The following is a 144,179-nucleotide window of genomic DNA, read 5'->3' as shown; positions in this document are numbered from 1 at the left end:
AAATGAGGAATTGCTGTGGGTATTTACCATAAAATGTTTGGACTCAAATTTATTTCCTTAAAAATCAATGCTCTCTTGGGAAATAAAAAAAAAAAAAGCACAGTTAATATTTCAAAAGGAAGTATTTTAGTTAGTTTACATAAATACAGCTAAAACCAAAGAAATTCCTCTCTTCTTCAAAGACTTTACATTCTTCTTAGTTACTGTTCACTGTAATCTTCTGTGAATGTTCTTTAGGAATCCATTGTCCCTTCACAGTCAGATGACTTCTTTGGGATTGCTTTCTAGCTGAAACTTCACCTAATGAAATATGCTATTCCTGTGAACTTTTCAGATACTTTTCTAAATGTCCTTAGGTATAATAAAGCCCATTGTGCAAATTATTAAAAAGCGCATTGTTCTCTTTCTAGCTCAGCTTGCTGAGCAGGGAAATGAGTGGACCCTTTGTCCCCAGCCGTCTCCTTGGCAGTGAAGAAGGCTCACTGGTGGGCTATAAAAAATCTCGGTTGTCGGGAGGTGCCTGTGGCTCAGTGAGTAGGGCGCCGGCCCCATATGCCGAGGGTGGCGGGTTCAAACCCAGCCCCGGCCAAACTGCAACAAAAAAATAGCCGGGTGTTGTGGCGGGCGCCTGTAGTCCCAGCTGCTCGGGAGGCTGAGGCAGGAGAATCGCGTAAGCCCAAGGGTTAGAGGTTGCTGTGAGCCGTGTGATGCCACGGCTCTCTACCGGAGGGCGGCACAGTGAGACTCTGTCTCTACAAAAAAAAAAAAAATCTCGGTTGTAGTCGCTGGAATTTGTGAATGTTATCTTACATGAAAAAGTTTTACAGATGTAGTTAAATTAGGCTTTTAGATAAGTAAATTGTTGTCAACTACTTTTTAGATAAGTAAATTGTTGTCAACTATCTGGGTGGCCCCCAATGCCATTACATGGATCCCAAGAGGAAGACAGGTGGAGATTAGACAAACTCCGAGGAGAGGGTGATGCAAACACCGTGGCAGATGTTGGAATCATGTGGCCATCCATCAAGGAATACCAGTGGTCACCGGAATCCAGAATATGCAGGGAGCGGATCATCTCCCAGGGCTTCCTGAGGAAATGCACCTTGTTGGACCAATTTCTGTTGTTTTAATCCATGAACTTTGTGGTCACTTGTTGCAGCAGCCACAGGTACTAGTGGAGAATTCCAACTCTGTGCAGATAATTCCAACTCCGAACTCATTTCCACTATGTAAAGAACGGTGTAAGGAAAACCAATCTCTTTAGGATGTAGCATTTCACTCTTAAAACTCATGCTTCTTTATCAATCCATGTGTTCACTGATCATAATTTGCAATGTTCTTCTGTTACTGCCCTCCTTACAGTGTCTCCTTGGTATTAACAGTGAAATTTGTTTTTCACTGTTATGAATAGAATAATATTTTATCTTCTGTGCAACCGGCCACTAATGGTTTATATATCTTATCCAAATCAATTCACCCATGAAATTGTAATTTTCCAAGTATTATTTTTTCATTCCATCTACCTTTACCAATCCTTTATTTTTGCTCTTGTCATATCGCCTACTTTCTTCTAGTCAATTGACAAAGTTCTGTCTTAATCATGTCTATGCTTTATTTCTCACACTCCTTAAACCTTAGAAAAGGATTATGCACAGCTTGTGTGCAACTAAACACTCCAAAAATAAATTTGAACCTACATTTCCAAAATTGCTTCTCCTAAAGAAATTTTCAGATTTAGTTAAACTGAGATTCCCAAGTGAAGCCAGAAATAATCTGTATATGCAGGACAACATTATCAAACATCAAAAGTAGAAAGTTATTGAGCCAAAGGATCTATTGGCAACTTAGAAAAAAGTTAACCTTTAGGTTGCAGTTCATTGTCCCAGTACTTAAAGAACCATGAGAAGGTAGAAAGGAGAGAATCCAATTTCAAACCTGTCTCTCATTTTTTCTTTTATTCTGTTTTTCCTATGTCTGCATGTGTTTATGACAATGACCCTGCTTAGAATTAACAAAAAATAAAACCAGACCACTTAAAAATACAAAAATAAGGAAGCGAGGGCCCAAAATTTATTTTCTCCTATTGCTGTTTTTCATTTGGAACCAGATCCATTCCTCTGCAATAAAAAACCATATTCCCAAGAATCCATGTTTATGTCCTAAACTTAAATTTCAATGTTTATTTATTTACATATCTACGCATACATATTATACATAACATACTATTATTTTGTTAGCACAAAGCAATATGTATTGTAAATACTCCTAAGGTAGTCTTAAAATAGATGAGATAAAAACATTAATATTTATGTTTGTGTTGACCACAGGTGCTATGCTGTTGCTAAAGATATTAAGCAAATTTAGCTCTAAACTTCTACCAAGAAATGTGATGGGTCTGGAATTTTATACTGCTTGCAAACTTGTAAGTTGGCCTGCTGCAATTATATAGACACTGGCCAAAGACACAGCCCAGCAAGCACCATGAGCTTTATTTTAGTATCCATTCTCCTTGCACCCCAACTTTCATGCCAGATGAATGTTCTGGGTGAGTCGCATGCAGTGGTTCTGCTCATAAAATCCCCAGGTGTTATCATTGGAAGCAAGAAAACCTGCCTGGCCTTGGCCCCAGATAGAAATACCATCTTTACTACATTGCACAGGAAACAAACTTTCACTCTGCTTCAAAGAAAGCACTCTATTTGCTAAGACTTCTTGCTACATAACCATCTTATAAAACACAATCTAGAACAAAGCCAGCCAGTACCTCTGCTCACAAAATGTGAAGAAGCAAGAGAGACTTGTAGAAAATTATCTCTCAACATCTTCCCCAATATGATAATGAGGAAAGATACCACATGTTGAGATACCAACATGATTTGTGAATTAGTAATAAGAACATACCAAGAAAATATGATTATCTTTTCCACCTCACTTTTACATATCTCTAGAGATTCTCAGCTATAAGATTGGTTATAATTTGTCTTCTATTATCTGCTGATGAATTTAGAAATACATGAATAAGAAATCAAAATGAGCAAGGGAAGCTGTAAAGTAAGTCCTAGAATAAACCAGTCCCATAATGTGTACACTTAATACAAGAGTAGGGTGGTATATGCTAATTGTCCATTATTACCTTGTCTTTGTAACTTGCTACAGTCTTTGTATCTGGAGGGAATTGGTTCCAGGACTCTTGCCTCAAATACCAAAATCCACAAATTGTCAAGTTCCTAACATGTTGAATCCATCTTTAAAATTCTGAAAATCTTCCATTTAACTACATATAATAGCAGTTTTCTCCTAATTTGAAGGGGTTATATTGTATTATATTATACAAGACATTTTAATATTGCCCCTTATAATCTATACGTTTTCACTTAACCAAAAAGAGCATTAAAAGCATGTCAGTCTCCCCTATTTGTGTCAAAATATGTTTTCTTTAAAAATTTACCCCCTAAAAAAATCCAAGAAAGAATTCTTTTAAAACAGTAATTCAATATTTAATAATTTTTTCCAAAGAGTGCACCAAATTTGGCTTCCTATCACAAATCTCAATGATTAGGATATGCCCATGGAACCAAAATATATAACACAGGGATGATAGAGACTCCAATTCACCTTTAAAAGGATGATAGATTTGCTCCCAGGAACTCACTTTGTTCTGACAGTTTTTCTTATTTTGATTTGCACCTGGGGAATTGTGAAGTTACTCTTGTGCATGTGAATCTGAGGAGGAAAGCAACATGTGCAAGGCTCAATTATCTGGTTTTTTATGCACCTCACTCTGCCTAAAACCAGCTTCACTGAAAAATTAATACCAAAGCAGTATTAGAATATAGTTTTATAAATATGCCTTTAAAAAGTATATTTTATTATTACAAATTACAGTTATGATCAACAACTTCAGCTATTTTCATTGAGTAACTCATTAAAATAGAAAAAAATTTAAATAGACAAGAATTGAGTTGTATGAACATGGTAATTCTTATTTTTTGGAAATAGACTAGTTGTTTTAGGTTTATGAGTTCCTCAATAAACCAGCTATCATAAATTTCAAAGAGATACACTTTCTCAATCATTAGATCAGAATATCATCCTAACCCCTATCAGTGGAAGGTACCAATATAAACTAATACATAATGATACTAATATTATTATTAACTAATAACAATAACTTAATTAATACTAAGACTTAAGGAAGAAGTCAAATAGGAATGTCAGCAAGATGGTGGAAAGAAGGAAACCCACTCATATCTGCCCACAATAATAAGAATCCTGCATTAATTTACAGTTGAAAGCTCTCTGAAGGAGCCTTAGGATTCAGGTAGGAGTTTCTGAAACCTTGCTGGAGCCCCATACCTAGGAAAGGCATTTTGAGAACTCATACTGACACCCAGGGAACTGGTCGACTAAACTTACTTCCAGGTTCAAGCCCAGCAATGGTCTAGCTCTTCCAAGGGCTTGACCCCTTAGTTGGCATTGGTCTGCAACCAAAGCCATCTTCCAAGGCAACACCTGCCCCTCTGAGCCAATGACACTGGGCTATCTAGCTTCTGATCACTAGCAGATCCAGAGGGGACCCATTCTCAGCTTCAGCCACTCCTACTTCAGTTAAGGAACTAAATCATCTGAGTTGAGGAAAGTGGGCTCTCCAGCCTGTATTCCACAGCAGATGTCAAGGAGCTCCAATATCCTGCTATAGTCCAGGAAATATCCTATCTGTGCTGAGACCTCCTAGAAGACACATGCTTATCTGAGCCAATAAGATGGGCACTCCAGTCTCTTCCCCACAGCAAACTCTGAGGGAGCTCAGTCTTAGTTCCGTAAGGGCTTACATTATAAGTAATAGCTTACCTTAATAAAATGTAAAAGTTTGTGTGATTGGTATCAAAAAGATCCACTAGTAATTTATTTGCCTATCAAAATAAAACTTAACACTCTTTAAAAGATATAATCCAAAGTTCTTACTATGTAGCAATCAAAATGTCTAATTTTTACCCCCCCAAATTACTAACTACATGAAAATGCAGGGAAAAGTGATAGCTAATCAAGAAATAAAACCAACAATAGAACAGAGCAAGGGGTAGTCCAGATATAGAAGTCAAAAGGAAACAGTAACTTCAAAAAAATTATGATTATGTCAAAGAACATATAGAAAAAATAGAAATTTGACATTCTTGAACAGTAAAATAAAGAATTTGAAATTAAGAGATCCTTCAACAAAAGATGATATTATTAAATGTGAGTAAAAAATATCTAACATAAAATTCAGAAGAAAAAAAAAGCAGAGCATGAACAACATGGAGGCAAAACTCAAATGGTCTACTGTCTGCTTAACAGGAGCCTAAGAAAAAGAGGAGAAAAAAGGAAAGTAGAAGAGACACTTTATTTGAGGGAAAAAAGACTGAAAGTTTGTAAGTCTCATGGAAGTTAAAACCTCAAATTTAAGGCAATCAGCAAAACTCCAAGAAAAGTAAATAAGAAAAATATTACACATTAGTGGGCAGTTCCTGTGGCTCAAAGGAGTGGGGCACTGCCCCATATGCCAGAAGTGGTGGGTTCAAACCCAGCCCTGGGCAAAAGCTGCAAGAAAGGAAAAAAAAAAAAAAAGAAAATATTACGCATTAGCACTGTATAGCCAAAGGAAAAGAAATATGTGAACTCCAAAGGAGTAAATATAAAACCAACTGATGATTTTTCAAAGGAAGCTAGAAGACAGTACAAGGGCATCATTAAAGCAAGAAAAAAGAAAAGAAATCTAAATTTATAATTTTATACCCAGCACAATTACCTTTCCAATAAAATAGTCAAAAATCAAAATGTTTCCAGAAAACTTGAATTTGTCATCAGCAGATGTGAAAAAATTTTAAAGAAAGTATATTGATGTGAAGAGAAATTATTTCACAGGAAATAGAGAAATTAAGAGTACTAGAAAGGTACATATGGGAGTAACGGAAATGTTTACACCAATAACAAAAGTAACATTGATTTAACACACATGTAAATGTAAAATATCAGACAAAGGCCAGCATGGGTGAAGTCGAACAAATTGTTGTTCATTTCACATTTTGGTAAGTGAAAAAGGAACTGTATAGGAGATGTGACTAATATTTATATGCATGTAATATTATTGCCAAATACTAATATCATAGAGTCTTGGTTTCATATCTATCATATACCCAGCACTGAAATTCAGTGAGTATTGGGTATGTGAAATACACCTACCAGGAGTTTCTTTGTATAAAATTAAGCAACTTTCTGGAAAGAAACATTATAATGGAAATACAAATTCAAATGTTTCTAATAGCAATGCTACTGTGCTCGAACAAAAAATATATGAGGACCAACTAGCGCTCTTCACTCATATCTGTTCTAGTTTCTCAGGGATTCACTTTCAAACTATTAGAGAAAGACGACTGAGGAAGAATAAGCCAGATCAGGTATTTCCTTGAATTTATCTTAAAACTTTGAGAAATAAGGCAAGCTACATAAAAGTGTATCTCTGTTTAGGAGGGTGCCCTGATTATATAACTGTCCTGGCTTATCTGACAGCACAGTTTTAGTACAATGTAGGCTGTGAAGTAACAAATGGCAGCAGGTGGCCGCCAATCGTACCTCTGAAGTGGGAGCCATCACGCTGCGGTAAGAAGCCCCAGCACAGCAGTAAGGGTGGGACCCAGGACCTGTGGTTCCTTCTGCAAGCAGCAGAGGCCTCAAGGTTGGAACTGAAAATGGGTAGAGGCCAAAACAGACAAGAAGGAAACTGTCAAAGACCACGTGATAGCTGTGAGAATTTAATCACAGCCATTCAAGGAAATATTCTGAAAAAAATAACTTGAACAAAATCTGAGTCCTGTTAGCATGAAAGTGAATTGGATTGTGAACAGCTAGCTGCTAGCAAGTCCTGCCGGGGGAAGGTCCTGAAGAAGTGGTAACATGTAAGAAGCGGGTAGACCCAGAGGATTAGCTATGGCAAATTCCCCTGTAGCTCACACCTGGAATGGACTGGAGAAACACACCGACAGGGCTGCCTCCGCTTAACGGCTGTAAATCCTATTCTAAAGTGAATGAGCACAGGGGACATTATCTGAAAAATCAACCCATACACAACAGAAATAAAATTGATATTTATTTCTCTCTGTTTTACTAATACAGAAATAATACTGATCACGACTATAAAAATAGAGACATAATGAAAATTTTTTCCAACAAGTAGCATAATTTCTTAAAGGAAGCAAGCAGAACGAAGCCTACTTCCGTAAACTGCATGTAGGTTATTAATGGCCCAGAAGCTCTGAAAGCTAATAATCTCAAGCCTGAATCTCATTTCTGCTATTCACTAAAAGTGTGGCCTTCGATTTATTTTAAACATTGAGTCTCTCTTTTCTCTTTTGCAAAATGAAAATAATTAGGCCAACCTCCTAAAGTATTGAATAAACTAAATGAAATAATATACTGAAATCATTTAACATAGAAGATGGTAATTATTGAGAACTTAAATGTATGCAACATATTATTACGATCTTCATATTTATATTTTTAAACAACTTGTATGAATAAGTTCTGTCTATAGATGTTATCAATGTAATAGAAAATTGTTAAAATATTTTAGCTGGGAAGTACCTTGCTGTACATTCTAATTATCTCTTTGCCTACTATGCTGGTCATTAAGAAAAATTGCTTTAAGTACACACACACACACACACACACACACACACACACGCAATTCCAAAGCTGGCAATAATGAGGGACAAGTTCAAGCCCTGGTTATATAACTAGGCCATCAGCCTGATATTTTCCCACATAAAGTTATTTCAACATCTCCTTAACTTCTTCATCAAATTAATTATAATGTTAATAATGCTACTTTATGCAAAAGTGAAAAATCAGTCGTTAAGATGTGTAAGGCATTCTGAAGTATTTCTAAAATTCTTATTATCCTAAGGAGAAGATAACTTAATTGTTTTCGCTTCCACAGTTTTTATGGCATTTTCACTTTGTTCTCAGCTTTTTTTTTTTTTTTCAGAGTCAGCTTGCCAAGGAAGTAGCAGTTTAAAATAACTGTTTTCATTCTTTAAAATGTCAGTAGCCTCCTCCCAACAATTAGTCACTGTTCACAAGACAGAGACAAACAGACATCTACTGGATCCTTAGTAGGAAGCATATGCCTTTGCAATGAATGGAAACAATCTAGAAAGGTCCTGTGACTCGTTTTAGGTGGGAAAATAGGCAAAACAAGAGTATTAGTCATGAAGCTAAGAAGAACTTTGTCAAAAGCCAGCCATGTTTCATTTTACTAGTAAAAGAGGAAAAAAAAATGTTTTCTATTTACTGTTACTATGTACTAGTATAGTACAGTGACTCAAGAGTTCACCAGTCACCGAGGGAATTCAGTATGAGTTTTGTAGGAGAGGCCTCTCTCTATCTTCAGACTTAGAATTGGGTACTTTTACAGGATGAGGTATTTTCTCAATCTTGACAATTTGATTAACTCATGATTCTTTTACTGAGCTTTGATGTCAAAGGAAATGTTTTGTTATCACTTTCCTCTGTCATTTCACGAGAAAACTTTTCTATTTCCCACTGGATTTCAGCACAGGTGAAAGCGGCAACTTAAATGTATTTAAGTTGACTTTCAAAACATGATTTGGGAAAAATCCATTAAAATAATCTCTCAAATGCCCTGGTGCATTAAATATTTGCAGGTAGACCTATGTTGCACACAGGGAATGTGCTTATCTCCATTTTATGAATGGTCTTCAAAGGCAAAAAGAAAGCTGAGAAATTGACAGCTGGCCCAGACAGAATTTCCACACAGTGACTATATGCTTGCACAAAGCTTTTATTCTGTTTGTATAGATAATAATGTGGCTCCTTAATTAGTTTTGGAAGGCATACATTGTAGGCTGAATGTTGCCTGCCAAGTATTCGAAAGACGCAAGTTTACATTTTATTTTTCTCTTTGGAGAAATATTCTTTAAGAAATGAATTTCATATATTAGAAAAACTATTCTCCTCATCAAACATTGAAGGAATGCAACAATGAAACCTCACTTTTGCCATTTTGTTTAATTAACATCTAGCTTTGGAAAACTCAAGTACATATAACTTAGCGAAGGTATGAAACTGCTAATAGACGAACAAAGTACCAAGTAAAACAAGATATCAAACAACCACTAACAACACAGGCTCCAGCAAATGGACCCATTAAAATATTTAATTGCATATCATGACTAACCCCCAGCATCCCTGTGAATATTTTCACCTAATGTGATTTCTAGGTCTAATATCTGATGAAGGAAAGGTGTTGTTAAAATAATTTTAAAAGATCATTAGTTTTATAAGAGTTATTTATCAACTCTAATGAATGAAACAGTTTCAATCTTTTAATCTTTTTGATACTAGTAGAATGCTACATTTAACAGAGGCACACAAACCTTACCAACTTTTTCTATTACACACAATGCCTTCAAAAATATTTATATGGCATCCATTATTTTCATAATAGTCTTGTTCAGTGCTATAGGAGTTGCCAGGATAAATAAATATGGACTGTACCATCAATGAGATTACATTTTATTAAAGTAAATAAATAATGTAAATAATGATAACATAGATGCTGTTCTTTTTTTTAAGACTATGAGGGTTACAGAATATGGAATAGCAAATATTTTCAACTGAGAAAGATTAAACCTTTAAAAGAGAATAGAAAAATATTTAGAAAGCAAGTGCAGAGTATTCAGACTCGTTGAATGTTATTGTCTTTGTAAGAGGAAGAGCAAGAGACTGAGTTTAGCTGACGTGCAGGGTGTCAGAAGGTGGATTGGGAAGTAGTTCAGGAATGGAAAACGGAAACAAGAGTTGAAATTAGACGGCAAAGCACCTGACAAAGGTTTTACACCTTCATACCATCGAGAAAAAAGACCAAGAAAGAAAAGCTATTCTCCATGGTGTAAGCTATCATGACTATTTCTTTTAAGACAAACAAATTCCTGAACAGATTCCACTCAACTGCACTTGCCCTTTAAACAACATGGCTTTGAACGTGGAGGGTCCATTCACACAGAGGTGTTTTCAGTGAACACAATTGGTCCTCTCACTCTGTTGTCAGGTTCTGCAACCACAACCCACATGGATGTAAAATACAGTATTCATGGAATGTGAAAACCTTGTCTGTGGAGGGCAGACTTTTCCTGTCCTCGGGTTCCACTGAACTGACCACGGGAGTTGAGTATGCATACAGTTCGGTGTCCCTGGGGGTCCTGGAAGCAGTCCTCCTTGGAGACTGGGGAAAGCCACACATGTGTATAGTATTTGAAACTCAAGCTTGGCAGAGACAAGAAACCTAGGTAAAATAATTACTTAAATCGATTTCATTTACTTAGGTGCATGTTTAAAAATGTGTGAGTCACATGATCATCACCTATATAAATGAGCTGACGAAAAGAAATGCAACTTTAGAACTTTTTGCCCAGTGTATCAGCACACAACCATCTCTACCACAAATGCAGGAGCATTGTGAAGAAAAAAACCTAACAAAAGAGACTGCTATGCAAAATACACAATGATTATGGAAGATGATTGTAACAGCTAAATATTAGACATAGCTATAGCACAGTTTGCTCTAGAACAAAAAAGGTACATTGAACAAAAGGTGCAATTATTAGAAAATGTGAGCCCTATTCATTTCTCTAATGACCAGTTATAGCACATGTGTTGTTTATAAGTACATGAATATTTGCTCATGCATACAGGTGTCCCAAAAGTCACCCCTCAAGTCGCCATTCATTGGGAAAATGGGACATTATAGCTAAATGTACCTTCATTACATTACACAAAATATTTGTGACAAAATTTTACAAATAGGTGCCTAACACACAAGAGAATATTTTGTAAAATTTTGTCATGATTATTTTGTAAATAAAGGTACTCTTAGTTACAACGTCCCCTTTTCCCTATGTAGGAGGACTTTGTGAGGGACTTTTGGGACACCTTGTTTTTCAGCTGCATGAGCTTTGAAATCTTGGGTGCATCTCTTTGAGTTCTGGAATCACCTCGCAGGTCTCTTTCATATTTTGGAGCTATGACTACAACATTTCACAAAGCAGATTATCTATATCTTTTTTCATCAATTAAATTACTGTGATTTTAAGAACAATATAAATCTTACTATCCCAAAGCTCTAGGCCTTCTGCCTTAACTGACATAATGACATAATTTTTACATGGTTACAAAAATGCAGTTACCATCCATGAAGTGTGGAAAAAACGCTTCTCTGGCCCACTAACACTTGAAAAATCATAGACTATTAAATGGAAGAGTTAGAATAAGCCATAGAAATTTTGCAGTGTGGTGACTCACAAAATGGCTTCTGTAGAATGCAAGCTTCACAAATCATTTTGTTAAAAAGATTCTACGGTTGGCGGCGCCTGTGGCTCAGTGAGTACGGCGCCGGCCCCATATGCCGAGGGTGGCGGGTTCAAACCCAGCCCTGGCCAAACTGCAACAAAAAAATAGCCAGGCGTTATGGCGGGCGACTGTAGTCCCAGCTGCTTGGGAGGCTGAGGCAAGAGGATCGCGTAAGCCCAAGAGTTAGAGGTTGCTGTGAGCTGTGTGATGCCACGGCACTCTACCCGAGGGCGGTACAGTGAGACTCTGTCTCTACAAAAAAAAAAAAAAAAAAGATTCTACGGTCAAAATGCATTTAGGGAATACCAGACATAATGTTTTCTTCCTAGTGGTGAATAATACACATTATTATAATAAAGGACTTGAGAAGACTTAGTAAAGAGCATCACTTCATTTTCTTTAAATCTCCATTTCCAAAAATTACTTAAAGAGAATCTTTTTCAACTTCTCATAGTCATACTGGTCCATGAAAACATGTTAGGGAGTCTTCTAATCCAAATGCCTTGTGGTACAAATGTGTACGGTGAAATACAGTAGACTATGAAGTTTAAGAGCCCAAGGTTTACATTCAAAGACAGTTCTACTATCTACAAGCTCTGTAACCTTGGACAAGTTCACATTGACTTTTATAAGCAGCGGTTTCCTCAGCTTACAATGTACATAATATCTGTAACTATATGATAAAGTTATTACAAAGATTAAGTATAAAATGCTTTCCCAACTTCACATACACATCAGCACTCAATAGCATCAGATATAATTGTTTTTAATGATGACTCAAGTAAGTTCAGAGAGATAAAGTAAATTGGCCCAAGCTGCTGGTGAGCACTAGCCAACACGACCTTCACCTCACCTTCACCTCACCCTGCTGGCACATTGGTTTGTTTGTATTAATACATAGTTATCTAACCAGTTATCTAAGAGTGCCCTTAAGCAATGAAAAAGAGGACAGGGATATTGGTTGGTTGGTTGTGGGCTATAGGAAAATTCAAGAATATGACTCATAATTCAAAGGGCTGAGTCTAGACGGGATATTCCCTGGGTGGAGGTGAAGAGCAGGAAGAAGGGATTAGGGGACAGAAATGTTTCGAGAGCCTTGGTTGCATGGAATAGGAAAGAACCGAGAAAAAAACAGAACAGTTTAAATAGGTGAGAAAGATACTGAAGACAATTTTTGCATTCTGCAAAGCTTTACCTAGACCTAATCCCATTTGCTTTTTTTTTTTAGTTGACAATATAAATTATTTTTTTTTTTCACCATACACTGGTTTTATAGACCGTTTGACACATTTTCATCACACTGGTTAACATAGCCTTCCTGGTATTTTCTTTTTTTTGTAGAGACAGAGTCTCACTTTATGGCCCTCGGTAGAGTGCCGTGGCCTCACCCAGTTCACAGCAACCTCCAACTCCTGGGCTTAAGCGATTCTCTTGCCTCAGCCTCCCGAGTAGCTGGGACTGCAGGCGCCCACCACAATGCCTGGCTATTTTTTGGTTGCAGTTTGGCTGGGGCCGGGTTTGAACCCGCCACCCTCAGTATATGGGGCCGGCACCTTACCAACTGAGCCACAGGTGCTGCCCCTGGCATTTTCTTAGTTATTGTGTTAAGACATTTACATTCTACATTTACTAAGTTTCACATGTACCCTTGTAAGATGCACCACAGATGTAATCCCACCAATCCCCTCCCTCCATCCACCTCACCCCTCCCACCCCTCCCTTTCCTCCTTCCCCCTACTCTTGGGTTATAACTGGGTTATAGCTTTCATGTGAAAGACATAAATTAGTTTCATAGTAGGGCTGAGTACATTGGATACTTTTTCTTCCATTCTTGAGATACTTTACTAAGAAGAATATGTTCCAGCTCCATCCATGTAAACATGAAAGAGGTAAAGTCTCCATCTTTCTTTAAGGCTGCATAATATTCCATGGTGTACATATAACCAGAATCCACAGAGAACTCAAACATATAAGAAAGACAATATAAATTCTTCTCTCTTTTCCAAATGTATTGTTTTTCATTGTTCTCCTCTGTCTATTCCTCATTGCTCAACTCTGATGATTCCTGGCTACTTCAGGAGGGTGAGGCAGGCCCTGGATTACTTACCATTCAGACACGGGGGAGTTTAGATCTGGTCTCGCCCTGAAGTTACACTGATTGATCACACTGAGACCAGCAGGCGTGGATCAACTAAACTAGAGAAAAGCACCAAAGAGCTTGTAGAACTCAGGATCACACACACACATATATACTAAGCTGTGACAGACAAAAATAGAGTTTAAAAAAGGTAAATTCAACATGGCAAGAACACTATACCAAAGATAAGAACTCAGATATATTTACAATGTTACTTGTATTAATGTCAGATGGTTTTCCTAGAATCCCATGAACACTAGTAGACAAAAATTGCAACATTACGTCTAATTTTTGTGGCATAGAGAGAAGGTTGTGAGAAATCTTACTTATTGTCCTTTGTACCAACAATGAACTAAATGTGACTATATTAAGCATGACTAGGTTTAAATAATCTTTCTAGGTTTTCAGGTTTATATTTATATTATATTTATATAGTGTCTTGAGATAATTAGTCTCAAATTTTCCAATAAATTTGTACAAATAAAACTTTCAAAAAAATTGTCCTAAATGTACTAAAACTAATATACTTCAAAATTGGGAGACATTTTTATTTACTCTATATAATTTTTCATTCTATAGAAAATTATTTTATAAGCTGACTCATTAGAAATTTTAGGTTTGATAACATTTTGATAGACAAAATTATAGCGCATTTTTATATGCAGGTGTCTCGGCTCAAAGTATTAATTGCAGTAAGATGTGTTATTACATATCACAGAGGGAAGAACTTTAAGACTTATTTTTCTTCATATATGTCCTCAAATTCCTGGTCATCCCAAAAGCTACTTCCATAAGACCTCCCCATTTCTTCTTTGGAAAATTCTAGCTCTGCCCAGGTTTCTCTCCTCAGAAATCCCTTCCTTACTCACATTTGATTCTATTTTCACTGAGAATAATTTATTGACACCAAATTTATTATCTCCCTATGTTTTGAGATATTATTATCAAAAAATCTTTCCATGTTTTCAAAATTACTGCACCCAACATCTTTTATTAAAAAGTTCCTTTTCTTTCACCATGGCTCTGCTAGGCCACTTGTTACATATAACGAATTTCTACATATGCATGAGTTAATTAAGCTCTCCATTCTGTTCAAATACTCTGTTTTTTTTCCCCTGCATTTTTTAAATTACCATAGCATTTATAATATGTATTAACATATGGTAGAACTAGCTTTTTCTAATCTAACGACTTTCACAATTTAAGCTTAATCTTTTTTAAGGTTATGTTGTGTGTATACAAACTCTTAATGATGGCTGTATCTTGTTTTTTTTAAATTATTGTGTGAAGTGAATCTTGATTAAATTAGATTGTATTTTGAATTATAAGAGATTTTTGTATGAGGTGACTGTTAGTAAGGAATCACACCATTCACCTTTTCCTTTGTCTGTTTCAACCTTTGGGCTGACTTAGTTTTAGAGGTGTCATTTATAAATAACGTGAGTTCTTGAAAGCCATATAATAATCTCTTTTAATAAGTTAATGTTCTTTGCTTATATTTAAAATTTCCATTATTAAAAAATATCTTTTAGGCAATTAAAATTTAACATTTTATTTAAACGTTTTAAATTTAAAAAATTATGCTATTAGAACTATTCTTTAATAATTGTTTAGCGATTATTTGTGGTATTAAACTTTTTTATAAGCTTAAAACTATCATACTTTTTTTGCTTCATTTTGTTTTGCTTAGGCTTTACTTTAAAAGTATGGTTTTTCTTGAAATAAAATTCTAACTTGGTAATCATTTTCTTTCAGCAGTTGGAAAACACTGATTTCTTTTATTCTATTCTCTATAGTTGTTAAAGAAATGCCTAGAATCAATCTAAATGCTATTCTTTTGTAAAAAAAAATATGTCTCTCTCTGGGAGATATTTATAAGTTGTTCCATTTTTTTCTGTCATAATTTGTAATTGGACAATGATTTGTCAAGTTGTGGGTTTATTTTTATTTATTGGCACAGTATTCGAAGTGTCTTTTTATCATGAAGAGTCTTGTTTTTCTTCAATTCTAAAAAACTCTGCTACTATCCCAAGCATCACTTCTATAATTTTAGTTCTATTTTCTACATCTGTTTGCAGCCTGTTGGATGCCTCTTCATCCGTCTTTCACATTTCTGAAAATCTCTCCTATATTTTGTCTTGCTCCATCCTTCTCTTCCCTCTGGCTGAATTCCCAGAACTGTATTCTAGTTTATGAATTCTTTCTTCAATGGTGTCTATTCTACAGTTTGTTTTTTATTTACTTATTTCTTCAGGTTCCAGATGCCATTATTTAAATCCTAAAGATTTCTGGATATATAAATACTATGTACACACGTATATTGCATATATGTGCATAATTATGTTCACACATAGACATATATGTATGTATGTTACATGCAGACAGATATCTCCATATCGCCTGTTTTACATCTTTATTGTTCTATCTAATGAAATATTTTATTTACTTTTGTGAATATTCTAAACATACTCATTTTAATCTTTTTGCTATACTTTTTATAAAATTACTTTCATCTGGGATGTATTGAAGTGCTGGGTGTTTATATTTTTAGTAATTTTCATCAGATATATTTATACATTTTAGAGTTTGCAGTTGCAGCCTTATTTTTAACTTGATGTATTTTCATTTTTTTTTATATTTTTTGTTCGGTTTAGTTTCCCTTCTTTCTCTTTATGTCTGTTCATGCAGCCTGTAAATAAGTTTTGTAGCTGTATCACACATGTAATGGCAGTCTAGATCTCCTTTTCCATGATACTGTGTGGAAAAGCTCAGATCCATTTGCTGGCAGAGACACAGGGCTGCAGTCCTTACCTAGGTGAAGGGCTATGTCTTTGTCCTCCTATAACCATAGGCGTGACTGCCTATAAAGCTGCAGCCCTAGGCACAAGTTAATGATTTTATTAACATTTCTACATTTATTAACATTTCAACATTTCTACGGGTGTCCACCCAATGCCTGACGTTTAGTGAGCCAGGCTCTAGTCTGTGGTCTCCAAGGAGCTCCCTGAATATTTCTTACCCTAACATGTTCAAGTGCAGATTCACTCTCTTGCGAATTGTATTCACCAAGCCTGTGGCTTCTGTCTAACCACCACTTTGTGAGTTTGTTCTGTTTCTAGTCCATGGACATGTTTATTTTGATTTCATGCTCAGCTATGTTTTGTCTTCTTATTCTTATATTTTATCTATCATTGCTAAAGGTTTGAAGTAAAAGAGTGCATCTGAACATGAACTAACAATACCATCTTGTTTAGAAGAGATGTGCTTTCTAATACGACTCGAGCTACCACCTTTTCTGTTTTGTGTTTTCTCTCCATTTTCAGCTGGGTAATGCCTAAACAAAAGAAAAATAAAACAAATACAAAATAAAAAGATCTTTTCTTTTTTTCTTTTTCTTTCTTTTTTTTTTTTTTTTTTTTTTGCAATTTTTGGCTGGGGCTGGGTTTGAACCCACCACCTCTGGCCTATGGGGCTGGTGCCCTCCTCCATTGAGCCACAGGCGCCACCCAAAGATCTTTTCTTTTTATAAGGAAAGGGGAAAGAGTCAGGAGTACTTTTTCTTTAAGATTTTTGTCTAAATACACAAGAGTAATAACAGTGATTGTGCCCTATAGATTATCACACAGAAAAGTGATAATGGAATAGATCATTTAGCGCATGCCTGGAACGTAGTAAAGCACTAATAAAAGTCAGGTCATTATTATTAATCTTTAAACTTGGTTTGTCTAGTAATGGCCCACACATCTTCACTGTTTTTTAAAGACAAAGTGTATCCAGCTTATCCATCCCAAGCACAAGTTGGGAGTTAAGATTTCCCAAATGCTCCATGAGAAACAACAAAAGGAAAAAGTACTTGTTCCTCTGGTCTTGCCCTTTATTGGCACAGGTACTTTATAAACTGATTTAGAAGTATGTTTTCCCTTGTTTACTCATGGAACTATAGAGTATTCATGTTGGAATGAATTTTAAAGACCATCTATTTGTACCCTCTCTGTTTGCAGGTAAGAAGACTGGTCCTCCCCACCCAAATCAATTATTTTGACCCAGTTTATTCATATATTGGGTAACATAATGGATCTCAAATTCAGACTTTCTGCCTATATACTTCTATTTTTGTTTTAGCTCTTCTATCTTATTATAAAAATTATAATTCTTACTAAAACCTATTATTTTCACAGCCTTCTATATCACAGATTTAGAACAGAGACCAGGACTGGAGCACATGAAGATAAAATGATACCACAGCCTTCCTACCACCGTCATCTCAACTTCCAACCTCATCATAAATTTCTTTCTGTGAAAACAGAAAATCTGGTTCTTTCTTTCCAAACTATCCTCCTGTTTTCAATTGTATCTTAAATTCATTCTATTAGGAAGAACGAAGGACAGTAAGACTTCACCTGAATTTATTACAGGCACAAATATAGACCATTTTCAAATCTCCTGTCCTGTACACAGTGATCAAAGCAATAAATACTGTAAAGTCCTTAGATGCTGCATCAGGGAGAAAGCAGGAGACATGTTTTTATGCACTATTGTTGCTCCCCTTCTGTTCTAACTTTCTGTTCTAAGGAAAACCCCACTGGGTGTGGAAGGCTGACACCACAGCATCTATTTTGTAGGCCGAGTGCTATTTCCAGTACTAACAGACTTAAGTTTCTATTTCCCTGCAAATGCCAGGCCTAAGTTTCTATTTCCCTGCTAACGCCAGGCCTAAGTTTCTATTTCCCTGCTAACGCCAGGCCTCTTCTCATAAATCACGTGAGCGAAACTTTGAAGCTTGCTGTTGGAACTTATCTCCACCAAGGCCAGGAACTTATCTATACCAAGGCCAGGTTGCTTGGATACCTGGTGACGTAAACCTCCTCCTTCACCTACCCTTATATACCCTGGAAGAACTTTGCAATAAACGAGACTTGATCAGACTCCTGTCTTGTCTCCATTCTTCGCGCCCCTTGTCCCTTTTTCATTCTCACCCCCTCCTCCAGGTATCCCTGTCGACTGACCCGCGGGCCGGGTCACGTGGCACCCGAACAGGGACCTGGATACGAGGGAAAACGGTGAAGAAGCTACTGGAGGCAGCCGGCCGGCTCAGAGAAACATCGGGACCTGGCCACGCAGTAGCCTGCTGTGCTGGAATGAGGATCTCGGTGAGTAGTAGTGATCGTGGGGCAAGAATTCAGTCAGCATGAGTTATTTGTGAAACAGTTAAGAGATGCACTCAGGACGCGAGGAGTAAAGGTCAAAATTAAACAGCTATTTCAATTTTTTGACTTCTTAAAAGAAGTCTGTCCTTGGTTTCCTCAAGAAGGAACCATAGATGAGAAAAGATGGAAAAGAGTAGGTGATGCTTTAAATGATTTTTATCAGGTATTTGGATCTGAAAAGATACCAGTCACTGCTTTCTCGTACTTTTACAGCAATCTTGACCAGACATTTTTCAGGGACATTTGGAGGCGAGTGGGGCACAGTCCCTCAGGTCCAGGGGACCTCAAATAAATATGCCCAATCTGGCTGTCCCGATACAGTAGGAAAAACAGTTTGCTGGAATAAGACTCCACCTGTGCACGTTTCTGATGGAGGTGGACCCCAAGATCAGGTGAGACGGAATATAGTCCAAAAGCAACTGGAAAACATTGTAAACCACATGTCTCCTAAATTTAACTACCATCCAATAGCTTTACCCAAAAATAAGGATGCAAATCTAGACCCCCAAACTCTGAAAATGCTAGACATCACACATAGGTTACTTAATCAATCCAATCCTTCTTTGGCTCAAAATTGCTGGTTATGCCTTCATTTAGGACTATCTATGCCTATTGCTATCAATGTTAATTCCATTGAATTATCATCTAATAACTGCATGCCCATCATGCCTTTACCAGTACAACCTGTCTTTTCTGAAGCACCCTGTATTGTCTCCCCTTATATACACGACAGTTATGCTATTGATATTGGCATACTCTCTCTGACCAATTGCACTGACATCATCAATATTACTTATTCCCCATGTGCTCCCAATGATATGGTATTTGTTTGTGGCAATAACTTGGCATATACCATTCTGCCCACTAATTGGACAGGATTATGTACTATCACCCTTTTGCTACCCAATATAGATATAGTCAATGGAAATGAATCTTTACCTATACCATCCTTTGATTATATATTTGGCCGTTCTAGAAGGGCTGTCCAATTTCTCCCTCTCTTGGCCACTCTGGGAATCACTGCTGGCATGGCCACTGGTACCGCCGGTATGGGCATTGCTGTACATAAATATACTGAACTATCTCAACTTATGGCAGAAGATATACAAGCCCTATCAGGCACAGTTAAAGATTTTCAAGATCAATTAGATTCCTTAGCTGAAGTAGTACTACAGAATAGAAGAGGTTTAGATCTTCTAACAGCTAACCAAGGAGGCATCTGCTTAGCATTACAGGAAAAATGCTGCTTTTATGCAAATAAATCAGGAATTGTTCGAGACAAAATAAAGAAATTACAAGATAATCTAGAAGAAAGAAGAAGAAAAATTATGGACAACCCATTTTGGAGCGGACTAAATGGCTTTCTACCTTATCTCTTTCCATTTTTAGGGCCCTTCCTTGGCTTACTAATATTACTGTCGCTAGGACCTTTTCTTTTTAATAAAGTCATGGCCTTTATAAAACAACAAATTGATGCTATTAAAATGCAGCCCCTCCAGGTTCATTATCACAGACTTGCTATGGGAAGATGAACACATAACCATAACTACTTAGGGGACTGGCTAGTCAAGGACGGTAACGAGGACCCTCATCTCAGACTTGGCTTATCCTACCAACCTAAGACAGGAGCCAGGTCAGATAGCTACCGTGTATCCCATGATGGGTAAGGAGGATCAGCTGAGATGGTAAGGCGGTCCCAACTTAAGACAGAGTCACCCTGCCCTCTCGGTGGAGAGCTGGCAAAACTTTAAAGGTAAAATGTACATTTAAAAATATTATAAAAAAGGGGGACCTGTGGAAGGCTGACACCACAGCATCTATTTTGTAGGCCAAGTGCTATTTCCAGTACTAACAGACTTAAGTTTCTATTTCCCTGCAAATGCTAGGCCTAAGTTTCTATTTCCCTGCTAACACCAGGCCTCTTCTCATAAATCACGTGAGCGAAACTTTGAAGCTTGCTGTTGGAACTTATCTCCACCAAGGCCAGGAACTTATCTATACCAAGGCCAGGTTGCTTGGATACCTGGTGACGTAAACCTCCTCCTTCACCTACCCTTATATACCCTGGAAGACTTTGCAATAAGCGAGACTTGATCAGACTCCTGTCTTGTCTCCATTCTTTGCGCCCCTTGTCCCTTTTTCATTCTCACCCCCTCCTCCAGGGATCCCTGTCGACTGACCCGCAGGCCGGGTCAACTGGGGTGTATTCGGTGGATGGAGCAACAGTAGCTCCCATACTGCACTTGAGATGAAAATATCTGCATATACTTGACACAAGTTTAGCATAGACCTAAATTCGTGAGTCCAAATTTTTAGGCAATAGAATCTCCACTAGCTCAACAGCTGTCCCAGGAGAGCTGTCTCTGTTCACCGGCACTGATTATTATAATCATCCCCATAGAAAACTCGACATTGCTACCGTTATCTTCTCTCCCTGTCACAAGCGGATCCTGATTTTGGAACTGATGAGCATACAGCAGAAAATTATCTCAGGGAAGTTCATAAAACTTCAATAGCTGGAAGGGGCTTGACTTTTCATATTTCTACAGATATTTAAGGGCATTTTGGAGGGCAAAATATCTAGAACCTAGAAATATAAACAGAAAAATATCATGAGGTCCTAAGAAGTAATTATCTTGACAGCCGGAGGGTGGCCGTGAGGGTCCTAAAAGAAAATATATGTAAACATAGAAATTCGGACCTCAGAATCCATTCAAGTCATGGCTGGCCCTAGGTAAGTTTAGGACGTTGATAATGCCATTTTTGTAATGCTCAGTCTTGTTTTCTAAGATTTTTTTCCTCATTTCAAGGTACCAATTTCCTACAAAGCTAAGAACATTTTGCCCAAACTCTCCTGTTCCAGCAGCCACATCTGTGTCAGATTTCTAATAACTGAATAATTGGGGAGAAAACTCTTAACAAATTGTAAGGAAGCAAAAAAATTAGTAGCCGTGTAACCCTAAAGAAGTCACTTCAGTTTTTCGATTTTTAACCCACAAAAGCAGGTGAAATCTACCTAAGAAGATTACTGTGAGGTCTTGTACAGAGGACACATATGAAAAAGTATGATACAAACTGTAAAGTTGTGTGGGTGTTACATTAGTCACGTATACACAAACACAGGTTTAGATTAGTGTACTATCTCTCTCTACTAACATATTGAATAATTTCTTTAATTAAGATCGTCAAAACATTTTTAAGGTGTCAAGGGCTAGTGAATGGACAGCATAGTTGGAGGCCCAGAGACATTACCACTGAAATTGGTGGCTGCCTACAATCCCCGGAAACCTGCCCTTGTTTCTAAACCAAGTCCAGTACAAAGAACGCCATCGTGAGCAAGGCAGGATTTTCCAGTATCAGGGTAATGGATCTTTATGGATCTATTATTACCTAGAACCAAGTACTGCTTGCTGTAAATCAGTGAGTTGTCCAGGAATCAATATGGTCACCCCATGACGGATGACACCAACTAGTCAGAATTCATTACCAAGTACAGAGCCAAATTAAACTGACATAAGCACAGGTGAATTAGTAGAGGAAAACACGAACCGGCTTGAGGCACAGATGAGTCAATGTCCCTACATGGTGTCAGAAGCCTGTCTCGTTCCTTCTTCTTGTCTCCCTTACGTCTGTGTTGGCTTCTTTCTCAGGGACGACCTCCTTATGTGCTGGCATTATGGCCAGGCCTTCACCAGTTACCGCCAGAACGAGAGCTTCCATTTTCCAACAGTTTCAGAAAAATCCCCGGGGACAATGCCCATTAGAAATGTTTGGAAGATCTGGTTTGGATTTGAGCCAAAACTGAATGATTTAGAATGGAAAATAGAGTTCCCTCGAGAAAATTGAGTTGTTGCTATGAGAAGAACAGAAAATGGATGGTAGTTGGGCAAAAACAACAGATGTCCACTACATGCCCAGGCTCTATCCTCGGGGACATCTGGGTACAGTCCACCGAAGTGTCATCCCTCTAGGGCCCACTTTGTATTTGGAGATGGCTGCTTTCTAAAATCATATTTGACTGCCAAGTATACAATTACTTTCATGGTCAATGCAGAGGGCTGTATTAACCAACTCCTACAGCAGCAGGTGTTGCATCTCATGAATAGAAGAAATGAATCCTACAGATAGAATCTGACCTTGCCAGATCCCACAGGAAAAGAAATCTGCTTTGTGCACAGTTGAGGTTGAGCTGCATGATAATAACGTATTGTGCAATTGTATGTGCACTGTGCTAAATGCCAGGTTTTACAAAAATCAGTACGCTATTCCTCCTAGAAATAAGGCTAACAATTATTTTCAAATTTAGGGCTGCTTAAAGCTAATTGTTATAGAACAATTTCCCTGTATAGTGTTGGAAAAGAAATGTGTGTTTTCTTTGTAATAATCATCTTACATAAAATAAGTGAATTTCAACATTTTAAGTTAATTTTCTGTGGGGAAATGGCTCTGTGGAACTTTGGCAAAGGAAGATTGATGTCAAATCTCCATGGTACCAATTGCAAGTTGTATGATCTTGCAAAATTTCTTAACCACCAAGGCCAAAGTGGGCTTATCTGCAAAACAGGATCGTCTTCTAAACTTCCAAGTGCAGGAAGTTTAACCAGAGATTTCTTTAAGGATTTTTAATATAGGAAAGGAAAAGGTACAAAATGCAAAATATATCTCAGGGAGTAATAATATCTATAAACTTTAATGAAGTAAGATAAAATTACATATGAATAATACTACCACAGAGAAATGTTGACCTTATTATTCTTATCCAGAATAAAAGTATAGTATTTTTTATAAAACAATTTGTCATCATAAGGTGGATGGAAAATATTGTTTAGATTTTTTTTTAATAATGGAAATACATAGCTGGGCATGGTGGCAGGCCCCTGTAGTCCCGGCTACTTGGGAGGCTGAGGCAAGAGAATCGTTTAAGCCCAAGAGTTTGAGGTTGCTGTGAGCTATGATGCTACAGCACTCTACAGAGGGTGACATAGTGAGACTCTGTCTCAAAAAAAAAGGAAATATATGGGGACCAAAGTCAAGAATATTTCGCTTTTACTTAGTCTTGGTTTTCTCTACAACTTTTAGGAACACATGGAAAATAACATTCACTCTATCTGCCACTAGAAAGAGTATTCCCTGTGTTCCCATGTACTGAGAGAATGAGAGGACAGGAGAACCACCAGTAATTATATGGAGTTCCATAAACTAAACATAAAGAAAACATAAATTATAAAAACAAGAGAATTTGGGGGGTGGTTGATGATTTATTTCTTTTGGAACTTAAGCTATTTGCCTTTTGAAAAATCCTTGTCTGTATCAGTGTAACCTGGCTTATTTACCCTCAATGAATCCCCAACAATAAAAAAAATAAATAAATAAATAAATAAAAAATAAAATTTCTCCTTGCTGTACTAAAAAAAAAAAAGAAAAAGAAAAATCCTTGTCTTTGGATGCGTTGAGCCTTGCCAAATTAAAGATTTTGTGCTGAAGTGTTCCTTTTAGGCTATGTTTTGCTTTCTGCTGTGGAGTTCAATTAAATTCAATCTAGTAAAGTGGCTAAAACAGGAGGTTTGTTAAACCTGAATTTCAATCCCAGCTACATGAATTCTCAAATGCAAGGTGTTAGACCAGGCGTCCTCCAACTTTTTAAACAGGGGGCCAATTCACTGGCCCTCAGACCGTTGGAGGGCCGGACTATAGTTTAAAAAAAAAAAAAAAAAACTATGAACAAATTCCTATGCACACTGCACATATCTTATTTTGAAGTAAAAAACAAAACGGGAACGAATGCAATTCACACCGCCTCATGTGGTTCGCGGGCCGCAGTTTGAGGACGCCTGTACAGATTAAATAACCATTCTATTTCTGGTTCCTCATCTGAAAAAGGAGAATGAAGTGTTTATCGACTTCACAGAATTCTTACGGGGATTAAGTAAGGTTAAATATATAAAGTGATTTATAAACAGCTTCACACAAAATAAGTGCCCAATAGATATTATAGGTTATTTTAATTTATTATAATCAATGTTATTTCAGTGCTTAGATGAAACAACAGATTCAGAAATCTTTGTTATATATGAGATTATCACTTATAGTTGATGTTGCCACTAACCAGATGCAAATCTATGTGCCTCAGAATAAAGATAAAGTGAATCTTAATTCCCAACCCATGGTACAAGTTGCTCATGGGTAGCAATCGACATTTTTCTTTGATTTTTTCAATCAAAGAAAACAAGGTCACATTTATTAACTATACTGAAATGCAAGAAAAATCACTGATATTTCGTTTCTTCTAGCTCACACAGATCCCACTACTGGGGGTATGTGATGCTGGAAGGAATGTCAGCCATTTGTGCAATGAACCTGCCTCAATCTTCAAATTCTTTTTCCTGCACGTCTCAATTTGCTCCTCTTCAATGCTCTTTCTATCTTGTGAATGTCTTTGTTAGAGGATTCACCACACTGCATTACAATTTTTTCAATTCCATGCCTGCATCCCTTATTTGACTAAGAACTCTTTAAAGATGTCTAAATAGTAATCATCTTTTATTTCCAGAGTTTTGCATGCTGCCTGGCAAATAATAGGCATGCAATAAAAGTTTATCAAATTTAATTTAATTCATTCATTCTAAGCTCCTTTCACTTATATATGAGAGATTCCTTTCTTTGGATATATTACATTAACATAGTCATTATTGTGAGGAGCTATTCTCTCTCTTTAGGTGTTAAGTGAAATGTAATCAGTCTCTAATTTAGTCTATAAACATATAAATAACCCTGATTTCGAAGCACTCAGATTTTTAACAAACTTTAGGCCCTCTTATTCAGAATATATAAAAAACTAATTTTACTGCTTTGCTGAAACTCAAACCAGTAGGATTTCAAATAGCATGTGAGTCATTTGTATTAGTATTAGTATTAGTAAATTAGTTGTTATTTTGTATATGAATAGAACTCATGATCCTATGATAGATCCCATATGAATAAAACTTTTAGGTACCATGATGTGCCATGGTAATTTATTTGTGAATGTACCTGTCTGAATTTGATTTCAACCACTAATATTACATACCAAAAAATTAAAAAATTATACTAATGTAAATATTCCTTTTCTTTTTGGGGGGTGGGCAACAACTCACTATGTTGTCCTCTGTAGAGTACGGTAGTGTCACAGCTCACAGCAACCTCAAACTTTTGGCTTAAGCAATTCTCTCACCTCAGCCTCCCAAGTAGCTGGGACTACAGGCACCTGCCACAATACCTGGCTTTTTTTTTTTTTTTTTTGTAATTGTCATTGTTGTTTAGCAGCTCCGGGCTGGGTACCAACCTGCCTACCCCAGCGTAGGTGGCCAGTGCCCTAACCATTGAGATATGGGTGCTGAGTCGTAAATATTTCTTAATGTAGGTTTATTTTTAGTTTCAAAACAGAAACACTTACATGAAACATTTCCTTTATAAATCTGATAAGGTTACACAAATTTGTGACCTCTTTTTACTGGGCTTCTACTATCTCGATAGAAATGGTTTTTAATGATTCACATCTGATACTATCCTGGGATCTCCCCACATGAACCATTTTCATCATACCTTCCAAATACTAATAAATGAAATAAAAATATGTATTTTTTCAGGCTGATGGAAAATTAAGTATTTAATTTTGACTTGAATTATAGACAGAATACATTTGCTTTCAGCTTCAAAATGGGTTGTTTTTTCCTAACACATGTAGCCTCTCATTCCCTAATTTTCAGTGTTAGTCAGTTTTAATACTTCATGGTTTTGAGAGCAGCGTAACATGTTAACTCCTATTGCACCACTTCAGAACTAACGTGCTTCCCAGGTGGTGAAAAAAAGGAAAGAGAAACTGGCCAACAAAAGAGAGAAGCCTCACGTTGGTGCCAGATGGTGGCTCTCCTGGTCTCATCACAAATTTGCCTCGTTCCTGCTGCCCACCACAAAAATATTGGTTAGGTTTTTTATTTTTAACAATGGAGATAGACATGGAACAAAGCTGCCCTCTCTCCACACTTTCTGTCAGCAGTGTTCTCTGGGGCCATTTAGTATCGATGTCTAAGGCAACAGTAACATCCACCAAGTACAGAGTCATATTTTTTGGAAGCCGGCACACATTTCTTTGTGCCCAAAACACAATTCCACTAATAGCCATAACATGCCAGCACCATATTGTAAAGCCTATGCTTTGTAACAAGATTCACTCAGCATTTATTAAGAAAAACATAATAAAACCTATAATAGGCAACAGGAAGTATTTGAAAATTGTTTTTCAAGATGTGACTCATACACATTTGTTCAGGGACCTTGGAACTCACAGAGTTCATGACACTGGTTTGGAGCGTGCCCTAGAGACTTCAGGCTGGCTTAGCCAGCCCTCCCCACTGCTTTAACCAATTCCTTGTAAAAATCCCCACCAACACTTCCGCTCTCCAGTCGAATTCTGAAACAGAATCTGATACAATTAATTCATTACTGTCAGTATGTGCAAAAATTGAACAACACAAAACCCACATGCACTTCCAGATTCTACCCAGGTGGGATTGTCCTCTGTAGAATGCCTGAGATGGCCCTGACCTCCCAGTATCTTGATGTTTTATGAATTGATGCTCCCTGGTGCCTATGATAGGAAAATAGAAAATTAAGAACCAAGCGAGTTCTAGATTTAAGCCTTCACTCTGAAACCTCAGAGCAGGGTAACCTTGGAAAATTGTATAAAGTCTGTCACACCATTATATAAAAAGGCCTCAGATACATAAAAAAAAATCAAAGAAAAGTCACTAAAATCCTTAAGAGAGTGAGACGTGCAGAGCAGGGAGTAGGCAAATTTATACGGAGACCAGAAAAACCACAGTCTGGCACGAAAGTGAGGCTTTCCTACTTTGTTGGCCGGTTTCGCTTTCCTTGTATTCACCATCAGGCAAGCACCCTTGTTCTGAAATGGTACTGTACCAGTTAAAATGTTACACTGCTTTCAAAACCATAAAGTATCAAAATTGACTAACACTTAAAATTAGGAAAGAGAGGCTATAATCTTTTAGGAGAAAAATGACCCATTTTGAAGCTGAAAGCAAATGTATTCTGTCTACAATTCAAGTCAAAATTAAACACTTAAGCTTAACTTTCCTCAGTCTAAAGAGATAATGAGATTGTTTGTTAAGCAGAAGTCAAATAGGTATGCTGTCCAGCTCCCCTCTGCTTCTAGGACATGCAGGAACCTCAGTCATTTTGTGTTCGTATACCTACTAAAACATTAAATTCACTTATTACTTTAGGAATAATAAATGAGTATTTTTACATCAGAAATTATTCTATAAGTCTGTTTGAGCTGGATACTAGCATATGGTTGGTCTCAGCAAGGATGCCGGCTACTTGATGTTTTTGCTTGCTTGCCTTGTTAATTTTTTGTTCTATAAAAATTTTAGGGATTATTGTTTTATAACACATTATGGCTCTTAAGATTTGGTAAATCAATACTTTCATTTTACCCATGTCTACACATTATTTTTTCAAAGTTATTCTCAAGAAAAGAATATTGGAAATAATATGCGGTTCAGTTCGTTCACAAGCCTGGTCATTTTAACAGTAATGAACTAGATGTTATAGAGAAGTGACCTAAGAATCCAGTGACCTAGAAGTAAACCTTCTTGCATTCTTAGGCTCCACCACCGGCAAGTGCCCATGGAAGGCTCAAGAACTGTATAAAGTTCACACTTTCCTGAAAGACACAGTTTAACCACATCATTGACAAGTTTGTCAAACAGAAGCTACTGAATCAGCCAACCAAATAATAACCACATTTTGATGCACCTTTGTCGTGGTGTATGTGAGAAAGAGACCGAGGGGGAGAAAGAGACTATTTTTTGGTGAAGCCTGTGTTGGTAACATGGAGCTTCATGGAAATGTTGTTTATGATGCAGCCCATAAGATGCCAAGCATCTGAGTGTTTTGGTTTATTTGTCAGTCATGTATTGGTTTACCGATTGGTTTTGTTAAGAGCTACATTTTATTAATGAGACGTAACACAACCACCTTTCGATAATGAAAGTGTTACGTTCAGTGAGCGCAGCCTGTGGTGGACACGTCCCTTCCTCATCTCAGGGTGTCAGCACCTTGTCTGATTTGAAAAACTAGAAAAGGGACTTGCATTCTTTTTTTTGTTTCTTTTACATCGATTTGTCTTAACTAAGTTTTCAGCTCCCTGACATATAACTTCAAAGTCTAATATTACGATGGAATGTGGGGGGGGGAGACAGAGCTGGGGGTGGAAAGAGAGGAAAGGGGGTCAGGGGGCAGCACTTACTTTCTGCAGTGGGGACAAATGAAACCTTTCTTCCAGATCAGTCATTTTGTTTTTATTTTTCTTCTTCGTGTAATGAGCCAACCATACCATGTTTCTGATCTGTGCATGCAACAATAAAAGCATCGCTGTAGCTTCTCCTGTTACTCCTCAGGAGTGTTGGCAAGAAAAAGGACTGAGAGGAAGCAGGACAGAAGCCAGAACTTCCAGTGCCCGGGCGCAGCTCGGCCTCGGACTCACACAGTCAGGACCAGCAAAGGATCTGTGCTGGCTTCACCTCCTTGGCTCACAATGAACAATTTTCAAGGTGGTAAAAGAAAAGAATCTATATAAAATATATGGAAATACTAGAAAAAATTTCAAATTAATGTTAAAAAGAACTTTTTTCTTTCTTTTTTTATACTTAAAAGACAGTAAAAATTTTAAAGACCATGCCTAGCCACCTTCTTTCCCCTCCCCCAAATTGTATATTGAGATGTTTTACCGAAAGAACCAACCAAGCAAAAAAAGGCCTCTTTGTTCTACAGAAGGCAACAACTAATTCGCTACGTCAGTTCCCAACTCTGCTTCTGACTAATTTTAATCATATAAAAGACACGAGTGACTTCTTTCTTGCCAAAGCCAAAGGTCTCTTTTTAAAATTCTCATCTTGCTGACCTCCCTGTAGGATTTGACGCTGTTGTTATTCTTATTCCCCAAACTTTTTATTCCTGCGGCTTCCGCAGCTGTATTTCCTCCCGTGTCCCACCGTCAGCCGGCTGCCTCCCCCATCCTCTCCCATCAGTCCCCCCCTGCACCTGCCTTCCGAGGCTGGGGTCTCTGTGGATTGCTCCACTCTCTTCCCTTATTCATCTATGTAACACAAGTGCTAACCCTATTTTCCAGGCCCCAGAAACACAACTGTGAATACTAAGGCACGTTTCTTCACAAAGCTTCCAGCATACTGGAAGTAATTACAACAGAGCAGGATAGAGAAGGCTCAGGGCTGAAACGGCTGCCCCTGTTTTATCTTCTCTCTCCCGTTGTTTCAAACCTGCGTCTCTGCTGTCAAACTTTCTCCTGATTTTCACGCCACATAAGGGATTATCTCATATGTGCTCACCACCCAGCCATCTGTGTTTTGTAAACGTCACAAACACAATATTCAAAAGTCAAACATCATGTGAACCTCCTGACCCTACTCATCAATTATTTCTCAAATCCTGTATCTTTATCCTATTTCAGGGTCCCATGGACATTTCAAAAGCCTGTATTCTACATCTTTGCATTTGCCCTAATTTCTTAAAGTGATTAATTCAGCAATTCTTTTTGTATTTTCTTTTAGATACATTCTTCCCTTTTTAGTTCTTTTTCCTTGTCTTCTCCATAAGCTTATTCTCTTTTACAATTTACAAAACATACTTTTAATTCATCTCTTAAAGGCACAAATTCAGCCTGGCATTTACTCCTATTTTCTATAGTAAAAACTATTTTCTGAGTCATGCTTTTCTTCTTTCTTTTGAGTGCTAGGTCTATCTCCATCTATGTTGGAGTGACTTTGAAGTAGGTACCGTATAGAAGACATTGTTACTCATTAGAAAGAATTTATTCAGAACGGGCGTTTACCCCAAACTGGTGTGGGTAGCTTACCAGTGACTCATAATATTCACTTAAACTCATTAGAAGTCTCTTCTCAGTTCTGAAGTGGAGGAAATTTGTTTGTAATAGTAAGGCGATCATTGCACTGTCCTGTGTGGAATGGAGAATATTCTGGGACCAAAAATCCTAATCTTAGAGAGTATCTTTGAAAGATTTTCTTTTTTCCTGAGTTCAGTTAAACTACTTGGACAACAGAGAGAACTTTCTTTGCCAGATTGTCCTAGTTTCTACTCAATGAACCAAAGGGTGGCAAAACCCTAACTTCTTTTCTAATCCTACTCCTTAATACATTGAGACAGATCCCAGCCGCCTCAGGGTGAAACTGCTTTAAAAGAAAATCTTACTGACCACAGATGTTCTATTAAATAACTACACTCACCCTTGGGCCCTTGTGTGTTTACCACACCCCAAAACTAGCAGCATTAGTGAAAAAGGGGTTCTGCACATCTATAGAGTAACATAAAGCTTTTAATATTTGTTGGCATTTGAATAGTACATTATTTCCTGAAATTTTCTCTTGTTCTCTTTAAAAAACAGATGTAGAAACAGATTTATAAAGACAGAGAGATATTGCTCTTTGCTAAACCATTTTCAAACCCATATACCCATGAGTTTTCCCTTATATAATAATATAAAGGACTTTTATAAAGATATCTAGGTAACTTAGGTGTCTAACTCACTGTCTCTTCAATAAACCCAAAGAGAAAGATATAAGGGCTATATAAATAGGCAGAAAATTGTGTAAGTGACCTTATCTAAAGAACGCTCTACTGGGCACTGCACAAGGAGAAAAGGGCTATCGCTGTAATTAAGTACAGCCAGCATCACTATAAACAAACCCTAAGTCCACAGAATCCACTACCTGATGCTAAGCAACAGAATGAAACATGGAATTTTCAATTCAATATTAGGTTACTCTTAACATCCTTAATTTTAATGAAATAATTATAAGTACACAATCAAACAGAAACAAAAAGAAATGAGTTCAGCAAAGTGACAGGGCACAAGATAAATATACGAAAGTCAGTTGTAATTTATGTATAAAAAGTAACATTGAACCATCCAGGAATGAAATGATTTCACTTATGGCATTAAAATGCTACAATAATTAAGAATAAATTTAACAAAAACATGAAATATCTGTCCATTGAAAACTATAAAACATTGCTGAAAAACTAAAATAAATAAAAATAAAAAGACATCTCTATGCATGGACAGTATTGTTAGGATGGAAATACTCCATGTGGTAGGCTGAGTTTGTGGCACCTTCAAAAGATATGTTCAATTCCCATTCTCTGGAGTCTCTGAATGTTATTTTATTTGGGGAAAAAATGGCATTTTCATGTGTAATTAAGTTAAGGATTAAAAAAATTTTTTATTGTTTGGAATTCATGGAAGGTACAAAGAATTAGGTTACACTGATTGCATTTGTTAGATAAAATCCCTGTTATAATTGTGTCCTGCCTTCAAGAGGTGTGCCACACACTGTGAGTGATCCCTCACGCCTCTCCCTCACACCTCTCCCCACTTGCTCATTCGCTTACACACACCCCTTGTATTAGCTCATCTACTGCCTTCATGTTATAACAGAGTACATTGGATTCTTACTTCTCCATTCTTATGAAGCTTTACTAAGAATAATGTGTTCCACCACCATCCAGGTTAAAACAAAAGATGTAAAGTCTCCCTTTTTTAAGGGTTGAATAGTATTCCATGGTATAGATACACCACAGTTTGTTAATCCATTCCTGGGTTGGTGGGCATTTAGGCTGTTTCCACATTTTGGTGATTGTAAATTGAGCTGCGATAGTCTAGTGTAAATGTCCTTGTGATAAAAGGATTTTTTTTCCTTCTGGGTAGATGCCTAGTAATGGGATGATTGCAAGATCAAATGGGAGGTCTAGTTTGAGTTCTTTGAGGATTCTTCATACTTACCTCCAAAAAGGCTGTGTTAGTTTGCAGTCCCAACAGCAATATGAAAGTGTTCACTTCTCTCCACATCTGCACCAGCAGATGCGTATTTGAGACTTGTGATATGAGCTATTCTATTGGGGTTAGGTGATATCTCGGAGTAGTTTTATTTTGCATTTCTCTGGTGATTATGGATGATGAGCATTTTTTTCATATGTTTGTTAGCCATTCATCTGTCTTCTTTAGAGAAGTTTCTATTCATGTTTCTTGCCCAGTGATAGATGGGGTTGTTGGGTCTTTTTTTGTCGTGGCTAACCTGCTTTGATATCAGAGGTATTATTCATTATGAATATGTAATAAATGGGAGGGGGGAAGTTAACTAAGTTTACTATTTGAAAGTGTTGAACAGGCTGTGTGAAAAAGTTAAATGAAAAGGACTTGAACTTTTCACCAACAACTCATGGCTCCTACATCACGACAATGTACCCGCTCACTATCTGTGAGGGAGTTTTTAGCCAACAAATAAATACCTGTATAGGAACACCCTCACCACTCCCCTGATCTGCCCCAGACGGCTTTTTTCTTTATCCAAAGATAAAGGGAATATTGAAAGGAAGACATTTTGATGACATTCAGGACACCAAGGGTAATACAACAACCGCTCAGATGGCCACACAGACATCTTTCCAGACATCTTTCCAGAAGAAGTATTCCAAAATTGCTTTGAAGTGTGGATGAGGCACTGGAATCAGTGCATAGCTTCCCAAGGAGAGTATTTCAAAGGTGACCAGCATGATATTCAGCAATGACGTATGTAGCACTTTTAATAGGATGAGTTCACAAACTTTACTATCAGATCTCATATACCTGAAAGATTTGAAATCAGGATCTCAAAGATATAACTGGCCTTCCACATCCATTAAGGGCTGTCTAGGATAGTGAAGGCATGGAAACCCTACATGCCCATCAGCAAATGAATAAGGACAAAGTGGTGCACACACACAATGGAACATGATTCAATCATAAAACATAAGGAAATCCTGCCACTTGCTGCAACATGGATGAACTTGAAGGAAATTCTACTCAGTGCAATAAACTAGACACAGGCCAACAAATACTACATGGCCCTACTTACATCTGGAATCTAAAATAATAAAACTCATGGCAGCAGAGAATAGAATGGGGGTCACTTTGGGCTGGTGGATGGGGAATTGAGAAGGTATTGGTCAAAGGGTATGGTTTCAGTTGTGCAAGATAAATAAATTCTAGACATTGCTACAGTAATACGGTGCGTGTAGCTAATAGTACTGTATTATTTGATGAAAATAAGGGTAGATTTTATGTTACCACCACACAAATGGGGATGGAGGAAATCTTTAGAGGTGATGGTTACATTTCTAGTATTGTTTATGGTGACCACCACACAGGGGTACGCTCAGCTTCAAACATGTCAACATATTAAATATATTCAGCTTTTTTGGTATGTCAATACTACCTCAACCAAAAAATAAGTAAAAAACAAAACGAAATTAAAAAAAAAAAAAAAACAGATTATCTGCCTTTGCTCACTTATTTGTGACTTTAGGTATGTTACCTAATTATCCGACTTCAGCTTCCTGATAGTGTTGTAAAGATTAAAGGAAAGTGCAAATGTTACATCCTACATGGTGCCAGACATGAAGATGGCATTTAATAAATGGCATCCTTTTGTTTTAAAAAAATTTGTAGGGATTATGAAAGATGTGATAATTGCTAAAAAGATTTTGGTATCGTTGCTATGATGATGATAATAATGATGATATTGAAGTGCTAAGTCCAAAACCTAAGGTTTGAATCCCAGCTACTTGCTCTCTGCGTGAGGCTGACCACAACTCTGAGGTTTACTTTCTTCAGCTATAAATGGAGTTGATGGTGCCCATTTCCTGAGTCTGTTGGGAGGGTCAACTGAAGTTATCTTTATGGTGGTGGTGTTTATACTGTAAAGCCATGCACCAAATATTTTCTGTTGCCATAATTAATAGCACTGTGCAACCAAGTAAGCTTTAAAGTCCACCGAATGATAGTGTATCACTGGTTGTGTGTCCCTTAGGGAGGACACTTAGGTTGTGTTGTGAGAAATTTTTTGCTATCTGTAATATTTGCTTTAACAGTGAAGTGTGTAATTGCCAGAAATGATACCTCATTGGAATAACAACTAGAGAAAAGCATTTAGAAAGTGCTTTTGAACGATCATTTTTAAACTAAAATTGTATGTGAAAGGATCTATATGTATGTAGCAAAGGAATTTAGGTTAGAAAACAAAGAGTTCCAGCTGTTGGGGGCGGGGGGGAATAAAGATGAAGGGGAGGAAGACCCAAGAAACAAAATTGTTCAGGTTTCTCTCTCTCTGCTAAGGGAAACTTTCATTAAGACAGAATGGGCAAAATGCCCAGCCCAACCCATAACCAACATCCTAACTTTGTACACTGGAAATCCCAGGAACAAGATTCCAACCCATGGCTACTTAATAGCTGCTCTACAGTGCAGCGCCAATGCTTTTCAGAAGCAACTTCCAGACAAATAACAAACACAGAATGAGCCCTGTGTGACCCCAAGCAAATCATTTAACCCCACTGAGCTTTATTTTTTCCATCAGCAAAATAATGCTACCCCTTATTTACCTCCCAACTGTTGTCGAGATAAAGGAGTTGATTCCCCAAAGCACAGGGAGTTCCTCAGATGAAACGATCTCTAGACACCTACAGTGCGATCACTTAATAATTTATAAGTTCTTGTTTTTGTTTTGTTTTGACACTGAGAACTTCAGGGGTTATTTTAGAGAAAAAAATTTCCCTGTTATATTTTCTCACTTCTGTAAGAAAGAGCTGCATGAGTGAAATGGTTCCTTGTTGTAACTTCAGAGTCCACAAAACACAAGTTAGTGACTGTGGGGAAACACTCTGAAATATCTTGCATTGCTAGGGACTGAAATTTATCTTTTTCCTATTGCAATAGATAGATACAATCTATGTCCATGCAGTGAATATTTATGGAGGTTAGCCTTTCTGGCATAAAATGTACAAACCCTGCAAATACCACAAAGATTACAATAGGTCCTTACTTAGGAACAATTTAATTGGGAAGACACATACAATAAACAAGTATTAAAATGTGACATGTGGGGCGGTGCCTGTGGCTCAAAGGAGTAGGGCACCAGCCCCATATATTGGAGGTGGCGGGTTCAAACCCAGCCCCAGCCAAAAACTGCAAAAACTAAAATAAAAATAAAAACAAAATGTGACATGCATTGCAGCTATTTTAAGGTGTTGTTAGAACATAACAGTGGAAGTAGCTAATTTGTTATTTGGTTGCTTTGATTTAATTGCTAAGAGCCCCATAAACCAATTACAGCTGCTAGTAGCTTTTTGGACATTTAACAACCAGAAGCTGGTAGCAAAAAAAAAAAAAAAAAAAAACCAAGAATATGGGCTTGTGAGTCAGAAGCCCCGAACTACTAGCCCATTTCTACCATTAATTGACTGAGCGAGTTTCATGAACAAAATAAAATGTTTTTTGCAGGGTGATTGCTAAGATCACTTTCATGTTTTATAAAACATTTCTGGTACAGTAGTTTTGCTATTTATCTTCCTCTCAACCTCTTCAGCCCTATGCCTTTAGAACATTTGAAGTTATGAGAAAAGTATATTGTTTTCTTTTATTGTGAAAAACTATTATCACACTAGTAGTAGGGCATTGGAGAGATTCATAGACCACCGTCCAGAAGTTGAGATTTCAGTCTGACCCTTTGTAAACCAGCAAAAATCTGCGTGCATTTATGCTTTTCTGCTCTCTGGAAGCTGCCTCAGCCCTGTCAAATGTTTTTGTAAGGCTGGGAAACCGATTAGTGTAAGTGAGATGACAGAACCAACAGTATTACGGTATGTAAATGAAGGGCCTCTACGAAGCTTCCTGAAGGGAAATGGATTAACAAGTTGGCTAAATCGGCTACGTATGAAAAATTGATCAACAAAGTACAAAATAATGAACAGCCCTAGGATACTTCCACGGCTTGAGAAAAGAAAACAGATTCTTTTTCATTTCAAAATCTCTGTCGTTAACACTGCCAGTACTTAGGCCTCTACGACCCTGAAGAATTTCCTAGTTAAGACCTACCAGCAGAACAGAGCTCACAATGAAACAGTTCAGCCTGCCAGCAAAGGGCTGGGGAGCTGACAAGAAGCAAACTGCCTGCTGGGTTGAGAACTGTCAAAACTTCACAAAAAAATGGGTATTTTAAACAAGCCATTATTTGATGGTGGAAAGGAAGGGGCGGGGGAGAGGGGAATTGTTAGGCTCCTTCTCACCCTGAACTTCAACTTTGGATCTTGGAGGAGTAAAGGCAGCTTTATTTAGAATAATGGTTTGATCAAAGCCCACATTTCTATGAGCTCATGTCACTTTTCCTTTGCAGCGGGCTTAGCTTCCTAGTAGGCTAGAAACTAAAAGCTCCTGGCAGAATGGTCCTGAGACGATGCAGCTGTTGCTCTTCCAACGTGGCCTGCAAAGCCCTGCCTCCTCTGCATGGAGACCTGGGAACCCTGAAACACACACGCACACACACACACATGCACACGCACAGGCCATCAGATAAGGGATTCCTCTGTCTTACCACATTAGGACAACATTGCTTCTGATATCCCTGTCAAGGGTTTAAAATTGACATTTCAAGTTAACATCAGCCTAAAACTTAGTTTGTCAGCATGAGTGTGCTTTGCTTCTCTTTCAAAAGAAAAGCTTTAAGCTCAGTACTTAAAATACTGATTAACTTTTAAATACTGAAGTGTTTTATTCTGCTTCTCAGAACTTCATGCTTCAAGCTGTGATTTTTTTTATGTTTTTTTTTTTTTTTAATGTGGGGTCAAGGGGTGTTTTTTTCTTTTTCCAAATGTGGAGCATTAAGAAAAAGGGCAAGTGAAGCTCCAATGAATGCACTGGGGATGTTATGAACACAGATGAACCCCAGGGAGGAACATTAGTTCTGTGGAGCATAAACCTTTGCAAATGCCAATGGCTGGGAGAGATTGGAACATTGACCTTCAGGGATTGAGGGAGGGGGAGACTACAGAGAGATACAAAAGCTATGTTAACTAGTGTGATGAAAATGTGTCAAATGATCTATGAACCAAGTGTATGGGGCCCCATGATCATACTAATGTACACAGCTATGATTTAATAAAAATAAATAAATAAATAAATAAAAAAAGAAAGAAAAGTGGGAAGGAGCCAGATCATGGGAGGGAATTTGATTTAATTCCAAGAGTAATAAATAGGAAGGTGTTCAAGGCTTTTAGGTAGGGGATTTATGTGATCTGATACATTTTTAAAAGAACATATGTTTTAAGATTTTTTTATATATTTCAACGTGTATATGTGCATATGATTGCTAACACGTATTGAATGCTTACTATATCCCAGATAACATTCTAAGAGCTTTACCCAGTACCCTAGAGAATAGGAACTATTGTTATAATTCTTTACAGATAAGGAAACTGAGGCGCAGAAAGTTAAGTAACCTGCTTGAAGTAACGCACTTTGTAAGTGGCAGAGCTGTGATTTAAGCACGAGCGACGTGCCTGAAGCACTCAAGGCTTTTTAACTGCTATAAATGTGCTGTACGGCGTGAGCTCAGTGACCGGTTAGTCTAAGGTGTCAGAGATTACCCTACACCTGCAGCACCAAGCTTATCCCCAGGGATCAGTATAGAATTTACTCTGCCTTTTAGTCTTATGGGCTGACACTGTTATTACTTATGGGGAATTCTGAACTTTTCACTGTTTCTTAATTTCCCAGGGAATTCACCAAGTGTGTTCTGGCAACTTAGATGAATTTTCCTTAGGAAGCACCTCAGAATAATAATGATGTGAAAATAACAACCAACATACAGCAAAATCCCTTTTATCCTCAAACATCCCCTTCTATCTTTGCTTTCACTGAGACACAGATACTTCCTGAAGGCAATCTTTTCTTTTCAACCATCTTGTTACTCTCTGTCCTCGAAGCAGACAGAAGTCTAACCTTGCCCCTCTAAATCACTCTTGGAACACATCTTTCCCCCACCCTCTCAAATCTCCAGTTCCTTTGATGTGAAGCAAGCAGGTCTCAATCAGCACCTGCTACTCCTGACTGCGTCATTTACTGACACCCCTGCCCAACCAGGCTGCTCCTGCAGCAGCCCCAGCCCTTCCTCATAGACCATCAGCTCCCGTCTTCCTTCCTCACCCAGCCTGTATTCCTTTATTCGTCATCAGAACCATGCTCTTCGGAGCACCTTAATTGACCCTGTCTCCTCCCACCACACCTGCTTAGCAAAACCCCTGAATAAACTCAATTGTTGGCTTTCTCAGTTCCTGATTCTGAAACTAGAGAAAAGGTGTAGCTCTCTGAATTTGTGGCTGCTGGTGTCAAATGCAACTAAAATTCCATTTCTGCCCCCAGGTAAGTGCTAACCTAACCCCAAGTAGTTTATTTAGGAAATTTTAAAAATAGCTGAGCCCTTCCTCAGACCACTCAAGCCATTCCTTAGGGGTTAAGCAAAGTTTGACTTGTCTTTAAACTGCTTGGATGATAATAACGTGTAGCCCAGATTAAATAAACACTGCCTTTACCTCCTTCAGCTTCTGACCTCGCCCCACACTTCTTTGAGAAATAGAAGCCATTAAATAAGAACCCTTTATCTTCTACAGAAAATCCACAGAACTCTGTCAATCCCATCTCTAGATTATATCCCCAATCTGACCTTATCTCACCGTCTCTTCTGCTGGAACTCTGGCCAAAGCCATCCTCCTCTTGTGATGCCCTATCTCCATCCATGTTGAGCAATTCAACCAGACTTACTCCATTTTAGGAGCTTGCAACTTCCCCCCCTCACTTTTGTAACCAAAATAGCCCCTTGAGCAGGCAGGGACCCTGCAAAAAAAGGAAGGAAATTTAGCTGAGAGCTGAGAATCCTGTGACAACTGGAAAAATCTTCTGAAAACCACAGTCCTGTCACAAGTCTGTCTGTCTGTGTGCATTGTAAGACCCCTCCCCGTAGCTCTAACCTTGCAGATATTGGCTTCTGTAAAATTCTCCTTACACCAGATCTTCCCATCCCTGGCTTGAAGTGCCACATAAAAACCCTTGCACCCCCCAGTTCAAGAGACTTTGTGGCGTGAGCCTGCTCTTGACTGGCCTGCCCGATAAAGGACCCTTGCTTAATTTGAACTCACTGTGCTGGCAACTCGCGGCGGGTACAACACTCTCACACCCAATCGTAGAGCTTCCCGGTCGCCTTCCTAATTCCATGCACATCTCTGTTAAACTAATCTCCATGCAGTATCTACCCTGATTGTTTTCAAAGGGTAAAAACATTTTACTACTTCTCAGCTCATTAAAAATATAACCCAAGCTGTTTGCCAAGACCTTTACCCAATCTCATTCATTGTATGTCCCTTTTCTCCTCTCATAATAGAGAGGGTGCCTAAAAAATGTATACACATTTTAAGAAAGAAAAAAATCTGTTTTCAAATTGTGATACTCGATACATACTGATAACAAGAAATGAATACCAGTCATGCTGAGCACCTCTTGTAATTGTGGAGGTCAAACATGACCTGAGTGTTATAAATTTAATACACTTTTTCCTTTCTTAAAATATGCATACATGTTTTGGGCAGCATCTGTATACATAGTTCAAACTTTATGCCACAAATCAGGATTCTCCCATAGCTCCTTCTTCTGGTTGGAAAGACCCCTGTCTTACCTGCATCCCACCTCCACCTTTAACTCCTGTTCATGTTTGAAGTTTCCACCAAAATGTCTCCTCCACAGAGAAAGCCTCTATAACTGCTTCCCAGAAAAATCTCTCTGTTCCTACTTATTTTTCTTTCTTAAAGCATCTTAATTTTTTCTCCTTAATACTTTTCACTTTTTCATAACTCGATGGTAAGTTTAAATTATGTAGTATTATGCAGTATCTACCCTGATTGTTTTCAAAGGGTAAAAACATTTTACTACTTCTCAGCTCATTAAAAATATAACCTAATAGAGGCCAGAAACCAAATTCGAATTCTTCTCCTCTCCACACCATTCGCAGTTTGGACCCTGTTCCATGAATCTAAAGCAGTATCCATCCAATGATCATTTGCTGTATTGAAAAATTCACTATCAATCACCCCCAGTCTGTTTCTAGGGAATACTGGCAATTTGATAAAGAATTTCTATTGTTGGCTAACAATTTTTTAAAAATACTAAACCAAAACAATAATTACTGTAATTACGATTACAATGTTGTCAAACTAATTAGGAGCAATTCAGATTGGATTATATCAGTTGGCCCCATGTAACGTGTTCTTTTTCATAACAATTCACATAGAATTATGTTCCCCCAAACCCAGATCATAACCTATTCTACAAGATAATGCATGAGGATTAAATGCACACCAGAATATGTTTCCATCTGATAAATGGATTCTCCTTTTCTGTCATTTTTTTTTATTTTGGCACTCTGATAAAATTAAATAGACACTAATTCAATTTTAAAAATCAATTCAAGTGGACCATCTTTTGGACATACCAATCGTTGTATTTTATGTATTTTCAATTTAATATACTCTTACCCATGTGATCTAATTCTATCTTCTTTGATTCATTCTTTCACTAATTTTTAAGCTGGATGCAGAGCTCATTAATTTTTAGTCATTCTCCTTTTATGCTATAAAAACTAGAGCTGTATGTATAAGCCTTTAAATCAGAGATTGGCAAACTGTGGGCCATTTCCAGCCATGTTCTATGCTCCCACAGCTAAGAATTTTTAAAGGTTTGTAAATTTTAAAAATAAGGGTATGTGACAAAGACCATAGGTAGACTAAAGTACTTACTCTCTGTTATCAATCCCTAGGTTGATAACGCTCCAGTTGCATCCTATAATTTTCTAAAGCAGAATTTTCATTGTTATTTAATTTTAAGTACATCCGTTTGCTATTAGAATTTCCTTTTTTGACCTATGAATTCTTTAGAGGTGTGTCTGTTTATATCCAAGTGTCATTTGTTTTTTGTTTTATTTTGATGCTAAGTTACTGTTTTTGTGGTAAAATGACTTGACATAAATAGTAGCACATATCTGATAAAAGCCTGGACTTGCTTAATGACTCACAACATTTTCGGTGTTTTTATATCATGCATGTGTGCTTAAAAAGAAACTTTACTCTCCGAATACTTGTTATGTGTTCTATTTATATCCATTATATCTAGTTTTTTAGTTTGTTCAAATTATCTAGATCCATATTGACCTTCTATTCATTAATCTACTAACTAAGAAATATCGGCCAATATCTCTTGTAATAGTGGAAAACTATATTATCTGTTACATACAAGTTTAAAGTTGTTCCATCTCTTGGATGACTTGAATTTGTAATCAATATATATGGAATATATAGTGGGCTTGTCATCTTTAGCAATACTTTTTGCCATTAGAATAATTTGATCTGATAATAGTAGATCTATAGCAATAGTTTACTACTTAATATTGGCCTTAATATTTTTTACAACCCTGTACTTTTAATCTTACTATTTAGCTATAAATAGAAGTTAGCAGGGTTTTAAAAATATTATTAGGTCTCAATAGATTTTTTTTTAAAAACTGGAAAGTATAATTTATTTAAATTTATTTTGGATATATGTGGATTTCTTTTTACCATTTTATTATGTACATTGTTTCTCTATTCTGTTTAATTTTTCTATTTCAAAGTTATTTTTGAACTCATTTTATTTTTCTGGCCTAAAGGAAAAAATGCATTCTAATTATCATACAAATATTCAAATATTGAATATTTGACAGAATCTGTGATTAATCAATGCATTTATTGTTCTTGAAAAGAACATAACAGAGCTTTAACTATAATTATTTCTCTTTAAAGGCGAATAGTAAGTTTTGTCTTGCTTGTTTTATATTCCTTCACATTAGACAATATTATTGTTTTACATATTCACTTTTTGCTTTGAAATTTACCTACATAATTTTCATATCTTCCTTCTCAAGTATTCTTCATTTTGCAGTCAGTCCTCAGTATTCATGGATTCTGTATCTATGAATTTGCTTGCTAAAAGTTGTTACCCCCAAATCAATACTTTCGGCACTGTCCCAGTCTTCAAAGGATGTACACCTGCTGGGAACAGCAGCAAACTGGAGCCTCACAATGCCCTGATTCCCAGTGGAGGTTGAGCACAGCGACACTCTGCCTTCTGGTTTCAGCTCTCAGACTGTAAACAAATGCCCTTCTCACAGTCCAGTTAGGAGCATATTTGTCACATTTTTACTTTTGATTGGTGATTTCAGTGTTTAAATGGCCCAAAGGCTAATGCTGAAGTGGTATCTGGTGTTCTTAAGAGCAGGGAGACGGTGATGTAGTATATGGAGAAAGTATGTGTGTTCAATAAGCTTTGTTCAGGCACAAGTTATAGAGCCGTTGACCCTAAGTGCAGTGTTAATCCATCTGTAATGTACATTAAACAAGGTGTATATTTATAAGGTGTAAATGGAAACACTTATAAAACAAGGTTATGTCCTGATTGTCTGGTGACATTGTTATAACTAGAAGCTCAAAGGAGCCTGACTTTATATTTTCTTTCTTTCTTTCTTTCTTTCTTTCTTTCTTTCTTTCTTTCTTTCTTTCTTTCTTTCTTTCTTTCTTTCTTTCTTTCTTTCTTTCTTTCTTTCTTTCTTTCTTTCTTTTTCTTTCTTTCTTTCTTTCTTTCTTTCTTTCTTTCTTTCCTTTTTTAGACACTTAGTCTCACTTTATCACCCTCAGTAGAGTGCCATGGTGTCACAGCTCATAGCAACCTCCAACCATGGCCTTAGGCGATTCTCTTGCCTCAGCCTCCCGAGTAGCTGGGACTACAGGTGCCCACCATAATGCCTTGCTATTTTTTTTTATTGCAATTTGGTCGGGGCCGGGTTTGAACCCACCACCCTCGGCACCCTCCAGTGAGCCACAGACGCCACCCAACTCTATATTTTCTTTAAGAGAAATGGTTCAGTGTTTGCTAATTCAGTGTTCGTGGTGACTTCATGGAACACAATTACTCTGGTAAATAACGATTATGATTTTTCTCTCTCCTAGAATAGACTTTCTTGAAGTCTCTCAATGAGTTCTGTTGGTTGCAAATACACTCAGTTTTTATTTATTTAATTACACCTTTATTTTCATTCTTGAAAGATAGTTTCATTTAGTAGAGAATTTCAAATTGATAGCTACTTTTTCTTAGTGCTTTGAAAATGTTTCTATTATTGGCTGGCTTCCATTATGACTACTAAGAAATCAGCTATGAGGCTAATTGCTGTTGCTTGCTAAGTAACCTCCCTTTTCTCTCTGATCACTTGGAGACATTCTCTTTGCTCTTCTGAAGTTCATTTGACATCGTAATGGGTGTTTTTAATCGTTATAGAAAACTACTTTGACTTTTTTCTGTCTGAGTAGTATATCTCCGCCATTCTCTCTTTCTGGGAGACTGAAAAGATGTATTTTAGATCATTTTAAAATTTTTTCACAGAGCACTTAAGATCCTCCCACAGCACACCAGTGTGCTATGGCACTCCGACGGAAAATCACTGCTGTAGGGCCGAGCTCAGTGGCTGGTGTGTGTAATACTAGTACTCCGGGAGCCTTGAACAGGTGGATTGCTGAAGATCAGGAGTTCAAGACCTGCCTGAGCAAGAGCCAGACCACATCTCTAAAATCTACTAAGGCATTATGGTGGGCTGCTGTAGTTCCAGTTGCTTGGAAGGCTGAAACAAGAGGATCACTTGAGGTGGAGTTTGTTGTGAGCTATGATTCCAGGGCACTCCTTTGAGGGCAGCATAGTGAGACTCTGTCTCATTCAAAAAAAAAAAAATCACTGGTGTAACCCTTTAACGTTTTCTGTTGCTTTTTCTATACTTATCTGTGAATATTTTCTTCAAATTGGCTTTCAAATCACTAATACTCTTTATATGAACTATTCTGAATTTTAACGATATCTTGAGTTTATAAGTTCAAATGTCACCATGAATGCTGAATTAGCAAATACTAACATTTCTAATATTGAGCTTTTATTTAATTCTTTTCTTAAAATTGTCTTATCCATTTTTGTGGTATCTTGATTTTAGTTACCTTTGATTCTTATGCCTTGGGATTTTTTTTTTTTTTTGTCTTTATAATCCTGTACCTTTATCTGTGATAAGTTTTTCAGATCTGGACTTAAGCTGTTTCCTTGTAGACAGGATTTTCATTTGGTTGTTCTGGGATTCCGGAAAACATCTGATCTGAGACCAATTTAAACTAAATTTCCACCTAATTCATGTCGTAGGTCAGGCTGCAGTTACATTGTGCCACAGACTGGGTGGTTTATAAACAACAGAGATTATTTCTCACAGATCTGGAGGCTCAAAAGTCTAAGATCAAGGCACCAGCAGATTGAGGTGAGGCTGCTTCCCGGTTAGACAGCCGTCTTTCTGTGTCCTCACATGACAGATGGGGCAAGAAAGCGCTCTGTACATTTCACTTTCAGACTTTGCTTGTTTGTTTTTAATATAAGGACACTAATCCAATTAATGAGGGCTTAACACCATCACCTCCTCTGGGCCCCAGCTTCTAATATCATCACATTGGGGGTCAGGATTTCAACATATAAATGCTGGGGCAGGGCTGGACATAAACATTTAGTCCGTGACAAACTAGGCTGGAAATACTCTGACCTATTTCCCCCGCCTACCAACACCATGGATGATGCAGGCATATCTTCCCCAAGATACTTTTTGTAGGCAGGTACTTTTTGTAGGTCACCATTCAGTTATCCTCTCTCAGAGGGTCCTGGTTTATGTACATTGAAAGAACATCTTTGAATCTACAGAAGCAGAAAAGGCCTCCAGTGATCAGAAGAGAACTCAGGACACAGGCTGGATCCATCACATTCAGCACTCACAATACTTGTCTGAATTCAAGTTTCCTTATTTTTATGCTTCCCAAACATGCATTGAAGGTGCTTTAAAACTATTTTATTTTACACATTACTTCTTGGATAGCCAAAAAAAGAAATTTAAATTAATGTTTCTGTTTATCAGAATTCTTTAACATTATTAATGTAGTTATAGAAAAAAAAGCAAAACAAATTTCTTTGACTTACTCTTATATTCTTATATTAGCCCTCTGCTCAAACCAATAAAATTAAAAGTAAAAAATAAGATACATATTAGATGGCATTGCAACATAACTCTAATGATTACTATAATGCAAGCCCTCACCCCAACCTTGCAGACATCTGGATCATGGAATTTCAGCCTCCAGAACTAGGAGGAAATAAACTTCAGTTACATAAGTGACCCAATCTGTGGTATTTTATTTTGGCAGCCCTAGAAGATTAAGATAATATATACATATATATTTAAAAATCTTAAATTAAAAATAAATGCATACTCATAACGGAAAGATATATTTATATTAATATCAGTACTGCCTTATAACATTTAATGGAAGTGTTTTCTAAAACAATACAAAACAAAAACAAAACAAAACCTCCTCATGTCAGTAAAACTTTGCTGACATGTCAAAAATATCAATAGTTCACACTATGTTATAAATACTGTTTATCATTTTTTGGTACCCGCCAATAAATTTTCATTGGTATCTCATCTAGAAATGTTAAACACTTTTATAATAAGGAACTAAATTTGTTCAAGCATATCTTATAAACACTTCTTTAATCATTGATCAAAAGGTGGTGAAAGAAAAATTAGGAGCAAAAACTTCTGCAACTTTCAGGTGGAAAACTGAGGCAATTTAAAAAATATTTTTAACTCAAAGGAACTCAAAGGCAATAAATATATGGCAGACCAAGAATTGTGAGATGCAGGCAAAGCAGTGATAGAGGAAAAATTATAGATTTAAGTGCACATATAAGAAAAAAGGCTGAAAATTCAAAGACCTAAGCTTCCATTTCAAGTAGCAAGAAGAAAGCAAACCCTTAGAAACAGAAGAAGGAAATAACAAACGGAAAAGTGCTAGTCAATGAAATAGATGATTAATTTAAAGTTAAAAAAGTTTCAAATAGTTCTTTAAAATAATTAATAAAATTTATAAATCACAAGGAATATTAAAAACAGAATAAAAATTAATTACCAATGTAAGACAAAAGGGAACTATACACATTAAAAGGATAGAAACCATACTACATATAACTTTACACCAATAAATTTGAAAACTTGGCTGAAACAATTTCTTTTTTTTTTTAGAAACAATTTCTTTTTAAAAATACCATCTGCTAAAACTGACCGGATAGAAAACAGAGAATCAAAATATATAGCTATATAGTTGACTATATTGTTATTTATCTATTATTTTTATGTTTATTTTTTGGAGACAAAGTTTTACTCCATTGCTCAGGCTAGCATGTCATGATCTAAGCCTAGCTCATAGGAACCTTAAACTCCTGGGTTCAAGGGATCCTCCTACCTCAGCTTCCCAAGTAGCTGGGACTACAAGCACCTGCCACTATGCCCAGCTAATTCCTTTTTATTTTTTTGAGTAGAGATGGTTCTCGCTTTTGCTCAGACTGGTCTTGAACTCCTGAGCTCAAGAGAGCCTCCCACATTGCTAGGATTATAGTCAAGAGCCACCATGCCTGGTTAGTTGACTATATTATTTATAACTTTTCCAAAATGTTACCAAGGCCCACGTGTCTTTGTCTATGAATTTTCCTAATAATTAAGGAAGAGATAATATCAATCTAACATAAACCTTTTTAAATAATAAAAAAAAGGAAAAGTTTCTCAACTTTCTTGGAAGAAAGAACAATCTAGATTCCAAAAGCTAATGGAGGCCAAAAATAGTTAATTACAGACTAGTCTTTTCCTGAACACAGTTATGAAAAATAGTAAATATGATATTAGTAACTATAACTCAGAAACGCATCTTAAGCATAATGCATCATGATCAAGTGAAGTTTATTCATAGAATGCAAGGATGATAAATTTAAATAAAGAAACAATGAATAATGATACATTTATTTACACCAGAGTTTTGAGCTGAGATGTGTATCATGCAATTTTTTCCAAAAACTTAAAAAAAAAATTCTCTTTCTGAACCACCTTAAATTATACCATATTGATAAAAGCCAAACAAATAACATCAGGGAATACAATTAATTCTGAAATATTCTCTAAATGTATTTGTACAAAGCTCTTAAGCCAATGCTTGCTCTAAAAAGTAATCTCAAATTCATGCGTAACTTGAGTTTGCTATTGCGTTTCACCTCAAGTAGTAAAAGTAACTGATACAATAATTCCCAGAAGTACTCTACAATTCCTCTTCAAGGCATTTTTAAAATAAATCCAGTGATTAGGTCATTCTTATAAGTAGGTCATATTTATAAATTCATGAATTTCCATTGAACTATAAAATTGTTCTAGGTTTTTGCCCACAGAAAGAAGGCATGTTTGTACTCTTACATTACCTGGAGGACATACACCACATTTTTGCTCAGCATAAGGAGATAGCCTCTAGATATCATCAGCTTATTGTACAGCCAGAATTTATTTTCTCCCAACATGATAATAAATCCATATTTAAACCTGTTATCATGTAGCTTAAACATTTCTGTCACTGGAGCTGAATTTATGTTTAAGAAAATATGGTATGAAATTAATTTAGCTATATATTGAATTTCATTGCTTTCAAAAGGGACTACTTCTATAATAAAAGAAATTTCATCTCTCTGGAGTTAATTAAATGATCTATCATATAATCAAATTTTAAGAGTCACTAAAATTTTCTAGTGGGTTATTTCAAATATGAGTTTTCAAAGTAATAAATTATAGTTAAGACCAATTTAATAGTACATCCCATTAAGATTTCAAAATGAACTATTAATCGGAACTTTGTAACGAACCAATTGAGAGTTTTATATCTGTATGTACTGTGCTGCCATTAATCAGATTTTATTTTCTTTACTAGTCATAATAAAGTAATAAGACAGTCCCTTAAAATGTTCATAAACATAATTCATATTTTTCCATAAAATATTTGTTCAAATCATCTTGGGAAAATTACAGATACAATGTAAAAAGATTTAAGTATTACATATCGTATTTTTCCAGTTGCCTAATGAAAGTTTCAAAATTACTAGTTTGCAGTCCCACCAGCAGTGTAAAAGTGTTCCTTTCTCTCCACATCCACACCAGCATCTGCAGTTTTGAGATTTCGTGATGTGGGCCATTCTTGCTGGGGTTAGATGGTATTTAAGGGTGGTTTTGATTTGCATTTCTATAATAGATAGGGATGATGAACATTTTTTTCATATGTTTGTTAGCCATTCGTCTGTCATCTTTAGAGAAGGTTCTATTATTCATGTCTCTTGCCCATTGATATATGGGATTGTTGGCTTTTTTCATTGGATTAATTTGAGTTCTCTATAGATCCTAGTTATCAAGCTTTTGTCTGATTCAAAATATGCAAATATCCTTTCCCATTGTGTAGGTTGTCTATTTGCTTTGGTTGTTCTCTCCTTAGCTGTACAGAAGCTTTTCAGTTTAATGAAGTCCCATTTGTTTATTTTTGTTGTTGTTGCAATTGCCATGGAAGTCTTCTTCATGAAGTCTTTCCCCAGGCCAATATCTTCCAGTGTTTTTCCTGTGCTTTCTTTGAGGATTTTTATTGTTTCATGACTTAAATTTATCCATCTTAAATCAATTTTTGTGAGTGGGGAAAGGTGTGGGTCCAGTTTCAGTCTTTTACATGTAGACATCCAGTTCTCCCAACACCATTTATTGAATAGGGAGTCTTTCCCCCAAGGTATGCTCTTGTTTGGTTTATCGACAATTAGGTGGTTGTAAGATGTTAGATTTTCATTTCTTGGTTTGCTATTTGATTCCAAGTGTCTATGTCTCTATTTTTGTGCCAGTACCATGCTGTCTTGACCACTATGGCCTTGTAGTACAGCCTAAAATCTGGTATGGTGATGCACCCAGCTTTATTTTTATTACTAAGAACTGCCTTGGCTATATGGGCTTTTTTCTGGTTCCATACAAAATGCAGAATCATTTTTTCCAAATCTTGAAAATACGATGTTGGTATTTTAATAGGAATGGCATTGAATAGGTAGATTTCTGGAAGGAAGTATGGATAAACCTCCAAGCACTCAAGCTAGACCTCCCATTTGATCCTGCAATCCCATTTCTGGGCATCTACCCAGAAGGAAAAAAAATTCTTTTATCATAAGGACACTTGTACTAGACTGTTTATTGCAGCTCAATTTACAATCGCCAAAATGTGGAAACAGCCTAAATGCCCACCAACCCAGGAATGGATTAACAAGCTGTGGTATATGTATACCATGGAATACTATTCAGCTATTTAAAAAAATGGTGACTTTACATCCTTCATATTAACCTGGATGGAAGTGAAAGACATTATTCTTAGTAAAGCATCACAAGAATGGAGAAGCATGAATCCTCTGTACTCAAATTTTGATATGAGGACAATTAATGACAATTAAGGTCATGGGGGGGGGAGGAAAAGCAGAGAGAGGGAAGAAGGGAGGGGGGTGGAGCCTTGGTGTGTGCCACACCTTCTGGGGACAAGACATGATTGCAAGAGGGACTTTACCTAACAAATGCAATCAGTGTAACCTGGCTTATTGAACCCTCAACGAATCCCCAACAATAAAAAAATTAAAAAAAGAAAGAAAGTTTCAAAATTAGAGTAATGTATTGCTAAGTAGATTTTTAATACCATGAAAAATCAATTTATTTACTAATTGAGTACTAATTTACTAATTACTAGTTTTTATCCAGTTCATTCTCTGTAGAAAAAAAAAATCAAGTGGTATTTATTTGAAGGGAGAAATAAATGAAAAATAAATACTTCAAGGGGCTTATGAGAGTATCACTTTACCCATATGGGTGCTGACATTGTCTTTGAAGATCCCAGGGGATGGGGGAGGATGAAGACCACGTGTCAGGAGTCAAGGCCCACAGAGAAGGCTGACTAACTGGGAGGTCGGGAGTCAAGGCCCACAGAGAAGGCAGACTAACTGGGAGGTCAGAGTCAAGGCCCACAGAGAAGGCAGACTAACTGGGAGGTCGGGAGTCAAGGCCCACAGAGAAGGCAGACTAACTGGGAGGTCAGAGTCAAGGCCCACAGAGAAGGCAGACTAACTGGGAGGTCGGGAGTCAAGGCCCACAGAGAAGGCAGACTAACTGGGAGGTCAGAGTCAAGGCCCACAGAGAAGGCAGACTAACTGGGAGGTCAGAGTCAAGGCCCACAGAGAAGGCTGACTAACTGGGAGGTAGGGAGTCAAGGCCCACAGAGAAGGCAGACTAACTGGGAGGTCAGAGTCAAGGCCCACAGAGAAGGCTGACTAACTGGGAGGTCAGAGTCAAGGCCCACAGAGAAGGCTGACTAACTGGGAGGTCAGAGTCAAGGCCCACAGAGAAGGCAGACTAACTGGGAGGTCAGAGTCAAGGCCCGCAGAGAAGGCAGACTAACTGGGAGGTCAGAGTCAAGGCTCATAGAGAAGGCTGACTAACTGGGAGGTCAGAGTCAAGGCTCACAGAGAAGGCAGACTAACTGGGAGGTCAGAGTCAAGGCCCACAGAGAAGGCAGACTAACTGGGAGGTCAGAGTCAAGGCTCACAGAGAAGGCTGACTAACTGGGAGGTCAGAGTCAAGGCTCACAGAGAAGGCAGACTAACCGGGAGGTCAGAGTCAAGGCCCACAGAGAAGGCAGACTAACTGGGAGGTCAGAGTCAAGGCCCACAGAGAAGGCAGACTAACTGGGAGGTCTGAGGAACAGCACACAGGGAACCTTGGACTCTGTACACAGGCAACATCTCTCTGAAAGCAGAACAGTGCAGATGTAAAAGCAGAGTAAGGAGAACATTCAAAGCAGAGCTAAGTCAGCGTCAAAGAGTCTATCCTTATTATGAGTTTGTTAAAGAAACATTTGCTGAACAGAAGTCTGCTGACCGCGTGAAGGAACGAGGAAGCAGTAAGTGAGCTGGTACCACCTCTGCTTCCCAGGATACCAGCGTACAAGGAGATACGGTGACGGTCAAGAAATAAAAAAGCTGTAAGGTCCTGAAAGAAGAGTTTGATATGTGTTACGTCAGGGAACGGAGAGTGCATTCTATTTTTCTTTTCTTTTTTTTTGGAGTTTTTGGCCGGGGCTGGGTTTGAACCCGCCATCTCCGGCATATGGGGCCAGCGCCCTCCTCCTTTGAGCCACAGGCACCACCCTGGAGAGTGAATTCTAAAATGAGTGGACGTGGAGAACGGAAGAGGGGTACAGAACAACGGGAACAAAGGAAGAGCCTCCATGCCGAGAACAAGCTTGGAATGGTGCTCAGTGAGTATTTGTTGACAAGATAATTGGAGTCCAAGAAAAAATGATTAAGGAAGCATGAGGATCTGCTCTATGAGGAGACTCTTTCCATGTACTTGCATAATGCCCTTTCTCTTTTTTTTTTTTTGTAGACACAGAGTCTCACTTTATGGCCCTCGGTAGAGTGCCGTGGCCTCACACATCTCACAGCAACCTCCAACTCCTGGGCTTAAGCGATTCTCTTGCCTCAGCCTCCCGAGCAGCTGGGACTACAGGCGCCTGCCACAACGCCCGGCTATTTTTTTTGTTGCAGTTTGGCCGGGGCCGGGTTTGAACCCGCCACCCCCGGTATAGGGGGCCTCCCCATGATGCCCTTTGAAAACACTGCCTGCTCACCGTCTGCCCTGCCAACATGACCACACATTATCTAATGGAAGGAACCAAACCAGACCTTTCACCATTTACTCTCAGCACTTAGAATGGCGCACAGTATGTGTGAGTGGAAATGGAGGGAAAGAAGAAGGGGGTGAGATGAGAAAAAGGAGAAAGGGAGAAAGGGTAAGGATAAGGGAGGAAGTAAGGACGGCAGGTAAAAATCACGCTCCCTACTCCTGAAGCCGAGGCCCTGACTCCCTGGCCAGGTTTCAGCAAAATAAAATTCTTCTGTATCAGTTCAAAACAATATATTCATATAATAATCGTAGTCCCAAGGTTTCTGAATGAGTTTGGTTTGAAATTTTCTCTCTCAGGCTGTGCCTGGGGCTCAAAGGAGGAGGGCGCCGGCCCCATATATTGGAGGTGGTGGGTTCAAACCCAGCCCCGGCCAAAAACTGCAAAAGAAAAAATTTTTTTTCTGTCTCATTTTCACCATAAATGCACTTCTCCCTAACAAATATGGTATTTCAATGAATGCTTCAATTTTTTTTTCATTATCATGATTGAAAACAAAGAATTTTATTAATTATATATACACTGTGGTTTTTACTTTCACTCCTCATTTTTAAGGTGGTAAAGTCTTAAATTTAGAAGAGCTTTAGTCCATTTTCTCTTCTAAAGCAAGAGATGTTCCAGCGTGCCTGAAAACTAGAGCTTCCTTGTAAACTCCTGTACTCCCAGGGAGTTTAGTAACCTAAAATTAGCAACCTTCTCCCTTCCAGCACATTGATAATTGTTCTTTAATGGCATACCAGTTTGCCAATACCTTTTATAAAATAAGTCCCTGAAATAAAATATTAACTAAGGTATAGGAACTTATATGTCAATCTTATTCCAAATTTACATTTATTTATTAGCATATGGGGAAAAATGCAACTCAAAGACCTCTCACCGTGTCTTTGTGATGAGGCATGACATTAACCTTCCATGCACTATCTAAATCAACTTGAAAACCTGTCTCGGGTCTCCTGCCAGTCTGAGTGGGTTCCTCTTAAACAGTGGTTCTCAACCTGTGGGTCGCAACCCCTCTGTAACAATGAAAATACATCCTGCATATCAGATATTTACATTACGACCCATAACAATAGCACAATTACAGTTATGAAGTAGCAATGAAAATAATTTTATGGTTGGGGGTCACCACAACATGAGGAGCTGTATTAAAGGGTCATGGCATTAGGAAGGTTGAGAACCACTGCTCTTAAACATTCCTCGGAAGTCTTGGAATCCTGCTTATAGCATTTGGAGTCACAGGAGTGTCTCAGAAAAAGGAAAGGAGGTCCTGACATCTGGGTGCACAGCATGGGTGCATAGCATTTGGAGTCACAGGAGTGTCTCAGAAGAAGGAAACGAGGTCCTGACATCTGCTTTTAAGTTATCTTCAAACATGATTACATAAAATAAAACAAACTATGAGTATTAACTTTTAACAAAAGCTATGCATGTGTACAAGGTGAACTTTCTATACTACAGTGAATATTACGATGAAGGAAAAAAAGGATTACTTAAAAATGCATGTCCTTTTTTAACCACAAGGAAAATACAGAAGAAGTTTAAGTTTTTCTGAAATCTCGGTATATCTTTTGATGGCTTGGACTTGGATTCTTTGGAGGTTAAGATTTTGGACAGCCTGGAGTATAAAAATGGTTGGCCGGCTGCTACAGCCAATAATTATTTTTGAGCATAAACTCTGGCTCATTTGAGGTGAACCCTTTTTATGTCTCCTAGAAGCATTTCCTGGTCTGCTGTATCCAGTGATACCCTGTAAAATACTTCCAGCTCTGAGAGACCCAATTTACTAACCAGTTGTGTGTTGTCTGCAGGAAAGGAAAATTTGATGGGGTAGAAAGTCAGCTTTCCCAAATATACTTTCCCATGAAAAATGTACCAGAAAAATGTACCCATCTATTACATAATAGTTTGTTTAGCTTAATCAAACTTAATTAATCAAACTTAATTTGATTTCTCTATTTTTTGACAAAAAACTATTGGCCTATAAATGTGCAGGGATCGGATCATCTTTCCCAAAATAGTTACAATGCCATGACTGTCCAAGTTAATTTTAAATTGTGGAATTATTAATTTCCCCTTCCCAGAATAATTAGAAGCAAGGATTAATTCATGTAACTACTATAAAATAAAGCACAATGGATGTTTTTAACCTGTAAGAATAAATACTCAAATCAATGCATCTTTTCTCATCCTCAAATTTCTCACCTCTTTATAGAGGTGAGAAAAATTTATAAATTTATAAATTTCTCACCTCTTTTTCTACTTTATTCTAAACAGAGAGAACAATGTTATTATTTTAACTGGTAATGTCATTCTTCTCAGACCTGAGGTTTATTTATTATTTCTATTCTGGTCTTCTTTTTTAGAAGTTTGCATTCAAGACTGAATAGCTTTCAAAAAGAGAAACTTTGTATCTGAACAGTGGGCTGCTTTCTTTAACTCTGGTTGACAGCCCTACCAGAGCAAGTAAACCGAGTTTACCTAGTAAATGCAGTTTGCATTGAATTTGGCAACAATCCACCCTTCAAACTGCCAGCAGCTCCCCAGGAGACTTGGATCATCAGCTAATTTCAGCTAAAAATGATTCCTACAGTGGGTTTCTTCCATTAATGATTCTTAAGAGCCAATTAATTGTCAGCGGTGTTAAAACTAACTTTTCCCAGAGGTCTCCGAGGTGCATTAAAGCCTCTGTTCACTTCCTGGCCACTGAGAACCGGTGACACTCATTCCAGTGAGGTGTCATCATGACAGCTGATCTGTATACTGAAGTGACAACTTCAGGAAGCCCAGCCTTTCCAGAGCCATCCTGCTTGAATTCTTTTTGTTTTGTGAGTTAAGGTTCCATGGAGGAAAAATATTGGAATAGCTCTTTATCATCATCATTACGACTATCATGGTCAGAATCAGACCGTGTATGTTTTCCTGAAGTCGTCCCCGCACCAGCAAAAAAAAATCAAACAGAACTACAGTGACTTAGCATCTGCATCAGTACTTTTAATATAGCCCAAATTAGCTTAGCTATATCTCAAAAAAAATCATTTTTTCAGGTTGTTAACCACAATGTCTTATAAAATGAAGCATGTTTACTGTCATTTTGCAAAAGTCATTTCTTCCTTTATGAATTTGGCAAGGAAGAATTTCAAAGATACCAGTGTGGGTTTGTTACTGTGCACCAGCCAAAGCTGTCAGACCTCATTACCTCCAAGACAAAAATTACAAACTAACGTATTAAATGCTTGAATAGAAACGCACCGTGCACCCTCTCTGTTCCGTGGTAATGGGAGGACACCAGCAGCCGGCAGGCTGCACTACAGCCGCCTCACCTCCCCCTCAGCATCACAGGGTACAGATGTGGAGGAATGATAAACATCCGAGCAAAATCGAATTGCTGGATTTATTGCCGGCAGGACCCAGGAGCGCTTCTGTTCCTGTGAATGTGGTGCATTTATTTTAACAAACCCCAATTCAAGGGTCTGTCACAAGGCAAACACACTTCTTATCTGGCTGAATATTTAGCATAGCAGCTTCCAGCTTCAATTTATCTCCTTAAAAAGGGAACTAGAAGTCAATTTGAAAGGTTTGTTCTGATTCTATAAAATTAATCGCTTTCGGTGATTATATAGTGATGTCATCCTGGCTGAAGTGGGTTGGTTTTTTTTAAGTATTTCTAATTTTATAGTCACTTAAAAAAAAAAAAAAAAAAGGCAGGCCGGGCACAGTGGCTCACGCCTGTAGTCCCAGTGGTGTGGGAGGCTGAGGCGGGTAGATTGCTTGAGCTCAGAGGTTCAAGACCTGTATGTAACAGCAGTGAGCCAGAGTAAGACCCCTTCTCTACTAACATCAAAACTAGCCAGACGTTGTGGTGGGTGTCTGTAATCCCCGCTACTGGGGAGGCAAGGGGACAGAGCATGGCCAGAGAAAGAACATCTAAAAAAAAAAAAAAGAAGAAGGAAAATGAACAACAACAAAAAAAAGTACTTCAAATGAAGAATGAACAAGCAAGCTGAAATTAAAAAAAATAAAAAATAAAAAAAATTAAAAAAAAAAAGCACTTTTGTTTCTGAATGAGGTTTATGCTGGCAGACATGATAGTTAAGTCCTTGAACACAGTTTGCATCTCCAAAACAGAATGATGAGGTCACATTTTAAAACCCATCACACTGACAGTGGTGAGCCCTCCCTCCTCCAGTGATGTACTTATCACACACACAGCAAAGAACCCCGAATTATTTCCCTCGTCTAGATTTCAGTGGTAAACTCCAGCTTTATTTTCTTAATTTATTCATATTTACAGTGACACCTGGGAGATATAGGCTGGCAAAAAGGAAGTGAGGGAGGTTAACTATAAGATGACAGGTACTGGGCGGCGCCTGTGGCTCAGTGAGTAGGGCGCCGGCCCCATATGCCAAGGGTGGCGGGTTCAAACCCAGCCCCAGCCAAACTGCAACAAAAAAATAGCCGGGTGCTGTGGCGGGCGCCTGTAGTCCCAGCTACTTGGGAGGCTGAGGCAAGAGAATCGCTTAAGCCCAGGAGTTGGAGATTGCTGTGAGCTGTGTGATGCCACAGCACTCTACCAAGGGCCATAAAGTGAGACTCTGTCTCTACAAAAAAAAAAAAAAAAAAAAAGATGACAGGTACATTGGTCTGTCCAGAGCACAAGGGAAATATGAACTTCACCCTATACTGGATGGAGTCATTCTTTTGTCCTCACCAGGAAGATACTGTGCCTGCCTCTCATATTTCCAATCTATAAATTTCTAAAACTGAAAAGCCATGGAAAACTTTGGAGAAAATTTAGATCACCTTGGAAGGAATAAATTAGGAAGAATGTGAGCTTTGGAGTAAGACTGATACGGTGTGAATTCTGACTCTACTTACCTACCCACCACCTGCTGGGTGACCCAGTCTCAGTTTTCTTCTTTGTAAAGTGGAGGGATGTAATGCCTACTCCAGTGGGCTGTTGAGAGGATGAGATATGTTGTATGAACACTGGAAAATGCAATGGGCATTAGCTATTGTTATTATTTGATTTTAAATAGTCATTTGAATTTACCTATTAAATTTGTTTCCATGCCACAATACTGAATTTCCCAGTCATAGAATAAAACTCTGGGTTATAATACCTACTTTCAGCAATTTTATTAAGACTGTCATTTTTTTATTGGTCAATGACAGAAAAGTCTGCTCAGCTGTGAACAGCTTCTTCCATGCTTGAGACTTTGGGCGTGTGGCACGGAGCTCCCGTGGACGTGTGGGTATACGTTTCACTTTTCCTTAAGCAATTCTCCCCCACTTTTATGTTCTACCATGGACAGTTGTGAGTCAATCAGAATAAAAAGAAAATGCTTTATTGTCTGCTCATGTTTTGTTCAATATTTCTTTTCCAGTATCATAACAATTGTATATATTATTGCTTTTAGAGTGTAGTTTAATCTAACACTTTTTTTTTAATTGAGCACTTGTAATAATCAATACATCATGGAAATAGATCATCAGCAAGCTGTTTCTTCTTTCTGGGAGGGTATGTTTCAGAAAGGTGAATGAAAAAGTAACCGAATGATTGTAATATTATGTGAAGTGGCATATGAGAAAAAGAAAATCCTAAAAAATATTTATGCATTATGGGAACCAGAAACAGCTTCAGTTGGCATTTGGTGTGAGCTGTGATGTGTGCGTAGGACCCCTTTAAGTTGGAAAAAAAATTGGAGTAGGTTGGGGGAATGACAGGTACAAAAGTAAGGGAAGAAGTCGGCAGAGCAAGCTGGATGTACACGGCAGAGTTGACGGAGTTCGTATTGCAGAAGAGCCTAAAGGCTTAGGTGAGATTTTTCTCCTTAAATTATGAGCAAACACTGAACATGTTTGAATAAGGAAATAACATGATAAAAAAAACTTTTTCCTGGCCTTAAAAGGATGAACCTCGCAGCAATTTGAAGGCAATAAGTTAATGGGAAAAGATGAGATATTGGGACATGAATAGAATCCCATTTCAGAACGTAATTAATGAGGGCCTGAACCCTAAGCCTCCGGTGATACTACACAGTTCTCTTGGTAAAATACTTATTACAGAACTTTGTTCAATTAGGTACTTAACAATGGTGAAAGGGATGGATGTGTTCTTCGTACAGAGCTAGGTAATCCCCTCTTTTCATGCATTCCAACTCATTACCATATTCTCTTTCCCACATACTAGAGGAAGAGCCCAAATGGCAAGACTCCCACCTGGTCCCCTTGGTGCGACCTCAGGAGCAGGGTGTAGCACCCTCTGCTTCTATTCACTGTAGCAAAAATCGTGACCAGAGAGCAGCCTGGAACGGCTCCATTGCCGGTGGACTCTCTTCTGGGAAGCTATCAGAGGCCATGTAAAGTGCTGAACAGCCTTGAAATATGTCTCCTTTGCTCCATGTCTGGAAAATGAGTAAAATTTTCTCCAATGTACTCAAAGTGGTCTTTTAATAATCCTTTCAATGGCCCTCTGAACCAAAACTTTGTGCAAGAGTTACTATTCTGTTCTTACAAATGGGGAAAGCAGAGACAGGAAGATTAAGTGGCTTGCCTGAGGTCACCTGGCATGTCAATTTTAGAGCCGCGTCTCCAGCCCATTAGCCTTGTGCTGCACCATTATGGGTGTGCTCCTGTGAGCCGCACGAATGGCCCTGTGTATCAATATCACGGTACATTCTGGGTCCTTAGACATATAGAAGAACACTATGAAAACCACAGAAAAAAGCACTAAACTCGCCAAAAGGAAGATCAGTGGATTATACTACCCTTCTCTCTTCCTTGTATTTATATCTTATTTTATAAACTTCTAACATAAGCTAAAGAATTTTGAATTGTTTTCTGTTGTTGTTTTGTAGGAAGCCTTTAAGTTTTTACACACTTTATCCACTTCCTCATCAAAGTCGAAGTTACTGCAGTATAAAGTTGGGCCCAGTAAGACAGCACGCAGCTCAGACGGCGCGTGTCATGTATTCGATTTTGAGGCCACCCGCTGCGGGGCACAGCCTCTAGGTTTCTGCGAACACTGCAGGGAGAAGATGTGAAATGCTCGGTGTGATACGAAGGTAGGACCAACCGAGGGCCTCGGGGGCCAGATGCTGTCAGAGTGTGGCAATGTGGCCCTCGGTCCGGATCCCAGAGAGGATTTATTGGGATTCAAACAAAGAAGTTTACAGAAAATAATGCAGGGGGGAAAATTACAAAACAAGTGACAAAACATGTTACAATGTATATATAGCAGGAAGTGCTGGGAGTGTAAATGTGGCTGTTTCTTTGTGGGGAGGTATCTCGTGTGGGAAACACAGGCGTGGACACCTCCTGCTTATGGATCTGACTGGTATTTGCCGTGGCTATTTCTGCCTAGCTAAGAGACTACTTAGGCCTACGTAAGGCTGCAACTTTTGCTGCTGACACTTCTCACTCCTTCCTGTGCGTGTGGCTACAACTTAGCTACAGTCACATGCCTGCTTTGTTACAGCTCAGTATCTTTTGCCACTTCCCTGCATATCCCGTTCCCTGTGCATATCTTGAGATCTGTTTGCTACGTGTTTCCCACACATATAATTTCTTACCTTATGACTCTCACAATCATGTTGCAATAATGCCACATAAAAGATGTTGAAACTCCAAATATGGTACATAATAAATTAAGTATTTAGATTCATTTGAAATGTTTCAGGTTTAAGTAATAGGAAACCCAGCAACCAGGGACTTAAACTGTAAAGATAAGTATTGTTTATTCAGTAACAAGTCTAGAGGTTGGTAGCCTCTGGATTAATAATTTAGCAACATAATGATGTCATCAGACACCCGGGCTTCTGTTCTGACACCTTTTCCATAATGACTTTTTCTTTTTTTTTTTTTTTTTTGTGGAGACAGAGTCTCACTCTATGGCCCTCGGTAGAGTGCCGTGGCCTCACACAGCCCACAGCAACCTCCAACTCCTGGGCTCAAGCATTTTCCTGCCTCAGCCTCCTGAGCAGCTGGGACCACAGGCGCCTGCCACAACACCCGGCCATTTTTTTTTTTTTTTTTTTGGTTGCAGTTCAGCCGGGGCCGGGCTTGAATCTGCTACCTTTGGTATATGGGGCCGGTGCCCCACCGACTGAGCCACAGGCACCACCCCATAATGACTGTTTCTTACCTCATGGTGACAAGAGGGCTGCTATAGTTCAGGCATTGCATCCTTGTTCAAGAAGCAAAGAAGTACGAGTAGCAGTAACAGCAAACAACAGTCAGGTGCCTAGATCTTTTATCTAGAAAGAGAAGCTTTATCAGTAGCTTTTTAAAAGAATTTTATTTATATTTCATTAATCAGAACTTGAGTATGAAGCCACATATAGCTGTAAGACAAACTAGAAAAAATACTACCCTGCTTTTACTAGCAGGAGAAAGAAAGGAAGATGGGGGAGAAAAACCAAGTGCCAGACATAATTCTTTTATGAATCAATGGAAATTTTTAAAATGCCGTATTCATACTTTTTATTTCATTTATTTTGTAAAGCTACCCTTCAGGCAAGGCAAAGTATCTAGAAAGAAATCAGAGAGATGAAGGAAATAGGGTCATAAATGAAGAAGTATTGAGGAAAATGATTTTTGAAAAAGGGAAGGGAAGAACTCTGGTATGATTGAACAAGATAAATGGCATATTTTAAAAAAGGGATCCCTATACACTTTTGAAATACTCTGTGAAAATCACCCGGAAAAATGTGGGTCACACGAGTCAGATTATCTGAGCTCATATTTTGAGTTCTTAATTTTTCACTGCTTTAATAATAATGTCATGGCCAGGATTATTTTCTAAAAATTGTTTCATGTGGCATTACTGAAACCCTTTTAGTGAAATAACCTTTCACTTTTCAATCATGCAGCAATTGCAAATGAATACTGGAAAGTTCACTTGCTTGTCTTACTGATTTCTACCACCTGCTCTAAATGTACCTAAGAGATTCCTGGAGTCTCTGTACAATTGGGGCCACAGCAGATAATTGAATTTTCTGCCTACAGATCCCAGGAGTCAGAAATTTTCCTCCAGGTGGCTCAAGCTCAAGAAGTGACCAACCTGTCAGTATTCAACAAAACTCCAATCGGCAGAAACATCAGACCTGGTACAAGAGGGTGCCTGAAATGGCTCCTCAGAGCTGATGATGTAACAGTTTCCAGTTGCTACCGTCACTCTGCTCCCTGCATTTTCATAAAGTATTTTATTTTTCAGCCATGCCCTCAAGCAAGTCAGTCAAGAGTGGTACCAGGTTTAAATTGAATAAATAAAATAAATAATGTTGTTCATTATAATATCTTCATGCTGGGCAGTACGAAAGGCTTTTTAGTCTCATATCCTGAGCTTCAATAAGTGCTAAATACCCTCCTTGGTAAAGAAAGAAGCTGGGTTAACCTGCTGTTCCTCTGTTCATATTTACTCCCCTGATAATAACTGTCAGCAACATAAAAACAGACCTGCATTGATCAATTATAATGTGATAAGCCCTGTGCTAAGTGCTCTGTATGTGTCTTTTTGTTTATTCCCTGTAATAAATTTGTGAGGTAGGCAACATTATCTCATTTTATAGATAAGGAAACAGAGTCACAGATATTCAGAAATGTGTCAAAAATAAAATACCTTAAGTTGCATGTCACAAGGCTAGCTTTTGAACTAGTGGTACTAACAGCCTGCTTCTACCAAAGTTACTCCAGTTTTTACCAATACTCCATAAAAAAAAAAAAACCCATTCTCTTTGTATTCTATCATTCTAGAACTATTATAAACCTCTCAAACCAGTAATAAAAAAATGCTATTTCTAATATTAGAGTGTTTCAAGTAGCACAGGGCTTGCTATTCAGAAGATTCTTAATAAATGGTTATTGAATCGAAACATGCTCTTTATTTGTTTATGCATCATCCTTTATTTTCTAAGGAGCTTTGCCTTATTAAACTAAAAATGAATGCAATGGATTGGGGGGCTGGCTCTAGTTATTGCCACCAGCAAGCCTTAACATACCATCTGCTATGTGACGTGTTCTCTAGCAAGGCAGATCTAGTGGTGACAGGCAACCACATGGAGTCGAACAATTCATAGCTTAATTGTCTTCTAAGTTTTTATAGAACCAAGAAAAGTCTTGACCCTACCAAGCAAGCTGGCAGAAAAGAAATGTGTCTTCTTAAAGCCTTCTGACCTTGAAACAGTCATCTCAAAAACTTCCTCCACTCCCAGGCAGGAATGTTTACTCACCATCCTGTGTGCAAAGGAAAATGAGAGTATTGAAATGTGCTTCACTGCAATGTGCTTCACATTTAAAGAAATACTTGGGTGCATTTTCAGCCCACTTGTTATTTCCAAAGGAATCTCGTAAGATAAGGTGTGGAAAATGCCGCAGTGTTTACGGGGCCTAACTCTCTATATATCTAAGAGATATCTGTCTTCTAAAGAATATCTGAGGGCCAAGCAGGGGTCAACAAACATTCATTTACAAAGCAGTATAAAAACTCACGACAAATACTGAGTCAGCTTTACCCAAATAACACTCATCTATTGAGGCACCAATTCATTATTTTTTATAAGATTTTCTATCTCTTGTTCTTCATCTTAAAAAAAAATACTTTCTAAAAATGTTATGTCCTGAATATCACTACACACACACACAAACACACACACACACACACACACACACACACTCCGTTCACACGTAAAGGAATCTGTTCTAGTTAAAAGCATAATGGAAGTCTTAGTTGACACTTCTGGTGGTATAATCTGTTGTCATCACTTACCTATATTGACTTTGTTTCCTCCTATGTAAAAATCAATACAGTAACGGTGCCCTCTACCATCAATTGCCACTATCCAGGGTGCTCTATAAAGTCACTACAAAGATGGAATTGGCAAGTGGGTCCCCCCCTTAAGCCACACATACAGCCTTTTTGCACTTAGGAACAGTAGTCACACTCCAGTGTTATGCTTAGGGGCCATTTTAAACAGTGATATCAGAAATACTACAAAATGTAGTATCAGATAAGACCACGAAAATGACACTTGTTTTTTATTAGAGTTTAAATAAAAAGGCAGAGTATGAACTTGCTGAGCCTCAGCTGTGAATGTGCTTGTTGGGAGACTCAAATTCTCACGACTTTGTACATGTCTGGGAATGATCTTGAACATGCTTGGAGTATCAATTTTGGGGGCTGTAAATGAATTTTAGCAAATAGGCAAATTTGCAAATGTAGAATCTGTAAATATTGAGGATCAGTGTTACTTGGAAATATTAAAGATCAAATTCTGTTTGACTCAGGTAGAATTCTTCAGATTATACAGAAGTTCTAGAATTTACTCCTCATTAATATGTCAGGGGTATACAGACTTTGTGCTCTAATTTTTGCATGATCCTAGGCCTTAGAAGTTGAAGAGGACATGGTCTTCTAACAGGGGTAGATGAAGATGCTGATTTGAAAGATGAAAATGCTGATTCAGTGCCTGTAGCTCAAGCGGCCGGGATGCTAGCCGCATACAGTAGAGCTGGCAAGTTCGAGTCTAGCCCGGGCCCACCAAACAACAATGACAACTACAACCAAAAAATAGCTGGCCATTGCAGCAGGCACCTGTAGTCCCAGCTACTTGGGAGGCTGAGGCAAGAGAATCATTAAAGCTCGAGAGTTTGAGGTTGCTGTGAGCTGTGATGGTACAGCACTCTACAGAGGGTGACATACTGAGACTCTGGCAAAAAAAAAAAAAAGAAAAGGATAAAGAAAAGAAAAGAAAGAAAATGCTGATTTGCAAGGAACCCTTGCAAGAAAGAAAAAGGTACTCGTAAATTGATCGTGTTATTGAGGTTCTAAATGATGTTCACTCATTCATCTACCTGGCAAATCATTAATATTACAGGTATTACGGCAGGTGGCAGCAGGTAAGCAGAATGGAATACAGCTTCTCCCCACCAGTGACCTTCTCCGCTTCTTGGGGGAATGTACACACCCCAGACTTGTGTGGCTCTGTCAGTTGGTGCAGGAAATGGCAACACAGACTTGGGTTCATCCCCTTTTGTATCTCCTCAAACTAATGTGTTCTCCTGGACAGATAACACTGAGAAATTGGGATGGAGATTAAACAAAACAAAAATTTTTTTTTTTCATTTCCTTAGAGTTAGCATAAGGCTGGAATGTACATAAAACAAGATAAAAATTGTCAAAGGATATATTCACGTTGCTCCATTGTAATTATTAACGTTGGAACCAAGTCATGCCATTATCATAAGACACCATCATCATAAGGCAGCTGCTTGTTTTCCTTGAATGAATGACTATTTGGGGAAGCACCACAGACTGATTTCTAGAACATTATTATTTTTAAAGACATACTGGAAATTGTGGGTAAGAGCCCTTCCCTGCAGTTTAAGGATCTCAGAACACAATACAACTCTGTAACAAATCAGTTACAATCTTTTGTCAACAGAGTGTGAGCTGAAACACAAGGCCGGCAAGAGTAACTTAGGGTCCTGGAATTGAATTTTCAATGTATAAAATGAAGAAAGAGCAACGCAAGTTCATTCATAGTTGATCCGAGTCTGAACTTACATTAAAAGTGATTCACCTCTTTTCTAGATCTCACTGTCAGTGGGGGTAGCATCATCCATCATTGCAGTCAGTATGTGACAGAAAGATTTTTAAGTCATGTCTTAAAGTCAGTTTTTCATTATTCTTTTCTTAACTGTAGCTATTCAATTCTCAAGAGTTGGATAGTGTGCATATTTTATCTTCATTTTTCCTGTATTTTCATAGGTTCTAAGAGACGTTCTTTGTATTTTGTCATTAATTTTATCTTTTCTTTTCGATTTTATATTTTAAAAAAAGTAAATTGGTAAAAGAGGAAGTAATTGTAATTGTCCGACTTCTCATGTTAACAGAACGCTAAAGTACTTGTTTATTCTTTGCACAAGAAAGGAAATACATTTCCACATTTGTAAATATTAAAATTCAGAGTAGCAGAGTTCAACATCAGCAATCACGTGACTATAACTTTATGATAGAATTACTATTAGTTCAATTGTTCCACACATTTCTTACTAATTTACTAATACTCCATTGATAATTTTTAGATCTCTATTTGCTTCAACCATCCACCCAAGCTAGCTAAATTATATTTGAATGAGATACAAATGAGAATTCAAGCTAAATTAGTACTCAAGCTAATTTTTTCCCCTTTCTTTGGATCTCTCCACACATTTCAATGGGCTGTTTCCCACTATTATTTAGTGTTTTAGTTCCGTGCTCCTGAACATGAAGTGAAAGAGAGGTCACAAAAGAACCAGCGTGAGGACATATGATGCAGAAAAAGAAGCAGGACACGGAGCCATAAATGACGGTCTGGTCAGGCCCACATGTCCAAAAAAGTCATCATCATTTTTTCCCAATTTTCATAAAAACAACAGGGAGCAGGGGAGACGTGAAGGTGGAAAATTATTATCTAGAATGCTATTACGGAAAATAAAATAAGCTAGAAAAAACTGTAGAATAAAGACCATCAATTTGGCGGTTTATAATAAACACCAAATTATTGCATAAATCTGAAATGAGTTCTTACCCTAACAGTTCTATCTGAAAATATTATTAGAGTCTGTCTTCAAACTCTGAAGATGCTTCTCTGTATCTATTTTTTAAATCAACTTCCAGTCTTTTCTGTTTCCCCACAAATCTAACCATGTAATGATATTTGCCCAAAACAAGGTTGGTTTCTTACAGATCATCTACAGTGAAATAGTCATATAAGGAAATGCAGCTCTCTTGTGGATTTCGAGACCTGCTAAATAGTTACAAACAGTTGTCAGATGCACCTGGAAAATCCTGAGACATGTTTCCAGGGAAGGAAGGACAGTCACTAGTCTGTAAGTACGTTATGGGGAGTCTTCTGTTTTCTAGGAATCTTACCAAAGCAAGGCTGGTATCTGGAAGCCACCGAACCACACTGTCTAATTTAAATGGGTGCTATGTGGAGTTTTCTTCTGTGTCCAAGAATTAATTCTTCCATATATTATCTTTTGATGAAAGACTGGAAAAGGAAGTCGCACATTTAGGGCCCTTTATGTCGGGTACCTTACCAGAAGTTTTTACAGACGATTTCATTTGATATTCATATGAACCCTGAAAAGAGGGTCAACCCATTTTTATTCTTATTTTTATTTTTTACTGATGAGTACTTTTAGGATCAAAGAGGAAACCTGAATTTGACAAATGACTTAAAAATTTTACAACTATTAAGCTGGAAACAAAATCTAATTCCATCTGGACTCCGTTACATACCACTCTGCTTTGGTCTTTGGAGTTGTGAAGACTTTTCTATCTTCAAGAAGCCACTATACTAACGCTGACAGCCTTGAGGAGATTGTATCTCATTTTCCTGTCAGGAGAGGAAACCTTATTTTTGGTCAGTACTTCAGGAAGAATCCACTTTCTCCTGTATGCGAGAATAAAAGCCAGGAACGGCATCATAGCTAGAGGACAGAACTCTTGGATAAAAGAAAGGAGACAAAGTTTAGGCATCTATTTCCAGCTTTACTAAGGGCCAGACTGGCCCATATAATCCTTCCCTGATATTTTGTTAAACTAGATTTATTTAATGAGCCGTTTAAACCTACCACATGTTCATAAAATAAAAGGGGGCAGGGATTTTACCCTTTTAGGATATTAAGATATACATTTCCCAGAGTCCCAGGGAAATAATAGGTGATGTTATTTCCCCCATGCCTATATCTTTTCTTCATTCATTGATTGCAAATGACTTTGAGTATAGACTTACCAATGTATTCCCCAAGTGTTTTTCTTCTGCATAAAACATGAAATTGTCAAGAGTGGAGGACTACACAGGTCACTGCAGCCACTGGAAGTCATTGATTCCTGCATTTATTTCCTCTAGATTTCAGATCTATTTTTCATGCTGCTTGTCATATAGGGTTGACATGTGTCACAAGCTGCTACTACACACTAAAATGACGCATAACTGTGAGGTGACATTTTAAAAGAATAATACATTTTAAATGCTTCTCTGTTTATTTTGATGTACTTAGATAATTGCCAGAACCCAACATTTATATGAGTACCATGAATAAAATAAAGTTTTCCTCACTCAGAAAAGCTAATAAACAACAAAAATCAAACAGGGCCTCCAACTTCATTTTTTTTTTTCTGACTTTAAAGGCACAGAGTTAACAATGTTATTAAGCTGTCATTGAAGATTCACTGATGATAACCTTTCAGCTCTCTTCTTGATATCTCAGAGTTTTAGATTTCAGCCCTTGGGATTCTCATCTAATTGTGGCACTGATTTTCTCTGAGCTATCTGAAGATCCCTTTATTTGCTGAGGATCAATTTTTTCTCATCTTTTAAATCATGCCTCTTCTCTGGAAATTATTATAGGCCAAAGTAAATGAGGACTAGGAGAGGAAAGAAAGTCATTTTAATCTTTATTCAAGTATTCCTGTAATGAGGTGGGTATACATATTCTCTATTTATAGATAGAGCAATATGAGTTAGTTATGTTAATAGAACAATGTTAGGACAGGGAAGCCAGACTTGCCAGAAGTTGGTGACACAGAGTCTACACAGACAGTCTAGGTAGAGAGACATAAGCTCCTATCTCTGATTCACTGTGGAAATGTGCAAAGCAAACATAAAGTGTTCACCGTGCCACATGTGACTGACCTTTCTCTCCTAACACACACAGATCCACTCATGTGCACAGACACAGAAGCACACACTACTATCTGGACTCACGTCCCAAACATGAGCAGAATTAAAATGCTAGCACAATTGGGTGGTAGCTGTGGCTCAGTGAGTAGGGCGCTGACCCCATATACCAAGGGTGGCGGGTTCAAACCCAACCCCGGCCAAACTGCAACAAAAAAATAGTCAGACGTTGTGGCGGGCTCCTGTAGTCCCAGCTACTTGGGAGGCTAAGGCAAGAGAATCACCTAAGCCCAAGAGGTGGAGGTTGCTGTGAGCTGTGATGCCATGGCACTCTACCAAGGGTGACAAAGTGACTAGTTTTATTTATTTAAAAAATAAATAAATAATGCTAGCACAATCTTCTATTTGGGCAAATTCTTTGTGCAGAGTGGACAATAAGGCAAAGACAAGTTCAATATTAATAAGATTTTTTTTCAAAAAAGCATTGTCTGTAGAAAAATATTGGACACTATTTTTCCACATTATTAGTGTTTCTCTTTGACACTTGGTTTTCAGTTGTTGGGAAAGAAAGCTGAGTTCCACCTGGCTGGCCTGGCTCTGTATTTGGTCCTTTCTAATCTTTTCTGTCTCAGTTCTCGCCACTTGTTCTCGTTATTTTTGCTGTATAATTATAACCTATTAGGTTGAGCTGCATGAAAATGCCAATATTTAGAGTGTCAGGCCTATATAAAGGTGAATTTCCTACATTTCAGCCGCTAACCTTAGTTCGCCAGTCTCCCACACTGCCTCCCTCTGGACTCTGGCCCTCGCTGACGCTCTCTTGACCTGCTTCTCCACACCCAGCCCCTTCCTGCCTTCATTTGACGATCTCCAACTCATCTTTTAGGTCTCTTTTCTTTGCCTGTCCCCCCAGCCAACTTTTCACTGAAAAGTGGACTCTTTCTAAGCAGAAAAAAAAAAAAAAAATTTAGAATCTAATCTTTATTATTCTCACATATAGCTGTCTACAGAATCTACTGTTTGGAACTCAACTCCATTGAATCCCTTCCTCTGTTTTCTTTATTATTCCTTCTCTGATAACTTGCCCCACTGTGGAGATACTTGCATAGGTGGGGAATTTATTCATGCTTCGTGGTAATGAAAGCTTCTTTCAGTGGCATTCACCTTTCTCAGCCAGATAAGCAATCACATCTACCTGCTGTAAATGTGTTATTCTCTAAATAGGAAAAATTCCCCAACCCCTATGCTTTCTGCTCAAAACTAGTTTTGTGTAGGGACAGTCGCTTTTATTATAGTCATGGGGAAAGCTACATTTTTCACTGTTTAGATGCTCGGTACAATTCCAGGTGCTGCCAGTCTTTAATCTGATTCTTATTGATATGGATTGAATATCTGTTCTACATTAGGATGCTTCTGAAAAAGAGCCCCACAGATGTCATTATAGATCCAAATATTGCTCCTGCTGCAGTCTGAGCTTGAATCTTTTGACGTGGATAAAACTTTCCTACTCAGCAAAATCTATTGCTGATTTTAAGAGAACTTTTCTAATACATTCCCAGTAAGCCACTAAGTTGACAACAGTATAGTCAGAACTCTTTATTTTTATTCTTTTTTAAGAAAAAGAGATCACCCTAGGGGTATAAATATAGCTATCATTGAAATACAAACTAAAAAAAAAAAAAAAAAAAACTAAAGCATTTTTCTTCAAAAAAAATTCCTCAAGATCTTTAAAATATGACAGTGGAGCTTCAATAGGGAGTGCGTTGAAATTATATATTGCTTTGGGTAGTATGGACATTTTGATAATGTTGATTCTTCCCAGCCATGAGCATGGTATGTTTTTCCATTTGTTAACATTTTCAGCTATTTCTTTTCTTAGAGTTTCATAGTTCTCTTTATAGAGATCTTTCACGTCTTTTGTTAGGTAAATTCCCAAATATTTCATCTTCTTTGGCACTACTGTGAATGGGATAGAGTCCTTAACTGCTTTTTCAACTTGACTGTTGTTGGTGTATATAAAGGCTACCGATTTATGGATGTTGGTTTTGTAACCTGAGACGCTGCTGTATTCCTTGATCAAAGAAGACAGGCGCACGGCCTTCAGACATATGAAAAAATGTTTATCATCTTTAATCATCAGAGAAACGCAAATCAAAACTACTTTGAGATATCATCTAACTCCAGTGAGACTAGCCTATATCACAAAATCTCAAGACCAGAGATGTTGGCGTGGATGTGGAGAAAAGGGAACACTTCTGCACTGCTGGTGGGAATGCAAATTAATACATTCCTTTTGGAAAGATATATGGAGAACACTCAGAGATCTAAAAATAGATCTGCCATTCAATCCTGTAATTCCTCTGCTGGGCATATACCCAGAAGACCAAAAATCACAACATAACAAAGATATTTGTACCAGAATGTTTATTGCAGCCCAATTCATAATTGCTAAGTCATGGAAGAAGCCCAAGTGCCCATCGATCCACGAATGGATTAATAAATTGTGGTATATGTACACCATGGAAAATTATGCAACCTTAAAGAAAGATGGAGACTTTACCTCTTTCATGTTTACATGGATGGAGCTGGAACATATTCTTCTTAGTAAAGTATCTCAAGAATGGAAGAAAAAGTACCCAATATACTCAGCCCTACTATGAAACTAATTTGGGGCTCTCACATGAAAGCTATAACCCAGTTACAACCTAAGAATAGGGGGAAGTGGGAAAGGGAGGGGAGGGAGGGGGCTGGTGGGTAGGGAGGGGGATGGGTGGGATAATACCTGTGGTGCATCTTACAGGGGTATTTGCGAAACTTGGTAAATGTAGAATGTAAATGTTTTGGCACAGTAACTGAGATAATGCCAGGAAGGCTACGTTAACCATTATGATGAAAATGTGTCAAATGGTCTATGAAGCGAGTGTATGATGCCCCATGATCATATCAATGTATACAGTTATGATTTAATAAAAAAAAATTCCTCGATATATTCTATAATTATTACCAGACTAGAGCTATAAACATGAAGGAAAGAATAAGAAAATACTGACATTTGGACAATTGACTACCCACAATTAGTCACTTGTTTAATTTCTGAAAAATCTAATATTTAGGAACAATAATTACTGAATTTAGCACATTTATAAACAAAATATAGTACCCCACCCAAAAAAGGGAAAGAAAATTTCACCTATATAAAAACACAGAAGTATTCTGGAATATGACCCTAGATATACCAAAAGTATAAAGAAAGGAATTCTAGAACTACATGTTCCACATCAAAATTAACCTGGAATTAAACTATCTATGGTACAAAATTTATTCATTTGTTTCTTTTAACAACTAGATACCAATATTTAGTGAGTTTTTATTATGTGCCAAACACCGTACTTGGGCACTAAAAAAACATAGTTAATGATCTTCAGAGCCTAATGAATCGATCCTTTAGTCTAGTAGGAGGTAAGAACAAATCAACACTAAAGGATAGTGGAAGTAACAGTACCATGATTCACCACTTCACCTACCACGACACAGGGCAGACATCTAGAGAACCCCTTTCTGTAGAAACTGAACAGGTTACAAAAATTCACAGGCAGTCTTAACAAATCTCCCATCACCCTAACTTGCTCCCACTAACCAGTAAACGCCAGGAACCGTCTAATGGGTAATTTCACCATCTCGGCAAGAACATTGAGCAGGCTGGAGAATTCGAGACTTGTTTTCTATTGTTATGTGGGTTTTCATTTTTGGTGTTGTTTTTCATGGATTTATAATCAATTAGCCGCAGAGACGCACTGTGGTGGAAAAACGCTTCTGAGATTTATGGTCACATTCATTTTTTTCATGCTTCTACTTTCTAAAAGTTTATGGCAGTTGTGTTTTTTTTTTCTTCTGTGCAACCCCAACTCCTCCTTCATGCACAAAGAGCTTAAAATTAAAAAGCCTTTCATGTGATGGTGAATAAAAACGATAATGATCAAAATCACCAGGCTGTCTGGAAGAGATCTTTAAAGAGGATTATTGCACTATATAATGTAACAAAAAGGAAGCAACAAAGAAAAATGAATAGGAAACTTTCGTTATAATGTTTTAACCAAAGAAAGGATTGATAGATTCGCCCCACCCCCACCCTTAACTATAGTTTTTGAAGTACACTTAATTCTGACACAGAAAATCCCAGACTAAGAAAGAGATTTACTAAGTCAGGAGGGAATTTTTCTTGTCAGGTGGCCTTTGAACTTGCTGCATTGAACTTATCAGCACAGTCAATCCCATTGCACTGACCGAGTGGATGTGGACAGTTTTTTCAATTTAAAGGGAGTTCTTACCTTTAACACCAGGAGAAACTGTTAATGCACAATGGCATTTTACCCAAAGAGTAAAATTAAAAAATCTAAATTTTATACACTTTGAGGGTGAAATTCTGCTTGCATATTTGTAAGTTTTAATTTATATACATATTTTGTCTTTTTAAAAAAATTAAAAAAAAAAACGTCACTACTTGGCAAGGAAAAAATACATTCACCAACAATGCCAAATAGAAGCGACATCATCTATGTCAAATGATCCTGGCTGATATACTAAATTGTTATATGATGAAAATCAATGATATAGACCTCCTCTTCTTGACAACATAGTATAGGGGAAACCTTATTTACCTTCTTAACTAAAACAACTAAAAATCCTGACAAAATATTTAAAAGAATAGTTTTAGACATTGGACATTAACAGAGCAGAATTGTGCTCCCTGAAAGAGAAAAACATGGTGAGCCGAGTACTCCCCTGACGGCCTTGACATTTTCCAAACTGCAGTACCAGGAGGGGGACCAGATAGAGCCTGGCTTTCTTTCTGAATTGAGTAAACAGAGTCGGAATCCAACTGGGAAACAGAGGGAGAATAAGGTGGCCAGCAAGAGTCTAAGGGCAGAGGAAGGGCAGGGTGGGGAGAGTTGTATAAAGAGAAAACTTTGAGGGTCTGCAGGAACTTAGAGTCCAGTGCAGCAGAGTATTAATAAGCTCCTGAGTGTGAAGAAATGATTGGAGGCTGGGAAAGAACCACCTAAAACAGATTAGAGGTAATAAACTCCATAGTTTATACAGGGCTGGGAATAGTTTGTATTCTCACTAGCCAAAGTAAAAGAAAGTTTTATAGTTCACAAAATATCAGACAAAGCCCTCAGAGTGGGATGCAAAATATCTCCTTAGTGGACAAAATTCTAGACTAGACTAAACACAGATCTTGTCCTACCTACCACATTTGAAAAGAAAAACCCCAGAATATGAAGAAACATAACTATATTTATGAACAAAGCTCAAAAATATCCATAGAAATGAAAAAATGTCTATTACCTAACAAGCTAAAATTTAATTAACCAAGGGTAATTTTAATAGCCAAGGGTATTCAATCAAATATTACTAGCCATTGAAAAGAGCAGGAAAAATGTAACAAGAAAAAAAAAGTCAATAGAAATAGAATCCACAATTAATTACACAGATTTCAGAGCTTTTAGATATTCAACCAGTTATTTAATAGCTATGGTAACTATATGTAACTATACTCCTGTCTATGTTCTAGACAGGAGTCCTCAAACTTTTTAAACAGGTGGCCAGTTCACTGTCCCTCAGACTGTTGGAGGGTCGGACTGTAGTTCAAAACAAAAAAAAAAAACTATGAACAAATTCCTATGCACACTGCACATATCTTATTTTGAAGTAAAAAACAAAACTGGAACAAATACAATCACACCACCTCATGTGGCCCGCGGGCCACAGTTTGAGGACCCCTGTAGAAGGTAGAAGGGAAATTGAGCATGTTAAGTGAAGATGCACACCCAAATCAAAATTCTAATGGCAAAAACTACAATGTCCAAAATAAAAAATACATTGTGCATTAGCAGATTTGACACAGTGGAAGAAAAGATTAGTTAACCTAAAGACATAGTAATAGAAATGACTTAAAATAATATTTGCATATTTAAAATAATATTACAATATTCCTAAGACAAACAAATGATAAATGTCTGAGGTGACAGATAGCCTGATTATCCTTATTTAATTATTGCCAATTGTATGCCTGTATCAAAACATCACATACCCTATACATACATACAACTATCCTGTACCCATAATAATAAATAAAAATTTTGAAATAGCCAAAAATATATAGATAGAAAAAAGAACTATAGAAAATAAAAAGGATAGAGCATCTGTGAGCTGTGAGGCAAGTTCAGGTTGGTCTGTTATCCGTGGAATTGGAGTTCCCATGAAGGATACATAGGGAAGGAAGAAAAAAAGTTAAAGAATAATAGCCACTTTTTCTAATTTTATGAAAGCTATAAATCCTGTGATCCAAAATTTTGAACAACCTCTAATACTTTAACAAGAGTAATGTAATCAAATTGCATAAGAAGGAACAAAAGAAATCTGAGATGCACCTATTTTGTACAAATGAACAAAGAATAACAGTTCTCCTTGGAACAAATGCAACGCAAAATACAGTGGAGCAGTGTCTATAAAGTACTGAGAACAAAAAAGGCTATCCTCCCAGAATTCTATGCCCAAATTATTTTTCAAACATGAAGAAGAAAGAGTTACCATTTCATACATAAAAATGTTGAAAGAATTTGTTCTCACAGATTAATGTTAAAGGAAATCATTTAGGCTACAAGGAAATGGTATCAAATTAAAATATGGATCTATGCAAAGAAATGAGGGACCTTGAGAATGGGGAAACCCCAATACAATAGTTAGATACTAAAGAATTAGTCAGATGCCCACGGACAGCATTTATAATATAAGGGGAAGGGTCAAGAACTATTGCGATGTTTCCTGCACCCTCTACTGAGTAAGATATAAAAAGTGATCAGAGATGTAACAGGAAGATTTGCTACAGATTGTTTTGTGTGTGTGTGGGGGGGAGTTGCACATTGATGTTCCCACCCCTCCTTTGGTGGGGAAGCTGCCTCATCTCAACCCTGGGGGTAAGGAGACGTCCAGAACATTGAAGAGTCTGTGGCTGCAGTGTAGAGGACTTATTCCTGATTTATACCTTGCAAAATTTTAGTTGCCTGTAGCTGCAGAATAGAAATGAATGCACACTTTGTACTGACTTTTCAAGGTGCTCAAAGCACACAACACGTGTATGTTTCCTACAGTAAGTATCGGCTACAGGAGGAGAGCAAGTGTGACTAGATCTGAGCTGCTGTCCAATAGAAGAAGCGAGTGGGATGGTGAGACCACAGAGTGAGTATCTGTACATGGAAGGGAACACCATGTTCCAGGAAAAGGTATTGCACGCACTGTGTAGAAGAGTCAGGCACCTGCCCAGGTCAAGAGATTGTAGGAAGGCAGAGCAGCCGCGGGACCCACAAAAGTGTCCTGAGAATCATCTTTACCATCTGATAAAGCACAAAGCCCCTTAGCCAGTAATTACACTCTTCTTTCTCTTCTTTTGTTAGCCTTCCTCATCTTCTGAAATTTTTTTAGAACACAAAGTAATAGTTATCACATAGGGTAGAAGTTGTGTGAGGGAGAAAAAGCAAAAGAATTGTATGCCTGGATCATACAATTTTTCCTGCTTCCTGGAAGGCAGGAAGTCACCTGCAAAGGGAAAGGGAAGGCCTATCTTTGAATGAAGATCCTGTGGGATCCCCCCAGGTGCCAACACACACGCTGTTAGAACATTCACACTCACCGGGATATGTACACTGCATTTTCAACTAAAGAGAAAGCAACTACCCAAACATAGAAACACTAATTATAAAAATGCTCACCTAAACATTTTAGAAATGCTGAGGGGCTATGCATTGATTTACTTCTAGTATAGGTACAGAAGAGAAAACAACTCATAATCAGACAGTAAGAAAGATTTCTAACACACATTCCTTGGAAGAAAAGATAATTTCAAAGTTTTGGAACGAAAGATAATGCCAAAGTTTTTCTCTGTGGACCACCCTGGAGAGAGGCCATAGCTTAATGTGAACAAGGCTCCAATACTGACATGTTGTAGACATAAATCTGACTATAGACATGTACTAATCAACCAATTTTTTGTTTTGCCAAATTGTTCCTACTTACCCTAGAGTTCCATTTTATTAAAAGTAGGCTCTGCAATTACTATTTCCATCAAAGTAGACTCTTTGTCAATACAGACTTTTTTTTTTCTCCTGGTGTTTAAACCCTGGCCACTGACAAACCAGCACAGAGGGGAATCACCTGCAGTTGGTGAAAACAAGCCTCCACCGCCAGCATTTTCCATTTCCTCCCACTGCTCAGTTCAACTGCTGATGTGTCCTGGCTCGGCTGTAAAGAAATTTTGGGCTCGAATCCCAGGATTGATTCCACAGAAAGAGGATTGTCAGCTACAGAATTCTGTAACATTTTCCTTTCTTTTACTATCTAACCTGAAGGGCTTAAAAATCTTGGTCTCCGCGAGTTTTTCACTAACAAAAATTTCACAGGATAACCAAAAGAAGCAGAAAAGGTGGCTGAATCAGTTTTTTGCCCACATTTCTAGACATTTTGTTGAATAGAAAATACATCTGTTTGGTAAACCAAAGAGCTATACTGTGTATTCTATGATACACTTTTGGTAAATGTTCATGCAGGGTCCAGGTGAAGCGAGGCTCAGGGAAATAATTTACACAGCCAGTTTCTACCAAATGGGGCACAAGGTCACTGCTGTCGCGGTTACATCGCTGTAGTGGTTACATCACCCCCTTACAAACTGATGAAGGGGTGTAAAGTGAGAGCTAGAATAAGGGCCTCCAAACTAAAGAACAGGCCTAGCTAAAATAATGATAATAAACAAACTTCTGGAAAGAGCGGACTTAGCTAAAATAGTCATAATAATTAGCCACTGTCACCTGGTGTCTTTGTAATCCTCACGCTCTCCTGTGTTTGCTTCTCTGCTGCTTTGCTACTCTAGAGGGCACAGCTGGTAATTGTAAAGTTTTTTTAACTTTTCTCCATAGAAAGCATCACCTGTTAGGAACCAGGGGTAGTTTTTGACGTATCTTTCAGGCCCTGCATCCCAGTGATGGACCCATCCAGACCAAGGATCTGACTCAATTGCTCTGAAACCTTGTGCCCAAGATCCTGCATTTCAATAACTGACTCACCTGCACAGTGGTCCATATCAAACTTGCGATGGTTCTGCCCTGAAGCCAGCTACTCAGCAGACCCTGATTGCCTGATCCTCTGCCCACCAAACTGTCTTTAAAAATCCTGTCTCACCAAATCTCAGGGAAGCGAAATTGAGAAATGTCTTCCGTCTCCTTGCTGAGGGCTCTGAGGGACAAACTTGTTCTCCACTGTAAACCCCGCTGTCCCTGAATACTGGCTTTCTTTGAGGCAGAGGGCAGATGAATCTGGCTGGGCAGCAACATAACCACATTTTCAGAATAAAGAGAGCAAAAGGATACTAAATTAGCTACACCTTCGTTTTCAGTTTAATACTAAAAATATCAGAAAGATTAGAAGTTCGTAAAAATCTCACCGAACCTGTTGTGCATTGGGAAAACTGTGTTATTATTTATTTTAATTTACGAGTACTTCCAATAGCCTCTTAGTGACTATTGTTCATCGTGCAATATTCTATATTTTCCTGTATTGTTCATGTGTTTGTATCTCCTACTTTACCCCTCCCCCCTGACTTTGCAAGGCTCATAGTAAATGCTCAGTATTTTCTCATTTATTTATATGTTGCTCTTCGTCCCTTTTTAGTGCTTATACAGAAATCCATTTGCTCTGCTGTGCTCGTACGATTCCATTTTATCCACGGATATGCAAGAATTTTCTTGCTTGCCTCTGAAAGACTGGTCTTGAAGGAGACAACCAGGACTAAAATAATAAACTTGCCCTGAGGCTGAGCAGGATTAAAATACATGACCTTGGATTTCTGCCTGCAAATAATTAGCTGAAAGATTTTGGATAATCTTCTAACCCCTCTGGGTTTCATGTCCTCAATAAACCAGTGATCTCCAGGGTTCTTTCCAATTTTAACCTTCTGAGTTCTCTGCTTTTTCTGTCTTCCTACAACCCTTCCCCACCCCTTATAGCCTTGCAGGAGGCTGAGAGAAAGTTTAGATAGGGCCTCTCAGAGTACATGTTCATAACATTGAAAATCCAATTGCTCGGGCCTTTCTAACATTATTTTTTAAACTATAAGTAAGAAGCAGATGCCCAAGAACAACTTTAATGAGTAGACAATAAATTAGCATACCTCTAAGCAATGCTCCAATTCAGAAACAACTTTCTCCTCTAAGATTAATTACCACTGACACTATTACCCATTGAAATGTTTCAGAAGCCTACATACCAAGAGTTTCATAAAGTATCATAGGCTTGGAATTCCTATTGCTGAAAATACGAATACAACAATTGAATATGATGTTTGGGGGGAGGCTGCCCGTAGGCCAGTTTTACGTGGCCCAGCCTGCACTTCTGCAGGCCATAAGGAAAGCCGGCATTGACCTTGGCAGTACTACTTAGGACATCTTCCTATTAGGTTAGGTTTTCTTTTAAAATGCTTTGCGACCAGGAAGCAAAGAGGAAATCTGTTGTCAACACCAAATGTGTTCCCAGTGTCACCATTTTTATTGCCTGCCACGCACATTTGCATAGCAATTGCCAAAGAAAATTTCTTTTCCCTTCTAATTGGATTGAATTGCTCCTAGATCTGTCTTCTAGTCCCAGAAAGCTATAATGAGGGGGGTGTAATGCCAAGCTAAAAGGTAGAATTATTCAAAATACTCAGATTAATTCCAATGCCAGAATAGGTGTTCTCCCCTCCCTCCTTCCGCCACCTCCATCTTTCCTCCTTATTGGTAGATTTCTTTGGTTATATTTTTGCTTACAGACGTTTATTTCTTTCACGCTGTCTGGGTATGTGACTCTGTGCGTGTGTGGCAATGAATTGTGCTAAAGCGTAAGTCAGTAGGAAGCCCTGCACTGAGAGAGACAGGCTGTAGTTGTTTGTAAGCGTTTTAAACCCATCCCTTCGGCCACAGGAACCCTGAGTGTGGAGAAGAGAAAGGGAGAAAGCTGCCTAGAGCAGAATCTGTTCTTGGCAGATTTAAAAAGGCTTTCTCCCGTTGGGCTCTTCCTTTGCCTCTGTGTGTTCCTTTCCCAATCCTTTAGCTCCCCTTGCTCCCCTCCCGGGCTCCCCCCTTCCTTCCTTTCTTTCTCTCCTGGATGCTCTGGTGAAATCCCTTCTGTACATGGGGAAAAGTATGAGCACATATACATTAGTGATGCAAGTTCCCTCCACCTAGCGCTGGACACAGACTTCACTTTCTGGGCTTGAGCAGGCTTGTAAACCAGTTTGATCAGTGTTCGGTCTAAGCCACCACTCCCTGGGAAGGGCAGCATGCCCAAAACGTGACCACATTTCTACACAATGACAGTTTTAAAATTAACTTCTGCCCACAGGCCTTTGGCACCAACAACTGAGACGTAGTTAAGACATACATTCGATTTTCCCCAAACCCCTTTCCTGCAGGGAAGCAGAGATGATTAGAAACTACATATACACCCCCAGACAGGAGCCGAAAGCAGCAACCCACTCTGGGCCCCCTGCACTGTGCCAAAGGCTCTGCTTTCCTTCTTCTCTTATCTGTAATAAAATCGGTCCTACTGCTTACTTACCGTCCGCAAATTCATCCTTTGATTTCCCGAGACCAAGTGAGAGCACGTGCAGTGAGAATAAGGTGAGTCCGTCAGGCCAGGGCCAATGTGGCACAGCTGGTCTGGTCGGCTGGGTCCTAAGTGACCTCTACCTCCTGTCTCCCATTCTCAGTATTGGGTAAATTTAGCTCCCACCCTACAGATACTCATCTTGAGTATTTTAGGAGGATTGATTTAGGAGATTAACTTTTGAATTAGAATGTTGTTTTGGATCTTGGGTTATGTTGATTATTATTGTTTAAGGATAAAGATTAACATGGTTCTTGCTTTGAGTTTTCACGTGTACAACTGTGCTTTTGGTAATAGAAGAACGGAACAGTCTTGGAGAGGACGCTCTCACTGTTCTCCAGAATTGCTGGCCTTCTGACAATGTTCGGTGGACCTATTCCTGTCTCTGCATGTGGGCTGACAGTGACAGAAAGCCGGGCTCTCTCTTTCTAGCAATACAAATACCCACCAGAGGAACTCTGGGAACATTAGGGTAAGTATCTAATTCACTGTCTTCTTTGCCTCTTTGCTCTTTTCTTTGTCATGACAATAAGGCCCAAGCACTCTCTACGGCAAACATACCTTGCGCTGTAAGCCTGAACCTTGCTCTTATTCTGTAAACCTATTGTTCCCTTTCTCAAGAACCCTTGTTTCATGCTTTCTGTACTTTGGGGTTTCTGGTCATTTTTTGACCACAAATATTCCAAGGACACTTTCCATGTTTAAACTAACTAAATGCATCCAGAATGCTGAAATTTCAGTTTCTTTTTTATCTGTATCTTTGAATGATTTTTGGCAGCAGAACGCCTTTCCATCTGCTCTAAGCTCACTCCATGTAAGTAGGTATCTATTCTTCAGGCTTATTTTGCCTTTACCTCTATCCCATTTTCTTCAGGATCTTCTTGTTGGCCTCAGCAATCTTACTCTTGGTTCTTGGCCAAAGAATGACCAGACCCACCAAAAGCCAAGCAAGTGTAAAATCAAGTTTATTAATAAAGAGAAAGATAAGTTTACAGAGTGAGAGCAAGATACAGGATTATAGAGGAAGATACATTTGCCACAGACAAAAATAAGCCCTCTTGTTGCAATAAAAAAGGCCTTGGTGCTGGACTGAGGTCTTGTTGGATAGTGTCCAAATTGGACCTCCTGTGGTTCAGCTGTCATCATTGAACCACTCTGATGGACAGCTAGGAGTCACATGACCTGAGTCTTACTGTGTGGGAGAACCTCCCATGAGCCTCTCTGACAGCCCATTTGGGGAGTGAACCATAGTGTGGATTTAAGCTAAAGACATGATAATTAGCCTTCGGGTTGTTCTGGGTCACCTTGCAGACCTTATTGTACCCGTGCAATTTGCCTGTGGCTAAGAATTCCCCTGTATTCTTTTCACAGTCAGAGCACTAAATTCTGACTGGCAGACTGGCAGGGTGTTCCCTCCTCCCCAGGGTGTGGGAATCACTCAGGGCAAGGTCAAAGTGGGGTAACACTAAGTTGAGGTGCCTGCCCTTTGTCCCCCAAGAGTGCCGGAGATCCTAACTATCTACCTAACATTCTCACAAGTATCCGCACCACTCACTCATAGACACACACAGATGAAACTTTACCTTTGGTTTTTTGTCTCATCAGTCCTCTCACGGGTGATGGCTTTGGTTCCTCTGTCAGAGGAAAAAAGAAATATTAGGTAGTTAGGAACAGTTTTCTGGGAAGGAGGACAAGGTGAGGTCCCCAGGCACCATTTTTGGTGCTACCCCCTTAATTCTGTCCTAATTAATTGCTCACACCTGGGGAGCAGGGACTATCCTACCAATCTACCAGTCAGAACTTTTTTATTGTGCCTAATTTACAAATTAAACTTTGTCATAGATATGTATGAATAGCTGTGGGTATGAGGGACAAATTTGCCTTTCTCCAGAAGTTCACTGAAAGATCAACTCACAATTAAGGAAAATTAATAAGAGAAAGAAGCTCATTTACACTGGGCACAGGGAGAATCACAGGGTGATTGCCCATATCTCAGCAGGATCTTCTAGTTCTATACCTGTCTTTTAGAAGGCAGGGGGAGATTAGGAGTATGGATTCCATTTCTGGTGTCTGTTTCAGGAGCAAAAAATGGTTTCTAAGGAAGGATGAATGGACAACTTTGGGGAATGAATGGGGTCTTGGAAGCAGATTGACTTGTAAATTAACCTGAGAGGCAGGTACTATGTTTTAATTGATTAATTAATTAACTAATTTATTTATTTATCATTCTATGGCCCTGGATAGAGTGTCATGGCATCACAGAAATCTTATACTATTGGGCTCAAGTGATCTTCTTGCCTCAGCCTCCCGAGCAGTTAAGACTACAGGTGACCACCACCACATCTGGCTAGATTTTCTTTCTTTCTTTCTTTTTTTTTTTTTCTATTTTTTTAGGGTGACTGCTTAGGTTGTTCTCAAACTCCTGAGCTCAAGGAATCCTCCTGCCTCAGCCTCTCTGAGTGCGAGGATTACAGGAGTGAACTGTCACACTGGGCCTCAGGTATATGTTTTAAATGATTTGGGCCAGCTCTGGTTGCATTCTTGATTTTCTTCCCTGCAATATTATGAGAAACCAGGAAAGGGAAAGGAATCCTATTGTCCTTTTGATGAGTCCCTCTGATTATGCAGATAGAAGAAAAGCCCCTTTCAAGGGCCTGATGGTCTCTCAGGCCTTTAATGCAAAATAATATTGTTATTATAGATAATATTGTAATATTCCACTGAAATAGTTCTCTGTTCTGGTCCACAGGTCTATGTGGCTGTTTTTGTGCCAGTACATGCTGTTTTGGTTATCTTGAAGTCTGGTGAAGTGATGCCTCCTACTTTGTTCATATTATTTGACATTACATTGGCTCTTTGAAGCCTTTACTGGTTCCATACGAAGCATAGAACTATTTTTCTCTAGATCTGTGACAAATGACATTGATATTTTAATGGGGATTACACCGAATCTCTAAGTCATTTTAGGTAGGATAGTCATATTGACAATGTTGATTCTGCCAATCCATGAGCATGATATGTTTTTCCATTTACTTACATCCTCTAGAGTTTCTTCTCTCTCTTTTTTTTTTTGAGACAAAGCCTCAAGCTGTCACCCTGGGTAGAGTGCTGTGGTATCACAGCTCACGGCAACCTCCAATTCCTGGGCTCAAGCGATTCTCCTGCCTCTGTCTCCCAAGTAGCTGGGACTACAGGTGCCCACCACAACGCCTGGCTATATTTGGTTGCAGCCATCATTGTTGTTTGGCGGGCCCAGGCTGGATTTGACCCCGCCAGCTCAGGTGTATGTGGCTGGCGCCTTAGCTGCTTGAGCCACAAGCACCGAGCCTAGAGTTTCTTTTCTCAATATTTCATAGTTCTACGTATAAATGTCTGTCACTGTTTTTGTTAGGTATATTCCTAGGTATTTTATTTTCTTTGTTGTTCTTCGACTTGATTCTCAGTTTGACTGTTGTTGGCATATTAGAATATGTTCATTGATTTTGTAGCCTGAGACTTTCCTAAATTTATTTATCAATTCCAGGAGTATCTTGGTTGAATCTTTGGGGTTTTCTAGATATATGTTCATATTGTCAGCAAAGAGTGATAGTTTGATCTCTTTCTCTCCATATGGATACCCTGATCTCCTTCTCTTGCCTGAATGCCCTGGCTAGAACTTGAGCTGTATGTTGAATAGAAGCAGGCCAGTGCTATGTACTTCATTGCCGAATATCACCACCGTCCCCTTGACAGGTGCCAGTTCTAAGCAGGGATGCTTTAAACTCTTCCCCATTCACTATGCTGTAAGCTGTGGGTTTATTGTATACGACCTTTATAATTTTGAGGTATGTCCTGTTTATACCAACTTGGTCAAGCATTCTTACTGAAAACATCACATGGTCCTTCTTTTTGCATCTATTTATGTGGTGAATTACATTTATAGATTTGCATATGTTGTGTCTGAAAAGGAAGAAATGTTCTCCAACTTGTTCTGTGAAGCCAATATCACCCTGATGCCAAAGCCAGGAAAGGACGCAACTCAAAGACAAAACTACAGATCAATATCCCTTTTGAATATAGCTCCAAAAATTCTAAATAAAATATTGGCAAACCAAATTCAGCTGCCCACTGAAAAAAAATTATCTTGAAAATGATAATTTTTAAAAAGGTAAAATTTGTTTACTTATTTTAAATACTCTACTCATTCTTAAAAACTACCTTTGAAAAGATAATACTTCAATTAGCCATATGTATTTTGTGCATACTCTAAATGAAATATTACATTAATATTATCCAATGCCTACTGAAAAGATTAAATACAAACACTTTTGAAAGGTCATCACATACATGAGGTATGGCAATTAAGTTTGTGAACTCATCCTAGAACGAGTCCTACATACCTCATTGCTGAATTATCACAGGGGTCACCTTTGAAGTGCTCCCTTTGGGAAGCTGTGCATGGACGCCAGAAGCTACTCCATCCTTCAAAGCAATTTGAAGCTTTTTTCTGGAGTGACCATCAGAGCTATCATCGCATGAGATCTGACAATTAAATTCACGAACTTGCCACTGTGCCCTATGTTGGTAGTACTGTACAAACAAATCGGTGAGGTTTCATAAGGTTGTTATATTGGTGTCTCACAGCTGTGTTCTGTTTACATTTGGCTGTGTCTTGCTGAGTGGCATTCATCATTGTTGCATGTTTTTGTATGCCATGCAATAGCTCAAATGGTCATTCCAGAAAAAAAAATTTCCAGAATTGCTCTGAAGGGTGGACTAGGTGCTGGCTCCCGTGCATAGCTTCCCAAGGGCAGGACTTCAAAGGTGACTGTAGTGATAGCCAGCAAGGAGATGTGTAGCACTTTTTCTAGGCTGAGTTTGTAATTTTCAGGCTAACATAAGGTACGTGGTATATGACCAAACACTCCGTTATCATCTGTGTCACTCTCTGTCCCTATGTACTGCTCTCTGGACCACTGGCTGAAGCAATTGTGTTGCTATTGACCATATTGCTAGCATGGAATTGGACAATATTATACAACAAAACTTGGGTGTTTTTATTCAGAACCCTGAGGCCACTAATTTTATGTCCAACGCTTAAACTCTGTCTCTTTATTTTTTCAACGTATTACATTATATTAGTTTTACCTTCCCACTAGACATCAACCTCCTTCTCATGCATATTTTCCTCTCCTCAGCACAACGTGTGCTCACAAGTGTTCAGTAAGTAACCCACTCTGTGTGTATGTGTCAACGTGGGGTTAAGTTAGTTAAAGGTTATTATCACACACTGTATCGGAAAACAAAGACAGCGAAACCTTGATGTAAACTTTCAGTATCAGATTAGAAGTGGATACTTAATGTTCAAAGGCCATAGATGTAATTTTCTTTTTAAAATATTTTCAAAGAATCATGAAAATAAAAAAACATTGCCTTTAATTATTTTCTTATTCCAAGAATCAGTCATACTCAAAAAACCTAAAAACATCAATAGCAAGCCAATAACTTTAAGAAGAGAAGACCACAGTCAGCCATCAATAGACCGTTGAGCGGCTGGTCCTGACTCACACACATTCACACCCAAGTCACAGCTTCCCTGGAGATTAAGCAGAGGAAATCTAAGCCCTGCCAGGGCATACTAGCTTAGGACCTGAGTTCAGTTTCCTCAGCAAAAACACAGAATACAAAGACTAAAAAATGTCTAAAAATGAAAAGTAGTTAAAAGAAATTAAAATCTAGATGGAAAATTCAGATAGAACTATGTGAAACAAAATTTTCTGCTATGGATTCTTGTTTTGGTTCGTCGTAGTACTTGCAAGAAAGTTGAAAGAACGACGGGATGATACGTGCAGCGTATGTGTATGTATAAAATTTTTTCTTTCAATAGTAAAGCTATTTCTTATCAAAACAACAGATCAGGAAAATGCAATCGTAAGGAACTTGCCTGATGTTTTTTCTAGGTCCCTGAAAGAGTGGACCAAAAGGTTTGGAACGTACACTGAAGTTTCACCTTTGGGGACCCTCCAAGTCCTCACCCCATGTGTCTCTTCATTTGGACAGTCCTAGTTTGTATCCTGTATAATAAAACTGTTACTATAAGCATAGCTTATAGTGACGAGAAGCTTCTAGTGACAAGAAGCCGTGAATTTGCAGCCAGTCATACGTGCAGGTGTCCCGGAGATCCCTGGAGTTTGAAGCTGGTGTCTGAAGGAAAAGAAGCCTTGGGGAGGTCTGTGCCCTCACACTGTGAAGTCTGTGCTCATGGCGAGTAGTTATTGCTAGAAATACATTGCAGGGTAGCTAGGCAATTGAGAAAAAAATATTACAAGCTTAGTTATTAATTCCCACTCATAAAGATTTTAATTAAGATTTTTTAAAGCATCCACAAAATGAGAGCATTTTAGCTGGAGCAGCTGTTCTGTCCCCATTATCTGCCGTGTCACCCTGTGCTGTTCATGTAACTTCATCATTTTTGTCTTCTCCCACCTCCCTCATGAAAATGGAATCAATAACTCAAACAATCTGAATTATAGTCATTTTGTGATAAGGTATGCTGATACCAGTGATAGGGAGCATTGGCCATTTATAATAATAAAAAGAATTGTCGTCCTGACCGAAGCCACAGGAAAGAAACAACTTTCTTTAACTCAGAATCTTTGATCTTCCCATTCCCTTATTAGCAAAGAGTAATCTCCTATTTGCTTAATCTTCTTCAATGCCCCCATGATTGTATTTAATTTACTCAGTAAACTCAGCCTCCACTTCAAAGTTAACTGAGACTAAATTTTGAATAACAGAGCAAATGTGAACATTTCTAGATCTGATCTAGGTCACTATCCGTGTGTGTCATTTGCATTGCCTAAAATTGGGGTGTTCAATGCAATTTTCAAAATCCTCATTGACAGTCAAATGAAAGACTAGCATGCCTTTCTCCACTGACTAATAATAATCTAACTGATCAATAATACAATGTTCTATTTAAACTATAATCTCCTTCAGTTTTCTTTGTAATTAAACTTACCGAATTTTCCTTTAATCTAATTTAACCATAATAACTAATAGGTGTATATACAGCATGTAAAATTCACCTACAAACTTTTGCTTTTCCGAATATAATTATCATTAATTCTTTTTCTCCCTACAACAAATCTTCAATTTATAATCTTTCAAATGCTTTCCCACTATGTGTGTGCACATGCACACACCTATGCACACGCATGTCCATTCCAATTCCCCAACCCACATCCCTGATTCAGCTTTTGAATGTACTTGGGAAGGAGAGTTCAAAACAAATCTTCTAAGTTATTAAGGTGGTAAAGTTCCTCTTACACAAAACCAGGGCCCTATAGCAGGACTTAACTAAATGACAAAATACATGTTCTCTTTTGTAACTTAAAGCCTGGGCTTCGGGTTTTGAAATACAGTGAATCAGTCGTTCAGTTCTGTACCTGACAGAATCTTACCACCTGACAAGGATTCCTGATGACCAATTTGTACTTCCTTGGTGTTACCTAGGCTCCCCTGTATTTCAGGGAGTGATTTTCTAAAAATTCTCCTCCCATCCTCCAAATGTTTCAGAAACTATACATTATTCATAAGATTACCCTGACTCTGGCTCTGATTCACCAACTTCTTTCATTTCTATCTCCATGGCAAATAATTATGAGTTTGTCTTGAAATTATATGGGCACATGTAAATACTAAAATTACAGGAAAAGCATAGATAGGAATACAGAGGCAACTGTGTGATATGTTTAGGATCAGAGAGTGTCAATAAAGAATTAGGAAAGCTTTTGAAGAATTTGATGGAAAGGAAATTTAAGAAATTACCAGTTGCTGCAAAGCCACAATTGCAGATATCACACACCCAATATCAGCAGATATTTTCCTTTAAGGCTCAGTTTGAAAATCATTTTGATCAGTAACCAAAACCAAGAAATCGGCACATATTTATAAGAAGTTGAAATGATATCTTTACATTTCTCCTTTTTTATATAATGAAAATATTGTTAGCCAACTGCCATAAAATAATGCAATTCACATGTACATGAGTACACTCTCCTTATACCAATTACAAGATCGGGTCTTGAAGACCACCTTGAGGATTGGTCATTTTCTAGATTGACTCACAGACATTATTGAAAGCTATTGTACTCATGATTATAGTTTATTACAGGTTAAAATCAGCAACAAGAAAAGAAGCATAGGACCGAGTTGACAAAAGTTCCATATCCAGAGCTTCCAGCGGGACCCTGGACGCACTAACTTGTCTGGGTGATCATAGACGTGAAGTATTGCCAACCAGGGAAGCGCACCTGAGCCTTGAGTCTAGAGTTTTTACTGGGGCTCCAGCTCAAAAATGTAGTGACTGCCCACATACCTGGCCTCTAATCTCTTGATCAAGCTGACATCATGTGGTCCAAAGCCCCCACCATAACTCAATCATCATTTGGTATTGTCCAAGGATCCCAGGTAAATAAACGCAAGCTTATCTACCAGAAAGTATTTAAGATAGCACCTCCCCAGAGCTGAGGGCAAAAGCCAGACCTTTCTTTGGATAAGGTTTCTTCCAGTTAGGAACATATTTTTCTCAGATCCCACTGTTAATCTTGCCTTGAAAGTTTCATTGGAAATCTTTCTATTTGCCTTTGTAAATGCATCATTTAATTACAAATACATATTTGGAATAGGAATTTATCGACATTATCCATATTTCTATTTTTCACATATTCCAAATTAGTGACACCTACATCAATTAAGTTTTGCTAAGCTTTAAAATGGATCGGCATATACACAATTCCAAAAACACCATCAAATAGGGTATCATCAAATAAGTGGCTAGTGAAGAAGCTATGGTTTCACATTTTTTTCACTAAAAAAATGATATGTTGTGGAGATTGTATGGCGCTAAGTTATACAAAGATACCTGATGGTTCTTTTATTTATTTATTTATTTATTTATTTATTTATTAGCTTTTTAAAAAACTGTCAGATGACTATGAGGGTACAAATGCTCAGGTTACATTGTTTTCATTTCTTAGGCAGAGTTCAAGTTGTAGCTGACCCTTCACCCAGGCGCTGTGCTGAACACCCGCACATTTCTCATATTAGGTGAGATCCCGCCAATCACCATGCTGATGGCTCTTAACAGAGTATGTGCATATAAAAAACTATCCCATATGATCCACATTTACCATGATGAAGGAAAAGCAGAGAGAGGGAAGGAGGGAGGGGGGAGGGGCTTTGGTGTGTGCCACACCTTCGGGGGGCAAGACATGATTGCAAGAGGGACTTTACCTAACAAATGCAATCAGTGTAACCTGGCTTATTGTACCCTCAATGAATCCCCAACAATAAAAAAAAGAAAGAAAGAAAAAGAAAACACACACACATACAAAAAAAAAAAAAATACTTTCCAGCGGCACCTGGGGGTCAGTGAATAGAGCGCTGGCCCCATAAACTGAGAGTGGCGGGTTCAAACCCAGCCCTGGCCAAACTGCAATAACAAAAAAGAAGCCGGGGGTTGTGGTGGGCATCTGTAGTCCCAGCTACTCGGGAGGCTGAGGCAAGAGAATTGCCTAAACCCAAGAGCTAGAGGTTTCTGTGAGCTGTGATGCCACAGCTCTCTACTGAGAGGGACAAAGATTATTTTTAGATTATGTCTCTAAAAAAAAAAAGCATATTTTCCTATATATGCTATATATAAACTTTCCTATATATAAACTTGATATCTCGATACGCACTAATTCCTTTTTTAAATATTTCATTTCTAGAGAAGAATGCTCTATACATAATTGCCGAATACTGCTCATTTTAAAGCTATGACAGCTGGCCACCAAAAAGTATTGTGCATATGTATGTGTCTACATGTACGTGTGTGTGTGTGCTAATAGACAATTTATTAAAGTAAATAACACCCAAAGAAATCAAGGACTAGAGACCTTCGTGCCGCAGATCCTTGAGCAGAATAACCCAGACAGGACGTGTCCCTATCCTCACAACACTGGGTTCTCCATGCATATTTTATGAACTAAGTTTTTCAAATTCTTTAGAGGTTAGCGTGCATTACATTTCTGTCTTCTGCTTGATTTAACAGAATGAAATGCCCTAACGGCATTTATTAAAACCAGAGGAGGAAAAAAATGTGATTACTGTTAACCTCTGCCTATAACTTACAAAGGATTTCCTAAAACAAGCATCAAAGTGCACTCCAACCATAAAGTGAAAGATGAGTTTCCCTGTCACTTTACACTCACTGTTATTTAGCATTTAAATAATAGTGTTAAACAGGGATATGTCAGCTTCACCCATGATGTCCGTGTTCCAGTTTTCAACTTTTAGAATACTATATTAAATACTTTAATATATGTTATAATTACCAAAACTCATAAGGGTTTATTTTTTGGCAACTGCTGAGGGGTTTTTGTTTTGTTTTGTTTTTAAACTATATGTATGTAGCATCAGCTGTGTGTGAAGCGCCGTGGAATGCCAGCTCCCCAAACATCTCCAACACAGACTGTAAAGTAGGACCATTCTGAGTTTCCAGCCACCATGATAAAGTACAGTGGACTGACAGAGGTTTCTTACTGCCTCAGGTCTGCTCAGGCTTTCTCCCAAGTCACAGGCGGCTGCCTTTCTAGCACATCCTCATATGGCAGGAGGCAGAGAGGGAGAAAAACAGCTCTTTTGTATTTATTTATGTATGTATTTATTTGTTTGTTTGTTTTACTATTTATTTATGTAGACAGAGTCTTACTCTGTTGCCCAGGCTAGAGTCCTGTGGCATCAGCCTACCTCACAACAACCACAAACTCCTGGGTTAAAGTCTCAGCCTCCCAAGTAGCTAGGACAAATGCCTATTGCAATGCATTGCTAAGTTTTATCTATTTTTAGTAGAGAGGGATCTTGCTCTTATTCAGGCTGTTCTTGAACTACTCAGCTCAAGGGACCCTCCTGCCTGGGCTTCCCAGAGTGCTGGGATTTCAGGCATGAGCCTCTGCACCCAGCCACTTTGTGTCTATCTGTGAGAGCACCAATCCCAGCATGTGGACTCCACTCTCAGGACCTAATTACCTCCCAATGTCCCACCTCCTAATACCATCACATTAGGGGTTAAGGTTTTAATCTGAATTTTGAGGGCATGCATTCATTGCATAGAAAAAGGGAAGGGAAAAAAGAGAGAGAGAGAGAGAGAGAGGCAGAGACAGAGAAAAATGGGAAGGAGCTTACACAGAGGGAGGGGCGGCAGGCCAAAGTTTCAGAAGTTATTAAACAGCCACTGCTATGACAGATGTGAGACGGGGAGCGAAGTCTAATCAGAGTTTTAGACAGTTTTGCTATGTGTTTTTCATCTCCATATTAACCCTAGGCACATACAATGGATATAAAAAAAATAGGTCTTAAAGAAAGACAATTTTCATGCAGTGAACAGGCAAGAGAGATCCCGATCAACTAGTATCAAGCTGGTTAGCAAAGTGAGGTCCTAGTTAAAACAGAACGCAGCACTCTCCAAGTCTTGGGCAAAGAAGAGATTCTGAAAAGGCATTTCTAGATGATAAAGTTTGGGGACTGTACCCTGTGCTGACTGAAAAGAGTAATGACATTTATAATTGGAAAAAGGAAAGCTTCATTTATCACAAACAGGTTTCATTTCACAGTGGACATTCTGGCTAGTGGGGAAACAGTTGTCCCCGCCATAAGCCAGGAACACAAGGTTCAAGGGCGGGACAGTGGGGACAGGGAGGTGGAAAAATAAAATATTTAACAAGTTGTAGGAGGAATCATGGATATCTATGAAAAGAGAAAAATGCTCTGTGTACTTTATACCTCCCATCCCAGTATGGCTGGGACCTCAGTTTTGTTTTTATTTTTTCTATTTTTTGAGACAGAGTCTCACTCTAGCCCCCTGAGTAAGGTGCCATGGTGTCACAGTTCACAGCAAACTTAAGTTTTTGGGCTCAAATGATCATTTTGGCTCAGATTTTCTTTTCTTTTTTTTTTTTTTTTTTTTTGGCTGGGGCCGGGTTTGAACCCACCATCTCTGGTATATGGGGCCAGGGCCCTGCTCCTTTGAGCCACAGGCACCGCCCTCAGTTTTTCTATTTTTATTTATTTATTTATTTATTTTTTCTCACGTAGTTTGACAAGCTTTATTTTTTTTTTTAATTTTTTTATTAAATCATAACTGTATACAATGATATGATTATGGGGCATCATACACTCACTTCATAAACCATTTGACACATTTTTATCACAGTGGTTAACATAGCCTTTCCGGCGTTATCTCAGTTACTGTGCCAAAACATTTATATTCTACATTTACCAAGTTTCGCAAATACCCCTGTAATATTTACCTCTTTCATGTTTACATGGATGGAGCTGGAACATATTCTTCTTAGTAAAGTATCCCAAGAATGGAAGAAAAAATACCCAATGTACACAGCCCTACTATGAAACTAATTTGGGACTCTCACATGAAAGCTATAACCCAGCTACAACTTAACAACAGGGGGAAGTGGGAAAGGGGGGGGTGGGTAGAGGGAGGGGAATCGGTGGGATCACACAGTTTTTCTATTTTTAATAGAGATGGTGTCTCCTCTTGCTCAGACTGGTCTTGAACTCCTGACCTCAAGCAATCCACCTGCCTTGGCCTCCCAGAGTGTTAAGATTACAGGAGTGAGCCAGTGCCCCAACCTGGGACCTCAGTTTTAAGGTTTCTCTGGGGTCCCCTTGGCCGGGAAGGTCCACTTGGTCAGTGGAGTGATTTAGGATTTTATTTTTTGTTCACAACTGTTGTGTCAAACACTTAATATTTTTTGCTCCATTTTACTGTTATCACAGTGTCGTAAAATGAGTAGCAATATCTTCTTACTGTGTAAAAGAAAACTGGACTCCTTAGTTCCTTAGCCGTTATGTCTTGCATCACCAACTTGTCTCACATGGATGAACTTCTCACAGAGACTAAACTTTGTAATGGGACAGAGATAGGAATGGCAGCCATGCTCCCCCAAGTCTCTGATTCACAATCCTTCACCTTGGGGAATTTGTTGACTGTCCAAGTCTCACCTTTAGCTTCTCTCACTGAAAGTCACGAGAAGAAAACAATCAATAAAAATCTTCAGAATAAGTTCTAGTCTGGATGGGGGAAATGACGTCTAGCATCTGCCTCCAAGTTTGGTCCCAGGGACCCCTTCCCCTGTGGGAGCCTCCAGGTGGCTGTTATACTCTGAGTTGGTAGAATAAACTGTGAGGTGACATGCCTCTAGAGCAGTGATTTTCAACCAGTGCACCATGAGAGGATCTTAGGTGTGCCGCAAATATTTTTAAAGATCATTAATTAAATTATTTTTAAAAAAGTTAAAAACACAGTAAGTATATTCTGGTTTTTGCTCTTTTTTTTTAATCAACGTAATTTAAGCGTGCCATGGATGTTTAACTATACGTTCAAGTGTGCTGTGAGATAAAAAAGATTGAAAAACACTGATCTAGAACACTGATAATTCATCAAAAATAAAGGAGAAAAGCTCAATGAGAATGAAAATATAAAAGTCACACTGAACCACAATTTATTTTTATGTTTTTATTAAATCATAGCTGTGTACATTAATGTGTTTATAAAGTACAACGTGCTGGTTTTAGATATGATTTGAAATACATCAAACTGGTTAACATAGCTTTCACCGCACTTTCTTAATTATGTGTTAAGACATTAATATTCTACACTTAGTAGATTTGACATTTACCCTTGTAAAATGCACCGTAGGTGTGGTCTGACCCACTACCCTTGAAGAAACTTTGTGCTGATATGGAGTTCTAGAAAATGAAAAACCCCACTAGTGACCACGAATCAAAGGGTTTTGAGATAAGGTAGAAAAAACACTCAATTCCATAAGGAAATGCAATTGTTAATAAAACTGACAGAATTATATATATTAGTAGGACTTGTAATATATTCATTATGAGAAAAAAATAAAGGTCACACTTTATTAAATTTAGTCATAACCCAATTTGTCATCTCTATAAATGAGTAAATACACAAATTAAATGCATGACATTCACTTTTTATGAAAATAATGCATGCTAGACTGGTCACTAATGTCTTACACGTTGCCCCTATGGCCTTGCTTTTTGGAGGTATTTTGTAGGAAGAATTTCTTTCATTTAAGGAAAAGAAGACACCATCGTTAAAGCATACAGGATAAAAGAAAAATGACATTAGTTACAGAAGATGTGGGTAGGAATCATTTTACCTAGAATCTTGTGGGCCTTTGTAAAGATTTTTGAACTTCATTGTAAGTAAGAGCAACAGAAAGACATAGAGTTTTAATCAAAACAGTAACATTAGGCTCATGTTTTGAAGATCATTCCAGCTGTTCTATGAGCAGGGAGTCAGAATGAGGTGAAAGGGACAGTGGCTGAGTATAAGAGAAACCAACGGTGTCAACAGAGAGGAAGTCAGGACTGAAAAAGTTAAACAGAAGTTGGAATTCAGTAGATTTTGTGGCTTCATGGGTGTGCAGGTGAGAGAAAGGCTAAGAACGGATTTGGGGCTTTTGGCACAAGCCACAGGGTAGATGGTGTTACAACATGCTGAGTAAGAAAATGCTGACATAAGGGCGTTAGTTCAGCTGTGAGGATGCTGAGTCTGAAGTACTCAAAAGTCATCCCAATACAGAGGTAGTGCAGGTGCCTAAATAAGATCAGACGTTGAGAAGGGAGGTAGAAGGTAAAACTTGGAAACCATCATCACACGGACAGAAATTGAACTCACATCAATGGATGCAAGAAACCAAGGAGACAGAATGGAATGAAAAGAAAAGAGAACTAACAAAAACCCTGGGGAAAGCCAACACCTACATTTGGGGTAGAGAAAATTCAAGCAAAGATGATTATGAAAAAGGATCCAGAGCCGTAATAAGAACACAGGGATTACTGCGGCTGCTTTGTGAAGTATACCAGATATTTGTCATACATTGTTTATACTCTTTACATCAGCCAATCAAGATTCAATAAAAAAATGAGTGAATGAACATTCATGAGTATATTCACACTATATAAAAATTAACCCTAAGGACCTTGTCATGAGGTAGATTCACCTTTCAGGCAGTCTACAGTACCTGAAGTATCCCCCAAAGCCTGGAGGACAGCATAGCCCAGGAGAGGTTGACTAACAGACAACACCAGTCAGTAGAACCATGGTAGAAATATGGGACCAGTTTCTTACTATTAAACAAATGAATTTTAATAGATCAAACAGCATGATATTTGATAATGTTTGTTTAATAAATATATTAAAAGATAATACTGCAGGAAAAAGACACTTTTACTTTTTTTCTTTCCTTTTATTTTAACACCTTAGCTATCAAAGCTAAGCATAATTTGTGCTTTAAAGAAAATTGAAGTTGTGGTATTTATCCATTTCAATTATTTTTCACTGGTAATTTTATTAATTATCAAAATCATACATTGAGGATTATAGTGAAATCCCCGAAAAGATGATAAAGCAAAGAAAGCATCAAAATGCTCCCGGAACTGGGAGCTATAGAGTCTGAGAGACCAGAATGCTGTCTCTACATAATTAAAGGAGAGAAATCTTTACTTGAGGGTTTAGGGCTGGATGACAAATAATAATGAGTTTTTATCTCAGCTTCGTATCTGTGAGTGGGAAGTAATATCACCTATAAGATAGGGCTAGGAGGGTCAAAAGAAATAATATTGGTAAAATCGCATAGTTAGTCCCAGGCTCATAGAAGGCACTCAATAAATATTTATTCCTTGAAAAGTTGAATTCAAGTATGTTTTTTAAAGGTGATTTCATTGGCAAATAAAGAAGACAGTGGATGAAGACTACTGGACTTTTAAAATTCAATCAGGCGTCACTGGAGATGTTTGGGGGGACAATCTACCATAGTGGGCAAGAGCTTTCACATGGCATCAGACTGCCAGGGTTCAAATCCCAGCTCTGGCATTCGCCTGTGTGGCACCTGACTAAGAAGGTTAGACACTCCCTGCCTCGGCTTTCTTGTTAATAAAATGGTGATAAACATCATCTACCTCATGGGGATCTTATGAGGATTCAATGCGTTAACATATGTAACATAAATACATATAGAGTTGATAGATATAAAGACTAAGAACACTTCTACCCAGCACGAACTCTCAAGAGGTTTGATGTTTCATGATCTCTGCGTGTGAGCCAGCAACTCTGTGACAGGATGTGAGATATTTCGGCCTTGGTCTTGCTGGTGTAGGAAAGAAAGAATAACAAATTTTCTCCCTTACCATTCTCTTAGAAGCCCAGCTGGGCCTTATGTTCAAGGTCTAAGTGCCTTATTATCAACCCCCTTAATAAAAATTTTTAGTTACCTTAAGATTCGTAGGTAAGATTGAAAGAAAAAACTCACTGAGTTCTTTAATAATAAGGTTACACACATAACAAAATTAATCTAGATATCCCTAGAAAGAGACCGGGAAGTGTCTAGTGCTTGGTTAGCTAGAGGGAGCAAATGACCCAAATACGACTGGGCTTCTTGGAGGTCTGGGCAACAAAGGCAGGTTCTACAGAAGCTGTGAATTTGTCTTAGATGCATGCAGCAGTCCAGGTGGAGAGAGAGCCCAGGTGGGGAGAGCACCCAGGTGGGGAGAGAGCCCAGGTAGGGAGAGAGCCCAGGTGGGATAAGAGTTGCTGGACTTGACCATGAGTCAGATCAACCAGCAGTCATGCCTTCCCACCAATCTTGTATGTCCCAATTGCTCAAATCTGCTCTATGGACTTGACCATGAGTCAGATCAACCAGCAGTCATGCCTTCCCACCAATCTTGTATGTCCCAATTGCTCAAATCTGCTCTATGGACTTGACCATGAGTCAGATCAACCAGCAGTCATGCCTTCCCACCAATCTTGTATGTCCCAATTGCTCAAATCTGCTCTATGTGTAAGGCCATAGGTGAACATATTAATGCCCCACAAATTCCAGAAGGATGATGTTCAACTGTGCCAAGGATCATAAAATAATAATTAACGTGGCTATTGCCATTTGAGGACACACAAGTTCTGAGATGATCTTACAGGCCAGTTGAGATGTGGAAGGAGCCAACTGTAAGAAATTTAGAACGTCCTAATGGCACTGGTGTGTGGAGACTTAGAGCCAGAGTTAATTTTATTTAGACAAAAACATCCTCCAACTGCCTTTATAGTATAACAATATCTGAATTTCAAGGGGTAAATTTAAACAAATAAGAGTTCTGTTATGAATGTGGAATATGCAATCGCCTTGATCTAGTTGAGATGGTTCTAATCTTGTTCTAAACTAACTGCACGTGGGCTGCTTACAATCCGTTAGGAAGTTTCCCAAGGATGCATTGAGTTTGATGAAAATGGTTTGATGTTACACACTTTCTGATAAAGAATTTTTTTTTACTTAAGCATATGATATACAAGAGAAGAGACATATATATTTTAGTAGTTATAAGTTATAAACTGAATCTGATATAAAAATCACTTTACTAAGGAAGAAGGCTGTAATATATAATCCGATGCCTATAATGAACTTTAAGAAATCTAGAAACCTTTAAACAATAAACAGATAAATATACAAATAATATGTCTCCAGGGTCTGTCTTTAGGGAAGGATGTGCTGTGATGTGTCTGGGTCCTCCGTCAGGCTCTGCCCTGCAGTGGAAGATATAAATGAAACTGTCAGTTCTACTCTGATAATAGCCCCAGTTAATTAAATGTATATAATAATTAAATGTATATAATAATTAAATGTATCCAAATTATTGCCCTTGCATGATACTATGCTTGCCTGCCAGCTGTTAATTACATTTTGCTTCCCAGGAAGACTGGTTTATAGATAGTAAATACGCCAGGTCATGAATGTAGTTATATTTATGGTAACCGATGAATAAGTTGGACAATGACTATGTGTGTGTTACGAGGCAACCAGAAAAAGTAGAACTATATATAAAGTTTAAAAATCACAAATGCAGGAACTAAGGTCTCCCAAAAAGTGACCATTGCAAGAATTTTAACAAATAACTTTTTTTTTTACACTCAAATCCTTAGTTCTCATAATTTATTAATTTATTTGAAGTATGCAACATTTTCAAAGTTAGGGATCACAGACAGAAACATGTTCTGATTTGCTGTATTAGTTTGTAAAAGGAACCCAGTTGAAATTGCAGGTAGAAATCATTTTTTGAGGGAAGTCTGGAATTCTGCAATAGAAATTAAATCTCTGCTTACACGAGCTTCTTTCTCCTGGCAATTTCAAAATATGCTCAAGAACAGAAGATGTCCAGCCAAAATGGAGAGTTTTAAGTCTCTTCAATAATGCGTCTTAAAGTTGTAAGACTCCTAAAATAGCCAAGTTCCAGGGGGAAGTTTAATAAAGACTATTCAAATCTCTATTCCCTATAATCTTCCAAGGATGGGTGCACTTTGCTACTTATGCAGGAGTTATGCTCCAAACCTAACTGCAAATGATGCTTCAGAGTTAGAGCAGACAGCTAAACCAGGCATTTATTTTAATAAGCATACATGGCTAATATTTTTAAAGGGAATTTAGTGATGTACAACAGCTTTCTATTTAGTCAGAAAAAATGTCAATGTCTTTGCGTAGTTATTTTAAAAGAACCCCATGAGTTGATTAGACTGACCACGGACCTCGAGCATAGGCTCAAACTCATGTGCTGCTTTTATCCCGTGTTTTGTCCTCTTAGTTTTACAATAATGCTGGTTGTTTATGCTAATTCTTGCTAAATTTGAATGAGATAATCCATAGTCGTATTTGAAAGGAATAATACTTTCTGGAAATCTTCAAATTGTTATAATTATTGAGAACATTTACTCCATTTTTGCACATTGTATTCTCAGATCTTCATTTTTAGAAAAATATTAAGAAGTCTTGCGACTAATCCCTCCACCCATGACACCATTATAAATAACATACATGTTCCCCTCGCTTTGAATCAAGAATTGAATGGTCAGTCCCACATTCCACATAAAATACTCGTTTGTCCTTTGAAGAGTTCAAAAAGGACAAAATCTAACAGCTGTCCCTGGCCAAGGAGAAATAGGAAATGTTTTGCTACTTGTTCTCACACTACATGGATCTCTTGGGCTAAAATGTAAAACTACAGCATTTCCTCATGCCCCCAAAACTTTAGGAGATTTCTGTGGCAACCCTTATCCGAAGAGCCTTGAATAGAATAAGACTTTTCAAATATCTGTACCTTATCGATTTGTCATTTGAATTAATGCAGTTAGTTTTAGCGTAAAAGCAAAGTGGTCTGGTTTCTGGGTCAAGATGGTGTATTTGGAAAGCTCTGTCTGCAGAAACTTGGAAATAGCAAATAATAAAAACATATTTAAATACTTTTAAATACCTTGCTGGGCTTGAAAGAAAAAAATCTCTCTGTAGTTTAAGGAGAATAGTATCTCCTCTTTTAAGACGGGAGAGAGAGAGAATGCAAATGGGAGGGGAGAAAAGAAGGGGAGAAAAGAGCAGAGAGGGAGTGAAAAATTAAGGAAAAAATTAAGAGCAAAAGAGAACAAGAAAGAAGGGAAAACAAAAGTCTGCCTTGCACAGACATTGCCACAATCCAGGATACTCAAAGGAAAACATCTTCTCTAGAAGTTAAACTCAAAAATATAATAGTTTATAAGAAGCACTTTCACTCTGGAAGTTGGTATTCACAATCTACAAATAAGATGTTTTTCCATCTAAGGAGGGAGGTGGGCGGGGCCTTGGTGTGTGCCACACCTTCTGCGAGCAAGACATGATTGCAAGAGGGACTTTCCCTAACAAATGCAATCAGTGTAACCTGCCTTATTGTACCCTCAATGAATCCCCAACAATAAAAAATAAAAGAAAAGAAAACAGAAATAAAAGAAATCTGCAAATACTTTTAAAGTACATATTTGGAAAATCCTCACAAGTAAAGGTATAAGTAGTATTCACAAAATAAAACGGGAAGTTGTAATATAGAAGCAGTTAATTGTTAAATAAATAGAATCAAATGAAAAGCCTAAACTGGAGACTTTGGAAATTTAAAAAAAGTTATTAATATTTTTAAAGGAAACAATAGATAATCTAAATAGAACTGACAAAAAAACAAAAAGTAAACTAACGAATATGAAGGTAAAACTGACGGAATCTTCAAAGAATAAAGACGTTGACACTGAAAAGGTCGGGCTGCTATTTTACAATATCTGATTTATTCTCTTAAAGAGGAGACTTTAAGGCTAATGGGGCAAATATTAGTATCTTTTAAGATTTTATTATAGTGGTAAGTATACTCATGAGTATTAGTGTGCTTTTCTATTAGCTTAAAATATTTAATAACTATAAATATATGTGTGTATATATATTTGAAAATGAATTAAAAATGATTGAAACTGCTGAGATTCATTGCTATACAATTAGTCAGGGACCCCCAAATGTCACTCACTATACTTCTCTTCTTTCAGATTTAGTTTTTTTCCATTTTCCAATCTCCTGTCTGGGGAACTTATCTGGCCGCCAGCATATTTGAAGCCAAATACCTGTTTTCAGCATAGTACTTCAACCTCTTCCTCCAGTGTGTCTGGTAACTTAGAGTCCAGAGTGCAATTGCTCCAAAACTAAATAGTAAAAAGCCATTTCTCTTGAGGGCAGGGATAGATAATTACTCTAGGGACTAGAATAGGCATCCGGGGGTTCTAAATAGTCCTTTCAGGCCTTCCCTCCCACTGACAAGGCATCCTTTACTGCATCTTTCCTTAGACCTGTTTGCATGAATTTGTGAGTTATTCCAGGGTTTGACAGTTGAGCCAACTTGCACTTGTTGGTTACCCTCTGTGTATTTTTAGAGTTCATCCTCTTCCACTCTGCCATTTAGCCCCAACTGTTCACTTCTCATCTTTCCATGATGAGTTCCTGCCAACACTCACCCACCACGACCTGCCCCTTGCCGTTCCCTTTGCTCTTGAGAATGTTTAGTTCAAAAAATATAATTGTCCGTGGCTCAGTGAGCAGGGCGCCAGCCCCATATCCTGAGGGTGGCAGGTTCAAACCCAGCCCCGGCCAAACTGCAACAAAAAAATAGCCGGGCGTTGTGGCGAGCGCCTGTAGTCCCAGCTACTCGGGAGGCTGAAGCAGGAGAATCACCTAAGCCCAGGAGTTAGAGGTTGCTGTGAGCTGTGTGACGCCCTGGCACTCTACCGAGGGCAATAAAGTGAAACTCTGTCTCTACAAAAAAAATAAATAAATAAAAAAATATAATTGTCATTACATTAGAGGGATTTGCAAGGGACCAGAGATAAATATACCTTCATCATCTGTAACCAAAATTCAATTACTTTTTCATAAAACAATATGTGCCTGTTATGTGTAATATAAAAGCTGTCACATACAGAACCAATGCATGCAAAGTTAAAGGAGTATTTTAAGATAAGTCTAATAAAGGGGGTTATAGCTTCCTAAAAGTTTAAAGACTTGGGCTAAGACGTCCAGCCAAACAATATTTCAGAGTCACAGATCTTAATCTGTTTTAAAATAAAAGAAGTAATTTGCCCCAGTAGATACATACTTAAATCTTGTAAGTACTTTAAGAAGTTCTGTTTAAATTCATTTCTTCATTCCATCATGTGATTTTCTGACATACACTAAACTGGGCATTTTAGTCGGGGACATGGGGTGTCCTTTCAACCACTAGTAATAGAGCAGGAGATTCAACCTTGTGGCCTGCAGACCTAGTCAGTATGTGACTTGGGTTGTGCATTTAAAATAAAATGGAATATGTGTGAAGGTGAAGTGTGTCCTGTGCTGTTTGGAAGGGATCTCATGCCCCGGATGGCCTGAGCCATCTTCCTGATTTACATATTTATGTCATCTTCCTAGACCCTTTGAGTAGTCTACGTTCACAATCTCTGTGTGGTATTCTCAGAGAACTGTGTCAGAGCCTTTCAAATGAACTCAGGCCTCAAAAGCGATAGAAAAATTGCTAGGTATCTACATCACAAAGAAATCTGAAATGATACCTTCCTTTTACAGACTCTAACAAAATACAAAAGGAAAAAATATATTCAGCAAGTCACACACACACACACAAAAAAAAACCTCTGCCTTTCATGAGTATTTTGGACATTTTTGGAGGAACACAGATTCTCTTTGTTCTTAATTCAGATTAGTGGATGAATCAGTTTAGAATATTTAGTTATGAGGAAAGTGCTCATAACTTTTATTTGGGTAGAGGCTTGAAGGTTTCAATTAAAAATTGATGCTTTTCCTTTCATGATCAGAACACTTAAGGAAATAAGTATAGAAGGGATATTTCTTAAACTAATAGAGGCCATCTACAGCAAACTCACAGCTAATATCCTATTGAATCGAGTTAAATTGAAATCATTTCCACTCAGATCAGAAACCAGACAAGGTTTCCCATTGTCTCCACTGCTTTTCAACATTGAAATGGAAGTCTTAGCCATCTCAACCAGGCAAGAAAAGGTGATCAAGGGTATCCATATAGGGTCAGAGGAGATCAAACTTTCACTCCTCACAGATGATATGATGGTATATCTGGAAAACTCCAGGGATTCAACTACAAAACTCTTGGAAGTGATCAAGGAATACAGCAACATCTCAGGTTGCAAAATCAACACTCATAAATTTGTAGCCTTTATATATAATAACAACAGTCAAGCTGAAAAAACAGTCAAGGACTCTATTCCGTTCACGGTACGGAAAAGAAGTGCCAAAGAAGATGATATATTTGGGAGTTTACCTAACAAAGGACATGAAAGATCTCTATAAAGAGAACTATGAAACCAAAAAAAAAGAAATAGCTGAAAATGTTAACGAATGGAAAAACATACCATGCTCATGGCTGGGAAGAATCAACATTGTTAAAATGTCCATACTGCCCAAAGCAATATACAATTTTAATGCAATCCCTATTAAAGCTCCACTGACACACTTTAAAGATCTCAAAAACATAATACTTTGTTTTATACGGAATCAGAAAAAAACCTTGAATATCCAAGATGTTATTCAGAAATAAAAACAAATCAGGAGGAATCACGCTACCACATCTCAGATTATACTATAAATCAATAGTGATCAAAACTGCATGGTACTGGCACAAAAACAGAGAGGTAGATGTATGAAACAGAATAGAGAACCAAGAGATGAACCCAGCTACTTACCGTCATTTGTTCTTCAATAAACCAATTAAAAACATTCAGTGGGGGAAAGATTCCCTATTTAACAAATGGTTCTGGGTGAACTGGCTGGCGACCTGTAGAAGACTGAAACTGGACCTGCACCTTTCACCATTAACTAAGATAGACTCTCACCGGATTAAAGATTTAAACTTAAGACATGAAACTATAAAAATACTAGAAGAAAGTGCAGGGAAAACACTTGAAGAAATTGGCCTGGGAGAATATTTTATGAGGAGGACCCCCTGGGCAATTAAAGCAACACCAAAAGTACATTACTGGGACCTGATCAAACTAAAAACCTTCTGCAGAGCCAAGAACACAGTAAGTAAAGCAAGCAGACAGACCTCAGAATGGGAGAAAATATTTGCAGGATATATCTCTGACAAAGGTTTAATAACCAGAATCCACAAAGAACTCAAATGTATTAGCAAGAAAAGAACAAGTGATCCCATCGCAGGCTGGGCAAGGGACTTGAAGAGAAACTTCTCTGAAGAAGACAGACACATGATCTACAAACACATGAAAAAGGCTCATCATCCTTAATCATCAGAGAAATGCAAATTAAAACTACTTTGAGATATCATCTACCCCCCGGAAGATTAGCCCACATCACAAAATCCCAAAACCAGAGATGTTGTGGATGTGGAGAAAAGGGAACACTTCTACACTGCTAATATGTTCCTTTTGGAAAGATGTTTGGAGATCACCTAGGGATCTAAAAATAGACCTGCCATTTGATCCTTCAATTCCTCTATTAGGTATATATTCAGAGGACCAAAAATCACTTTATTTTTTATTTTTTTATTAAATCATAGCTGTATACATTAATGCAATCATGGGGTACAATGTGCTGGTTTTATATACAATTTGAAATATTTTCATCAAACTGGTTAACATAGCCTTCATGGCATTTTCTTTGTTATTGTGTTCAGACGTTTATATTCTACACTTAGTAAATTTCACATGAACCCTTGTAAGATGCACCATAGGTGTGGCCCCACCAATTACCCTCCCTCCACCCATCCCCCCTCCCCTTTCCCCTTCATCTTGGGCTATAATTGGGTTATAGCTTTATAACAAAGATATTTGCACCAGAACGTTCATTGCAGCCCAATTCCTAATGTCTAAGTCATGGAAGAAGCCCAAGTGCCCATCGACCCATGAATGGATTAATAAATTGTGGAATATGTACACCATGGAATATTATGCAGCCTTAAAAAAGATGGAGAATTTACCTATTTCATCTTTACATGGATGGAGCTGGAACATATTCTTCTTAGTAAAGTATCTCAAGAATGGAAGAAAAATTATCTAAGGTACTCAGCCCTACTGAGTACCCTAAATTAAATTAGTTTTATTAGCCCTAAAACTAATTTATAAGCACTAGCACTTCCATATGAAAGCTATAACCCAACTATAGCCCAGGATAAAGGGGAAATAGGAGAGGAAGGGGAGGGGAGGGGTAGTATGAGTGGAGGATGGGTAATTGGTGGGATCACACCTATGGTGCATTTTATAAGGGTACATGTTGAATCTACAAAATATAGAATATAAATATCTTAACACAATAACAAGAAAATGTGGTGAAGGCTATGTCAACCAGTTTGATGAAAGTATTTCAAATTGTATATAAAACCAGCACATTGTACCCCAAAATTGCATTAATGTATACAGCTGTGATTGAAATAAAAAAATAAAACTGATCCTTTCCCTTTGAATGGTGCATTAACTCAACTTCTAGGAGTTGGGGGGCTGGTGTTCTGAAGAAAAGCCTGGAAAATGGAAAGAAGCCCAGTGAAGGCCACATCTCAAGTTTTATAAGTTCTTAATGGCTTGAATCACTTGTAGGTGTTTTTAATACCTGCTGTCAGTTTGCAAATGCTTCTCACTTGGCAACTGGATAAGGGCAATAAACTTGTCAACCAGGCAACTAACTATTCAATCTATTATTAAAAACATAAAATCCAAAGAAATGGAAAAGCTGTTCAGGTCTGCAGCTTATTCCCAGTAACACTTTCAGTCATAATATTTTTAAAGCACTTCCAGAAGTTCATTCCCTTATTAAGGGAATTATAAGAGAATAAATTATATGGTAATCATCTGGTGCTCTTTCTAAACAACAAAAAGGAGCAATAGATATGAGAAGATGTTTAAATTATGTGCTTTTAAAAACCACTGGTAGTCATGACCACATTATTTTAATTAAGGGAACACTTAGCAGAAATCAGTTACAATAAGTAACTGTAACTCTTTTCTTTCCAGGAAAAAAATTCTAAGATAAATTTAAATTTTTGTTTCAGATGTGAATGAGTAGTTAATTGAACACACAATTTACATTTCCAGCTCAGATTTTATTTCGTTGCTCCTGTAATAAACTTCCAACTCTTTTTTCACAACTAAAATATGTCTTTTTAAAAATAATTGATATCCACCCAGCAACAAAATAGTGCCTGGTAAAGTTTAAAGAACTGCAATTTTTTTTTTTTTTTTTTTTTGTAGAGATAGAGTCTCACTTTACTGCCCTCAGTAATAAGACTGCTCCATTATTATTCAGGCATAGAGCTAAGGTTGTTACAGGACATCCACTCACCAGAGCTAAGTACTCTGTGAATATTAAATAAGACCTAGGGCTCCAAAATCACTAATAAAAAATCTTGCAATCTCTAGATTTTGGAAGAGCTTTGACATGATAAATTTTAACAAACTCTAATTGTCACACGGACGATTTAAATGTGAACAAACAACATATTCATTTAGACCAACCATCCATCCGTTTCAGTCAGTTGTATCAGGTTTATTGAGGAGTCACAATTCGATAGACTATAAACATGTAATGATTTAATTTTTTCCAATATCTATTCTAGGAGCTACAAACTAGTAGGCTATAGACGTAAGCAGTATTTCCTTTTGCCTGCAGTGTTTAAGATGAAATTGAATGTGAATTTAGGGGAGGCATATACTGTCTCACTCTTCCCACACTTCCTGTTGCACGAAGAATTCTTAGTTGGCTCCCAAAATTCTTACCCACTGGGTTATATTACCTTCCTGTTGAGTGTGGCCAGGACCCGTGAATACGATGAATGCCACTCCATTATTAAATTGGATGGATTGCAAAGGCGATGGAGCTTTTGCAGATACAATTACGTTTCCTTATTTGTTGACTTTGAGTTATTCCAAAGGATTAGATGTAAGTGTAGGTAAGCCTGATGTGTTGAGTTATGCTCTTTAAAGAGATGCTTGGCCCTTCCTTGAGCAGCAGAGACACTTTCCTCTTGGCCCTAAAGAGGCAAACGGTCATATTGTGAACAGCCTATGGAGAGGGGCAACATCTAAAGAACTGAGCACCTGAATTCTAGAACTGTGAGGAACTGAATTAAGCCCACAACTGACCACACTTGGAGAGACACGCTGAGTTCCAGGTGATGGTGCCACCTGGCTGACATCCCGATGGCATCCTTGTAAGACCCTGAGCAGAGTACCCACAGCCACTAGAATTGTTGTTGGCTAAGGATTAAGCCCAAAATAGTGGTGTATTTTAATATTATGGAAATGCCTTAAACTTTAGAAACATTGAACCAGAAGATTTTCATGCAGGTTTTATTTATATGTCATCAGGAGTCCCACTCAGACTCCTGGCCCTGAGAGATCAGTTTCTGTGAGATCTGAAACGTGTGCCATTTCACACTGCGGAACGTGTGGTAATTTGTAACTCAGCAACAGAAAACTAAATCACTTATTCTTGCTTCAATACCCACCTTAATCCATGCACGTGTTCTTTCTACCCTTCTACGTCCTACAGAGGTTCTAGAATGTTCTGATCGGTTCAGTTATTGAAACTTAGTCTTGTCCAATTCGTGACTTTAACTTGACATTCCTAACCAGATATTCTCTCTCCCTTCCCCGACACCTACAACAGTGTTTTGTTGTGTGTGGGGTGACACTTAGGGACATTACAGTCAAGGGAATTCTTGCCTATTTTTCAAATTTTGCGGAAGCTTCTCCAATGAACCCAATGTACCTTGATCACTTTCTCTCCCATTGTCTCAGCATACGTTATCTGCTGTGCTGTCTAGCTCAGAGCAGGCATAAAACAAGTTCATCCTTCAGTGAAAGGAATATGGAAGCAAACCTTTGAAAAATGCTAAACAAAAATCTCTTACTTCTAATATTTCAAATAAATACATACTTGTATATCTCGAAGCTAAAGTAACAAGTGGCATTCTTCCAACTGAAAAGCAACAAAATCAACTGATTGAAGTTAAATACATTCTGAAACAACCAATACTTCTGCTGAGAATGGAGTTATCTCTGTGCTGTGTAAAAAATTGGATTGTCATCAAATAATTCACTATCATTACTAGAACCATTGTTTCATAGAAGAAATAACTATTTTTAAGTAAATTTATTAAAATTAGACTTGATAATGTAAATATCTTGATGAAGTGTACCTCTAATGTCCTGCTGATAAAACTAATCAGTAATGTCTGATAATTTTGATAAAACACCAAAACAGTCACGCTTTAAAGATTGTTATCTTTCAGAGTATAAACATTCTAAACAAAGTCCGTCATATCCTTCTATTTTCATTGCCAAAGTAGCATTTATTAGATCACTCTCCAACCCCCTTTCAAATATTTTGACTCTGTTTTTTTTCCTGATGATTATCACAAGTCAAATTTCCACTCCAGGAATGAAGGCAGAACCTTCTGAGAAACTGTCAAAAGAATGTGTACGTGTTATAATCATGAAAAACTATTTCAAAAGCAAAGTTCCAAAAACTTCATGATTCTGCTTGTTGGAATAATAGTCTATGATGTATCTGCTTTAAACACACACTGAATGTTTAAATTTGGTTCAGCATGTTGAAATATTAGTAATAATAGGGATCATGCCCCCTGATATGATGTGGAATGGTACTTGTTTGTCAATACACTTATTTTTTGGCAATGGAGAACAAAAAATTGCACCAAAATAAGAAAAAATGGGACTGAATAAATGGATAGATTTTAATTCTATTGAAAGTGTAATATACAGAAGAGAAAATTTCCTGATGTGGTAAATTTCTTCAATACTTTCCTAACTCCATACAGTTTAAATTCACATATGACAAGAGAGATAGATAAAACCTGAAAAGAATCACATACATATTTGAGGAATATCAGTTTATTTCTACCAACTAAAAATGTCAACGAAATAGCCAGTAGAATTCTTGCTGGCTAAGGATTAAACTCAAAATAGCAGTATACTTTAAAATTATGGAAATAGCATAAGCTTTAGAAATGTTGAACCAGAAGATTTTCATGCAGGTTTTATTTACATGTGATCAGAATTTCTGACCCAACCTTGGTTTCACACTTTCTAGCCCAACATTTAGAAAATTAAATTCTGATTTATAAAATTAAATGAAATTTGAAATAATAATGATAACTTACTGTATAAGTGCTTTTTTCTCAAAGTTTTTAAATCGTAACAATTCTCCATCACTCTCACTAGTCTCTAAAATTGCTTCAGCTGATTATTTACTTTTTGAGCAGTTTTTTACGGCCCCATCCACCCCAAACCTTTCATTAAAAAGTAATTGTGGTTTATGTTTATTGCTAAAGTAGCTCTTAGACGGGAGTATCCAAACTTTTTGTTTTCCTTGCTGCACATTGTAAAAAGAAAAGTTGTCTTGGGCCACACATTAAAAACAAAAACACTCATGAAAGCTGATAAGCAAGAAAAAAAAAAAAAAAAGGCCTTGCAAAATTTTTGCAATATCCAACACCAGAGTTACGCAAAACAGGCCTCAAAAAATCTGTATGTGGCCTAGGGGCCACAAGGGGTACATCCCTGAGTCCTAGAACATAGTAGGCACTACTTTAGTAAATATTTATTAAAACAGGTTTATTGATTTATTTACAGTACAGTGTGTGAGTTAATTTGTCTGATTTTTGCTTTTGGTTTCTAGCAAGGAGTTTTAACACCTTTGGAATTTCCTGAGCGATAGGAGTATCTTTTATATTAATGATATGACCCAGCCTTGGCCCTAGATATAAGCATGGCACCTGATGGCCAGAAAGACTAAGCTTGTGATTAGGGGGTTGCAATTTTTAGCCCTCTCAACCACCAGGGAGAAGGAGGACTCAATCGTATGGCTAATGATTTAATCGATCATGCCTAGGTGATGGAATCCCAATAAAAACTTGGATATTAGGTCAGGCACAGTGGCTCACACTTGCAATCCTAGGTCAAGATGGGAGGACTGCTGGCGGTCAGGCGTTCAAGACCAGCCTAAGCAAGACGGAGGGCCCAATCTCTACTAAAAATAGAAACAATTAGCAAGGCATGGTGACATGCACCTGTGGTCCCAGCTCCTTGAGTACCTGAGCCAGGGAGTTTGGAGGTGCAGTGAACTGTGATGACGTCACTGCATTCTATCCTGGAAAATAGAGCAAGACTCTGTCTCAATCAATCAATCAATCAAATAAAAATGACTTTAGATATGGAAGCTCAGTGGAGCTTTTTGGTGGGTGAACACACAACGTGTCAGGAAGGTAAAGCATCTCAGCTCAGTATTCAAGATCCTCGTAGACTTAGCCCCATGTAGCTTTATATAATATAACTCTAATCAGGGGTGCAGTGCTCTCTTTAGTTCCATGAGTTATCCTAGTAAATTATCGAATCTGCGAATCTGGAACTCCCTAATAGGTGGCCATTGGTCAGAATGCAGGTGGCCCTGAAACCCCCCAAACTGGTGGCTGACATCTGACGTAAGTGTAGTTCTCTTGGCAACTAAGCCCTTAAGTCTGGTACCAGCAATGCAGATGAGAGCTGCATTGAATTGCAATATCTCAGTTGAGACCAAAACAGAAGACGGTAGATAAAAAAATAATGTAAGCCTAGTCAACACAGCAAGGCTCTCTCTCTACAAAAAATCTTGTTAAAACATTAGCCAAGGATGATGGCATTTCCCTATAGTCCCAGCTACTGGAAAGGCTGGAGTGGGAAGATTGTTTGAGCCACAGGGTTCAAGATTGCAGTGAGCTATGCTGGAACCATTTGCACCACACCCTGTCTCAAAACAAAATAAACAAAATTTAATTGCTTCTCCATCAGTCCATAAGTATGCATGTTTTGTTTGGCATCTACGTCCAAGGCCCCATCTCAATCAAATTGGAAGCCCTTATAATTAATGCATAGGAGAGTCCCTTTTGATTTTTAAATAAACTTCATTTTTTATAGCAGTTTTAGGTTCACAGCAAAACTGAGCTGAAGGTACAGAAACTTCCCAGGTATGCCCTGTTCTACACATGCACAGCCTTTGCCTTATCAACACCATGGGATGGTTCTTAAACGGAACCTCAATGAAGTAACAAATAGGAGTTAAGTTCAATGTCTGAATTTATTTTTTACATGTTGACGAACACTTGCCTCCAGTTACATTTTAATCAGTGACCTGTGCATGTGTCTGTTATCCTGGGTAGTGTTGTGAGAGTGTACAGTGAAAGAGCTCAATAAATTTCACCCCAAAATGTGACTCCTTGGCTCAGAGGCTATAGCTCAGTAGTTACAGTGCCAGCCACATACCAAGGCTGGTGGGTTCGAGGCTTCCCAGGGCCTGCTAAACAACAATGACAACTGCAATAAAAAAAAAATAATAATAATAGCCTGGCATTGTGGCAGGTACCTGTAGTCCCCACTACCCGGAGGCTGAGGCAAGAGGTTGCTGTGAGCTGTGACACCACAGCACTCTTCCGAGGGCGACATAGTGAAACTCTGTTTCAAGAAAATTAAAAAAATAAATAAATACTAAAAACACAAAAACAAAGTGTGACTCCTTGGTATAAAGACTATTTTGAATTAAAGGGCATTCAAGATCAACAAGCATTGGAAGGGGCTTTCTCAGCATAAACTGCGCAGACTGAAGGGACCTATCAAAAGATCGAAGGGGCAATAGCCCTCCCTTCTCTCTCATAGCTCAATATATTGCAGGAAGGAGGATCAAGAAGGCAGCCAGATCTGGCCCGTATCATTTAGATATCATATAATACCTGTTCCTGAGGTTAATTTAATTTTCACAGCTTAATTTAATTTGCAAGTCAATCTGTTTTCCCCATCCATTTATCCCCCCAGCCCCACTTGTTTTCCCTAAGCAGAATTACCTGTATTCCTCATCTCACCCTGCCCTCCAAAAGGACAGATAAAAATATCTGAACTTCATTGGGATATTGGGTAAGCACTCTGTGATTCTCCCCACGCACATGCTAAACAAACCTTTCTACTATTAATCTGGCTTATTTGTGAGCTGATCTTTTAGCAAACTTTCAGGGGAAAGGGAAAAAATTTCCCTCCCCCCTACAATAGATCTATGATAGATCTATATATAGAATTAAGACAATAGGAACTAAAATTTCAAAAACTATTTCTTAAAGTAAATCAACCCATCATTAAATGTGGCTGAAATATATTGTCACTACATCAACATGCAATAGGACACATTAATTTTATGCATTTCATGAAAACTATGATAATAGTTTCTGGGTGAGCAGGGGTTAAGTAAATTAAGCGAAACAGTAGGCAGACATCAGGATAGCAGGTAATTCTTGTTACAGTGGGTTTTCCTAGTGGAGATAAGGATTCATAACATAGACAATAAATTATCTCAAAATAAATTCAAATTCAAAAATCAATAACTGGTTTTCTTTACACAAGGGGAATATCTATAGCAGCAATCAGTAATGAGGACCACTTCTGACCTGATACATTTAGCCAAAATGATTTCAATTTCTGTCTTCAAACATATTTTAGCACGTCTTTTCCATCTTATTACTTTGAAAAATTTTCATTAGAGAGTGAAGGCTTTTCGGAAATGAAAGTCACCGTAGAAATCATTATGAGAGAGAACATCTGTTAGAGAAACCTCATCAAGTTAAATTTGAATTAGGTTTAAACACATAAACAAGGTGATTGTTATATTATACTAATGATCTTCAATGAAAACAAAGTCAATAAAAATTGGTGTTGTGTATTGGTATTCTAAGGGCTTGAAGAATTTATGGTATTTTAGAAGAACTGGGTAGATTTTTACCCTGATACTACTCTAGTATAAAATGGATTTGTCAGCAAATCAATAGTGAGAAGGATGAAAATGCTTCTTCTCTGAGGAGTAAAAGACAACTGCTGTTTCAATCACTACTTTAACACCAGTGTTTGTGTTCGCATTCAACCAATGAATTGCTAATTACAACTGATTGTTATCTGTATATAAAAACAACTTAAAAGTATTGTCCATGTCTTCCTTCCTGAATTTTATCAACAAAATATCTCTCTGGCCTTGAACACAATAAAACCGAATTATGTATTTTAAAAATATTCTATATGTTTGATTCTTCTTAAGGTCTCAGATTAACCTTTCGGACAGTACAAATTAAGAAAGTTTTGCTACATGTGAAAAGAAGCCCTTGGCTGGAAACCTCATCTTGATTACTATTTTTCCAGTATAAGAATTAATTCTAAAATTAAGGAAACTTTTAAAAATGCAATCCAGAAATAAGGCCAAAGTAGTTAATTCTAATATTAGATTTAAAATTTTACATCTTTCTACCTTTAACTAATGACCCTTGTAAATAAGTTTTGGAAACAAATATGTGAATAAATAAAAGAAATAATGAAGAGTCAACAATAGACGGTACTTGCTAGGAAAGCATATTTTTAGATAACAGGAAGGGTAGTCAATTGTCCCCCCGTTTGATCCTCTGATCAGTCCAGTCCAGTTTATGCTGATGGAGGGAAGGCCTCTCCCAATGTTTCTTGACCTTGAGTGACCTTCAATTCAAAAATATTCTTTATACCAAGGAGTCATATTTGGGGGCAATATTTCTTAAGCTCTTTCAAGACTGTGGACAAAATCACCCCCAGTTAAGAATCACGGGTTTAATTGTTGAAAATGTATATTGCTGGAACCCACCTCCAGAAATCCGAACTCAGCAAATCTGAAAGGCTCTCTGTCTTCTTACAACTACCCTAGATGTTTCTTACATGTAATTCTGGGACTGCTTTTAGGACCTACTCAACATTTTATTTATTTGCAAGCAACATGGATGGGGGAAGAAAGAGACTTTCAGAAAAGGTTGAGCATGTAACACTCTGATTTTGACAGACTTGAATATCCAAAGCTAAAAGAGAGCCACGAATGGCTTCTTACTAATCAGAAAACCTTGTGATTTTTCAAGCATCACAGCATATAATAAGGTGGTTTCGTGAATTCTCTCAACAATTCTCTGAGGAAGATAGGAAAGATATTTTACCAATAGGCTTCCACAATCATTTCTAAATCATTAGGATTTAAATTTCTAGCTTTTGTGATATGAATAGCAATACAACAAAAGCTAATCAACTCTTTCAACTGTAGGGCATCCCTAGAGAAAATAGCTGTCAGAATTCAATGTTTAGAACTTTTCACATCTAAATACTAGTTTTTTTCCATGATATACATACTTCTGTTCTTCAGCAGGTACAACTAAATCAAACAGGTTAGTTCACTATGAATAGGGCATTATTAAGGAGTTCTGCTGGGTTCCAAGGCAGCTCCCTCATTCTAAAATGTTGGAGTTCCAGGCAGCTATCTGGGTCCTCATTCTTGGAGCTCTCTCTATTGAAAACTGACCAGACACCCCAAAGTAAGGTGAGCATGAAACAAAGTTTATTGAGAAAGAGAAAGATGGGTTTATAGAGTAAGAGCAAGGTGTAGGCTGTCAGAGAAGGATACCTTCGTGACAACCAGGGAACCAGCCCCCATTGTCGACAAAGAAAAGGCAAACTAGCCCAAGATATGGCTGATGGTTCTCTTTTATACCACCTGGGCTGGGCTCATCTTGTGGTTCAGAGGTCGCCTTGGAATCAGAGTCTTACTGCACGCAGGTAGAGAGCTCATGAGCAACTCTGAGAGCCCGTGGGGCTGCAGACACGATGTAGAATTTCGCTAATGACGTGATCACTAGTCTTAAGGCTGTCCTAGCTCACTTTTAAGACTCTATCGCACCTGTTGCTAGGCTAGAGAGTCTTCCACATCCTTTTGCAGTTGTCAGGCTAAGTTCTGACTGGTAGAGTTGTAGGGTGATCTGTCCTCCCCAGGTGTGAGAATCACTTGGGACAGAATTAAGGTGAGCAGCATAGAGATGGGAACCTCACCCCATCGCCCCTCCCAGGAGAGCCATTCCTAACTACCAACTGCCTAATGTGCTCTTAACTACATATAATCACTAAAATTATATGTGAATATATTTAAATGTCAAGTCTTTCTGAAATGATTTTGGGCTTTTTTCAACAAATAATTGAAGACTCTAGTACTCATTCCAGTTAATGTATCTCTACCAATTAAACTATAGATGTTGTTTTTCAGCAGTCACATTACTCCTTGTCTAGTTTATGGTCAAATAAATTCCTTTTTACCTTGGGTAATTGTCAAACCTACTCTGCACTTTGCCACTGACTTATATGAACTAAATACAAGAGTGTACATTTATTCCTGTCAAATTTATCTTCTTGGTCAAACTGAAGTATCTATCCTATATGTAAATGAAATAACTAAATTGGTGACAAGGTTAGATGTAAATTCCTGTGCAAGCTTGATATAGCCTCTATCTTTTCTTTTCATCTTTCTCTGAATCGTTATTAAGAGTTACTTATACTTCTGAGCTTCTCAGAGCAAGACGGAAACATAAGGACATGTCAGACAAACAGAGCAATGCCATAAATAACCGAGTGGATCAGCACATCGGATATTAGCTTTCAACAACCCACTAAATAATGTCTGCGAACATGGTATTCAAGTTCATTACTACCAGTTCCCATCCTCTCCTTCCAGACCCACCTCATATCAATCCTTATACTCTACTCTGTGTGGACAATGGGATCTTTCCATGAATTTAATTTAAAATTCAGTAGGATGTTCCCACCTCAATTCTTTCCTCTCCATTGTAAGGGTCATAGCTGACATCGCTATGACAAAGGACAGAACAACAAGAGAAATTCATAACAAATATTTTGCATGACATGGGACCCTGCAGAATGAAGACTCAAAGGTACAATAGAAGTTATTTTATTTTATGCTTCGTTTTGACGAAGAAGAGACACCTAAGTAGAAATGTGATTGGATGAAAAGTATATGAACTGATGGTAACAGACTGAATGGACAAATCTAACAAGACCCATCTGTTTACATTCTTCTGGGCCTGTCTGTGCAACGTTACTGCCTTCCAGATGTGGGCCAGATGTGGGGCAGGGCCCACCTCGGAATGGGTGTCTTATTTTTTACAATCAAACAAGAGATATCAGAGAACAAATAATCCCATTAAAAAGTAGGCAAAAGTCATGAACAGAAGTTTTCAAAAGAAGATAGACAAATGGCCAATATTCATTAAAAAAAAGTTCAGGATAACTAATCATCAGAGAAATGCACATTAAAACCACAATGAGATATCACCTTACCAATGGCTGGTTTGTTTGTTTGTTTTGTTTTGTTTTGAGACAAAGTCTCACTATGTCACCCTCAGTAGAGTGCTGTGACATCACGGCTCACAGCAACTTGAAACTCTTGGACTTAAGCAATTCTCTTCCCTCAGCCTCCCAAGTAGCTGGGACTACCGGTGCCTACCACAACACCAGCTATTTTTCTGTTGCAGGTGTCATTGTTTAGCTGGCCTGTGCTGCGTTAGAACCCATCTGCGTCGGTGTATGTGGCTGGCACCATAACCACTGTGCTACCAGTGCCGAGCCACCCAATGGCTATTTTTAAAATGTTAAAAAATAATAGATGCTGGCTGACATGGATTTAGAGAAAGGAACACTTAAACTCTGTTGGTGGAGACTGCAAATTCGTACAACTTTATGGAAAACAACATAGAGATTCCTTGAACAACTAAAAGTAGACTTACCATTTGATCCAACAGTCCCACTACTGGGTACCTGCCCAAAGGAAGAGAAGTTATTATATCAAAAAGATAGCTGTAATTAAATGTTTGTTGTAGCACAATTCATAATTGCAAAGATGTGGAATTAACCTAAGTGTCCATATGCTTAAGTACATTAACAAAATGTGGTATATAGAATGTGGAGAGCGGCTGTGGCCAGGAGGGCCCCTGCAACCTGGGAAATGCTCAGGGAACAGCTCCCAACCTCGTCTCCTCCTTTAACAACATTCTTTCCACCGCCAGAAGTCACGTAGCCCATGCATACTTTGCTTATTATCGGCAAACACACAGTTTTCCTCCTTTAGGTTGACCTCTATCCCATGTGTAAGATTTACCCAGTCTTGTTAAGACACTGTATAAATAAAGCTGTTTCCAGGGCTCAGGTACCGGCTGCAACCATCAGCTGCGTCAGTCCTTCAGACGCCATCCTATCACTCGTCTCCTGTCTTTCTTGGTTTCATTTCTTCATTTCCCATCAGTTCCACTCAAACTGCTCTCCCTCCTTGTGCTGGGTCATGAGAGGTCTCCCTCCACATGCCAGCTCACTAGAACAGAGTACTACTCAGCCAGAAAAAAAAAAAAAAAAGAATTAATGTTCTTTACAGCAATGTGGTTGGAACTGGACACCACTGTCCTGTGAAATATCTTAGGAATGGGGAAGTGTTGGAACTCTCTAAAGTGTTGGAACTAATCAATGGGCACACGTGGGTACAAGGGGAAGTAAAAGTCACTGGAAATTAAGAAGGAGGTGGTGGGAGGAAGGTAGGGGTAAAAACTGACCTAACAAGTACAATGTACAGCATTTGGGTGGTGAGCACACTAATAGCCCTGACTCAAGCATCTATGCATGTAACAAAAACATTTTTACCCTCTTAATATTTTGAAATTTAGAACTGATATATCAGAAAATTTCTTTGTGGCCATTTTTTTTACACAGAAAGATGGGGAGGAAATTGGGTAATAGTTTTAGGTTTGGGGAAAAGGGGTTCTGGTCTCTATAACTTGCATTGGGTAAGAGGGACCCAAGAGCCTATGACTTGCCTTAGGGTGAATGAGACTGAAAGGAGGTTAGGAGAGGATCAGAAAGAACTTTGCTTCTGAGGCCTTGGCTTTGTGATGTCGTTTTCTGGGTCCCAAGAGATCCTTCCCTTCAGACCTGCAACCCAACCTATCCTTGCCAATCCTCCAGGGTTCAACACAACCATCTCCTAAAAACACCTGCCCATCATTTTTGCAAAGAAATACATTTTTCTACTGCATTCTTGCAGCCATAGACGGATACATCACTTTTCAGGTGTCCATATTGCCGTGATTTCTAATTCATGTATTATATCCGCCTAAAGCCTATAGTAATGTTTCCTACTTAGACATTTCTGTTGATTTAATTAATGGATTAAAGTTATACCTCAAACTTGAAACTTAGTTTTAAAAGCTAAGAAAAGGTGACTCCTAGATGTAGCACAAATTAAAGAATAGACTTAATAGTAAGAAGAAGAGCAAGTGAATAAGAAGGCATTTCATCAACTAAGCTTCATTGATAAGAAAAAGAAACAACAGTAACTATCTTGTAACCCAAGTTTTAAGTAAGATGAGTTAGTTTAATGGATTTCCGTAACCACGTCAAGCTCTTGGAATTTGCATTTCTTATTTCCGTGATCCTGAATAGCAACATAACAAGAATGAATAAACTCTTTCAGCTACAGGACTTCACTAGAGGAAACAATTTTCAGAAAGGGCACTTCAGGAATAATGCACAGCTTATAATGCTTAGGGTGAAACATCAAATTCCTTAACCAATCTTCAGGTCACTAATTCCTTTCAAAGCCATTTGACCTGGAATAAGCCTGGTGAACCTACCTCTACCTGCATTGAGAAAAATACTGTTTAGAACAGGGGTCCTCAAACTGCGGCCCGCGGGCCACATGAGGTGGTGTGATTGTATTTGTTCCCGTTTTGTTTTTTTTACTTCAAAATAAGATATGTGCAATGTGCATAGGAATTTGTTCATAGTTTTTTTAAAAAACTATAGTCTGGCCCTCCAACGGTCTGAGGGACAGTGAATTGGCCCCCTGTTTAAAAAGTTTGAGGAGACCTGGTTTAGAAGGACTAGGCACTTGGTTCCCTAGAGGACTTTAATTTTAAAAAAATGTTTTAAGTTAAATAATAGGCAAAGAGAAGCTCAAAACTCTTTGATCATGATTTCCAAAATACAATTTAAATTAGGAAAAGCTTCCAGTGAAAAATCCAGATTCTTTTCCTGGAGCCAATATGGTTATTTCATCTGAATTCACCAGGTTTACCACCATAAAATAATTAGCATCAAATAAATTTTAACAAACACCATTAATGCAAAATTACCCATGTAATAAAAATACCACCTAAGTAATACAAATAAGTTCTCCCTTTATATGAAGAAATATTCCACTGGCAAAATTTGCAAAACTTTCACATTCATTGCAATGAGATAGTATCTATTTTGTGAAAATTAGTTGATGTGAGTATGGCTTACAAAATTATCATCAAATACAAAGCATTTGGTGGTGCAATACCAGCATAGCTTATTGTTATATAGGTCTGAGTATATATATATATATATATATATATATATATATATATATATATATATATATATACATAACTCAAAGACCACATCACTGTAGCTCAAACTACATGTGTCTGAAATATACACACATACGTGAATATGGGTGTGATATGATATAAATAATACATGCTGGAGAATCCAGGGATCGCTATTTTAAATCCACCATCTCTGACTCTATTTTATGCCTTTTGATCATGCCATACGTTGAAATTTAGTAGTAAAGAGAGATGGCTGGACACCATGAACTTTGTCCTCTGTGGGCTTCTGGTATTAACAATGTCTATCTTCATGACCTTGTATATGAATGAGATTTTCTATGCTCCTTTACTACAAGGCTATTAAATATATTCTCCTCACCACTAGCACTTTAATAAGATAAAGGGGAATGGGAAGCACAAAAAAAATGAGATAAACAAGACTTTCCCTAACTCCCAATTCCCAGCCCCATTTCTACACCCCACTGGTTGCCTTTGTTGTTCTAATATTCATTCTAGTTTTTACTATTCAAAAGCATAGATGATTAAACACTTATTCATTAACTGAACATGTTATTTTTGGTCATCAGTTTTTTGCCTTGGACTATTCCTAGACAGTGGAAATACTAATACAGACCTAGCTACTATAGATCTTACAGCTACAGGGGAAGACGGTAAGGTACATACAGAGTTTGGTAAGAGCTGTGGAGACAGCTGAGGTGGCGAGCAGGGTGACCAATAAAGGCTTCTTTAAAGACTCAACACTTTGAGCTGAGACCAGAGAACTGGCCATGACTCAACAGTGGGCAGCTGGGGCTTAAGCTTTCCCAGCGGAGGGACCTGTAGGCACCAGGTCATGGGAGGAGAAGGGACTTGGTGTGGTGGGTTGGTCATCAGGATCCATTTGTTAGGCAAAGACATAAAGAACTGTATTAGAACTTCTGTAAAGGACTATTACAAAAACCATTCCCTGGCTATTTTGATAAGAAAGACAGTCCAGGCCTTGGATTAACTCTTAAAACTTGTTTTGTTCTCACTGGCCAAATGCAGCAGATCACCAAATCCTGTTAGTTTAAATCATTATAACTAACATTTATCGGGTGCTTAAAGGTGCCATTTGGTCTCCTCAGAGCATTCTACTTCTCATTTAATATTCATAAGCTCCCTATTATCCAGGCACCCTATCACTATTACTGCAATTTTACATTTGCCATTGTACCAGTGCACAGGCTGGTTTTTAAAATACTGGTAGCACAGCAGAATTGCCTTCTCATTTAACCGTCATAGCAAAATACAAATGAGGGTCAGTTGCAGTTGCATTCAGGGGCTTCACTAGTTTTCCCAAGGGCCTCTTATAAGCTATTCAAAGTCAAATAATTATCTTTTAAAATAATAATAATTTTGTTCTCATCCTCAGTGATTTTTTTAATGCCTTCAATATTATCTGGTTTAACTTCAGATTCTTCTTGCCTATGGCTTTAAGTAATTTACCAGTACTACTTGTGTGCGCTTTATCCTACACCTTTTTTATCCTGTACTTTTTATACAAATTTTAATTTTATTCTATAATCATTTACTTTTAATTCATTTCGTACTGTCCTAAGTTTTCCCAAGAGATTGACCATCAAAGATGTTGGAACCGATGGGCCAGAGATGCTCGTCTGAGCAAAGAGGGACCTGCGAGTGGGGACTAATTTTCATAAGTCATTATTAGTTCATTACAAAATCATTTCTGGTTAAATAAATATTTTTTCTTTACAAAATGTTGTAATAATAGCCGGGCATTGTGGCGGGTGCCTGTAGTCCCAGCTGCTCGGGAGGCTGAGGCAGGAGAATCGCGGAAGCCTAAGAGCTGGAGGTTGCTGTGAGTCCTGTGACGTCATGGCACTCTACCGAGGGTGGTAAAGTGAAACTCTGTCTCTACAAAAAAAAAAAAAAAAAAAAGTTGTAATTTCAGGAACACAGAAAACAAAAGCATGGCTAAAGAGGATTCCTTTCAGTAGAAGGGCAAAATTTAAATTTTGGTCAGGACAGTATGCCATCATATGGAAAAATCTTAAGTGCTCAGGATATACAGCTATATATTAGTATATTAGACAAGATTATTCATTCAGCAGTGAGAAAAAGAGTTTTCAAACCATGGAAGATCTTCTGAAGAGAAGGAAACCTCTGAGAAGGCAGAGGGCCAGGGAGAATATCTTTCACCCCTGCAGGAAATGGGGAGCTGCTCTGCTGGGAAACAGAAACAGATCACAAAGTTGCTCTATGCACTAAATTAGCTCCTTCAAGTAGTAAAGACTCAAAACAATGTTATTATTCCACAACATACACAGAAAAGGCTCAGAAAAAGCTGAAGGTTTCTGTTACAAGATCAAAAAATACCCAATCCTGGCAGATTGTGTGGGAGGGGCAACTATGAATAGTTCAAGCTCATTGTCAATGTTTTTTCCTTCTAGGAAAGTTTTCCCCAGCCTCAGGCTAAGCAAACTCCTAGCCCAGGGTGACACTGGGGGAGGCGGAAGCCCATTACCATCTAGAGCTGTCAAAGGTTTGCCCTTGGAGTTGGCATCGTGGAATAACAAACCATTTTTTAAAGAGTTACTGGAAACTTTAAAAGTCATAACTAAAATTCAAGTTGCAGTGTTCTTCCAGGATATAAAGTTCAACCATATCTACTCTTCCAAAAAAACAAAGATTTTATGGAAAATACACAAAATATCAGCACTAAAGTTAAGTGCTCACTGTCCCCGTAAAGGCATTGTACATGTCCATGTCCGTGTCTGTGTGGCTGGGTCCACCTGCATACACTTGGCAAATGTTGACCCAGCCTGCAAAGAAGTCAGGCATTTGCTAAGAGCTGGGCAGGGTGGATGGAAAAGTTTCAGTTGTCCCGCCGTTCAAACAACTCAGCAGATGTATCAGCCAGTTTGAGCAGGCTGTCAAACCAATAGAGCAACGTTTCATCGTCTTTCCATTGATTTGGGATTGGCTTTACGTTGCTTTGGCAAATTCTATAGCATGGTCTGTGTGACTCCCAGTCATACATGTTCTACCAGGGCCTGTGCGATTACTCAACCCCACCTGTAGACTGAGCTGCCTCCCAACGCCTGGGATAAATAAAGGGCCCAGCTACATCAGTTCCCTCAATCTAGCCCTGTCACTGAGTGTGCTCCAACTTTAGTAATCTGCTGCCTGTAAGTCCTGTTCTCCTGAGCTTCTGTTCTCTTACTTCTCTTTGGCTCCTCATACTCTATTTCCTGACTTTGACCCACCTGGACAGGCTATCACACCACTGTAATATTACCACTTACTCAATGTTTGGTAAAACATGGCTAATGAACACCTGTTTCTGAATCGCCGGGTTGCTGGGCCCCACTGAGACCAGCTGAATTCTAGGCCTCATTCTCTTGCAACCTCATGGTTTTAAATGCCTTCTGGTCACTCCCAAGTTTAAAGCTCCAGCTTGGAAATATCCCTCCAAATCCAACTACTTATTTGACATTGCCTTAACTAAATACTCAACACATCAAAAACTCAGTTCCTAATAGTCTTCTCCAAACCTATTCTTCCTTTCGCCTTTCCCGTTCTCAACAGTGGCAATTCCATCAACCCAGTTCCTCAAGCTCCAACATGGCGTCATTCTTCACTTCTAATGTCTTCCAGCTCCTTGACTCCCTATGTCCTTCTCTGCTTTATTTGCTCCATAGTCTCTGCCACGGTCTAACATACTATATATTCTATCTGTTTATTTTGCCAAGTGCTCATTACCTACATCCCCATTAGGACAAACATTATGGTATTATTTTCTCATTGTTATATCCTCAGTTCCCGGAATAATGCTTGGCACATAATAAGCACTCAGTGAATATTTTGTTGAAGAAATAAACTGAACTATGCTCAACACACAGCCGGCATCTATAAATATTTAGTAGAAAAAATACATTTTACCTGATCATCCTTACAATAATAGATTTGAATTAGTCTCCCAAATTCCTGAGCAGTGTCTCAACACTGTACTTCCAGGATTAACTCTAACCCATCTTCTTTGTTTTTCTTCCAAGTCCAAGTTATGTTATGATGAGGAAATCTATGAAGGAGTAGCTGTGAACATGACCTCAGAGTGCACTTGCCAACCAACAAGACGAGCTCAAACATCATCAGCATTGCCACCACTATCATTAGCGAGCTTTTAATAAGACGATATCTAGCTGTGGAATTCTTGCTAAAATAAATCCTGTGTGTATACCCCAAGGCAAAATATCTTATCAACTCTGAAAGAAGATCTTTTATTTTAATCAGGAGATTTTTAGTCAAGCATTAGGTTTTAAATTGGCAGACTTCAGACTACATACATTTGGTTGACCCACAACGCATTTACATTTTTAAAAGTGCAATGCTAGTCTTTAAACATGATCAGATAGCTTGTAAAGTTCAGATTTCTAGTTTTTTTCTGAAAGATTGATAGATCCAATGGTGCTGGGCCTTCATTTTTTACAGCACTTGTCAGCACATCTATCAGCTGCTCCCTCCTGATGGATGGGTTCTCTCCAGCTTGCCACAATTGCTATTCTGGCAGATTCACTAATTCACATTACTCTCCTAGTCCCTGTGGGCACGTGAGTTGGCAACTATGACTCCAGAGCTCAGATTCTTGCAAAGAGAACTAGTACTTAAAGCCGAGGCTGTTTAGTGCTGCGAAGCAAAGAAGGAAGCGTATAGGCTACGATATTACTCCTTTGGGGAAAATGCACAGGCTAAATGCTCTCTCAAATTTGGGGCTAACAATTTTGTAAACCAAACCAAGCAGAAATGTTATGCGTTATTCTAATGTTCTTTCCTTGGTGACATTCTGCAAGCAAAGAAATAAAAGTAATTCTTTTGCATTTACCCAACATAAGGATGAGTAAGGGACACAAAAGGGTGGGCAGTGTATCCCTTTCCTTTCAAAGAAGTTTGTGGCGAAAAATCTTCTTTCAGTAAACAACATGCATTTTGTGACAGATGGTCATTCCAAGTGCTGTGGTCTGTCTGGATATATAATTACAAATATATAAACCTTCTGTTACACAGCAGAGGTGAGAGGCTTAAACACCTGTTTCAAATTACTCTGATACCATAAACATTCTTGGAAACTGTAAAGCCCTGTGTTTTAAGAAAGTAAGAGGCAGCCAACTACACTAAATTGAGTAGGCTCAGGTCCAGTGAGCAATAAAAAAAGAAAATTGCGCCTATAGCTACTGGAAAACAGCTGATAATATTACTGACTGGGAATACAGTTAAAATCTATTGCTGCAGAAATCCTATATATACCAAAAGGTGTACTTAAACTACTGTTGTATATTTCATTTTTCATCTACATTTTCTTTTAAATGTTACGGTTGGAATGCTCCTGGGGGGAGTAATTTTAAGGAGATGATATTTTGATGTTCTAATTAGAAATATCAGCGACACTCTCTGATATTAATCCTTCCTATGTCCATCAAATGATTGATTACCAATAGTACACTCAAGAACTGAACAACTAACATCTCAGTTCATCTAGTAATTCTATTGGCAAGAAGAGGTCTGAATTCTTGTCAGTGTACAATGAAGTTATCACTGCACTTTCCCGATTCCTTTAAAGAAACATCTGCCTCCTTGAAGCTCTCATAATGAAGCACAGTTAAATGACTGAAGAGCTGCACGTCATCCAATAATTAACCTGGAAAGATCACTTGCCAATGGCATCATGCCAGGACCAACAGATGTTGTTCCTGTCACCTACCTGAAAAAAAGAGGCTAAATATTCTGAAGTAGGCATATTCTGCCTTTTACCTTGTGGATATACATTAGTCATTTAATAGGCTTTTCATTTTTCACTGTATGAAAATTAGAGGTAGTTTTCAGTTTATTGATTGACTGATTAGATCATTTAAAAGCAGAGGTATCTTCAGAGTAATTATGTGATTGAGTTTGACTTCCAGATTGAAGAGCTGCAAATAGCTCATCAGAATGCATGTCAATTCACATTGCCTTTACATTCATGATAGTTAGAATATACAAATACTGTAATCAGAGACCTGCCAGAATACACGATAATAAATTCCATATTAATAAATGAACATTTGAAATCCACCTTATTTATCATATGCTAATATTCAGGGTTAGATTATCATCATAGATCAGCCTGGACAAATGTTTAAAATCGTATGCCAGTCGGAAAATATTTGAAGGAATGGTGCTTGGTGGAGCAATGGTAATTTTAATGAATTATGATTGCTCTTACCAAAAATCTGCTAGGATCAAAACCCTGTACTTTATTCTTCGTAGACCAAAAATACAATTTCTGCCCTTTGCAGACATTATTTCTAAGCAAATTTAGCAATTGTAATTAGAAATTAAACCTCTTTAGGCATTTTAGTTATTAAAACCTGAACCCATAGAGTAATATTTGTTTCAATATTAAAAATTAATCCCATTTTTCACTCCTAACAAAAATAATTTATGGAAAAAATAGTTCTTTGTTTTGTATGAAACCAGAAAAAAAAACCTTTATTACTAAGGAAATTCTTAGTAATAAGAACAAGCTGGAAGCATCACTCTACTAGACTTTAGGTTATATTACAAGTCCACAGGGATCAAAACAGCATGGTATTGGCACAAAAATAGAGACATGGACATACGGAACAGAAAAGAAAAGCAAGAGATGAAAGCAGCTTCTTACTGCCATCTGATCTTTGATAAATCAAACAAAAGCATACACTGGGGGAAAGAAGCCCTATTCAACAAATGGTGCTGAAAACCTAGAATAAAGTGTAGGAAAAACTCCTGCATATGTCGGCCTGGAGAAAGATTTTTATGAAAACTTCAGTGGCAACTGCAACAACGAAAATAAACAAATGGGACTCCATTAAATTGCACAGCTAAGGACACCATTAAAGCAAAAAGACAACCTTCAGAGAGGGAGGAAAGATATTTGCATATTACAAATCTGACAAAGGATTGATAATTAGAATCTAGTGAGAACTCAAAGTAACCAACAAAAAAAAAAGAGCAAACAAATCCGTCTATTGCTGGGCAAGAGACATGAGCAGAATCTTCTCTAAGTAAGACAGACAAATGGCTAACAAACACAGGAAAGAATCCTCATCTCTAATCATCAGAAAAATGCAAATAAAAATCTCCCTGACATATCTTCTAACCCCTGTAAGGAAAGCCCACGTCACAAAGTCCCAAAACTGCAGATGCTGGTGCAGACGAGGAGAGAAGGGAACACTTTTACACTGTTGATGGACGGCAAACTAATACAACCTTTTTGGAAGGAAGTATGGAGAATCCTTAAAGAACTCAAATTAGCCTTCCCATTTGATCCTGCAATCTCATTGTTGGGCATCTACCCAAAGCAAAAAAAAAAAAAATCATTTTATCATAAGGACATTTGTACTAGACTGTTTATCACAGCTCAAGGTACAATTGCCAAAATGTGGAAACAACCCAAGTGCCCATCAACCCAGGAATGAATTAACAAACTGTGGTATGTGTATACAGTGGAATACTATTCAGCTATTAAAAAGATGAAAACTGTACATCTTTTGTATTAACCTGGATGAAGCTAAAACACATTCCTCTTAGTAAAGCATCACAAGAATAGAAAAGCAAATATCCAATGTACCAAATTTTAATATGAAGCCAGTAGTTGATATAATGCATGCCCACATGAGGGGAAAACTCAATCCAATTCAAGTTGTGGAGGTGGAATGAGGGAGGGGAGAGAGGGGAGGAGGGAGGGGGATTGGTGTGCTCCCACTTAATGGGCACAATGTAAGGTACAGGGCACACCTCTTAGGTGCAAAACACAACTACAAGAGGGACTCTACCTAACCTTGTAACCTAGTCGTTTTTATAGTCAAATTAACCTGAAAATATATAGGTAATTTATGTGTACGTTTTTTAAAAATAAAAAAAAGTAAAATAATCATACCCCCTCAACTCCACATTCTCACATCCCAGAGACAAGCAGTGAGCAGACATTTTGTGTATTTCTTACAAATTTTAATGTCTATATTATGAATGATACTATCCTCTTCAGTCTTCACCTTCCCCCTTGTCTCTAACTTTATATTTTAGACAGGATGTCTTGTTATGATGTGAAGACGCATCTACTTTGTTTAGCAGAGACATGCTATTTCACCACTGATGGATGTATTATAGTTCATTTCAATATTCTCCTGCTGATAATCACTTTGTTCTCATTTTTGGCTCCTACAACAGTTCTGTAATGAACAAAGGAATGTTTTGTAATAGTGTTACTTAAAAATGGGATGATTTAAAAAAAAATTGGGGGAAATTGTTTAAGCTTCCGCAAGTGAGGAGAGACAGAGAACTTCTAGCTTCACGACTGCTTCCATTGTCCTCACTGTAGTATGAGCTGAGGCACGTGGAAATTACCCAAAGTGTGCTTCTCTGTCCTTTCTTCCAGAGTCTTATCAGAGTTGCATCAATAAGCTAAGAAATCCCACAGCTATTCTAAGCAGGAGTATACGAAGGTTTCAAAAGCTTCCGTGTGTATGACTGTCTGTCTGTCTCTCTGTCTCTATATATTGAGAGAGAGAAAGAGATTGACTCACAAATTTCAAATTTACTATAATTGCATTATATTTTACTGGTCCCCAAACCTCTTAGTATCCATTTTGTGTTGGGAAAACCTACAAGAAGAGAAAAAGCAGTCTCACTCACAGAATCTTAGGAGATGCTAAAGATCTCACGACACTGTGGCAATTAGCATAAATAGACCTGTCTCCAAAATGAACATTTAAATAAAACTCCAAGGAAGCTGCGGACACTCTAGGCTGCCTGGGAGGTCTGTCAGTGCCAGAGGTGGGTGAAGGTGCTGGTGTTTAAAGGATTGTGGCATCTAAAACTCACAATGTTCAAAACCCAACTTTTGTAGTGATACTGAGGATCATTCCATTGATCTTCCTAGAAAAAGGTTCTCTGATGTCACTATTAAGAATGTGAAGACCATTCAGAAATCTCCAAAACAGTTGGCTGCTTATATAACTAGGACAGCTGGAGTTGTGGAAAACCCAGATAAATGGCTAAGGTGATCTGATCATAGAAAGAAGCTTCATCAGCCCTTTTGGGAAAGGGTTTGGGGTCACTAGAAGAGGAGGTCTTGGCGTGAGGAATGAAGAGGTTTGGCACAGAGTCTGTGCTGGGTACTGAGGAACTCTGGGAGAAGCCCTCCCAGGTAAACCTGGGGTCTGTATTTATTTTCACAAAGCAGGAAAACTAAGTAAAAGTTATTTATCAAACATCAGCTTTAAAAGGCTAAGGCGCCAGCCACATACACCTGAGCTGGTGGGTTCGAATCCAGCCCGGGCCCTCCAAACAATGATGGCTGCAACCAAAAAAAAAAAAAAAAAAAGGGTGGGGGGATGTGAAAAGTGTCAGACAGAATGTCTCCAATTTGTTTTGCAAAATCTCAAACCTTAAGCAAGATCTCTGCCTCTAGCATCAAGAGACCTTTGGAATCTGGAGACTCTTTACCGTAACCATCAGGCCTGGCATTGCCACACCTCACATACACATTCTCCCTTGAAGGCCAGTTTTCTGCCGTCCTGCACGCGCACAACTCACATACCATTCTCGTGATTCTCCAGGTCTTTCAAATAGGAAGCAAGTCTCGTGTTAAAGATTAGGGCCCAGCTTCTTCCACACTTTCCAAATCCTCATCACAGAAAAAAGTCTCCTTGAAGTGGGACACGGCAAATAAAATAAATGAGCTGGCCTCTGCAGGCCACTTGCCAAAAAACGTTGCTATGATAGTGCAACATATTTGATTAAGTCCAGTGATCCTAGTTCTTTCCGAACCAAAAGCCCATCATCAAAAAACAGTGTTTAGGTTTTATTTCTTTTCTTTTCTTTTTCTTTCTTTCTTTCTTTTTCTTTTTTTTTTTTTTTACATAAATTTTCTCAAGACCACATAACAATGGCTCCAGCTCTGTTCAGCAGGAATTTAAGATTGAATGTAGTTTTAACTTTCTAGAAAAAAGGACGTATAAGTGAACTTGCAGTGTACTTGGTGAGGACAGAAGATCTTGGACTTGCGGTAGATTGCCTTCCTGTGCTCCCTAAAAGTTTACAGTAAGAAAAACAATATATCTCACTTGGTGGCTGCATGGATTTTGTGCCTCTAGTAAAGTCACTACTCAAAAGCAAATTTGAAGGATGTGTAATAGTTGGTTGAAACTGGTTTCAAGCACTCATGAAAAGATGGTGGTGAGAACCATCATTCAAAACATAAATTATAAATGACGGAAATGTTCAAATTGTAAAACAACAATCAAGTGGAGTGTGGAAACAGGAAAACCCTCTGACTTTGGGTCCAGGCTACACTGGGAAAATGGCTATGGGTGTAGATACTTATTTATTACAGTTGCATTGAGAGATTTTATCTACTAAATACCACTTGGTCATTCAAAATAGCTCTGGACTATGATTTACTGAAAAAGGTCTCCTCTGAGAACTGTGAATAGTGGAAGAAACCAAAACGATTTTTCCTTTTAAAAAGCCACATAATGAAATCACTAATAAAACCTTAACAATTTCCTTCACACTAAAGTGGAAAAAAATAATTAAGTAAGGTGAAGGCTATGTTAACCAGTTTGATGTAAGCATTCCAAATTGTATATAAAATCCGCACATTTTACCCCATAAATGCATTAATGTATACATGATTATGTATTTATGACTTAATAAAATATAAAATAAAAAAAATAAAATAAAGTGGAAAAATATCCAAAGGAGCAGCTTCAGGTTCAATGAGGTGAAAGTGCCCCATGAGACTGGCTCACCTTCGCGGCACTTGGGGTTTACGTGGTTATTTGCTAATGTTGTTTAAGGACTGCTGGGTCTTGGTGCAAGCCTGCATAGAATATAATTCATACCATACAAAAATATAAGGCAGGACGTATTACTAGAAACCACAAAAACCACTCATCATTCACCTTTTTTAAGATTGTGTTTTGTAAAAAGGCACGTAAATCTGCGCAACTATTTTCTTTCTTTTCTTTATTAAATCATAAAGAGGTAGATCACGTACACGTTAATGCATTTATGGGGTACAATGTGCTGATTTCATATACAATTTGGATAAAGCGTCAGCAAAAATCAATATTAAATGTTTTTGTCCACATTGAGATACTGTGTATGCAAAATGCCTTAATTATTAACAAGCCACAGTGTTATGATACCAATAACTGCTTAAAAACATTAAAACTAACCATGCTTCTGGCATGATAAATTATGTAATTAAATTAAGGGTTTATATTCACATAGAATGGTGTTAAAACATACTCTACACCAGAATATTTTTTTTCTTTTTTTTTTTTTGGCCGGGGCTAGGTTTGAACCTGCCACCTCCAGTATGTGGGACCAGTGCCCTACTCCTTGAGCCACAGGCGCCGCCCCAGCACCAGAATATTTTTAATAGGGCATATTGTTCCCCAGAATCATCGTGAAACACAGGTATGTGTTATCCCTATCTAATGAAAAAGGTGGATATGTGTGAACACTCCACTATATATGTCCTTGAACTTAGCTAATTTATATTCACTTTTTACTATTTATAGATTTGTAATACTTTTTGTGTATTATTTAATCTTCTTTCATTTGAGTAAATTCACTAAATAGTTCAAATAAATAAACACACACATAAAAGTAAATCTGAAACTATCTTACTCTAATTTCATATTGCCCCTTCAGTTTATGAACCTACTTTTATTTTTTATTTCTTTTTTTTATTAAATCACATAGATAAACATAAACACATAGATAAATCATACACGCATAGATCACGTACACATTAATGCATTTATGGGGTACAATGTGCTGATTTCATATAGAATTGGGAACGTCACACTGGTTAATATGTACCTCATCTCATTTACTTAGTTATTGTGCTAAGACATTTATACTCTATACTAATAGAACCACCATGTATCCTTGCATTATGCACCATAATCAAAAATTTCATGTTTAATCAAAATGAGGAGATATTGCTGAAAATTAGCCAGCCATTGTGACATTAACCTTTTGTTCAATGCCTATTGTTTTAAAAGTTCCTCCTTCATCTTTTTATGATCTTCAGGAATTTTGTGACTTTCAGATTAATCCCTTCCCCAATTACCAATATCCACCAATCAGACAATTTTGGAGACAGAAGGTGCTCCTGAGTATTTCTGTCAGTCAAAGGTAATATCCCTCCTGTGTTGTAGCAAGCAGCCAGCAGAGTCAGTTGTTACTGTGAGTCCCAAATTTGAGCTACGTACCAATCTGTCAATGATTTGCCAACAGGTTTTTCTCTCACAAATGCACCTTCTAAGAGTGTTTAAGGAAAATCTGTAAACTTTGTAAGGTACCTCTGGATAATCAACAGTTCAATGGTTTTAGTTTTGACCACTGTATTTCTAACACACACGCACACACACACGCACACACACACTCCATATTGCAGTATAGGTACTTTTTTTTTTTTTTTTTTTGTAGAGACAGAGTCTTACTTTATGACCCTCGGTAGAGTGCCATGGCCTCACACAGCTCACAGCAACCTCCAACTCCTGGGCTCAAGCGATTCTCCTGCCTCAGCCTCCCGAGCAGCTGGGACCACAGGCGCCTGCCACAACGCCCGGCCACTTCTTGGTTGCAGTCTGGCCGGGGCCGGGTCTGAACCCGCCACCCTCGGCACATGGGGCCGGCGCCCCACCAACTGAGCCACAGGCGCCACCAGTATAGGTACTTTTTTCTCACGTATATGATGATTTTCTTAGACAAAATCAGTTTTGAAATATTTCTGGCAATCTCTTAAACAACTTTTCATTTGTTTTGCTTTCATTTAATTCTTTTTAATCCCCTAAATCTCCGGTCTTGTTTCAGTGTCTCCTTTTGGCATATCTGTTTGGTATTTAAATTTGTTTATTTTGCTGGCACCATGACCTACTGCCTGCCCAAAGCATAATTCCTGAGGCTCTGCCAGCTCCTTCCAAAAAAGACTGGACTAGTTAGTTGTCCTGCCCAGCAACCTCTGTCTACAGAGGACCTGAATAGCAGCTTTAGAAGAAGTCATAACTCTGAAAGAGAAAACAAAATACCATAACCCTTTAGCCGTAAGAGTTTTGGTAACAAAGGAATAAATATATATTAGACGATAAGCAGAGCATCCCCTATTACAATCTTTCAGACATCTGTTCATTAGTGTGGGCTTTATAATAGAACCATCTGGTAAGCTTTTTAATATCCTGATGCATAGGGCATGCCTCAGAAGAATTAAATCAGATTCCCCATAGCTGAGGTCCAGGCATCAATAGTTTCTAAAGCTGCCTAGGTAGTCCCAGAGTGTGGCCACATACGAGAATCAGTGTTTCAGAGTGCAGTGAGCAACCATCTGCTATAAAAATCTCAAGTCTTTTGAGAGGAAAGTTGTGTCCATTTGCAATCAGTCCAGAATCTTTAACAAGGAACATGGAAGTTCATTAGCATTGTTGAATTCCTGTAACATGACAGAAATCGAAGACACAGCGTTCCATTATAGCCTCACTGTGATACCACGATTAAAAAGAAATGTATGTTTGGTCTCTGCCCCCCAGTACCCGACACAGATTACCTAAACCCTTGAATATAGGGACACTAGGAGACTCTTTTGTTCTCATATTTTGTCTTCAGCCCAAGTTACTGACACAAAACTCCTGTGATCTTTGGGATTTTCTGAGTGATAAGAACATCTGACACAAAGCTCCTAAAATTCCTGATGTTTCCTGAGTGATAGAAACATCTTTTTTTTCCTAATGTGACGACTTCTGGACAGCTTCTGGATGAGGGCTGGTTGAACCATGTGATTCCTTCTCACCCCCAACCTCCTTGGATGAAGAGGGATTGAGGTTGAGTTGATCTCTGATGCCCAGTGACTTAGTCGCGCCTAACAATGAAGCCTCCATTGAGACCTAGAAGAACAGGGCTCAGAGAGAATGTACAGAGGCACCTGGAGGGGTGTGTGCCTGGGGAGGCATGGGCACTCAGCCTGCTCCCACATACATCGCATCTCTTTCCTTGGTATGTTCATCTATATCCTTTGGTATATCCTCTATATTAAGTAGATAACATAAATAAAATGTTTCCCTGAGTTCCATGAGCCACTCTAGCAAATTAATTGAACCCAAGGAGAAAGTTGTAGAAGCCCCAATATACAACCAATCAGTCAGAAGCACAGGTCAAAACCTGGGGCTTGAACTGATATTTAACATGGGAGCAGTCTTGTAGGACTAAACTTGTGGGAACTGATGCTACTCCAGGTAGCTGGCATCAGAATCAAATTGAATTAGAAGGCACCTAGCCGGTGTCCATGGAGAATTACTTGGTGTTTAGGGAACCTCCCTCTGTCTCATCGGATGTCAGAAGTGTGTTCAGTGAGGTGGGAAAATCAGCATGCATTTTGTCAGACTCACAGTAAGTCCTAGTGGCCTCTGTTTTGTGGATTAGAAAAACTGAGGCTCGGATAATTTGCCCAAAGCTAAAAGAAAATTTAAGAGTCCACCCCAAGACTTTGATGCTACAGACTCCATGCTCTTTTGTACTGTACCAGGCTTTCATTACATTTCAGAGGGTGATGCCCATCACCACCGCAAATCTTATCCTATTTCAGGCCTCAGTTATTGAGTTTCATATCTGGGTTGTAGAAATTTTCTCAGAAGGGAAATGAAGAAGTGAAAGAGTTCTAAATGCACAGAGAATTCTATTTTACTCACAACGGCCATTCAATCAACCAAGCTCTGTGTCTCAGACATTCTGGTAACAGCAAATTCCTTTCTTTTGCAGGCTCCCTGGCACATAAGTACCAAGCTTCTCAGGTCACATCCACTTCAACCTCAATTTTACCCTGGGACACATGCACCTCAGCATGGTCAGCTCGGCAGCATATCAATGATGGCAAAATTTAACAGCCTTTCAAAGAGAGCGAGATGAAAAGGATTCCTAAATGCTTTTCAGCACATCCATGAATCATCTGCTTTCAATAGAGTGATATTTTAGATTCGCCCACTCAAGTTGACACCAGTTCTGAATGGCGAGGTCTCACTCTTCTTATGAAGATAAGTTCTACTCCCCCTAGTTTCCTTAATGCAGGCTTAGCACCAATGAAACTATTTCTTCTGCTGCTTGGCATGGACAGATAGAAGAATATTTTCTTTAGAAAATCCTAGAAATCATTTTAAAGCTTTAACCCTATAATTTCACAAAGACCAGGAAGCTATATACCTTGAGTATATCACTCTGGCTTCTCACCGAACTGAAAAGACATGAGATTTCATGTAAATTTTTTAATATTCAGTAAAAACCAGTGAAGATCTGCCTAGAATCCTGTATGCTTTTGTCATCAATACATTGGGGGAGATACTAGTACCTACTTCACACATTTATGGTAAAGATTACATATGAGTAAGAGAAATTGAAGGTGACTCAGCAAATTATACGGCACTTAGTAAAATGCAATAAATTTAGCAGTTTTCCTCAAATTTTTTTTAATAACTTACTGAAGTTTCCTTGTTTGAAGAGCTTCAAAGCAAATTTCACTCAAGGAAAGGAGTCTCATTATAAACAGTATTTTCATGTCTGCCAAAAAAAAGAAAGAAAGGTATGCAATCTATTGTATTTCTCTTTATTCTAGTTACCAGAAATCTCAGTGTTATTTGTGCTAAATTCTCTTCCTTGGGTCAGTTAGAAGCAATTTTATTTTTCCATTTATTTCAACATACCCACCCCTTTTCAAAGTAACATGAAGCGCATAGTGAAGAATAATGAATTTAATGGAACAAAAGTAAATAAAAGATTTTTTACAAAACAAAATAAATACCATTTACTAGAATAAAAGCATTTTTTGTCCTTGAGCTACAAGAGGACAGCCATCAATGTGTTACTATAGGAGAAATTGAGCGAACTTTGACCAGTCTGCTGTATAGATAGATGTACAGATGAGAGATAGATTAGATAAATAATTGATAGATAGATAGATAGATATTCCTCATCCTGCCTTCCTGTTTTGTTACTTGTCTTTTGTCTTTATTTCTTATTAAGGAATCATGATTTATAATACAATAATTTTATTATAAATTTTCTTAATTCTTCTGAAAACTGGAATATATCCATAAAACTGTTCTCTTTCTATTTTTTTTTTTTTCAGGATCAGAAAGTGAGAATTTAACTCAATCTTATCTGTTCAATAAATACTATATGCCAACATTTACCCTTGACCATGGGTTACAATAATGAAATTGATAAGCAAGTTCTCCAGGAGATGATGTTTTAGATTAGTCCTATCCTTTCCAGTTGGGATAAGCCAAGGAGGTAGAATTGTACCAAGATATCAATCCCCTCAATTCTTTGGGGACTGAGATGGGGTCTAGTGATGTGAGATCCCTGAAATCTGGAGGCACACATCCAATTGTGTACCCTAATACACATCCCTACTTGATGTTTATTAGGCAGCAAACACTAGTCCATTCACTCCAACGTGCATTACAAATACAGTCAATTCTCATTACTCACTAAGTGCCCTATTTTGGAACTTGCCTACTTGCCAAAATTTATTTGTAAGACCCAAATCAACAAAGCATTTTCACAATGGCTCCCAGACATAAACAGAGAGGTGACTATTTTAATTCCCTGTTATGTACTATCCAGACTGAGGCAGAACAAAATGACGGGCTGCGTTCTTGTTGAAGGTCTCACACTATAAACAGGTATTTTTTCTGTGATCCATTTAGTGACATGTCTTTCACACTTTTGTGTATTTTGTTGTTGATTTCACTATGTCCTATTACTCCAAAGCATAGTGCCAAAGTTCTGTTTAATGTTCCCAACTGCAAGAAGGCTGTAATGTGATTCATGGACAAAACAAACAAACACAAACAAACAAACAAACAAAAAACCCTTTTATTAGGAAAGCTTCACTACAATACTGGTCATGGTGCCATCAGCTATAAGTTCAGTGTAAATGAATCACCTATACATTTATTTAAATACGGTGCCTTTAAAGAGAAAATAAAGTTATACACACCTAACAGATGAGTTGTTGAGAATATTGGGTCAGAGGCTTGTAGGAACCTAACTCAGTATTTCCTGCAGGAACAATGGTCAGTATTGGCTAATCCCGGGTTTCTGGTGATCTGACAGAACACCGAGAGTGCCACTGTACTACCATTTCCTAGTTGTGCTATTATGCAAAAAAAGTGAAGAATTGTTTTAGATAGCCAAAGACAGACGACACCAAGAAAGTATCAATGAACAGAGTGATTTCAAAGATCAAATCCCATGAGGAAAATTAAATGGATTAAAGACAAGCAAGATGACCGAGAGGAACGGAACCACCTGAGGTTAGACAACGAGAAGCGTCCCGGTGGATGAGGTAGCGTCTGTGCTGAGCCCTGGACACCTCGAAAAAGCCAGCACCAAAAAGCTGGAGGCAAGGAGCAAAGGACCCAGGAAAGATAGCAAGTATGAAGACCTGACAGCAAGATTAGGCAGGGTGGGTCCCGAGAACGGAAAGGCTAGTGCACTGGGGGCAAAGGTTACTGCAGTGCAGGGAGAAGGGTGGGGAGAGCGAGTGGTAGAGAGGCCACATCACAGGGGGACTGTGCATGGGAAGGTGTGTGTATTTAAAGTATAAACAGAAACTTTTAATAACGCCAAGCAAATGATATGATTTGATAAACATTTGTTAACACTCCCGTTAGAAGCTATGTGGACAGGCCAGGAATAAACAGTGGACAGGCCAGGAAGAAAAAAGAAAGAACTGGTTAGAGGCTCTGGCAGGATCCAGCTGAGGGACAGTGGTGGCATGATTAGAATTGCAGCCATAGATATGGAGGGAAATGAGCACTTGGAAAGGGAAAGGAAAAAAAGAGAAATTAAAGTTATCTCCCGGGTGGCTTGAGTCATTTGTAGAGAATGGTACTTGGGGAAAGAAGAGTTCTGGATAAAAGAAATCACAAGTTCTGCTGGAGATTGTCTAGAATGCCATTGCACATATAACTCCAGAGTTCAGGAACAAAGTCAATGGTAGAAATGTAAACTCGGATATCATTTAAAGCCTAGATTAGATACCGAATGTGATTGCCCAGCAAGAGCAGCAGAGAACTGAACAACCAAATCCCGAATCAAACATTAAGGACAAGTTTAGGAGGAAGAAGGCAGCAGAGAACCCTAGAAGGTATTCCCGGTTGACAGAGAAAGGAAACTGGGGCTTAAAAATAATCTAATTCTCTCATAGTTATTAGAAGGGTCCTAGAATGATGTAACACTCATTTTTTGTATTGTGAAAGTTGTTGTTATAAAACAGAATAACTGTGATCTCAGCATGTTGTTATTATTATTTGTTTAATCAGTCATCACTGATGTTAAATATTTGTCTCTATTGATGTGTGGACTGGCTCTTGGAATTTCATAGCAATATTCTTTTTATAATTTTATTCAGCCACCAATGAATTAGAAGTTAGTTTCACAGCAGGTAAATCATTCCCTGCCGTAAGTTGCTAGAGACCTTTAGCTCTCAGGCAGTGAAAGGAATACGGCAGCTAAGGCCGTTCTCAGGATGCCCTGCCACAACCCATATGCTGTGTATGGTCCCTCTACACTTGACATTCTGGATTGTTTTTGGCAGCTGAGATCACCTGTTTCTAAATTAAGCAATAAAATGGTTAGATATGGCCACAGTTGCAGATGGGCAAGTCCAACGACCTTAATGATAATGTTGCTCCTTTTATTCTTATTATTATTATCATCTTACAACAGAACTTGTGGAATTTTTATTCATTTTAAATCATTTGTTGTTATAAACAGTGGAAACCTAGGCTAGCTGCCATCGACTGTGGGCACAGCTCAGAGCTCGATAAAGATGAATGTCATGCCCACACCCAGCACCATTTCCCTCTGTGTTGAAACCAAAATGAACCCGGGCTAACGACTTTTGCAAGGAAAATGTCTTCTGCCTGTCTGCCGGAGTCCCTCTGCCCTCGCTCTGCCCCATCTCTCACCCCTTGCAAACTCAGTTTCGTATTTGGAAGCTTTTGCCTTCTTTTTTTCTTTCACTTTTATCAAGACATGTGTCTAATTTATCTCTCTAGCCCCAGCAAGCAGCGCAATGGCCACTACATTCTAGGTTTTCAGTAAATGTTTAAATAACTTTCGAAAACTAATCAGTAGAACAGTTTGTTAACAGTAAAAGACGAGAGCCGTGGGGGGCCAGGGGTGGCGAAATGACAACGGGAAGTGAGAAAGGTGAGTTGGAGCCATGTTCTAGAAGACTGATGTTTTCTTGCTTAAGTTCAGAATTTCCTTTAAAAGCAGCTGGAATTGACTGAGAGTTTTGTAATTATTAAAAAGGAGAAAGATCAATTTGGAAGTGTTTTAAGATGACTTGCAGGAAAGTCAGGAAAATTGGTACTACGGAGGGCGGTGGTAAATCTAGTAACATTTTGTTAACATAATAGAGGAATGAGGAACAGTTGTGAGAAGTAGGATATGTCAACTGATTAAATATGGCTGAAGGGACAAGACATGAAAGTCGGAATCAAGATTTCCAGCTGGGTGGACTGGAGCAGTGATGGTGCCACTGACAAATACAAGGAAGTCAGGGCAGATCAAAGGGAAGCTGGCTGGGGAGGGAAAGAGAATTCTACTGTGGACCTGTCGACTCTGGTGCTATTGGAACATCTGGTGAAAACATCTCTAAAAGAAGGTGGATGTGTAAGAGCAGAGATCAGCACAGAAATCCTTCCAGCCTCCCTGGAAGATGTGGGCAATGATTAGTCTAGCCTCATTATATATGTATGTATTGAATAAAGTCCTGCTTCTAGGTATTTAACTCATTTTGATAATATTTTGAACTCATGTTTAAGATGAATTAGTAAGGTTGTGTGCGTCATGTATATCAAGTATCAACAATAAATGGTAACAGTGGATACTGAGTCCTTTCCTCCGGTTCTTCTTTGATTAGCACAGTAAAAATGCACAATGTATTCTCCCCAGAATTAATTAAATTAATGAATTAAATTAATGTATAAACTTTTGCTCATTAACGTACATATATTAAAGTACATAGATTTTTACATTAGAATTCTCACTCCATTGATGTTATTGGAAGTCTAACCAGCCTTTTAGTTACCTTAAATAGTCAGGAGACACACATAAAATGCTTTTTGGGCAAATCTAAAGTCATACAAGGGAGGCAGCTGGCCCTGGTGGATACATAGTTTTTAAAGTAAAGAGCCTCTCATCTCTCTTTTCAGCATCCAAGTTCTTTTAGACACAACTTTCTCTAAGTTATGATATTGTTGCTTTAGTGCAAAGGAATTAGGTAAAAAAAAAAAAAAACGATTAGAACTAGAAGGAATATTAGATTAGTGGGCTAATGTTGTCATTTAACAGATGAGGAAACAGGTCTAGCAGCGTATGAGTTGCCTAAGAGAAGACGGCTAATCAACACGCAGTCTTCTGCAGTCCAGTATTTCGTCCAGAGCCACATTTTCTCCAATATTGGTAGCTTTTTTAAGTGCTTTTATAGGGTAAATATATGCCAGAAGGGCAGTCCGTCATGAGAAGCCCTGATTTACAGCCTGTTGGTCAGCAGTGCAGGTGGAAACCTGGAAATTGTGACTACTGTCTGAAGGGAGAGCAGTAGAACTCAGCCCTGAACCTTATAGAGTTAAGCTTCCAACCCACCCAGGAAGGATCCTTTTCCTGGGAAGCATGTCCCTCCCAGGAAATAGTGAACGGACCAATCCAGACCTCCCTAAACTTGTCTCACCGATCTGCCCAGGTAAAGTTATGGGCAGACCAATCCTGGCTGCCCTAACCCTTTAACTCTCTGTCTGCCATCCATTGGTGGATTTCTCCCTAGTCAGGAATCTCACCCCACCTGCCCTCCAGGGGGAAGAAAAGCCACTTTGATTGCATGAATTGGATCTCCACCTTCCTTCTGTCTCCGGCCTCAGAATGAGTTTTACCTTTGGGTCTGGAACCTTTCAGAACCTGAGTGGTCTGTGCTAATTTTCAGTATTTAACATCAAAGTTGAATTGAACTGAAGTGTTGGACACAGTTGGTGTCTGGAGAGTTGAAGAATTTGTTCATATGAGGGGAAAATCTACACCTTTGATGTCAGAGCATTGTGAGTATAAACCGTTCTATCACCCCAGTCTAAGATGCTCCCTCCTGCAGTGATTGCGAGGGTCAGTTGTGGCACCAAACTACTTAGGGTTAGATTCCTACCACATAACCTAGGATAAAGTCACTCCACCTTACTGTGACTCAGTTAAACTGGGTATAATATTGACAATACCTATGTTGTTTTGAATGTTAAAAGCTGGTATGTTAATATAAATAAAAAAATTTAACTCCCTATGCCTGGCCCATGAAGATGCTAGCTATGACACCAGGCACCAAAAAAGTGCTTTTCTAGACATTATTATATTGTTTACAGAAACCTTATGAAGTAGACAATATTATCATCCACGTCTTACTGGTAAGAAGACTGAGGTTCCAAGAAACCAAAGAACTGGCCCAAGAACGCATTATAATAAATGGGAAAGCTTGGATTTTTATCTAAATTAACTACCAAGTCTCTATTTCTTCCAGTAAACCCATTAAAAACAGATTTATTTATTGAGGTGATTAATGCTAGGTGTCACAATAGGAAAAAATATTTCAGGAGCTCCAGTAGAAGTGTGTTAACTTTGTATAGTGTAACGCTATCTGATGTAGAACAGGTCTTGCTGCAAACTGAAGCTCCCAAATCTCTGTGGCAGGGCTCCAGAGAGAAGGAGAAGCTGCACCAGCCTTGAATGGCTCAACCTAGAGTCACTCAAGTCCTTCATAGATAATCCCCAGTCCAGGCTACTCACATGGACCTAATCTGACTGCAAGGCAGTCTGGGAGACGGAGAGGAACAAATGGATATTTTGATGAGATTAGCCTCTACCAAAATAAATTATTGCTTAAAATAAACATTTGGAATCTTAGATGTCCTCTTTACATTTATATTTGGGGAAAATACCTTACCAAAACTTTAATGAGAAAACTACTGTAATGAACATTATTATTTGATCTTTTTGACATACTTTCTACCTTCCCTGGAAATCTTTAATAAAACAAAGTAAGAAAATCAACCTCTGTCCAAAAATAGTTTTTTCTGTGTGAACTTCTTGAGTTGTCATCTGCCACTGGAATGAAGCCACTCTTCAGTGTGAGGGAAATAAGAAAGCAAGCAATGGTAAATAAAAGACAAGAGGGAGAACCGCTCCTGAGCGTGTCTAAGGCCCTACCTGCAGCCATTCCTGCAGCTCAGGCTAATTCCCATTCAGTTGGGCCTTACCAAGTGTTTACAGCTCAGCTATACTCTGAGCCAGAGTCCATACTGCTTAGTCAGTATCTGTGACTCTTAGGTTGTTAATTATAATAATAATAATTATTATTAGATCCTCACAATGTTGCCCAAGCTGCAGTGCAGTGGCTATTCAGAGATAAAATCATGCCGTACTACAGCCTCAAATTCCTAGTTTCAAGGGCTCCTCCTGCCTCAGCCTCCTCAGAAGCTGGGACTACAGGTGCACTGCTGTGTCCTCTTATTACTTTTTACTTTTAAATATTTTCTTTTAGTTTTGACATAAAATAATCGTACATATTTATGGAATACATAGTTATGTTCAATACATACTGTATAATGATATCAGATCAAAGTAATTAGCATATCCATCATCTTGAACATTTATAGTTTCTTTGTGTTGAGACTATTCCGTAACCTTCCTCTAGCTATTTGGAACTATATATTATTGTTAACTACAGTCATTCATCCTACAATCATATACAGCCCTAGAGTTAATGTTGCCTGGGGCCCACTGCAGTCTTCCTGGTATTCTTGGTTGGATTATTTGCCCAGAATCCTTTTTCCTTTTAGTTTGAATTGGATTTCCTTTATTTTCAACACAAAATACTTGATCACCTCATTGATTCATACAACAAATATTTTTCAAGCTCTCACAGTGAACTAGACAACATTCTACATGCCGAGAAGAGAACAGTGCTCAAAACAGAATGACAGCTGCTAGAGAACTGGCAAAAGCGCAAGACTTCTGAGAAAACAGTCGTAAACCCACCGGATTATACCATGCAAAGTATCTGAGCTCCAATAGCAGACAGTTAGTGATGAATCACTGAATGAATAAAGTGCTCATTTTATAAATCTTGCCATGTAATGAACCTTAAGAAACAAGAAGGAAATTGATTTTTTTAAATTTATTTATTTTTCCTGTTTTGAGAGAGTCTCACTCTGTTGCCAGGGTTAGAGTACCACGGGATCACCCTCGCTCACAGCAACCTCAAACTTGTGGGTTCAAATGATCCTCCTGCCTCAGCTTCCTGAGCAGCTGGAACTAAAGGCACCCACCAAACTTCCTGGCTAATATTTCTATTTTTTACTAGAGATAGAGTCTCATTCTTGCTCAGGCTGGTCGCAAATTCATGAACTCAAGGGATCTTCCTGCCCTAGTCTCCCAGAGAATTACGGGCCTGAGCCACTGTGCCCAGCTGAAAACTGATTTTTAAATGAGGCTTTTGGATAGAATTAGAGCCCTGTATTGGTTAAGAGAGAACAGGGCAGTAGTGTCACATAAAAATACACATATTATCCTGAATGATGGAAAAAAAAGTCATAATTTTTGATAGTTTTCTGGAACATTGGCATTAAAATAATTATAGTCCTTTTAATAGGTAGCACTTCTGCAATTCTATTGCTGGCACCATGCAAAAGTCCCAGGGTGAGGAGCAGATTCAAAATTGGTGTCATTTCATGAGCTTCTCCCTTCCAAACAATTTCTTTTAAATTATTAAGGATTGAAATATTCCCAAGTAGTCTGATATAAGTACTCAGGAGTTTAGAAAAAATATTTTTTTTTACAAATGCAATCTTTTGTCCTTCAATACATATTTAATATATAGCTACCTTGTTGTATGCATATAAATATAAAGAAAGTCTCTAGAAACATGGAGATACCACAATATTAGAGTCAGTAGTTGAAGGATATGTGAATCCAATTAAAGAGAAAATAATACTTTGTCACATTTAAAATTCATTTAAGTATCATATTTAATATGTTAATGCTTACTATTTTTCCTAGAATAATCCCAGCTTATTTTTTTTAAGGTATAAAGCTTTGGAGGGTTTAAAAACAAAAGTATTTCTAGGACATCACAGGGTTTTATGCAAAATACACATTTAAATTCTCATCCGTCTTAATGAACAAGAAAGATATTAACTCAATCTTTGCTAGATTATACATTACTTTAAAAATTATCATGATGATGCTAGATGTACATTTCTAAAAATAAATTATGCAATATCAATAAATCCTACATTTATGGTTCATCACTAGGATTAAAGACAAGCCAGGATTTTTACCCTCTTTCTTTTAGCCATAAAGGTTACGTTTATAAGTTCTTATTTTTGTGCCAAGGGATTCTCATTTAGAGGATTTCTTTTCCCTGGACGGAAGTATCCTGTCTTACACTGTCATTACACACCACTCACCACCATCCACATCAAATGCAATTGTACAACTGCTCCTGCCTCAAGTAAAAATTCTCCAGCTTTAGCCAGAGGCTGTGTGCTGACTGTACTATAATTTCTGTGCTACTTATTAGACTGTCAATGTGATTACTAATGAAAATTTTCATCTGGGCTTAAATTACGATGCCCCTTTCTTTTCTGAGAATGACCTGGCATGGTAGCCCCACAATTTCCGCAGGGGCTCTCCCCCATATTTGCCAGGTCTCTGCTCTACATCCTTTAGGTAAACTCTTATTCCTATGAGCCAAGAGGACTGCCAGAACATCAGGTACCATATCATAATACCAGCTCTCATATGGCCTTCTTCTTTGCTTTAAGTAGATTTTCCAGAAGTTACATATAATACGTTCACTAACAACTCATTGGCCAATAAATTTTTCTGTGGCTGGGCTTTGGTTGCAATGGATAAGGGGATGTGTAAACTTACTTCACTGGCAGTATGGCCAACTAAAAACTAGAAGAGTTATTGTTAAGGAGAGAAAGAATGAATAGTGGGATGTAGCTAGCACATCTGACAGGCATTTGTATAACTTTATACTTTTAAACAGAACCCATTCATTACCACATGAGAAGAAAGAGTATATAATACCTTCATTTACTGATGGCATTTTAACTGAGTCAATGGCAAAGTTGTGCAATGGGGACCAAGTTAGAAAAACAACATCACCCATGTATTTTGGACTGAATGTTTGTGTCCGTCCCAAATCCATATGTTGACACCCTAACCCTCAGTGTATTAGAAAATGAGGCTTTTGGGAGTTGATGAGGTCATGAGGGTGTATCCCTCATGAATGGAATTTGTACTCTATAAAGAGGGCTCTCTCAGCATTCTACCATGTGAGGACACAACTGGAAATTGGCCATCTGCAATACAGAAGCAGAGCCTTACTTCACCACTTATTCTGCTGGAGCCTTACTTAACTAGTGATTCAGATTTTCAGCCTACTGAACTGTGAGAAATAATTTTTGTTGTTTGTACTTTGTTATAGCCCAAACTCACTAAGACACCCTGCCCAGAGAAAGCTGGTCC

General features: G+C 38.1%; 1 pseudogene; it reads left to right on the top strand.

Annotated features, from left to right (window-relative positions):
* The first annotated feature begins 51,908 nt into the window (after positions 1 to 51,908).
* Positions 51,909 to 128,928, top strand: LOC128591440 (KATNB1-like protein 1; annotated as a pseudogene).
* Positions 128,929 to 144,179: the final 15,251 nt, after the last annotated feature.

This window comes from Nycticebus coucang, chromosome 8 (assembly GCF_027406575.1).
Source record: "Nycticebus coucang isolate mNycCou1 chromosome 8, mNycCou1.pri, whole genome shotgun sequence".
NCBI classification, from domain to species: domain Eukaryota; kingdom Metazoa; phylum Chordata; class Mammalia; order Primates; family Lorisidae; genus Nycticebus; species Nycticebus coucang.
This window is presented reverse-complemented; position numbering and strand designations above follow the sequence as displayed.